This window comes from Sorex fumeus, unplaced genomic scaffold, assembly GCF_029834395.1.
Source record: "Sorex fumeus unplaced genomic scaffold, SorFum_2.1 ptg000268l, whole genome shotgun sequence".
Lineage (NCBI taxonomy): Eukaryota > Metazoa > Chordata > Mammalia > Eulipotyphla > Soricidae > Sorex > Sorex fumeus.
This window is the reverse complement of record NW_026606325.1, coordinates 14077-132064: the sequence shown is the minus strand read 5'-3', so window position 1 is coordinate 132064 and position 117988 is coordinate 14077. Positions and strand designations below refer to the sequence as shown.

Here is a 117988-nt window from a genome sequence, read left to right as displayed (position 1 = left end):
GTAACCTCAAAATTCTGGTGGGCTTACCCAATCAGATCAAGCCTCTCCAGAAGAAGCTAACATCTTAACTTCCGAGTTGTTCTCTTGCTAGAATATGGCAGACACATATATTGGGAAAATAGTATATTCCAGGCAAGTGAAAGATCAGGGCAATGCAAGTCAAAACTTCAAGAGGCTTATCACCTGGTATCTGCCTGCAAGTGACCCAGTAACAAACACATATGACTTGGTATCTATCAGGAAAATACCAAACATCAAATGCTGAGACAGAGTACTGGGATGCTGGGGATCAAACAGATCGGCTACTGCAACCTTCTAAATTTAAAGCAGGTAGCAAAACATTCTCAAGAAAGTCATTCAGAATTCAGCAATATCAAATCCATACGGTATGAAATCCAAGGGGTGTAAAGCATGTAGGAAATCTTTCCAACTAGCATCATATCTAATTCAACAATATGGAAATCACTCTGATGAATAACCGTATCAATGTAAAGCACGTAGTAAAACGTTCTCATGAAAGTCCCGTACAGGCAATAAATTCATAGAGCTAACAGTCCCCATTAATATTCACGGAGGAGGCAGGAAAATGTTCTCACAAAAATGTATCTAATTCAATTAAAACACCCAAAGAGGGAGAGTTTGGGAATCCTCCAGCCTTTGAGGCAGGCTTCCAACCATGGAATAATCCTCCTGGTCTTCTTTCCACTGTCCTTGGGTGGCACCTTCTTTCCTTACAACTCATAGAGCTGAGACTACTTGATGAGCCCTTTGTTCTTTCTGATTCTCTTTACTTACGAGAAGTCCATCCAATCCCATGCAAGTTACAGCATTTTCTCTGCTGGATCTGGATCAATCCCAGTCCGGTCCAGCGCACAATCTGCTCAGGGCTTACTCTTGGCTTTGCACTCAGGCAACTATACAGATGCCAGAGATCAAACCCGGTCGACCACATACAAGGGAAGTATCTTACCTGATGCAGGGTTGCCTCAGCTATAGAAATACTTAAGTATAAGTGAGCAAAATCAAAATTCTAGTGGCCCTTACCAATCAGATCAAGCCTCTCCAAAAGAAGCTACATTCTTGACTTCCGAGTTGTTTACTTGCTAGAATCATGAAAATAGAATATTCCAGGCAAGTGAAAGATCAGGGTAATGCAAGTCAAATCTTCAAGAGGCTTATCAATTGGTATCAGCCATCCAGGGTATTAACAAAATACCAAACACTTATCACTTGGCATCTGTCAGAAAAATACCAAAAATCAAATGCTGAGACAGAGTACTGGGATGCCAGGGATCTAACCGATGGGCTGCATGCAAGGCAAGCAAGCATGTAGGAAATCATTCCCACTGAAATCGCATCTAATTCAACAAGATGGAAGTCACTCTGAAGATAAACATTGCAAATTTGAAACAGCACCATTCTCACGAAATTCATGCAGAATTCAGCAATATCAAATTCATGCAGTATGAAATCCTAGGGGTGTAAAGCATGTCGGAAAACTTTCCCACTAGAATATCTAATTCAACAATATGGAAGTCACTCTGAAGAAAAACCTTATCAATGTAAAGCAAGTAGTAAAACTTTCTCATGAAAGTCATGTAGAATCCAACAATATCAAATTCATACAGGAAGAAATCCGAGGGGTATAAAGCATGTAGGAAATCGTTCCCACTGAAATCATACCTAACTCAACACTATCAAAGTTGGACAGGTGGGAAACCTTTCTCAATAAAGTAACATCTAAGACAAAAATAATAAATTCATACAGGTAACAGTTCACATGAATTTTCACGGAAGAGGTAGGAAAATGTTCTCACAAAAAATATCTAATTCAATTAAAAACCCAAAGAGGGAGACACTGGGAATCCACCAGTCATTCAAGCAGGCTTCCTACCATGGAATAATCCTCCTGGTCTTCCTTCCACTATCCTTGGGTGGTGCCTTGTTTCCTTACACCTCATATAGGTGAGACTACCCGATGAACCCTTTGTTCTTTCTGATTCTCTTAACTTTACCAGAAGTCCATCCAATCCAATGCAAGTTACAGCATTTTCTCTTCTGGATTTAGGACCAATCCCATCCTGGTCCAGTGCACAATCTCCTGAGGGCTTACTTTTGGCTCTGCATTCAGGCAACTCTACGGATGCCAGGGATCAAACCCGGTCGACCACATACAAGGGAAGCATCTTACCTGATGCAGGATTTCCCCAGCTCTAGAAATACTTAAGTATAAGTCAGTAACCTCAAAATTCTAGTGGGCCTTACCAATCAGATCAAGCCTGTCCAGAAGAGGCTACATTATTGACTTCAGAGTTGTTTACTTGCTGGAATCTGACAGATACATATATCAGGAAATGAGTATATTCCAGGCAAGTGAAAGATCAGGGTAATGCAAGTCAAATCCTCAAGAGGCTTATCAATTGGTATTTGTCTGTAAGATATTAAGAAAATACCAAACACTTATCACCTGGAGGGCTGGAGTGATAGCACAGCGGTGGGGCGTTTGTCTTGCACACAGCCAACATGGCCGACCCGAGTTCGATTCCTCCGCCCCTCTCGGAGAGCCCGGCAAGCTACTGAGAGTATCTTGCCCTCACAGCAGAGCCTGGCAAGCTACCTGTGATGTATTCGATATGCCAAATACAGTAACAGTAACACAGTATCACCTGATATCTCTCAGCAAAATAGCAAACATCAAATGCTAAGACAGAGTACTGGGATGCCAGGCATCAAACTGATGGGCTGCATGCAAAGCAAGCAAACATGTAGGAAATCTTTCCCACTGAAAAAACATCTAATTCAACAATATCGAAGTCACTCTGAAGACAAACATTTCAAATGTGAAACATACACAGTCTCACAAAAGTCATGCAGAATTCAGCATCATCAAATTCATACAGTATGAAATCCTAGGGGTGTAAAGCATGTCGGAAATCTTCCCACTAGAATATGTAATTCAACAATATGGAAGTCACGCTGACGAAAAATCTTATCAATGTAAAGCAGATAAAAAAACGTTTATAAAGTTTCTTCTGAATACATAAAGTATCTGCTCTATTTTAGAGTCCTATTTGGGGACCCTGATCTCTCAAAATTGGTCAACTTATTGAGGCCACAGTCAGTTATGTAACTAACATAACATACCCACCGTTTATTCAGCGATGTGATCATTTTTAGTCATTCCTTTTTGGTAATGAATGACTTCTCATATAATATTTGTGCAGAGATATCCTTAAGATTTAAAGGCATCCATCTCTCTTGGTCACCACTATTAAAGATACCAAGTACCATTATTCCTCCTGTTATTCAGCAGAGGGATAACATGGTGTAAGATGACCCTGCTCTCTAGGCAGCAGGTAGACTACAGAGAACCTTGACACATTCCACACTGTGTAGTCAATTAAAGGACCTCAATCACCTTCAGAGTGACATCTCTATTTCCTAAAACTGCACGTGAGGGCAGGACTGCAACCAATGCCTCATGTACTTCTCCAAATGTGGGAGAAAAGAAATCTGATGTGCAATGAAGGACGGCGCAAAAGTACCTTTAGAGCACCCCATAAACCTGTTATTTCCATCTTCAAAGTGTACTACATATCTGGAGCAATTAAAATCTTGTGGGGCTGGAATAAGGAACAAACTCTCAGATTAATTCAAAAGAATTGAAAATTCAGAGAGCTAAAAAAAAAAGAGAGTCCACAAATGTCCCAAAAACAACAGAAATCAGATCTGCCTTCAGGAGGAAACCTGACAGATGGATTGGAATGGGATAGGAGAAAAAAATCCAATAGTTGTGCAGGGAAGTGCAGACTTTCAAAGTCAGCAGAATTTTTTTGCTGAGTACCAGTAAGAAAGGCTTTGGTTACAAAAGTTCCTGCTTTCCCAAAATAATCCCGGGGTGAGACTTCCTTCACCATAACAGCACCAGCAGATTAGTACTCATCAATAGGAGATTCTGACCCACAGGGTCCTCCAAACAGCATCAGGAGTAATTCCTGAGACTGAGCCAGATGAAAAACCTCCATACCATGGAGTGTGACCCCAAAAGGAAGAAAGAAAGTGAACAGGCTATGTTATGCGGAACATTTCAACCGACCTACCACTACAGCTTTTGCAGAGCACCTGCGGAGCTCCCTGATCAATTGCAAAGATTTGATCATCAAGACAGTGAAGGCCAGACCGCAGCAAGGCAACATCATCGTGCAGGACGTGAAGAAGCAGACTGGCGACTTGTTCAGATCCTGGGAGACCCCCTCACAGCGCAGCTGCAGGATAAGGTCCACCTGCTGAAACCCCTGCTCGTCTATGCCGCAAATCTGATCTTCTATGCCGCTGACCTGAACCCGGACCCTGAGCCCGAGGCCCCTGCACCCAAGACCCCCTCCACACTACAGACCCCTCCTAAGTTCCTCCAGCCCCACCGTCCCAAAGTTCAGATGCTTCAGAAAAAGTATCTCTGATGGGACCAATGCAGCGTATGCATATGCAGGTTCTAGAAACTTCCTACAGTAAATATCTTTTCTCTCTTTCTTTTTAATAACCCTAGCCTAGTCTCTTTCAGAACAAGTCTTAAAGACATCAGGTGTATATATATTTTTTATTAAATTATTTATCTGGTTTTTTTTTGCAGTGGTAAAGGCCCAAAACTATACGCATCATTTACCACTGCCATCCAGATGTGAAAATAAATAATTAAAAAGCCATCAACATCACTGAAAAAGCATCCAAACTGCCTCAGAAAGACTGGGAGCACTGGGTCTCCCTCATGGGGAGCAAGCCACACCCTCCCCCCAAAACTGTGCCTGTCGATGATGAACTCTCACTTGGTCGCCAGACTCCTGCATTCTCCTGTCATGAATGCAGGGATAGGAGTGAGGCCCTAGGAGGGCACATCACAAACCACTGGATAGTCAAAGGCTACAATTAAAAGTTTTTTTAAAAAGGAAAAAATTAAGGAGATGCTGAGTAAGGAGAATTTCATCTAGGAGCACACCAATCCTGGCATCTTGTCCATGGCAAAAGCAGGACACAACACAAAAGACTCCCAGGTTTGCCCCTGCAACATCAAACTGACTGGTTGGATGGCAGGAACAAAGATTTTGGAATGCTCGAATAGGAAATGAATATTGTGGAACCCAGGAACATTTTGCATCCTGAAATGGCAAGAGCACCCAAAATATGATCTCAGACTGTGGACAAGAATTGGCTTAGGATTTTTCTTAGAACTACCAGAACATTGGGCAAGAGCACTAAATAGTGAGTAGGACATTTGCCTTTTACTTCTTGAATCCACCTTCAATCCACAGCATCTAATATGGTTCCTCAAGTTCTGCCAGGATTAAGTCCTGAGTTTAGAGTCAGGAATAACCAATGAGCATCGCTAGGTGTGGTCCCAAAACAAAACAAAACAAAACAACTAAACTACACCATTCCTTCTGTTCCTCAGGAGCCCTCCATCCCATACATACTCATGTCCTCTGATGCTAGTGCTTTCCTTTCAGTTTCATATTATTATATATTCCCTTTCCACTTTCAGTGAGATTGCAGAAGCTCATGATTAAATAAATAAAACAATGAGCGAGTTGTCCAAAATATTACAGAAGGGGCTAGATTCAGAATACAGAGCATAGGGAGTTTGCCTTGCTCGTGGCTGACTCAAATTCAGTCCTGGAGCTATAGGGGAAGCCCAGAGCCTTTCCATGACACAACTGGCTTGTGGCTAGCTTCCTCTTTCCACACCTCATTCAACGATGGAAGGAGCTGCTATTCTGAAAAACTCAATCTCTTAGGAATACACACATCAGGGTTTTGTGCTTTACTTTGAGTTTAAAAAAAAATTTTAAAAAAGAGAGCTAGAGAGCCAGTACAACAGGCACGGCTGGATCAATTGTTGGGGGGGGGGGGGGGAACAAAACAGGTGAAGGGTACCAGAAATATAATTTCCTTATTAGAGGAAACTAGGAAGTGGAAGAAAAGTTTGTGTTCACCAAGGGGGGGGAGCAGATTACCCCCATTATCCTGACCATCCTACAAAAACTATTTAACAGATTGCCTGACATACTCATACCAATTTCAATGATGTTCACTATAGCATTAGGACTAATAAACTTGCCCTGCACACAGCTCACCCAGGATCGATTCCTGAGCTTAATATCAAGAATAAGCCCTGAGACCTGGTGGTATACCCATCTCCACCAGCCTCCACCCAGAAAAATTAAAATTAACCAAGAATAGATTACTTCTCCCCAGAGAGGATCAATTTGGGATAAGCATAATGAGGGGCAGAGCTCAAGCGATACACTTTCCCTGTCAGAGGTCACCACGGAAAAATACCCTGGTGTTCAAGGGGTGGCACAGTTCTTCTGGTTTTCAACAGATTTCCTGCAGAGCCCATCATAATTCCAATGACGCTTTCCACCAGAACTTGCAGCTGCCAGAGTCGTCATGGGCAAAATTCGCTCCACATGATGGGCTGCTTCAATAAAATTCATTTTGGAAGACCTTGGTACCAAACACAGGTTGTAAGGCAGCAGAAGAGCACAGACAGCAGGTATAGGAAGGAAAGATTCTAATTTGGCATGATCATGAAATTGTGCAATCTTCTGATCAACCCATAAATATAAGAGTCTTAAAAAACAGGAGCCAACCATGCCAGTTTTCCCAATCTTCCTCAACTCTACTTCAAGAGCTCACCGAATTTCTAAAAGATACCAATGAAATCACCTCTGGGGACGGTGCTGTTTGAGGAGGAGCGTATGAACTTCACGTGGAAAGAATGGCAGTTCCTGGCTGATGAACAGAGGACCCTGTTCAGTGAGGAGACACTGGAAAACTACAGGACCTGGAATCATTGGGACACTCTGTCATCACACCTGAAGCAATCATCAATTTCAAGAAAGAGTAGAGCCATGAAAAAATAAAAATAATACAAGGAGTAGAGTCATGGATGAGAGATAACTCAAAACAGAGTCTCTCAGAAGAGAAACACAAATAAAAACAATGTAGAAAAACTTTCTCAAGGAAGCCAGATCTAATTCAACATGAAAGATTTCATACAGAAGAGAAACCCTATGTACAAAAAAAAAAATGTTGGAAAACATTCACAGCGAAATCCTCTTTCATTCAACATAAGAACTCAAACAACAGAGAAACCTAATTCATGTGCTGAATGCTGAAGATCTTTCTCTTGTAAGTCATGTCTGATTAAACATAAGAATTCACATGTGATAAACCCTACCAATGCAGTGAATGCACGAAGAAATCTTTCTCCATTAAGTCATTACTGACTGAACATAACAGGATTCACACGAGAGAAACCCTGTAAATGTAGAGAAACATTCTCATTGAAATCAAACCTCACTAACCATGAGAGGAGACCCTATACATGTAGGAAAACTCTCCTTTTAAATCATACCTCACATTGGGCTGGAGCGATAGCACAGCAGGTACGGCATTTGCCTTGCACGCGGCCAACCCAGGTTCAATTCCCAGCATTCCATATGGTCTCCTGAGTACCGCCAGGGGTAATTCCTGAGTGCGGAGCCAGGAGTAACCCCTGTGCATCACCAGGTGTGACTCAAGTAGAAAAAAAAATTATAACTCACTGAATAGAAATGAAATTCATGGAGAGAAAACCTGTGAATGGAAAGTAAACAGGAAAACTTTCTCCTTATAATCATATCTCATTAAACAATATAGAATTCATACACGTGAAAACCCTGTTTATTGCAAAGAATGTAGGAAAACCTTTTTGATAAAATTGTACCTCACTCAACATAATTCGTGCAGGAGAGAAACCCTATGAATGTAAAGTGTGGATGAAAACTTTTTACAACAAATAAGGTCACCCGATACACAACATATCTTACAAAGGAGACAGACCCTTAGAGCATGAAACGTAGGCAAAGATTATCCATGAAATGAAACCTCACTAAACTTGAGAAGATTCATGAAGGAGAGAAACCCTGTGAATGCAAGAAAACTTTCTACACGGTGGGAAAGCCAGCCCACACTGCCTTCTCTCTGAGTGGACCCCGTTGTTTCAGGATTGAGCCTTATTGAGAAATTACCTTGCTGAAAATTCAAGTATGCAAGGTTTTGTGGCTGATATCTTGACTTGGGATGGGCTCCCTCCCCTTACCTCCCTGGTACTTCTAGAAGCTCTGGCAGTAAAACCCATGAATCACCCACCGTTCCGTGTAGGTTCATCTATTGTTCTTGCTCCAGAGACTCAAAATCATGAAAGAGATGAAGCAGCAGCCAAAACTCCTTCTATCACCCATGCATGGCTGAGACCTCAGGGGCCAGCCCAGGGCCTGTTCCAACTGAGCCCCAGAAGCTGCTCACTCTCCAACAGCAAAATCGCAGTCATGCATCTGGAGAGACTCCACTCTCTCAGAACAGAGCCTTACCCAGAAATTAACCTGCTGAAAGTTCAGGTGTGCAAAATCTACAGGCTTTGTGACTAAAATCTACAGGCTTTCTCAGTGTTGGGACTGGCTACTTTGTAAATCAGTGTTTAAATAAACTTCGGAACTTAAAGGAATGATGGAACTTTCAGAACCATGGAATCCTGAATTCAGAGCCGAGATATCAACCCTGAGAGTCACAGTCTGCGAGTCTATGACAAAATGGTTAATTCTCAAGGATTGACAGAGTATTTAAGTAAGGTGTGTGCCTTGCATGCAGGAGACCTGGGTTTGGTCCCCAGCAAAGCATATTTTCTCCCAAACCTGTCAGGAGTGATTCCTGAGTACAAAGCCAGAAGTAAGACCTGAGCAGAACAAGATATGGCCTAAAATACAAAACCATGTGGCTCCCGAGTACAGTGAGGAGTAATTACTAAGGGTAGAGCTAGCAGCAACCCCTGAGCTTCACCGGGTCTGACCCCCCAAAAAATCAATTAGTTTGAGTTTTAAAAAAATAATAAAACTCTCTTGCTTCACCAAAAACAGTAAAAAGGAAAGAAAATAACAAACTTTCTAGACTGAAGGAACACAATGGTGACTCTCAGAGAGAAGGAGTTGGTAGTGGAAGGAACCAGCACGGTCTTTTTCGTGGTGGGATAGCACTCAAAGATTGGTGGTGGATGTTGTGACAATTATACACATATAAAGGTCTGAAGCTAACAGCAGAACCTTCACAATATTTCAAACCAATTTTAAGGCAATTTTGAAAAACTGCATTTTTGTATGAGGCAAATTTTGTTGTGTCAATTTATCAATAAAAATAAGTGGCAAGGAACATATGTGGAAATGTATCAACAAAATTGTTCAGGAAAAGACACATCTCAACATAAACAGAACAGACTAACAGCTTCATTACTGTATCTATATCACGCTACTTATACCGAATTAAGTCACACATCTCTATCGGTTTTATCTGCCAAATGGACAGTCATCCAACACAGACGAAAATTCAAGAACTGATATTTTCCTATTTCTTAAATATTTCTCATCCTTCTTAGGGGGGTTATAGGTTCTTGGATCTATATATGAACCAATTTACCACATGTAATCTGATTAGTACCAAATATATTCCCAAGGACAACAAACTGCGCTTAAAAATTGAGAACATCAGGCAACGGAGAGATAAAAAAGCAGGTTAGGCGTTCGATTGCAAATAGGTAACCTGCGTTCAATTCCCGTGGCATCCAACATGGTCTCCCAAGAACTGTCAATAGTACTGAGTACAGAGCCAGGAGAAATCCATAAGTATCGCCAGGTGTTACCTGCCCCCCTCGAAAAGAAGTAAGGACATCCGACTATAGAGAGTACATCTCTCTCAAGGATTGATATACAAGGGAATAAAATATTTGATCTTCAGAAGATTTTACATATTCAAAAGTGAGAAATAATTGGTTTTGCTTTTTAAGAACTGCTTCTTAAAATAGTTCAAATCTGGGGCCAGAGAGACAGTTCGGTGTACAGATTGTTTCTCTTCCAGGCAGTTGCCCTAAGTTCTGTCCCCGGAACCTCATATAGTTCTGAGCCCTGCCATGATTGACCCCTAAACCAGAGCTAGAAGTCATGAGTACCTCATGATGGGACTCTACATACATACACGCACGCGCACGCGCGCGCGCGCGCGCGCACACACACACACACACACACACACACACACAATAAGAAACCATTTCATCTCAAATTCTACCGAGCAACTCAATCGGCTGCAGTCTCAGTGACGCCTGTAGTCTCTGGAAGTAGGGGATCCCCAATCCTGGGAGTGCCAGGATCTTTGATACCTGTGGGATTTATCACCGCTCCTACTCGTAGCCTACACCTACTCCTACTCCTGCGACCATGCCATTCAGAACGCTCCTTGTGCCTGCCAGCCAAAGTGGGTATCTGACCTTTGATCTCTGTCCCTAGGCCTATTCTTTTCTTCCGTTTCCACTCTCCTACATAAGGACCTGTGTTCCTGTCTGGCTTCTTCTTTGGCTCCCTGTCTTGGGCCTCTGCTCCGGAGTGGTAGGCTGTCCTGACCTCAGAGGAGCTGTGGTATTGCTTCAGCCCCTCCCTGGACTCTTACTTCTGAACCTTTTCAGAGTTCTTGCTGTTGAACTTTTTACAGTCAAGGGAATTGTTTTCCTTTAGCATCTTGCTTCTGGGTGATGAAGAGGAGACTGGTGGATCTGGCTGTACCTCCCGCTTTTCATTTTCTTTTTTTCCTTTTTGTCTGGAGAGAAAAAAAATGGACGGGAGGAACAAATAGGAAATGAAAAAACATACAACTCTCCCCAAAGTTTCCTATTTTCTAAATACACTAGATCAAATGCAGAACCAGTTGTAAGCCAAAGCACCATCAGGTGTGACTCCCACCCCCCAAAAATAATTTGAAGTTGGGGTGGTGGGGCTTGGAGGACCACATAGTATGCAAGAGTGCAAAACTGGGTTGGCTGTGTATAAATCAAACACCCAACCCACTCACTGTACTATTATCATCCAGTTTAATAATTTAAATTTTAATAGTATATTAATATTCATGGAAAGACAGCAAAACCAGCAAGGTTTATAAGATGAAGAGTCAAAGTATCCCAATCGTCATCCTCCAATTTAAAAATGATGAGCTTTGTAAAAGTCTTAGAAGATTTTCTAGAAAGTTCGTAAGCCCATCAGTATATTCCTTAAATTTACGTTTCTCTAGAGAAGTCGGATAAATTAAAACAGTATAGGGGTGGAGCAATAACGCAGCAGGTAGGGCGTTTGCCTTGCACACTGCCGAACTGGGTTCGATTCCCAGCATCCCATATGGTCACATGAGCGCCAACAGGTGTAATTCTTGAGAGCAGAGCCAGGAGTAACCCCTGTGTATTGCCGGGTATGAACCAAAAAGAAAAACATTGTGATTCTATACTTGTATCTTGAAATAAACTTAAGTTTACTAAGTCACTATTTTTTTAATAAAAAAATTTTTAATAGTGAGACATCATGAGATACAGTTGCAGACTTACACATTTTTGTGCTTGGGTTTCAATTATACAATGCTCAAATACCCACGGATCCCAGTATCCCTCCCACCCCCCATACCGCCCTCCCACCCTGCCTCTGTGGCAGGGTATTCCCTTTTGTTCTCTCTCTTATTGGGTGTTGTGGTTTGCAAATGAGTCAATGGGTGACAATCATGTTTAGTCTATAGTCTACCTTCTGCATGCTTCTCCCACCCTGGAAGGATCATCCCGAAACCTTTATTTGGTGTTCCCTTCTTTATCTGAGCTCCCTTTTCCCCTAGTATGTGTGGTTGGCCTCCAAGCCATGGAGTAAAATTCCTGGTACTAATCTCGGCCATTCTTGGGTGTTAGTCTCCTATTTTGTTACTTTATGTTCCCCAGATGAATGTAATCTTTCTATGTCTATCCCTTTCTTTCTGAGTCATTTTGCTTAACATGATACTTTCCATGTAGTACCACTTGTATGCAAATTTCGTGACTTCCGTCCTTTCTAACAGCTACATAGTACTCCATTGTGTAAATGTACCAATGTTTCTTTAACCAGTCATCTGTTCTCGGGCACTCAGGTTTTTTCCAGATTCTGCCTATTGTAAAGAGTGTTGCAATAAACAGACAATTGCAGATGTCACTTCGACTATACTTTTTTGCCTCTCTGGGATATATTCCCAGGAGTGGTATTGCTGGGTCAAATGGGAGCTCAATTTCTAAGTTTTTGAGAATCGTCCATACTGTTTTCCAAAAGGGCTGAACCAGTCGGCATTCCCCCAACAGTGAAGGAGTGTCCCTTTCTCACCACATCCGCGCCAGCACTGGTTGCTTTTGTTCTTGTGGATATGGGCCAGTCTCTGTGGTGTGAAGTGATATCTCATTGTGGTTTTGATCTGCATCTCCCTGATGATTAATGATGTGGAGCATTTTCCCATGTGCCTTTTAGCCATTCGGATTTCTTCTTTGTGAAAGTTTCTATTCATTTCATCTCCCCATTTTTTGATGGGGTTGAATGTTTTCTTTTTGTGGAGTTCAACCAGTACTTTGTATATCTCTGACATTAACCCCTTATCAGATGTGTATTTGGCGAATATCCTTTCCCATTCTGTAGACTGTCTCTGTGTTTTGGTTATGTCACTATTTCTTAACAGTTTTGGTTATATGAACATTTATTTCCTATTTGAAAATAAACTTACCTTTTTATCGTTCAATAAACAGCTTTATTCATCAAAAAAATTAAGACCACCTGGAATCATTTTTGGTCATAAAATTTTACCTTTTATGTGTTTTTTTGTTGGTTTGTCATCTTCAGAGTCCTTAGATGAACTGTTTGTAGGTGTGTAATCACCACAGCCCGTCTTCTGAAGCAGTCTGGACACAGTATCCAATTCATCTGAGTCCATAGGAGCCCTATAGTTAGACACATGATCCACTGGAGGAGTTCGTCCTTTGAACTAAGACAGAAAGTCGATGCATCAGCAAAGACAGCCCTCCTACCAAACGAAGTGACCCACAAAAACTTCCTGCTAACTCTATCTCTGGGGAAATCTCCAACACTGTTTGCCCAACTGTTGTGTTTGAGTACTCTTTCCCAGCTAGCAATTTTCTCTGCAGGCCTTAGGGCTACTGAGCCCCTGAGGCAAGTGCACTAGCATCTTCTGTCAGTTTACCCCTGTGTGCCATACAAATATTTTTGTGCTGTATTGATGTCATGATATAAAAAAAAAAAACTCCAGGAATTTTTGTGACTAGCCCACACTGATACTTTTGCTGTTAAATACAAACTCTGGGCAAACAACAAAATAGTCATCACTCACATTAATCAACATCATTTCATTTTTTTAAGCATAGACTTAAAAATTCTTTTTTGATGGTGGGGGTTATTGAAACAATACTGAATGTGCTCAGATGATATAGGGTGTCCAGATCATAACCCTGGTAAGGCACAAGTAGGGTATGAGCCCTACCAACTGTAGGATCACTTCACTCTCTAATAGATACTTAATTCTATAGTCATTAGGCACCCAACATTCCCAAAGTCTAGCTTTTATTGTTCCAATACAAGGTCTGATTTTAGTTTTACCTTTAAGTCTAATCTACCTCTTATCATCTATCCAATTTCCAACTTAAAAACATTTTTGAGTGGCTGGAGAGATAGCACAGAGGATAGGGCGTTTGCCTTGCACGTGGCCGACCTGGGTTCGATTTCCAGCATCCCATATGCTCCCCCCAGTAAGGCCAGAATTAATTCCTGAATGTAGAGCCTGGAGTCCCTGTGCATCCCCAGATGTCATAAGAAAAACCCAAAATAAATAAATAAATAAAGACAGTTTTGAGGGGCCAGAGTTAAAGCACAGAGGGTAAGGCATTTGCCTTGCATGTGGCCGATACAGGTTCGATCCCCAGCATCCCATATGGTTTCCTCAGCAAGGCCAGGAGTAATTCCTGAGTGCAGAGTCAGGAGTAACCCTGAGCATCGCTACGTATGACCAAAGAGGGAAAAAATGTTTTGAAAACCATCCCTTCTTTGACTGACTTTGAATATAGGATCCATAAAATGAAAACCTATAACCCCATTCCATGCTGTCCTCGTAACTACTTATTACTGGTGCAATCAGTGACAAATTCTCTAAGAGTAACTCTCCTGGGCTGGAGAAATACAGTGGTGAGGTGGGAAAGGTAAGAAACAAAGGCCTCCCTGGGTGGGTGGTGGTATAGCTAATACTGAGGAAGAAAAAAGTGCTGACTGGAGCAGAGGCCCATGTTATTGCTTCCTAGAACAATTTCCCCACATCCCTGAAACTTTTATTGTCTCATCCTAGTGGCCCCTAGGCCTGTGTGAATCAGGGGAAAAATCAAACCAAACCATTACATCAGAAACATTCAGCCAAATTCTGCTTCATACTTTTACTCACCTTGAAGCCATTAAAATTGTCAACAGCCAGAATTGTCCTCCGGTGGTCTTCATAGCAAAGTAAACAGAATCCCTTGGATTTCCCAGTCTTCTTATTCCGTACCAGATTTATGTTAACGATCTCACCATGTCTATTTACCAAAAAAACACACTATTTGAAGTAAAATGTTCAGAATGGATGAAAAACAAAACTTAAATATTGACTATAAAAGACAAAGCTAGAACCAGATGATGAATGAAGGTTAACAACAAAAAGGTATACCAAGCGAACTAAAGCAGGACAGTGAGTAGAGCTCTTGCCTTGTATGCAGTCAACCAGGTTCAATCCCTAGCACCCCATATCATTCCTTGAACCCACCAGGAGTGATCCCTGAGCACCACTGGTGTAACACCCCCAAAAAAGATAAAAAAGTTAATATAATAGGAAATGTCCCATTTAAAAAGTGAGTGAAGAAAAGTTCCTGCCACAGAGGAAGTCTAGAGAGTGGGAGGTGAAGCGTGGTGGGAGGGGAAACTGGGGACACTGGTGCTGGGAAATGTACACTGGTGGAGAGATGGGTGTTGGAACACTGACTGAAACAATATCTTGAACAGCTTTGTAAGGGTCTATCTCACAGTGATTCAATTAAAAAGAAAGGTAAAAGGTTTAAACATAGTGATAGTATTTAAGATTCAAAATGCATGCCTCCCACGGAAATTAACATACCCATCACTGCCAGGACACATCCCAGAGCACAGACCCAGGAGTAATTTCTGAGTAGAGCTCGGTGTCACTGGGACAACAGTATAGCTAGTAAGGTGCTTGTCTTGCACACGGCCAACCCAGGTTCAATCCCCGGCATCTCATTCATTCTCCCGAGCACCACCAAGAATGATTCCTGAGCCCAAAGCCATGAGTATTGCCAGGTGAGGCAGGAAAACAAAAACTAGTATTTTTAATAGAGTCAGAAAAAGAAAACAGGAAGCAGAAAACTCAGTGGTGAGTTCAGTATATGCTTTGCAAGTAGGACACCTAGGCTCAATTCCTGGTACCAAATGCTCCCCCAGGTACCACGAGAAGTAATCCTCCAGCACTAAGCTGGGAAAAGTTCCCAGGCATCACTGGATAGTGCCAAATAACAAAAAGAACAAATAAAAATTGATGAATACATTATAAACATAATCAGACACAGATTTCTGCCAAAATCTAGAATCTTTAACAGAAAGTACTAAAACAGCTCAAGTGATACCAAGAACTTTTTACTTACTTAATTGCTGAAGTGATAGCATAGAGAGTAGGGCGTCTGCCTTGCGTGTACAGCCGACCCAGGTTCGATTCCTCCATCCCTCCTGGAGAGCCCGGGAAGCTACCAAGAGTACCCCATCCGAATGGCAGAGCCTGGCAAGTTCCTTGTGGCGTATTTGATATGGCAAAAACAGTCACAACATGTCCCACAATGGAGATGTTACTGGTGCCCACTGGAGCAAATCGATGAACAACGGGAGGACAGTGTTGCAGTGTACTGTTATCTGCCAATGCAATTAGGAGAAAACATATAAATCAGAAATAAAAGGTGAAACCATATCTGTTTGAAGATTAGATGTGATTGTACTATAGAAAACCCAAAATACTCTTAATTAAGAGTCCAAGATTTACTTAAAAATCACAATGCCTAATTAAAATTTTTCTTAAAACTAGGATATAATTACAAATAAACCACTTTCTTGAATTCAAACAGTGATTGGTTAGAAATATATAATGGAGTAGGAGCCACATTTATAATTAGCAAGAAAAATAAAATTAAAAAACTTCAGGGGTCAGAGCAATAGTACAGTAGGGAAGGTACTTGCCTTGCAAGTGTCAGACATGAATTCAATCCACAGTATCCCAAATGGTCTTCTAAGCACTGCCAGGAAAAATTTCTGAGGGCAGAGCCAGGAGTAAACCCTGAGCATTGCTGCCGTGTATGGTCCAAAAACAAAAATAAAGAAATAAATAAACTTGAGGGTTTGGAGAAAGAGTACAGTGGATAGGGCACATGCCTTACACATATCCCACCTGGGTTCTATTCCCTATATAAGGTCCCCCAAGCACTGCCAGGTCTAATTCCTGAATGCAGAGCCAGCAATAAGCCCGGAGCACGCAGACTATGGCCAAAACAAAACAAAGAGTAAGTAAATAATGAAAATGGACTTGATCAGGGCTGGAGAGAGAGTACAGGGGTCAAAGCGCTTGCCTTAAATGTGACAGACTTGGCCTAATCCTTGGTATGACATATGGGCCCTGAGATCTGACACAAGGGGTCACCTCTAACAGAGCCAGGAATAAGCCATGAGCCCCATCAGGTATGACCCCAAAAGAAAAATAAAGTATAAATTGTACTTTTAGTAATACTTTTTATATCTCCCCAAAGAAACAGAGATTTAAATAAATATAAAAATATTCCTTGTTCGGCTTAATGGCTCTAGGGTGAGATACAAAAATATTCACACATATACCAATAAGAAAACATTTTTGGATCATTTTAATGCATTATTCATAACAAGTAATACAAAATGTATTATCTAGGACTTGGTTTGAAGGCAGGCTTAAGTTGCAGTAGGACAATCCGAAATAATGGGGGTGAGAAGGTGTAATGGTGGTGGAATTGGTGCTGGAATAATGAATGTGTTAAATTCTTGTGAACAATTTCCAACATTCTTGTGGCTCATATATTGGTGTTCTTGGTGGTGAAAAATAAGTACTGGTCAAGGGGAATGTGTTTGATCATTGAATGACTGAGACTTAAACCTGAAAGCTTTGTAACTTTTCCCATAGTGATTCACTAAATAAAAAAAAAAAGAAAAGAAAAAAAAGAATAACTAGGAATGGAGCTGGAGTGATATCACAGCAGATAGGGCATTACCCTTGCATGTGGCCAACCCGGGTTCAATTCCCAGCAATCCACATGGTCCCTTGAGCACCGCCAGGTGTAATTCCTGAGTGCAAATCCAGGAGTAACCCCTGTGCATTGCCGGGTGTGACCCAAAAAGGAAGAAAAAAGAACGAGAAAAACTTGGAAGAGCTCATATGATTAACTAGTTGGTATGTGCTCATGAAGAGACAAACCAATAAAATGAAAGAAAAAAAACAAGAAAGTTAAGCATATATGAATTAGTATACAAATGTGGTATGGTTAATGTTTCAATTTGTGAGGGTAAAATAACAAACAGTGCTACAAAAAATAGTCATTTGAAAAGACAAATTGAATCTGTATCTTTAAAAAATCCATAAAAATAAATCTAAAACGATCAGGGATTTAAATTTATGGCACTAAAGCCATATAAATGAAAAAAAAAATCAGACCAGTGGGTGAGTAGAAACACTTATAACTGATTCCAAATCCAGAAACATGAATGAATGATACAATTTCCCATGAAAAATAATCAAACGACGGTGTGGGAGGGAGGTGGAGTTCGTTCCGAGTCTACCGGAAATGACTTCAGACTACTGAGCCAAGAATATCAACTCCAGAGCACCACTGGCAATGGCCAATAAAATAAAAGCAAAACCAGAAAACAAAAACCACATATGGTCCCCGGAGCCTACCAGGAGTAATCATGGAGTACAGAGCCAGGAGTAAACCCTGAGCACAGCTGGGAGTGCCCAGACTCAAAGAAAAATAGAGAAATAAAATCAAAGGAAAGACTACAAAAGGTACAACATGAAGGAAGTTTGAGGGTAATGGAACTGATATTCAATCTAATTCAGGTGATGATTACAAAATTCTATGCACTAAAATTTATAGGGGCCAGGAAGGTGGCTCAGCATTACAGTACATGTGAGACCCTGTTATCAATACTCAACACAAACTTTTAAAAAATGAACTCCCTAAAATGTGTTGTATCCTGTAATAAATACCTACTGGTGCTTGGAGGGTTACTCCTAGGCTTTTTCTATGTTCAGGGCTCAATCTAGGCACTCAGGGGAACATCTGTGGTGCTGGGGATTAAAAAAGGGTCAGCCACATTCAAGACAAGCATATTAACCCTAAAACTTTCTGCAAAATTAAAAAGACTAAGAGATTTTTATAATTTACATGACAGATCAAGGACCAGAAAGCAATTTCTCCTACAATAATAGATTATCAGCAAGCTGGGGAGATGACTCAAAGGGCTGGTACAACTGCATTGCATGCTGGAGATCCAGGTTTGATCACCAGCACCACATGGTCCCCTGAGCACCAGTGAGAACGACCCCAAGTAATGTACTGGGAGTAGCCCCTAAGCACCACTGGATATGGCCCAGAAACAAAAAGAGGGCTTTTTGAGACGGGGTGAAAATGAATAAAACAGAAAGGTTTGATAATAGCTCTGTATCAGAGTTAATTTCCTGATGGCATATTTTTTTTGAAAAACAAACAGAAGGATTTTGGTACTGGGCTGGATAGCAGTACAAAGGCACTTGCCTTGTGACTGAGGTTCAATCCCCAGCATCCCATATGCTACCCCAAGCACCACCACGAGTAATTCCTGAGTGCACAGCCAGGAGTAATTCCTGAGCATCGCCAGGGATGGTCCAAACACACAAATCATGTCTTGCAAAGGACTCTCTGATAATTTAGTAAAATCAGAAACCGTCAAACAGGTATAAATAGTAATAACAATTAGTTACAATAGTAATATTCAGGGACTTGGCTAAGGGGATACAGTGGCATTCCTTACATTTTATAATTTTTCTGTATTAGTTTTGAAATAAAAGCATAAAATACATGAACATGGAATATAAGAGGTATTTCAAGATAAAAATCAAAGAAACAGTAGAGGAACCGGTTAAAAAGGCCTTTCTAGGTCTCAAATTGAAAACTCCTCATCAAAAAAGAATGATGGCACAGTTCTAGCACACATCAAATTGGAGAAGGAAACCCAGAGAAGTTCAGTGACAACTGCTAGCTGTGTTCAAGAAATCATATTGCTCGAGCGGGCCCAGTAACGTCTCCATCGGAGACTTTGTTGTTACTGTGTTTGGCATATCGAATACGTCACAGGGAGCTTGCCAGGCTCTGCCGTGCGGGCGAGATACTCTCGGTAGCTTGCCGGGCTCTCCAAGAGGTGCTGATGAATCGAACTCGGGTCAGCCATGTTGGCTGCGTGCAAGGTAAACGCCCTACCACTGTGCTATCGCTCCAGTGCCCAAATTTGAGCCACTATTGTAGTTAAAAATAGTATGCAAGGGAAGGACCTTAATCTATGTATTCTGTCCAGCCTAATATATCACATTTTAAACATCAATAAATACATGATAAAACCGGCAAAGCCTGGCAAGTTACCAGGGACATATTCGATATGCCAAACACAGTAACAAATGTCCCAATGGAGACGTTCCTGGGCTGACTCAAGCAAATCGATGACAAGGGGAGGACAGTGACCGTGACAGCGACAGTGACAGTGTCATGATAAAATGATATAACAAAACTAATATGCATAGTCTATCAAGGAGCCTTGTAAAATCACTATGAAAATTAGGAACACACCACTAGAAAAAAATAGGCAAAGTACATAACATACTAAAGGGAATTTCATAGACCTGTTGATCTATGAAAAAGATGTTTAATGTCACTGATGGTGAACTTAAAAGCAAAGTAAAAGAGTAAGCAAGTACATAGAAAATCTTAAAAAAAAATGGGATCTAGGGGCCTGAGCAATACCGCAGCGGGTGGGGCGTTTGCCTTGCACGCGGCCCACCCGGGTTCAATCCCCAACATCCCAGATGGTCCCCAGGGCACCACCAGGACTAATACCTGAGTGCAAAGCCAGGAGTAACCCCTGAGCATTGCTGGGTGTGACCCCAAAATAGCCCATTATATCTAAGCTGTAACCACTGAAACTTTGTAATGTTCTTGCCAAGTTGACAGGCGGGGCAATGGTGTGGGGGTTTGGGGGTTGTGCTGGGGAGGGAATAAGAGAACACCAGTAGTAGGATAAGTTTTGAAATACATGTCTAAAACTCAACTGCAAATGACTTTGGAAAACATAAGTCTTTAATAAAATAAATTTAAGAAAGTCAATGGCAAATATATTTTTAAATAACAAATCTCTGCTGATTAGAATAAAGAAAAAAGGGACATTCTATTGAGGCAAAATCTGGAAGACCTTTATGGTGAGCAATCTGACAATAATATAAATACATCTTAAAGTAATATTTAAAAGTTAGCAAAGAGGGACTGGAGAGAGAGGACAGCAGCCAGGCTGCTTACCTTGCACAAAACCAATCCATCTTTGATCACCTCATATGGTCCCTTGAGCTCTTCAGAAAGGATACTTAAACAGAGACTGGTGCAGCCTCAAAACTAAAAAAAAATTTAAATCAGTAAAGAGAAAACTGGCAACATTAATCCAATAATTGCACAAAGAAGAGCTGCATACTAAAATGTATATTATGGTTTAATTTACAACAGCAAACTACTGGAAACATTGCCAACAATTAAAAGACAATTCTACCATTGTGTTTTCCTGCTTCCCTAACCACTGTACTCTCTGGTCCTCCTTCCTATATTCTTTTCAATACCATTTTTTTCACAAGTTGTAATTACTAATGTAATTCTCTGATAATAAAAAACAAAACTCTGTAGTGAATTTGCCAATGTTTGTTTGTTGTCCTTAGCTTTCAGTCTCCAGATAAAACACTTTTCCGAAATTTCAAAGACAGTTCCATAACCCTCCAAAGTCCCTCACAGTAACTCCACATAGTCAACCACTCTGTTCGAACCAAACCCTAGACAAATGATCTAAATCAAAAATATTTTTCAACGGCATTATTAACAATGGCAAAAGGTCTTCATTAAGAGCACGGTGGAGCAAGAACTAGAATACACATACTAGCTGACCAACACTCAAAAGAAACAAGATAGAAACATCTAGATCAATGGATCCATGGACCAGTCTGCAGGCAGGTGATATGCAAGGATGAAGCCCTAGATGAGAGACTAGACCAGGAACAGATACCATGAAGAAACGACATAATCCTGGGCTGTACCTACTGTGAATTTCCCCAACACCCAAAAGCTAGGAGGAAGACACCTCTACTCCTGCCAGAGCCCTCAGCCTGAGTGGGGTGCCCAAAACCTATACCCATGGTTCACTTCTCACAAACACTGCCAAGTTTCTTTCCCATGGGCCTCTAACCTCTATGGTACGCATCCCCTGACCAGAACCTACTGTCCCCTAAGCTGTCCAGCCAGAGGAGATCTGGTCGGCTCAGTAACCTGACACCTATCTGGAAACAAAGAAAGCAAACTGCTACCTAAATATTTTGCTTTTCCTCCTAAATCCTGCAAACTTTGCCCTAAGTGAAAAGTGTCACACAGGTGCGGGCAGAGAAGGGCTGTTATCCTTAGTTTGTAGGGGTTCAAAAAGTAACTTTGTAGGGGAACTGTAGCTTTCTAGGAGTCTTTTAATCGGCTCTACCGCAGGACCAGGTTTAAAAAGTCTCAATGAAAGATCAAGGAAACAGCCATAGAGAAAATAGAAGAGTGATTCCTAAGCAGAGTCAGGAAGGATTCCCCACACTGCAAAAAAAGAAGTAGAAAAGGAAAAGAAGCAGAGCAGAAGCCTCAAGACGAGTTGCTGGGTTTTCCACACTGGGAGAGCTCTAGATCTATGTCCTGGGTATAACTAAAGCAAAAACTTGAATTGAGCTCTCCCTCTGGAGAAATGCCAGTCAGTCTACAATATGTAAGGAAACAAATTTTATCATCGTGGAAGAAAATGATACCTATAATCCATGAAGCAGAAAATGAAAGCGGACTTACTGGTAGAAGACACAGATAACATCCCCTTTAGTCAGTTCACAAAGAAGTCTTCCTACAAGAGAAAAATCACACTTCAGTTCAAACATTGACCTAGCATGCACTATGCAACAGATCTAGGCCTAGCCTTGAGGTTACCAAAAAAGAGGATCTGAACTCACCATCTGATAGAATGCAGTACACCAGAAGTATAGAAAAAGTTTTAAGTTTGAACATGGAAAGGTCAAGAAAACCAGTAATGTGGAGCAACAGCACAGTGGTAGGGTGTTTGCCTTGCACGCAGCCAACATGGCCGACCCGAGTTCAATTCCTCCGCCCCTCTCGTAGAGCCCGGCAAGCTACCGAGAGAATCTCGCCTGCACAGCAGAGCCTGGCAAGCTACCCGTGATGTATTCGATATGCCAAACACAGTAACAACAAGTCTCACATGGAGAAGTTACTGGGCCCACTCGAGCAAATCAGTGAACAACGGGAGGACCGTGACCGTGACCATGGGGAATATTGTCTGTCATGGAGGCAGGGGGAGGGTAGGAAAGGTGGGGTATACCAGGGATATTGGTGGTTGGTAATGTGCAGTGGTGAAGGGATGGGTGTTTGATCATTGTGTGATTGTAACCCAAACATGAAAGCTTGTAACTATCTCATGATGATTCAATAAAATAAAAATACAAAAACAACAACAACAAAGAAAACCAGTAATGGAGCAAAATAATCTTTCCTCAAACCCCCAATTTCTTTTTTTAGGTTTTAAAATGTTTTGTTTCAATTATGTTGCGAAATCCAGCTATGCGAAAGGATCACTCCTAGAGGTACTCAGGGGACCATAAATGGCAAGTGGTAAAATGGTATGCAACTAAGGTCAGCAAGTTTCAAGGCCGTACCCGAATATTCTTGCTGGCCTTCACAAGCAAAACTTTGTAGACAAAGGAGTTAGTTTCCAACATGACAAATATTTCTTAAAATACATTATCAGCATGTAAAAGAGAATATAGCAGATGCTAGCCTTACCCCAACATTGATCCTCAGTAACCAATATGACTCCCCCAAGCCCAGAGTGATCTCTGAATGTAGAACCAGGAGTAACTCCTGAGCACAGCGGGTGTGGCCCCCAAACCAAAATTTGTGTGTATAGATATGATCGTATCTGCATACATATGTGTGTATACATATGTGTGTACACATACATATATATGTGTGTGTTTATATACAAATAAATAAAGTTGACCTGAGCATACTAGATCAATTAGTGCATTTGTATTGTATGCAGCTTGCTCAGGTTCAATTTCCTGCACCACAGATGGTTCCCCAAGCCCCACTAGAAAGAAGCCCTGAGCATAGAACCAGCAGTAAGCCTGAGCAGCACTGTGCCCAAAATACAAAAAAAAATTGTTCAAGTCATCTGCTCATTATCTACCATAGCTACCTTCAAAATCAAATGTCTGCAAGGGGCCTTACAAACAGAACCCAGGGACCATTCCATGGATATTGGGTCAAACAACTCACTGGAAGGGCCCAAGGATGTGGTGCTGCACTGACACTGCAGATTGGGGAACCTCCAGTGCCACCTGGCAGTGCTCTGGGGCCACCAAGGCTACACCTGTTGAAGCAGTGAGCAGGGTTTTTAGTGCTGCGGGACATCAGACCTAGTTTAATAATCTACGCTCCTAACCCACTATCTCCTTGCCCCCCAAAATCAATTTGAATATGCAAATACTAACCCTACCTCACACAGACTAAGGATTATAAAGAAAACTTTTAGGCAATTTACCAAAGCAAATCCTCATGCAAACATGTCCAACCTCTATAAACGCGTTTATTAGTACGACTCATGACATTGTTCAAAGCAGCCAGGAATGTGTCCCAGACAAAGCAAGGAGAGGAGGGGGAAACTGAAGAGGAACAGGGGGAAGGAGAAGAGAGGAGTAAGGGGTAGGGGAGGAGAAAGGAAAGAGGGGGAAGAGGTGGAACAGAGAAGGGCAAAGGGGGGAAGGGGAAAGGGAAGAGGAAAGTAAGGAAAAAGAAAAGAGGGAGGGCATGGGGAAGAGAAAAGGGGGAGAGGTGGGAGGGGTGGAGGAAGGCAAAAAAGGGGAAGGTGGAGGAATAAGGGGAGAGGGAAGAAGTGGGGGGAAGAGAGGCATGGGAAAGGCAAGTGGGAGAGAGAAAATCGGGGAAGGGAAGGGGAAGAGGAGGAGGGGAGAGAAGGGGAAGAGGAGAGGGAAAGAGGATGATGGGGAGAAGGGGAAGGGAAATAGGAACAAGGGAGAGGATTATTAGAGGATGAGAAGGGTAAGAGGAGGACAGGGACTTGAGCGATAGCACAGGTAGGGCAAACGCCTTGTACGTGGCCAACCCGGTTTGATTCCCAGATTCTTATATGGCCCCAGGAGTACTTCCTGAGTGCAGAAGCCAGGAGTGAGACATGTGCAAGGCCGAGTGTGACCGAAAAGTTAAAAAAAATAAAAATAAAGAAAACTGTACAAAGTTAAAAAAAGAGGAGGAAAGGGGATGGGGAGAGCAGGGGGAGTGGAAAGAAGACGCGGAGAGCACGGGGAGGGGGAGAGGAGAGCAAGGAGAGGCGGAGAGGAGGACAGGGGAATGGGAAGTGGACATGAAGGGGAGGGGAGAAAAGAGGAGAGGGGGATGAGAAAGGAAAGGGGGAGTGGGAAGACAAAGAGGGAATGGGGGGTGTGAAAAGGAGGGAAAAAATGAAAACCTGGAAAAAGAACAGAAATAAGGGTGCCGGAGAAATAGTACCGTGGGTATGGCGCTTGCCGTGACCGTGGCCAAAATCATGGGTCCCATCTCTGGCATACCATATATTCCCCAGACACCGTGCATTGAGCCAGGAGAAACCCAGGAGAACTGCCCGGTGTGGCCCCCAAGATAAGAAGCAGAAATACATGCCGGCAGGACTGGAGCGCTCGTGTAGCGGGTAGGGCAATCGTCTTGCATGAGGCTGACCTAGGTTCGATCCCTGGCACCATCCCTGGACCATCCCATTGGTTCTGTGGGCACCGCCAGAAGGAACTGCTGAATGCAGAGCCCGGAGTGACGCCTGACCATCGCTGGGTGTCACCTAAACGAGGAGGGGGTGGGGGGGGCGGCGCGAGAGCCAGGGAGAAGAGAGGCGGAAGGCTGAAACCCTCCCTCGAAAGCCAGGCTGGGGGGAACCCGAGGCGCACCATGGCAGAACTCACCCAAGAAGATCCAGGCGCTGCTGTCCTTGTACTCGGAGTGCCAGGACACCTTCTCCGCCACCCCAGCTGGACCCCTCGCTCCTTGACCTCGTTGATTAACTTCACTTTCGTCAACGGGCTGCGGAAGTTGCCGCAGAGTAAAGAAACGGCCAGGCGACGGAGAGCGCCCAACTAGGGCTCCCCTGGAAGAGTCTCGGCGCTGTCCGGACTTCGCAACCCCCGCCTCCTCGGACGCTTCTCCCCCAGCCCCTTCCCTCAGCTCCTCCCGCCCCGCATCCCAATCCTCCAGCCCCGAACTCCCACACTCCACGGAGTACAGCCGGAGCTTACTTCATCTTCCACCGGTTCCCGCTGCAAGATGCCGATGTAACGACCCCCGGAAAAAGCCGTTTAACGGTCGCCTGGCTTCAGCGCGCAATCCCATTGGACTGGAGCTCCCCCGGAAGAGATCGTTCAAACCGGAAGAGATTAGGCACGTCGGGCCTTAACGCGGGCAACGCATGCGCACTAGAACCGGGACGTGTCTCACGTGGACAGTTTTGATTTTTTCCCCCTCCGTTTCGCCCTCCCATTCCCTTTTTCTCTTGCCCCTCCCCGTTTCCTTTCTCATTCTCCTCTCCCCTCTTCTCCCTCTGCTCTTAATGTCCACGTGGCTTTACCTGGTCTTCCTCTCTGCCTCTCCTTGCTCTGCTCTCCCCCTCCTCTTACCCTCCTCTCCCCCTCGCCCCCTGCCTGATCGCACCATCCCCGTCCTCCTCTTTTTTTAAATGTTGTACAGTTTCCTTTATTTTTAATTTTTAAATTTTTTACTTTTTGGGTCACATCCAGCGTTGCACAGCGGTTACTCCTGGCTTATGCACTCAGGAATTACTCCTGGGGCCATATAGGCAGATCTCATTTCTATTGTTTTTGGGACATTTGTGGTCTCTCTTACTTTTTTTTCTTTTAGCTCTCTGAATTTTCAATTCTTTTCAATTGATCTGAGAGTTTTTCCTTATTCTAGTCCCATTTGATTTTAATTACTACAGATTTGTAGTAGACTTTGAAGTTGGAATGTGATGCTTCCCATGTTTTTCCCCTAGGGTTGCTTTGACTACTTGGGGGTTGTTTTCCAAATGAATTTCATGGATGTTTAACTGATATGTTTTGGGATTGCATTAAATTTTATAGTGCTTCGGAGAGTATTTCCATTTTGACAGTATTTGTCGTCCTGATTTATAAGCAAGGAATGTGTTTCTTAACCCTGGCATCCTTCATTTAAATAATGTTTCATAGCTTTCCTTGTATTGGGATTTCTCCTCTTTTGTTAAGCTACTGGGCACTTGGATTATTTTTTCAATTTCTCCCTCTTTTATTTCATTATTTATTTATACAAAAGTCATGGGTTTTTTGACTGCCACTTTACAAGCACATCTTCAGAATTTCCTCTCAAGTACTTGTCCGTGTTTATATACCTGGCTGTTAGTGGTTGAATCTCTAAGGCTGTCATCTTTCCTTGGTGTGGCAGGGATCTGATCTATTTCCCCATTTTGAGTTTTGCACGTTGAGAGTGAGTCTTTCGATTCACTTTTGTGCCATCCCCACTGCCTGTGAGCTCTGACAGAACCAGCTGGTGTTACCCTTTCCTCCCTGTCAAAGCTATCTTTGTCTACAACTGTACCTCATGGTTTGTCACTAATAAAATTTTTTTAAAGCTATCTTCACCAGATTGGTTGTTTCTGACTAGATGTTTACAGTTAAGGGCCACACTCTTTTAATTGCTCTGGGTTTTGTCCTGTTCAGTGTCAGTAGATGGACACTTGCATGTTCTTGCATGTTCTCTTTCCTTAGAACACTTACTGTGTATTCAGAATTTGTTCTGTAGGTCCCTTAACAGATGTCCTTAAACTTTGTTCTGGGTCTCTGAAGAATCATGGAGTTTTAATGAACACTACAGAAGAGCTGTAGAATACTTTGTGGAGGATCATAGTGCCTACAGGGGAGAATTGAGCTGCACGGTTAATAGGGATTCTCTATAATGGAGTCGTTTGAAAGGAAAGTGCATCCCTTAAGCCCCTTACCCTATTTTGCTCACCCTCCACTCCATGTTCTCTGGGGAGCGGCCGTCTGTTTTTGGTTCATGTTAAATTTGTTAAGGTTTGAAAAACTAAAGACCAGAACGGTAGTCTGGAAATTCCCAAGAGATTGTTTTCCAGAAACTTGTAAAAATATACTGAGAATAAATGGGACGTGTGCTCCACAAAATGCTCTGGCGGTGTGCCTATGGTGTTTACTAATCTCTGGCACTGGGAAGCACTGCAGCATATTTCAGGAGATATCTTAGGAAATCATGATGATAAGTATTAAAACAAGGCTTCTTTGGAGCAAATGTTAAGTGGATAGGGTGTGAGCCTTGCACATGGCGGACCTGTGTTGAACACAGGTGAACTGTCAGGCTGTATGGTTACCTGGTGCATGGAGCTGGTAGGCAAATTAGACTATCAACGGATGGTCAAAAGACACAGACTAACGTCTGGTGGTCATTATACAACTTTATTCATGGTAAGCAGTGAGTATATAGGGGCAGAAGGAAATTAGTACATGTGCGGGGGGCCCCTCCAGACCAATCCTCCGGCCCGCGGATGTGGCCCTATGGTCCGTAGGTGCAAGGAGGGACCGACCGAATGAACAGAAGACACGAGACAGAGTGCAGTGTAGAAACAGAGAAGAAAAGGGAAAGACTTTATTGAGTGCTACAGGCTGTTATATAGGATCCGGAGCGGCCCAGTCACAAGCAAAAGCAATATAATCATACATGGTAAGGTCAGCAACAAGAACTTTACATAGCATTCAAGGTAAACATCTGTACATTAAAGGGTCTTATGGCAGCAGCTGCAACCTGGGGATATCTATAGATGAGTCCAGTTTTGCGCAAGTATCTGCCTGCCTGTTCATGGTCACCGGACAAACATCCATCAGGGTCAGACGGTCCTGGGAGGCCTCTTAAGAAGGAAGCTCTCAGGGTCTGTGTGGGCACCGCAAAGGGGGCTCAGTAACTGAAACTCTCACAGAGCAGTCTTGGCTCTGGTCATTTTTCCCCTGGAAAATTCTTTTTTCTGGAGGTTCTGGGTGTTGAAGTTCCCTTTCACTGAATCACTTAACTTCCCGTTAGTCGTCGATTTGCTCGAGCGGGCGCCAGTAACGTCTCCATTTGTCCCTGTCGCGTGCTAGTGTAGCCCAATGGCATCTCTTCGCTCCGGGAACATGGAGGGCCTCAAACCGATCGTTCATGACCTTGACAAAGAAGTCTGACCATCTGGTAGGTGGGCTGCCACGCGGTCTCTTGACATCCCGTGGAATCCAATCAGTAACAGCTCTAGTCCAACGGTCGTCTTTAAATCTCATTACGTGACCAGCCCATCTGATTTTCGACACCTTGGCAAATGAGACAGCGTCCCTGATCCTTGATCGTCGACGGATGTCAGAACTCCGGATTCGTTCTCTCATTTGAGTGAAACGTGATATTCCAAGCATAGCTCTTTCTATTCTTCTTTGGGAGACCTGAATGGCGTTCTCATCTTGTTTGCGTAGGGCCCAGGTCTCTGAGGCATATGTTAATGCAGGAAGAACAGTGGAATCAAAGAGATGTGCCCGGAGCCGGAGGTTCTTCGTCCTCTTAGCTATTTCTTCGACGTTCTTGAAGGCGTTCCAAGCCGCTCTCTTCCTCCTGCGCAGCTCGGGTGCCAGGTCATTTGTCATGTTGACCTCTCGACCTAGGTACACATAGCTGTTGCATTCGGAGATGGTCGTTCCATTGAGAGCGAATGGGGCGTCAGGAACAAGACTGTTTCTCATAAACATTGTCTTCGTAAGATTCAGCTGTAGTCCTACCTTTCCACACTCACGGTCAAAGTCGGCCAGCATTTGTGCCACTTGGCTGATGTTTGGTGTTATTAAAACAATGTCATCAGCAAAGCGGAGGTGGTGTAGTTGCCGACCATCTATCTTCACTCCCATTCCTTCCCATTCCAGTCGTCGCATGATGTTCTCGAGGGTGGCACTGAAGAGTTTTGGTGAAATGGTATCACCCTGCCGCACCCCTCTCTTGACATCAACGATCACTTCTTTGTAGAATGGTGAGATCCTGGTAGTGAATCCGCAATACAGCTCACGGAGGATCCTGATGTATTGGGCTTGAATGCCCTGATTGGCTAGGGCTTCAATGACCGCTTCCGTCTCAACAGAATCAAAGGCCTTCTTTAAATCAATGAACGTTAAGCAGAGCGGCATCTTGAACTCCCGAGAAACCTCAATGAGTTTGATTATCGTGTGGATATGGTCGATGGTGCTGAATCCTTTGCGGAACCCTGCTTGCTCACATGGTTGTCCTTCATCTAGTGTTCTGCCAATCCTATTCAGGATGACTCGAGTGAACAACTTGTAGATGACAGACAATAGGCAGATCGGGCGATAGTTGCCAATGTCATGGATGTCTCCCTTCTTGAACAGTAGTACGGTCCTGCTGGTTTTCCATTGAGATGGAACCTTGCATTCAGACAGGTAGCGAGTGAAGAGCCGAGCCAGTGTATTGATGAGTACTGACGGCAGGTTCTTCAGGTGTTCAGGTCTGACCTTGTCTGGGCCGGGTGCTGTTTGCTTCTTTACTGACGAAATGGCGTGTCGGATTTCGGAAGGGAGAACGTTGGGAACGACATACCCATCCTGTGGAATTTGGTATGTCGGCAAGTGGACATGGCTATCGAAGAGATTTGAGTAGAAGTCATGGATAATCTTCTCCATTGCCGTTCTGGAGGATGTGATGGATCCATCAGGACGTCGGAGGGCAGTCATCTTGGTCTTATAGTTGGCGAAGGACAGGCGGGCCTTACGAATACTTTTCCCGGCTTCTGCCGCATCTACCAGTACTTCTGCTCTTCTCTCTTTGAGGTCTTCCTTGATCGCATCTCTGCACTGCTTTGCAAGCTCGGACGTTAGCTTGCGGTTGCCTGAGGCATGCGCCAAACCATGCTGGCGAATTAGCTCAAGAGTTTTCGAAGATAGGCGACTTTTTGTAGCTATCTCTCTCTTGGCGTTCCTCGCACATTCATGGAGGTGCTGAACCAGTCGATCGTATTCCTCGTCAATGTTGTCAACAATGGCATCTTCCCATGTTGCCGCAATAGTACCAAAGAGTTCCCAGTTGGTGGTCGTTCTGGGAGTTCTCTTTTTGAACTTTGCAGCCCTTTCTCCCCGCTCTGTGAAGTAGAATTTTGCACGAAGGAGACGGTGGTCCGATCCCGTTCGAAATTTTGGGACAACAGCGACATCAGTCAGGCAAAACCGTCGATTGAATATGATGTGGTCTATTTCGTTGTGGAATCGTCCACCGGGAGACTCCTATGTCCATCGTTTAGATTCTGCCTTCTGGAACTGTGAGTTACCATGAATGGTCTTGGTCGACATGATGAACTCAGACAGTCTCTCACCCTGTTCGTTCCATTCTAGGCCATGGGTTCCGATGTGAAGTTCTTCAGCTGATCTTCTCGGTCCTATCTTGGCATTAAAATCACCCACAATGATCTTGTAGAAGGTGTGGTCTTCTTTATAGAACTTCTCTAGCTCCATGTAGATCTTAAAGTTCCCTTTAAGATCTTGCAAATGCTATTTGATGTTCTCCCAGAATGGGAACAAGGCGCTACTGGGGTTGTGTTTGGGAGTTCCCCGAGCTGGCCCCCCATCCTTCAGGTGACCCTGATGTCTCAGGCATGCTTGGGTGTCCGGAGGATTATTGGCGGCTGGTTGTCCTCTTTTGAGTTCTATTTATGAGTCTGTTTCAAGGGTTCATAAAGTAGAGTACTCTAAGTAGATGAGCTTCCATGTGGCAGAGTTGGATCATAGGCCTGAGTACCTGGCCTTCTAGAAGTACAGGAAGGAGAGCACAGGTAGCCCATACTGACTCTGAGAAATCCTTGGAATTTCAATCACAAGGACAAGTATACCTGAATATTCAGTAAGATAATTTGCAGGAGAGGCTTAATACCAAGGCAATGAGGTCCTGCCAATGGCATGGTGAAGGTTTTGCAGGGTTTGGGCAGTCCCTAAGCAGGCCCCCATCCCTCCGATATATATATTGTGTAAAGTCATTGGATTTTTTTCCTTTGTGAATCCTTTTCATGTTCAGTGAAATTTTATTTCACGTTGAATCTTTATGTGCATTCCATGCTCAGAGGCTTTATCTCCTTTGTCAGATCTCTTCATGTTCAGTGAAGTTTAATTTCACAGAAACTCTTGTCCTATATTCTTTTATTTTTTCTTTCTGGGTCATACCCGGCAATGCACAGGGGTTACTCTTGGCTCTGTACTCAGGAATCGCCCCTGGCGGTGCTCAGGGGACCATATTGGGATACTAGGAATCAAACCTGGGTCAGCTGCGTGCAAGGCAAACGCCCTACCCGCTGTAGTATTGCTGCAGCCTTGAAGGTCAGATTTCCAGTAAAAAGTTTTCATCCATTCTTTACATTTATAAGGTTTATTTCCTGCTTGAGATTTACAGTGACTCGGGACAACTTTTTTGCAAATGGATTTTTTCCTTCAACAGATTTCTCTCCCGCATGAATTCTTCGTGTGAGTGTGAACATATTTGATTGAGAATGTCCTCCTACATTCTTTACAATCCATAGGATTTCTCACCTGTTTGAATTCTGTATTGCTGAATTTGATATCATTTTAGTGAGTTAGATTTCCTGCATTGCTTCATAGGGTTTGTAACCTGTATGAATTCCATATTGTTGATTTGGATACAATTTTAGTGAGACTGGGGATCAATATAGAACTTCGTTCAGAATGGCCTCATGAGGGCAGACAGAGCATTATATGTGTGAGACAAGTTGATATGGTTCCAGAGATCGACAATGGGCCTTCCTCAAAGGATGCCATCCTACAGCTTTCTGAGTCATCTCCCAGGAATAGATCTCATTTAGCATTTTTTGTTTGTTATTTTCTTAATAGAGTTGATTACCGATAAACTTATTATTTATTTGATTTGCATTTTCCTGATATAGGAAATTGTTATTTGAATCTTCCTTGCCTGGGATATACAATTTTTTCTATGTATGTGTCTGTCAGATTCTAGAAAGGAACCAACTCTAAAGAATTGGAGTAAGTTTCATCTGGAAAGGCTTGATGTGTTTGGTAAGACCCAACAGATAATTGAGGTAGTCACTTATACGTATTGAGGTAAGTAATGTAAACGTAAATACTGTTAAGGTTGGGACCATATTAAAGCAGTGTAAGATGTTTCCTTGCCTTGCATGTGGCCACCAGGTTAGATCCCTGTCACTTCAATATTCTTGGTAACAGATACCTTGCTGATAAATACCAAGCTCCTTGCGGTTTTGACCTGCATTTTCCCGATAGGTTCCTTACCTAGGATATACATGTCTGTAAGATTCTAGCTATTAAAATACTCAGAAGACAAGGAGTTGGCTTCATCTGGAGAGGCTTGATTTGATTCGGTAAGACCCACCAGGTTTTTGACTCTTATACTTAATATTTCTAGGGCTAGAACGATTGTGCAGCAGGTAAGATGCTTACCTTGTATGTGGTCAGCCTGGTTTGATCCCTGGCATCCGTATAGTTGCCTGAGTGCAGAGCCAAGAGTAAGCCCAGAGCACTGTGGGGTGCTAGGCCGGGGTAGGAGTGCTCCAAGTCCAAAAGAGAAAATGCTGTAACTTGGATGTGATTGGATGGAGTTCTGGCAAGTCGAGAGACACAGAAAGAACAAAGGGTTCATTAGGCAATCTCACCAATGTGAGGTGTAAGGCAACAAAGTACCACACAAGAACAGTAGAAAGAAGACCAGGAGGGTTGTTCCATGTTTGGAAGCCTGCCTTGAGGGCTGGGGGATTCCAACGTCTCCCTTTTTGGTTTTTGATTTTAATTGAATTAGATATGATTTTTGTGAGAGGATTTTCCTACCTCCTCCTTGAACATTCATGGGGTTTGTTCCTGATTGTGGACGTAGATGTGACTTTAGTGAGAATGGATTCTCACCTGTCCGACTTCGATATTGGTGAGTTAGATATGATTTCAGTGGGAAATATTTGCTACATGCTATACACCCCTCAGATTTCTTACCGTATGAATGTGATATTGTTGAGTTCTACATGACTGTTGTTAGAAAGTTCTACTACCTGCATTACATTTATAAGGTTTTCCATCAGAGTGACTTCCATATTGTTGAATTAGATATGATTCTAGTGGGAAAGATTTCCGACATACATTACATCCCTAGGATTTCATACTGTATGAATTTGATATTGCTGAACTCTGCATGAAAGTTTTGCTACCTGCTTTATATTTGAAAGATTTGTCTTCAGAGTGACTTCGATGATGTTGAATTTGATTTGTTTCATAGGAAAAATTTCCTACATACTTTACATCCCCTCTGATTTCGATAGCACAACAGTTCGAGCGTTTGCCTTGCACGCAGCAAAAATGGCCAACTTGAGTTCGATTGCTCAACCCCTCTCGGAGAGCCCGGCAAGGTACCTAGAATATCTCGCCCTCACAGCAAAGCATGGCAAGCTACCCGTGACGTATTCGATATGCCAAACACAGTAAACAATCTCACAATGTTACTGGGCCTGCTCGAACAAATAGTCGAACAACGGGAAGACAGTGACAGTGATGAAATTTATATTATTGAATTCTACATGACTTTCGAGGGAGAGTTTTACTACCTGCTTTACATTGATAAGGTTTTTCATCAGAGTGACTTCCATATTGTTGAATTAGATATGATACTAGTGGGAGAGATTTCCTAAAAGCTTTACACCATTAGGATTTCATACTATATGAATTTGATATTACTGAATTCTGCATGACTTGCTTGTGAACGTTTTGCTACCTGCTTTACATTTGAAATGTTTATCTTCAGAGTGACTTCAATATGGTTGAGTTAAATGTTTTTTTCAGTGGGAAAGATTTCCTATATGTTTGCTTGCCTTGCATGTAGCCAATTGGTTTCATCCCTGGCATCCCAGTACTCTGTCTCAGCATTTGATGTTTCATATTTTGCTGAGAGATGCCAAGAGATAAGTGTTTGGTATTTTGGTAATACCCTTGTGGCAGATACCAATTGATAAGCTTCTTGCAGTTTTCACTTGCATTACCCTGATTTTCACTTGCCTGGAATATACTATTTACCTGATATATATATGTGTCAGATTCTAGCAAGAAAACAACTCGGAAGTCAAGAAGTTAGCTTCTTCTGGAGAGGCTTCATAGGATTGGTTAGACCCACTAGAATTTTGAGGTTACTAACTTATACTTAAGTACTTCTAGGGCTGGGGCAATTGTGCATCAGGTAAGATGCTTCCCTTCTATGTGGTCGACCAGGTTTGATCCCTGGCATCCGTATAGTTGCCTGAGTGCAGAGCCAAGAGTAAGCCCTGAGCAGATTGTGTGCTGGACCGGGGTGGAATTGATCCAAATCCAGAAGAGAAAATGTTGTAAATTGCATGGGATTGGATGGACTTCTGATAAGTGAAGAGAATCAGAAAGAACAAAGGGCTCATCGGTCAGTCTCACCTATGTGAGGTGTAAGGAAACAAAGTACCACCCTAGGACAGTGGAAAGAAGACCAGGAGGATTATTCCATGGTTGCAAGACTACCTCAAGGACTGGGGGATTCCCAGTGTCTCCCTCTTTGGGTATTTTAACGGAATTACATATTCCTTTGTAAGAACATTTTCCTACCTCCTCCGTGAGGATTAATGGGGACTGTTACCTGTATGAATTTAATATTGTTGACTTAGATGTCACTTTAAGTGAGAAAGGTTTCTCACCTGTTCGATTTTGATATTCTTGAGTTAGATATGATTTCAGTGGGAAAGATTTACTACATGCTTTAAACCCCTCGGATTTATTATTCTATGAATTTGATATTTATGAATTCTACAGGAATTTCATGAGCAAGTTTTCCTACCTGCTTTACATTTATAAGGTGACTCCCATATTGTTGAACTCCGTATGATTCTAGTGGAAAAGATTTCCGACATGCTTTACACCCCTAGGATTTCTTACTATATTTGATATGCATTTGATATTGCCGAATTCTACATGACTTTTATACCAAAGTCTTAGTACCTGCTTTACATTTATAAGGTTATTCGTTGGAGTGACTTCGATATTGTTGACTTCTATACGATTTCAGTGGGAAAGATTTCCCACATGCTTGCTTGCCTTGCATGCAGCCAATCTGTTTGATCCCTGGCATCGCAGTATTCTGTCCCAGCATTTGATGTTTGGTATTTTGCTGACAGGTACCCAGTGATAAGTGTTTGGTATTTTGTTAATACCTTACTGGCGTATACCAAGGGATAAGACTCTTGTGGTTTTAACTTGCATTTTCCTAATATTTTTTTGCCTGGGACATACAATTTTCCCGATATGTTTTTCTGTCAGATTCTAGCAAGAAAACAACTCGTAAGAAAAGAAGTTAGCTTCATCTTGTGAGTTTGATCTATTGGGTTAGATCCACCAGATTTTTGAGGTTAGTCACTTACACTTAAAAATTTATATGGCTGGAGCAATAGTACATTAAATTAGATGCTTTCCTTCCTTGGGGCAAACTGGGTTTGATCCCTGCACAGCAGATAATTTCCTGAGTGCAGAGCAGTTTGGATCAGAATAGGGACCTTTTTGACAATGATGTTTGGAAGGGATTGCTCTGGATGGAGATGTTTTGAAATTTGGTAGCTGACCAAACATAATGGCCTCTCCGTATCGGTAATCTATTTCTTGTCTCGCTCTTTCAAGAACCCCTGTGATTTCAGTGGGACTTCCTGTGTAATCCATGAAATACCCCCGTCTTAAAATGTTTTAACTTAATCTATATCTTCATATCTCTCTTTGTGTAAGATCAAATATTTGGGTGTGAGGCAAGTGTGTGTGGGCCTTGCACTGATCCATTATAATTCTGCTTAGTGCTAGGTGCTGTGATGCCTGAGTCTGAATTTGAACCAGATGACTTATTGGAATTCTGGTGGCATTAGCCCCCTCAGATATTAGGGGAATTCTCTTTTGTAGAGAAATAAGAGAAAGCTGGCTCTGTTCCAAAGCTTCTTTCCCTACAAGCATTCAAACAGTCATGGGTTCAGGTGTTTAAGGTTCCACTGTTTTGCTGAAAACAAAGGATTCATCCCATCTTAAGCTCCCAAACATGCCATCAAGCACATAGCCTCTTGTAGGCCAAAGGGCTAAGCTGTGCTCAGTGTGTGTAGTGGGAAAAAAGCCTATCAAACCCTTATACTTATCAAACACTTACACCTGCTCTGTGATGGTTACTGTACTTACAAAGAACGTTCGAGGTTCAAGTCACACCGTCTGAGCTAGGTGTTTCTGTTATCCACAGATTCCACATGAAGAAACTGATTCTTGAAGAGATGAAAGGAGTTATCTAAGGTTAACCAACTAGAAAGGAATGGCAAAGGTTTGTATAGAATACAATTTTTAGTCCTGGGGTGATAGTGCAGAGGGTAGCCCAAATTCGCCCCTCGTAAAAATAATCTCGTTGTTACTTTTTGTCCAATGAATTTTTTGCTGTCAACTTAGCACAAGCTTGGTGATGATAAGGTGAATGGAAGTATCCCAAATATACATATGTCCAGGATCTGAAAACATAGTATGGTGGGAAGCGCACTTACCTTTCTTGTGACCCACTGGGTTTTGTTTCTCAGCACCCCATATCATCTCTAAGACCCTTGCAAGTGATCTCTGAGCACAGATATACAAGTAAGTCTGTGTATCATCAGGTGTGACCCAAACTAAAACCACAATAAAACAAAGGTATACATGTTCTAATCCCTGGAACCTGTAATTATGTTGGCAAAAGGAGCTTTGCAGATGTGATTAAGATTCTTGTAGTGGGGAGAGTTGCCTGGACTTCCCAGGTGGGCTCAATGTTGTAATTACAAAGATCATTATAAGAGAAACAGGAGATTAGAGTGGGTTGCTTGGTTGTTTGATGGGATGTGTCCGTGGAAGCAAGAGGTTGACGAGATGCAAGGAAATAATCATCAGCCAAGAATTGCACAGCGTTTCTAAAACGAGTAAAGGCAAGATGATAAATTCTCCCCTAACGTCAGGGTAACTCACAGCTTGCGCTGAGTCCGTTCAATCCCTCGTCTGGACCCTGCTTTTAGGGTGCTAGGAATTAAGGGCAACTGAGGCTTAAGTCGAGAAAGCAGTGTCCAGGAGTGAAGACTATTTGGAGTGAATTAAATCCCAAGTTACAAAAGCATAATATTAAATGTCTCCCTGTGTCCACACAAAAAGGGCATTGCTTAAAAGTAAGCTTAAAAGTAAACTGTGCAATCGGGGCTAGAGCAATAGCATAGCGGGTAGGGCGTTTGCCTTGCACGCAGCCGACCTGGATTCAATCCCTGGCATCCCATATGGTCCCCCAAGCACTGCCAGAAGTAATTCCAGAGTGCAGAGCCAGGAATAACCCCTGAGCATCGTTGGGTGTGATCCACAAAGCAAAAAAAAGTAAACTGTCCAAAGGATCGAGAAAAGCAATATTTAACTTACAAGTTCAGCATCCTTAGAAAGATCTGACCATACAAGTTAACAGAATCTGATTAGGGGAAAAGGTGATTAACCCGTTGGGGAGGAGAGCACAGAGAAGAGTTTACAGATAAACCCAGAGGAATGGGAGTGACTCGGGAGCACTGTGATGAGTGTAACCCGATAAAGCTAAGTTCCCTGTGGCAAGGGAGAAAGAACAAACCAATGTTATCCTACAAACATGGTTACAACAAAGTGTCCATATAGGAAACAGTGTGAAGATTGTTCTATTTTGGCAGGACCCATTAAGACATTCTATAGGATATCACTAACATGTTTTTAAAGTTTGGGTGATGTGAGCTTTGGTATATATATCTAAAAATATGTATATATGCATATATATAATTTTCATCTATGATTTGTTGCCTAATATCTGAAGCCATCAAATGTGGTGTGGTGTGATAATTATGGAGAATGAGTAGGGAGTGTTTTATAATGTGTCCAGGAATATGTTCATTCGTATGTGAGGCTAGGCCACAGCGCATGGGGAACGGCCTTGAGCATTGTGGCGGTTGGGCAGTGAAGGATTTTGGCTGCCCGAGCTGGGTCCCTTGGGGCGGGGAGGGTTCTCACCCACCCTGCTCTGGCGTACCCCATCTGAAACAGCCTGGCGTGATTCAGGTGGCATGGTTATGGGGGCCTCATGTAATGCTCCCATTCGGGAGAAGCAGCCATGTGATCTGGACAGAGTCTGAAGACTAGATTATCTAGCACCGCCAGGAGGTGGCGTATGGGTGTGACCCCTGCCTTGACAGACTGGGCAAAGCAGCCAGAGGAACTGTGGAGATCCTGGTTTTGTTAAGCCGAGAGTCTAAGTTCACAGAGTTCCGCAATGCCTGGGTGTTCTGTAGGACTTCACTCATACGTGAGGCGCGGCCTTGAGCGTGCCATGGTTAGGTTGTGGAGGTTTTGGCTGCTGGAGCTGGGTCCCTTGGGGTGGGGAGGGTTCTCACCCACCCTACTCTGGCACACCCCATTTGAAACAGCCTGGCATGAGTCAGGTGGCATGGTTATGGGGGCCTGATCTGGACGGTGGCCGATGACACGATTATCTTGCGCCAGCATGAGGTGGCTAGTGGACATGACCTCTGGCTCACCAGAGACTGGGGAAAGTGGGCAGAGGATCTTTGCTCCAGGTCCCGTTGAGCCTAGAGTCCAAGGTCACAGAGTTTTATTGTTAGGCTTGCTAGGAAATAGAAATGTGAAGACAGGATTAAATGCTGGTTCAGATCTGACTTAAAATGGTCCTGCTGAGTTTTCAGACCCACTCTGTAGTGAGTTTTTATTACTACAAGTGAGATCACTGGAATGAGCAAATATTATAGTTAGAACAATGTTTGCATTTATTACTTTTCCTATGGCCTGAGAGTGATAATAATGAAAAAAACAAGTAAAATTTTTAAAACAACTTTAGCCAAACCATTTGAGTACAATTAATGCAACATTGCTACTTGTGAAAATGATAAAAGAGGGCTGGAAAGATAGCACAGCAGATAGGGTGTTTCCCTTGAACATGGCCAAACCTGGTTTGATTCCCAGCATCCCATATGGTCCCCCTGAACACTGCCAGGAGTAATTCCTGAGTGAAGAGCCAGGAGAAACCCCTGTGCATCACCAGGTGGGTCCCAAAAAGCAAAAAAAAAAAAAAAGAGTATTGTAAAAGTTCCACTCTTAAATAAATAAAAGTGACAGTCTTCATTATATGTTTTTAGACATTGCAAGTTTGAACTATAAAAATAGCATGGAGCCTGAGAGATAATATACAATAATGAACTCCACCAAGTGATATACTGAATTATATGTTTATTATATACAGAGTTTGGCAAACACACTGTGGCGTATTCAATATGCCAAAAACCAGTAATAATGATGGGTTTCATTCCCCTGACCCTGAAAGAGCCTCGAATGTGGCACTTTTCAAAATCTCAGGGCTAGGAAGGAGACGTTACTGGTGCCTGCTCGAGAAAATTGATGAACAACAGATGACAGTGATACAGTGATACAGTGAACTCAGGTTTCTTATATTTGGTAGGAAATAATAGTATGGCCACTGATACATGATAGTCATTTATTGACCTTACAAATGTATTCATTACTAATTCTAATCAGAAGATATCAGCAATAGTTGTAATTCCATTGTAGTGGAAATTCACAAAATAAAACTAAGATGTAAATAGACCAGTGGAGCACCAGATATGGCCCCAAACCCTTCATATTTGACACAAGTAGCTTGGCAAGTGTTGCAAGACAGATTTAATAAATATTGCTATTTTATATGTACGCATCATACACCTATATTTATATGTATGGAGAGATAAATGCAAATAGAATTGTTTTCACTTCATAATAAAATTTTTCTTTTGTTTTGTGGCCACAACAAGCAGTATTCAGGACTTACTTCTGGCAGACCGTGAATGTGGTGTGCCAGGGATGAAACCCGTGTTGACCAAATGTAATATAAGTACCCTACCCACTATATTATTTCTAAAGTCCCCATAATAACATTTTAATCCACAATGGAATACTTTGCAGCTCCAAGGAACGATGAAATCATGCAACTTCTGCTACTTGGTTAGAGCTGGAAGACACCTTGCTGAACGAAGTAAGCCAGAAGAAGAAAAACAAATACACTGTGAGCTCACTTGTCTGTGGTGTATAGAATACCGGATGAGGAAATGTATTATTGTAAAAGGGGGTTGCCTAGGTGACCCTTGCCCCAGTGTTTAGAGAGGAGAAGTACAGAGAAGGAAAGAAATGAAGAACGAAAGGGGAAGTAATGGGTGAAAAGGCATCAGGGCTTCAGTTATACCAGTGATACGAGTGAGGGATACAGCCTTATCTCCAAAACATAGATTCAATATAACTGAAAACATGAGATCTAAGTGACAATCACGGAAACTTTTGTAATGTGCCTATCAAGTCGACAATCAGGGATGGAGTGGGGATTGGGCTGGGGAGGGAATCTATGAACACTGGTGGAGAGAAGTGACACTGATGCAGGAATTGGTGTAGAATTATTGTATGCCTAAAACTCAACTATCAGTAACATTGTAAATCCTAGCTCTTTAATAAAATTTTTAAAAATTAAAAAAAATTTAAACCTCCGTCATTACATCAATACTTTTTTTTTCACTCTAAATTACCAATCCCCCCTAGCCTGACAGCTCTGTTGGAAAACCCAATAAATGACCTTAGTTCTCTTTTGGTTTGCTCACAGATGCTGAAATAAAGAACACTTTGAAACGTGGATCTAAGATGATGAAATTTAGTTTCAGCAGCTTTTTCCAAAGTGTTTTACAAACTGATGCCACTGTCACCAAATCTCGCACAACCTCTAGCAAGGACAAAAATTAAAGCCTCCTTACATAACTCAGGCGCCATCTAGAATACGAAGTCAAGAAACCACAGAGCAAATGAAAGACTTTCCTACAAGCAGTATTTTTAGGAAACTGCTTTCAGTGACAGGAACCACTTTACCACTGAAAACACCATTCTAATCTCTCTCTTCCCCACCCACTCTCTCTCTCATCTCCTCCTCCTTCCCCCGCTGACCACCTCTCTCTTATATCACAAGAAGATTCTCACTCAACTACTCTTATCCCCCAGGTTTATCTAAGAAGTTAGGGCAGAGATAGGTCCCAACTTATCAGACTCTCTAAGGAGATATTTCAAAACAAATTTTCCTCTATGCTCTACCTATATTCCAAAAATTGTGACAGAGTTAGGAAAGAGAATGGTAAACCATTCTGCCTCATATTGTTGCCTTCATGTACACACTCATCCTTGCCCTAACTTATTTATCACATACAGAACATAAATTGTAGACTTTTTGCGTTATACCTTTTGCAGTACTAGGAATCGGGCCTAGAGCTTCACACATGCAAGTCAAGTGCTTTCACACTGAGCTATGTGCCTAGTCCCGTAGTTATATTTTATAATTATTTAGCTTAAGTAACATTTATTTGCACATCGCATTTTGATATACAAATTAATATGCTACAAGCATATGCTTGTAACATGGTAAATTAAAATGTATATTTGAAAAAATATACAAGTTGATCACTTTTGGGGGAGCCACACCCATCCATGCTCAGAGCTTCCTCCTAGCTTTGTGCTGAGGAATCACTCCTGGAGGTGCAAGGCAAGCACCTTGCTCGATGTACTATCTCTCGAACCCTGAAAATGATCACATTTAAAAATATATTGATTTATATTCTGTGGTTTACAATACTATTAATAATGGTTTCTCATGCACATAACTTTAACATGACACCCACCACCAGTGTACCTCCGCAACGAACCTAACACCCTCCCTTTCAACACCCACCCCCAACAACTCAATTCTGTAGATCAATTATTTATTGGAGAAGGAACTACTTAAATACAAAGAAACACACAAAAGCACTAAAAATGAAATCATGGCCGAGTCGCAATTAAAACTGCAAATTAGAGTAGCCTGAAGTTAACACAATATACCTTGCAGAGGAAAAAAAGGAATACAGCCCAGTGTTGTCAGAGTGTAGGGAAATAATTGAACATAAGCTTCATAGTGCTGATGGTTCCACATACCTGATCTTTCATAAAAGCAATTTAATAAGACAATTTATGGTTCTATGAACCTGTTTTTTTTTTTTACATCTTCTGCTTCCATTTTGGGGACTGTGGTCTAAGGAAATCAGTAATAAAATAAATAATAAAAGACCCTCCCGTTGATCGTCGATTTGCTCGAGCGGGCCCAGTAACGTCTCCATTGGAGACTTTGTTGTTACTGTGTCTGGCATATCGAATACTCTCGGTAGCTTGCCGGGCTCTCCGAGAGGGGCGGAGGAATCGAACTCGGGTCGGCCATGTTGGCCGCTTGTAAGGCGAACGCCCTACCCGCTGTGCAAAAGGAAATCATTAACAAGGTGAAATTTAAAAGAACAAAAATTTTCACAAGATTATTAAACGTGATATTAAAAAGTAAGTCAAGGTGGGCCGGAGAGATAGCATGGCTGATAGGGCATTTGCCTTGCATACAGCTATCCCGAGTTCTGTCCCCGGCATTTCATATGCTCTTCCGAGTACGACCAGTTGTGATTCCTGAGTACAGAGCCAGGAATAAGCTCTGAGCACTGGTAGGTGTGGCCCAAAAACCAAAGTAAGGCATTGAGCCTTTGTACAAATTAAAATATTACAACTATATGCTCAAAACATGGTAAATTAAAGGTATATTTAAAAAAAGATGCAAATAGCAGGGCCACACCCATGTGCACTCAGGGCTTGCTCCTAGATATGCACTCAGGAATCATGCCTGGACGTGCAAGGCAAGCACTTTACTCAATGTACAATCTCTCTGATCCTGAAACTCATCACATTTTAAAACAAATAATTGACTTATACCCCATGGTATACTTATAACAATTCAAAGACACTGGAGAGTCAAACTAATAATCATGAAGGATTTTTTTGCTGTTAATTAGTTAACACCTTTCTCATTGAAAGGCATCATCAGGAGGCTGGAGCTATGGGGTTGCAGGTGTCTGCATTGCATGCAGCCGACCCATATTCTATCTCAAGCATCCCATATGGGCCCCTAAGCACCACCAGGAGTAAATCCATAGTATAGATCCATGAGGAACCCTTGTGCATCCCCGGCTGTGATCCAGAAAGAAAAATAAACTAAATAAATAAAAGCATCATCAGTGTCATTAAAAACATCTCTTCAAAAGCCAATTCTAAACGTAAACTAAGGAGAATGGAATGGGATGGTATTATCTGTTTCTCACAAGCATGAGAGTAAAGCATTAGTTAAGACTGAATGGTTTCTTTAAAGAACCTACATGTCTGCAATCATTCCCAAAGTTCTGTTCTCCATTCTAAATGGAAAACACAACATTTTGACTCATGTTCATTATAGAGTGAAAAGTAATGCAATATTGTGGGGGTTTGGGTTTTGTTGTTGATTGTTTTCAGGCCATACCTGGTTGTTCTCAGGACTTACTAACACAAAATGCTACCTTGTCTTACAGGAAATGTTCCGTATCACATCTTCCTTTAAAGGTCCACACTAGGGACACAGAGAGTTGGTCATTTGCCTTGCACGTGGTCAATCCAGGTTCAATTCCCAGCATCGCATATGGTCCCTTGAGCACTGCTAGGAGGGATTCCTGACTGCAGAGACAGGAGTAAACCCTGAGCATCCTTGGTGTGACCCAAAAAGCAATAAATGAATGAATGAATGAATGAATAAAGATCCATACCAAGAACATGCAATGGGATGCTCGAGGGCCACGGTGGATTGCCTCTCCTTACACATTTGATTTGCCAGTTCTTAGCACCTCACTGCAGTCTGGCTTTTCCTTCCTGCAACCCCGTCAGCTCTTCCCTCATTTTGCCACAAGGGTGAAAGCTGTGTCCGGTCTGACAGCTCTACCTTACAGCTCTAGCTCCTCACCCCCATGGTCCTCTCCCAGAGGTTTTCTAAATCCAGCATGCCTAATCCCATTTTGGAATCCCATTCTCAGAGAATCCCGGACTAGCACAAATGGTTGCAGGAGAGACCAAGACAACAGCTGGTTCTGGCATGCTTCAGTCAATGTATGTTGGGGAAAAAAGGCACTATGCTCAGGGGACAGAGAGATAAGATAGGGCTTAAGTTGCCTCCCTGGAGAGTGCGGCCACATTTGCGGCCACGTGACCTCATATATTCTACCTCACTTACTTATGAAAAGTATCACACGTTTGTTTGGTTTCTAATATACTTGCTTGCATTCTCTCATATTCGGGCTAAAATGGCTCCAGAATAAAAGACAACAACCCTCACACACTTACCTCTATACTGTGGTGGGAAGGTGCTCGGTGGTGGGATTGGTATTTGAATATTATCTGTAATGAACTATTTCTGTAATGAACTATTGTGAACTATGTTTGTAAATATAATATATATAGTGAAAAAAATTGCTTTCCTTGTACATAGCCAACCCCACATTCAATCCTGGCACTGCATATGGTCTTCTCAGTACTGTGAACACCCTAAATATAGAACCAAAATTAAGAACTGAGCAGAACAGAGCGGAGTGTGACCCCCAAACCAACCCTCATCCCAAACAAAATAAATTATTTTTTTAAACAGCACATTTTGGGGTGGGAATCAAGAGGCCCAAGATAGCTTGTTCAGTATGTCTTTGGATGACCTGGGAAAAGAGAGGCTGGCCCTGCAGTTGAGCTGATTCCATTTTGAAAAACTATGGGAGGAATAAGGCCTACAAATATGGTGATGGTTGCACTAATGCTCTCTACTAGCGTGATGGCAAATGGATGACAGTTCGGGAGTAGAAAAAAGACTAAGAGAGCGTTTCTGTAGAGCACACAAATTGGCTCTCATTTCCAACAGTGGAGAAATGGCCAAAGTAGAACCACCAGAGAAGTGCAAAAATAGTAATGGAACTCCGAGATGTAATGCTCCATATTTAATACATCGTGGGTCTGCTACGTCAAAGCCAAGGTCATCTGGTTGGTAAAGTCTGAAACACGGCATGGTGGGGGGGGGTGTCCTGAGGCCAGGCCTGAGGATGTCTGCTCTGCATCCACCCTGCTCAGCCTCAATTTGTTGTGCCCTAGTAAGAACCAGCACTTGCCTCATTGCAGAAGATGCTGGGGGTGCGTTTCTCCCCACAATCAAAAGCCCCCTTTCAGGAACAGAAAAATAAGAAGTCATAGACCGTGACACTTTCTCAACATGCAGGATTCTGTTTTTTAAACCATTCTGATAGAAGGATTTATGAGAATACTGCTTACACTTTTCATGCAAACAAGACCTTCAATTTCAATGACTTTCGCCATTTGTTGTTCCATGTTCCTTTATAACTTACAAGATCTTTTTTTAATGTGAAGACAGTGACACCAACACACAGAGATGCATCAAGCTAAACTCCTTTGAATTGCATATTTTACACCAGTTACTTGTCATCCTGCTGATCATTGATTGGCTTGAGCAGGCACCAGTAATTACTCCATTAATCCCTGTCACATGCTAGCATAGCTCAATGGCGAACTGGAGGCTCTTTCAGGGTACGGGGAATGAGGCTCGTTATTGTTTTTGGCGTATCCGATATGCCACAGGGAGCTTGCCAGGCTCTCCCATGCGGGCAGGATACTCTCGCTAGCTTGCCAGGCTCTCGGGGAAGGACGGAGGCTTCTGGGGCGGCCTCTAATCACTTTTACAGTTACTCTCTGTCCACCGAATGCAAGCTTTTGGTCCACTGGTCGGCCACACTCTCCAGGAAAAAATGCGTTGCTCTTTTGGGGAAGATTTATTTTATATTCTCTGGATCTTGGCTGTTGATGAGATTACATGGAACCAGGGGCGAACTGTGGGTGTGGCTGCCAAGCTTCTGGAAAACTGGGGATCTGGGTGGAGGGGGCCCAGTCTCGATCCAAGCAGGCTTGGAGATTTCAGCCATGAGCCCCACATAGCTGGGTTCCTCTGAGGGTTCCTTCATGGGTGATCTCACCTGAGCAAGTGGAGAGTGGCCTTGAACATGGTTGTGGCTGGGTTCTGGAGTTTGTTGGCTGCCTGGGCTCTGCTTAGGACAGGGAGGGAAACTCAACCCACCTTCCTGCCAAGGGTCCCAGGTGAAAACAGCCTGGCGCAGGGGCAAGAGATTCTGCATTGCTCTCTTCCAGGAACTTTTTTTTATAGTCTCTGGGTATTGGTTATTGATGGGATTACATTGTGCATGGGGCAGTTTGTGGTTGTGACTACCAAGCTACTAAAAACCTGGAGATCTGGACAGAGGAGGCTGAGGGGCTCTGTTTGGGGCGGGAAGGGAAATTCAACTCACCCACCTCCAAGGCTCTCCCACTCCTGGCTGAGACAGCTTGGAACAGGGGGCAGGAGATTTACATAAGTAAGTTGTTAAAACTTTTTTTCAAAAACAATGTAACAGGATGCAGGACTGTGTGTTTACAGAAGGTCCAGGAGCGCTCTATCTTTCCTGCCGCCTGCATTCGGTAGTCTCAAGCCGTGTCCCCCACCTCAGGGAAGTCGATGGCGATGGGCAGGCAAAGGAACGAACGAGGGCCAGGATGGTCGGTATCAATTGTAGTTTATTCCAATTTTCACTCTCACCTCTGATTCTGCCCTCTGGAGCCTAAGCTCCGGAGCCCGATCCTGCACTTCAGCTTGAGCCTCTGCCCGGGCCTCAGCCTCAGCCTCAACTCAGTCTCTGCTCTCTTGAGCCCAAGCTTCCTTGGAGCTTACAGACTTAGTTTATATAGCAATCACATAGGGTGGTGACACAAAGGTGGGTTGAACATTAACAAAAAAGCAAAGAGAGATAAGACCACTCCTGGAGGAGATTAACACAAGGATTAAATCTCATCTAAAGAGATTTATTCCAGATTACTAGGAGATCAGCTCAAGGGTGGGATCCCAACAAGGGTGTGTTCTTTCCTCATCTTGTAATCTACTTAAATAGTTGTAGGAAGTCTACTTCTAATAATTCTAGCAATATCATTATGTCATTCTGTATGAGCACACCAAGAGATAAACTTACAGTTTGGTTCTTCCTGAGGACATCTATATATATATATATATATATATATATATATATATATATATATTAGAGTCCTCAGGCCAGGTTAGTCTTCCTAGCCCAGCAGGATCCTAGTCTCGCCGTTACTTACTTTTGGATCATGACAGCATTTGTCTATGATCATGCCCTCAATTTATAGTTGAGCATCGTGGTGCTTTGGCCTGGCCCATTTCGATGCCATAGCTTGCCCTGGGTCCATTAAGTCCCTCGGTGGGACCCTGCTTTTGGGGTGCTAGGAACTAAGGGCAACTGAGACAAGAAGGCAGATGCCCACGAGTAAATATTATTTGGACTCAATCAACTCCCAAGTTACAAAACATAATATTAACTGTCTTCCTGTGTCGATACAGAAAGGACATTGCTTCCAGGTATACTATGCAAAGGACATAAATTACAATACAAGATCAGTATCCTTAGAAGGATCTGATCTTACAAGCTAACAGAATCTGATTAGGGAGAAAAGGTGATTAACTGGCTGGGGAGGAGAGCACAGAGAAGAATTTACAGATAAACAGAGGAATGGGAGTGATTTGAGAGCACTGTGATGGGTGTGACCAGATAAACCTCAGCTCCCCGTGGCAGTGTTATTCTACACAGGATTTAATCCCCAGGGTACCAGGGTGAAAACTATGTGGATCTCTGAAGCCCATGAGAAGTCCTAGCCAACAGTGAGCAAACTAGGGACCCAGAGTATAAAATGCCACATAAAGGTGCTTTTCCACTACAAGCCAGGAACAACGCCTTGTCCACCAAATACCAAAATGAACCACAAGGTCCAAATGGCAGCTAAGGGGTTTATACCCAGAGAGATCTAGGGAGATGCTAAGTACCATCATGGTGATCCTTGAAAGAATAGAGACAGAGTTACAAACAGTACAGCACAAGATCTGCAAGCTGAGAGGGAAGAATGGGGAAGCAGGGTGTTTACACAAAGGTGCCCTCCCAATGAAAAGTCATAATTCCTTGCCTAGTTTCCATTTAAAGCCTTTTAGAGCTGTGATAAGTAACAGGGTCTCAAGGAGGAAGGGTACTATGTGGAAATGATGAATTCCCCGCTGCTTATGCCAAGGTGAATCATATAGGCACTTACTTGAATGTGTGCATACTGGGGAAACAGACCTATGGAGAGCAAGTAAGAGGTGCTGAGCTTTCATCAGTACAGATAGAGGTTGAAAACCACCCTCATAGCTCCTGTTAGACTGGATGCTTACAGGGGCCAAGTAATAACTAACTAAAAGAGGCCTGTAACGGGCCCGCACACTTACACAGCAGCCATATTCAAGTCTACCATACATAAATGGGTGTGAGTCGGCAGTTGGGAGTTAACTTCTAAGTGGATCCTAGGCCTGTAGTTTCAGTGATACCAGAGTGAGGAAAGTGGAAACCTCTGAAACAGCCCCCTCCACGAACAAGTGTAAAGTGTGATGATTAACGTTTATGTTAACCTGAATTAAGCCAAGTGAAGTTTCATACCTACAAACAGGTAAAAATAGAAACAGTTCACAGGTTATTGACTATACAGAGAAAAATTATATAACTTCTAACAAGAAACATTTTGGTATTTATGATGAAACCCAACATCAGTGTTTCTCAACCGTTTTCTGACCATGATATCTCCTTCCATCCGTATTTTCTTACTGGGGGTTCCCACTACTTTTTGTTTTGTATTGATTTCTTTTGGGGTCCACACCTGGTGATATTGATTGATTTCTCCTGGCTGTGTATTCACGAATTACTCTTGGCAAGGCTCAGGGGACCATCTGGGATGCTGTGGATCAAACCTGAGTGGACAGCATGCAAGGCGAGTGCACTATCTCTGATACTCCAGTCCTCCCCCAAGTATTACACCATATCCCCACTTTTGAAAGCCCCCTAAGAAAACACTGCCCTACATGATCCAAGTGTAACATGTGTTAAGGGTTAATAGCATTTTTATGCAATAGCAGGATATTTCTGAGGCCTGGGGATGGGATAGGCGGCTACAGTATCCACTGAGGCTGCAGTATCCAGTTAGTAAGTGTCAAACTCAGTGTTACTGAAAAAACATATATGCAGGGTCCGGAGCCATATAACAGTGGATAGGGCATTTACCTTGCATGCTGCCCACCTGGGTTTGATTCTCAGCATCCCATATGGTCCACCATGTACCGCCAGGAATAATTTCTGAGTTCTGATCCAGAAGTAATCCGTGAGCATCTCTGGGTCTGAGCAAAAAGCTACAAAAAATTATGCAGATGTAGGTAATAACAGGAAACAGTAGGGTTTTTTAAATTTAATTTTTACGGGGCTGGAGCAATAGCACAGCGGATAGGGTGTTTGCCTTGCCCATGGCTGACCCAGGTTCGATTCTCAGCATCACATATGGTCCCCTCAGGACTGCCAGGAGTCATTCCTGAGTGCAGGGCCAGGAGTAATCCCTGAGCATTGCTGGGTGTGACCCAAAAAGCAACAAAACAAACACACAAAATTTAATTTTTATTACATTGAAGGCAATTTGCTTACAACAGTTTTAACCTATACAGTGGTCAAGATTTTTGGTTTGTATTTTGTATACACAGAACAGCAGATTGTGTATTGCCATCAATTAATCGGAGAGAGCACAGTTGCTATAAAATGCTTTTTTTAATTTCAGAAAGATTTACAATTTTACAATATTGTCAATGATAACGTTTCAGAAAATAACCTTTAAACACCACAGTCCAGACCATACTCTCCATTTCCCTCGACCAACATTACAACTTCCCAATGAAAAGTGCCCACCTCCACCAGTGGAGGTTTTACATTTTTCTTTCATTTTCATTGCACTGAAAGTAACATGTTATGAAAGTATTAACATATATAGTTTTCAAGTACAAAGTTATTGTACATTTTAGAAAGCACCAAAGTACAGATCACCCTTAACCATTGTACTTTTAGTTAAAATATGTATGTATATTTTATAATAGTACCTATATTATTTAATTCATAGTAATTGAACTGAATATGTGAGATAGTTAAAAACTTTTCGTGATCTGGTTTCAGATATACAATGTTCCAACATCCATCCTTTCACCAAAAACACTTACCACCACCAATGTCCTGAGTTTCCCTTCTACCAGCTCCACACATTCTGGGCCACCAAGTGTGCCTGTAGACAAGCATATTTAATCTTGTCTCTCTCTCTCAACTATTGGGTTTACAGCTTCCAATACCGATACAGAGAGGTCATCATGCTTGGTCAGTTACCCAATTTGAAAACACATCTCCATCCAGAGAAATCCCTTCCAACCATCATTGTCAAATGGTCCCTATTCTGATCCCAACTGCTCTGTACTCAGGAAATTATCTGCTGTGCAGTGGATCAAACCAAGTTGGACCCAAGGAAGGAAAGCATCTAATCTGCTGTATGCATCTAATATGCTCCAGCCATATAAATTTTTAAGTATAAGTGACTAGCCTCAAATGTCTGGTGGATCTTACCCAATCAGATCAAGCCACACCACATGAAGCTAACTTTTATCTTCCAAGTTGTTTTCTTGCTAGAATCTGACAGAAAAATATATTGGGAAAATAGTATGTCCCAGGCAAGGAAAAGATCAGGAAAATGCAAGTCAAAACCACAAGAGAACTATCACTTGGTATCTGCCAGGGAGGTATTTAGAAAATACCAAACACTTAAATCACTTGGTATCTGTCAGCAAAATACTAAACATCAAATGCTGAGACAGAGTACTGGGATGCCAGGGATCAAACCGATGCGCTGCATGCAAAGCACACAAGCATGTAGGAAATCTTTCCCACTGAAATCACATCTAATTCAACAAGATGGAAGTCACTCTGAAGATAAACCTTTCAAATGTAAAGCAGGTAGCAAAACTTTCGCACGAAAGTCATGCAGAATTCAGCAATATTAAAAACATGCAGTATAAAATTCTAGGGGTGTAAAGCATGTAGGAAATCTTTCCCACTAGAATCATATCTCATTCACCAATAAGGATGTCACTCTGATGAAAAACCTTATCAATGTAAAGCACGTACTAAAATTTTCTCATGAAAGGCATGTAGAATTCAACAATATCAAATTCATATAGTAAGAAATCCGAGGGATCTAAAGTATTTAGGAAATTTTTCCCACTGAAATCATATCTAAGTCAACAATATCAAATTCAGAACAGGTGAGAAATCTTTCTCACGAAAGTCACATTTAACTCATTAACACTAAATGGGTACAGGTAGGAAAACCCATGAATTTTCTAATAGGTCGTAGTAAAATGCTCTCATAAAAATCCTATCTAATAATATTATAAAGCAAAAAAAAACCAGGGAGATATTGCAATCCCCCAGACTTCTAGGCAGGCTTCCAACCATGGACCAATCCTCCTGGTCTTCTTTCTACTGTACTTGAGTGGTACCTTCTTTCCTTACAACTCCCATAAGTGAGATTGCCCGATGACCTCTTTTATCTTTGTGATTCTTTTCACTTACTAGAACTCCATCCAATCCCATGAAAGTTACAGAATGTTCTCTTCTGGATTTGGACCAAACTCACCCCAGAACAGCCCGCACTGTGCTCAGGGCTTACTCTTGGCTCTGCATTTAGGCAACTATAAAGATAGTATGGAAAAAACCCGGGTTGACCATAAGCACGGGAAGCATCATATCTGATTCTCAATCAATCCAATCCTAGAAATCCCCTTGTATGAGTAAGTAACCTTAAAATTCTCATGGGTCTTACCCAATCAGATCAAGCCTCTCCAGAAGAAGTTAACATCTTAACTTCCGAGTTGTTCTCTAGCTAGAATAGGAAAGGAACATATATCGAAGAAACAGTATATTCCAGGCAAGTGGACGATCAGGGTAATGCAAGTCAAATCCTCAAGAAACTTATCAAGTAGTATCTGCCAGCCAGGGCATTAACAAAATAACAAACACTTACCACTTGGTATCTGTCAGCAAAATACCAGACATCAAATGCTGAGACAGAGTCCTGGGATACCAGGGATCAAGCCGATGGGCTGAATGCAAACCAAGCAAGCATGTAGGAAATCTTTTCCACTGAAATCACATCTACTTCAGCAATATAGAAGACCCTCAGGAGATAACCATTTCAAATGTGAAACAGTGAGCAAAACATTTTCACAAAGTCATGCAGAATTCAGCAAGATCAAGTTCATACAGAATGAAATATTAGGGGTGTAAAGCATGTCGGAAATCATTCCCACTAGAATAATACGGAGACCAACAATATGGAAGTCACTATGATCAAAAACCTCCTCAATGTAAAACAGGCAGAAAAACTTTCTCATGACAGTCCTGCAGAATTCAACAATATCAAATTCATATACTAAGAAATCCGAGGGGTGTAAGCATGTAGGAGATCGTTCCCACTGAAATCGTATCTAATTCAACAATATCAAAGTCGGACAGAAGAGAAACCTTTCTCACTAAAGTAACAACTAAGTCAACAACATTAAATTCATAGAGTTAAGAGTCCCCATTAATTTTCACGGAGGAGGTACGGAAATGTTCTCACAAAAACATATCTAATTCAATTAAAAAACTCAAAGACAAAGACATTGGGAATCCCACAGCCTTTGAGGCAGATTTCCAACCATGGATGAATCCTCCTGGTCTTCTTTCCACTGTCCTAGGTTCGTTCCTTCTTTCCTTTCACCTCAAATAGGTGAAACTGCCCGATGTGCCCTTTGTTCTTTCTGACTCTCTTCCCTTTCCCGAAGTCCATCCAATCCCATGCAAGTTACAGCATTTGCTTTTCTGGAATTGGATCAATCCCAGGCCGGTCCAGCGCACACTACGCCTCAGGGATTACACTTGGCTCTGCACTCAGGCAACTGTCCGGATGCTAGGGAGCATACCCGGTCAAACACAATCAACGAAAGGATCTTACCTGCTGCACAATCGCTATAACCCTAGAAATACACTTGTCTAAGTGAGTAACCTCAAAATTCTGGTGGGTCTTACCCAGAGAGATCAAGCCTCTGCAGAAGAAGCTAACTTCTTGACTTCTGAGTAGTGTTCTGGTTAGAATCTGACAGACACATATATGGAAAAGTTGTATATGCCAGCCAAGGAAGATTTAATTGACAATTTCCTACACCAGGAAAATGCAAATCAAATCAACAATGAGTTTATCTGTAATCAACTCTATTAACAAATAACAGCAAATGGTGAAAGAGACTGGTTCCTGGGAGATGACTCAGAATGATCTAGCAGGGCATACTTTGAGGACGGGCCAGTGTCAAACTCTGAAACCATAACGACTTGGCTCGCATATACAAGGTTTCTTCTGCCCACATATAATCATTGTGAATGAAGTTGTCTGTGGACACCCAGTCTCACTAAAATCATACCTAATACAACACTATCGTATTCATACAGGAGAGAAACCTTATGAAAGAACGTGGGAAGTCGTTCTCACTAAAATCATATCGAATTCAGCAATATCGAATTTGTATAGGTGAAAAACCCTATGAAATGTAAAAAACACAGTAGGACTTTCCCAAATCCTATCTCTCTCAAATCGAAGAATTCATGCAGGAGAGAAATCTTTTGAAGGAAAAATTTCTTCTGCCTAAAAGTTCTCCTGAGTCACTGTAAATCTCATACAGGAAATAAACCTTATGAATGTAAAGAATAGAGGAAAACTTTTTACAAGAAATCAGACCTTCAGCACTGGAGCCATACTACAGCGGGTGGGCCTTTGCCTTCCACGCAGCTGACCCGGGATCCATTCCCAGTATCCCATACGGTTCCCTGAGCACCACCAGGGAAAGACTGGGAAGCTGCCTCGAAAAGAAGGGGAGCACTAGGTCTCGCTCTGGGGGAGCAAGCCACTCTCTGCCCCCTACAAATATGTCTGTTGCTGAAGAACTCTGACTCAGTGGCCAGACTCCTGCATTCTCCTATTATCAATGCAGGGATTGGAGTGAGGCCCTAGGCGGACATATTACAAACCACTGGATATTCAAAGGCTAAGTTTAAAAATAAAAAAAAAACAATAGGAGATGCTGAATAATGAGAATTTCATCTTAAACCACACCAATCCTGGCATCTTGTCCACGGCAAAAGCAGGAACCAATACAAAAGACTCGCAGTTCTTCCCCTGCACCATCAAACTCACGGGTTGGAATGTAAGCACAAAGATTTTGGCATGCAAAGGGACATGCATATCATGGAAGCCAGGGAGCATTTTGCATCCAGCAATGACAAGACCACCCAAAATATGATATCAGACTGTGCACAATATTAATGGCTTATGATTTCTCTTAAAACTACCAGAACAGGGGCTGGAGAGACAGCACAGCGGGTAGAGCATTTGCCTTACACGTGGCCGAACTGGGTTCAAGGCCCAGCATCCCATAAGGTCAAGAGTAACTCCTGAGTGCAGAGCCAGGAGTATCCCCTGTGCATTACCAGGTGTGCGCAATGAAGGATGGTACAAAAGTCCTTTAAGAGCACCCCAGGAACCTCTTATTCCAATCTAGCCTACACTACCAGATCCCAACTGCATCTTCGGAAAAATTTCACCGTCCACACTCTGGTTGACAGAAGTAGAACGAAAAAAATCCTTTCTGCATTCAGACTCGCAGCACCTATTACCTTTAAAATGGGATGCGGGGAAACAAACTACTCGTTTTACTATGTCTATTTCCTCAGGATTTTTGGAACCATGCTCTTCTATGTGCACGTGCTCTGGGTCATGATACAGAGGATGTACTCTTACAAAGGTAAAACCTGTTCAGTGTGTGGATAATCTGTTCATCTGTTCCCCTACACAATAAGGATAACAAAAACTGTGCAAACTCCTCTAAATTTTTAGCTTTGGGGATATGAAATCCTAAGAAATAAGGCCAAGCTCAACCAATAACAGGTGAAACGCCTGGGAGTTATTCGGGTCCCCACGACTAGAACCTTAGAACCAGACTTTCCATGCTATATTGACGCTTCAATGCCTACAACCCAGAAGCACCTTCAAGCCTCACAGTGTGGACTGAACCATTGATCCTACAGTGCAATAAAGCCCTACGTGAAAGTCTGAGGGATGCCAAGGACATTCCTCTTCTTTTGTAGATCAGAACGGAGAACTGCCTTTCTGGACCCAATGTGGGCTTAAACGTGAGCCCCAGCTTTACCTTTGCCACAGCTGCACAAGCAAGCGCTTTAATGTTTCACTCCAAAAGTTAGGCATAGCATCTGGAGATTTAACCCAGTCATTAGGTCCCAGAAAAAGACCAACGGGTTATTCAAGCAAGAAGCCAGAGCCAGGTGCAGCAGGATGGCCAAGTGCTTTAAGAGCAGTAGCTGCCACAGCTTTTTTACACAGAGCTCAAGGGATACACTTTCCCTATCAGGATCACCAGGGAAGAAAACTCTGGTGTTCAAGGGGTGGCACAATTCTCCTGGTCAGTCCAAAGCATTCAAAAGATTTCCTGCAGAGCCCATCAAAATTCCATTGACGTTATCCACCAGAACTTGCTGCTGCCAGGGTTATCCTGGGTCAAAAGCGCTGCTTCACTCAAATTCATTGTGATGTGAAGGAGGATCTTAGTGAAAAACACAGGTTTAATTTTCACGGAAGAGGTGGGAATATGTTCTCAAAAAAATATCTAATTCAATTAAAAACCCAAAGAGGGAGACACTGGGAATCCCTCAGCCATTCAGGCAGGCTTCCTACCATGGAATAATCCTCCTGGTCTTCTTTCCACTATCCTTGGGTGGTACCTTGTTTCCTTACACCTCGTATAGGTGAGACTGCCTGATGAGTCCTTTGTTCTTTCTGATTCTCTTAAATTTACCAGCAGTCCATCCAATCCCATGCAAGTTACAGCAATTTCTCTTCTGGATTTGGGATCAATCCCAGTCCGGTCCAGTGCACAACCTGCTCAGGGCTTACTCTTGGATCTGCACTCAGGCAACTATTCGGATGCCAGGGATCAAACCGGGTCGACCACATACAAGGGAACCATCTTACCTGATGTGGGGTGGCCCCAGCCCTAGAAATATTTAAGTATAAGTCAGTAACCTCAAAATTCTAGTGGGCCTTGCCAATCAGATCAAGCCTCTCCAAAAGAGGCTACATTCTTCACTTCCGAGTTGTTTACTTGCTAGAATCTAACAGATACATATATCCGGAGAATAGTATATTCCAGGCAAGTGAAAGATCAGGGTAATGCGAGTCAAATCCTCAAGAAACTTACCAAGTAGTATCTGCCAGCCAGGGCATTAACAAAATAACAAACACTTACCACTTGGTATCTGTCAGCAAAATACCAGACATCAAATGCTGAGACAGAGTCCTGGGATGCCAGGGAACAAGCCGATGGGCTGCATGCAAACCAAGCAAGCATGTAGGAAATCTTTTCCACTGAAATCACATCTACTTCAGCAATATAGAAGTCCCTCAGGAGATAACCATTTCAAATGTGAAACAGTGAGCAAAACATTTTCACAAAGTCATGCAGAATTCAGCAAGATCAAGTTCATACAGAATGAAATCTTAGGTGTGTAAAGCATGTCGGAAATCTTTCCCACTAGAATATCTAATTCAAAAATATGGAAGTCACCCTGACGAAAAACCTCATCATTGTAAAGTAGATTTAAAAAAGTGCACTTGTTCAGATCCTGGGCGACCCCCTCACACCCTAATAGCAGGTTAAGTTCCACCTGGTGAAACTCCTGCTCTTCTACACCGCCGACCTAATCGTCTATGCTGCTGAGCTGAACACGGAACCAGAACCCGAGGCCCCCGCACCCGGGACCCCAACCACACTACAGACCCCTCCTGAGTTCCACCAGCCCTACCTTCCCAAAGTTCAGATACTTCAGAAAAAGTAGCTCTGATGGGACCAATGCAGAGTGTGTGCATATACAGGTTCTAGACACTTCCTACAGTAAATATCTTTTCTCTGTGTTTATAATAACCCTAGCCTAGTCTCTTTCGGAACAGGTCTTAAAGACACCAGGTGTATATATATTTTCTATTAAATTATTTATCTATGTGTTTTTTTTCTTTGCAGTGGTACAGGCACAAAACTATACGCACCATTTGCCATTGCCATCCAGATGTGAAGATAAATAATTAAAAAGCCATCAACATCACTGAAAAAGCTTCCTTCCTACCTCAGAAAGACTGGGTTCACTAAGTCTCCCTCATGGGGGCCAAGCCGCCATTGTCCCCTAAAACTGCGCCTGTTGATGATGAACTCTCACTTGGTGGCCAGACTCCTGCATTCTCCTGTCATGAATGCAGGGATAGGCGTGAGACCCTAGGAGGGCACATCACAAAGCACTGGATAGACAAAGGCTACAATTAAATGTTTTTTTAAAAGGTAAAAAATTAAGGAGATGCGGAATAAGGAGAATTTCACCTAGGACCACAACAATCCTGGCATCCTGTCCATGGGAAAAGCAGGACCCAACACAAAAGACTCCCAGGTTTGCCCCTGCAACATCAAACTGACTGGTTGGATGGCAGGAACAAAGATTTTGGCATGCTCAAATAGGAAATGAATATTGTGGAACCCAGGAAGCATTTTGCATCCAGGAATGGCAAGACCACCCAAAATATGATTTCAGACTGTGGACAAGAATTGGCTTATGATTTTTCTTAGAACTACCAGAACATTGGGCAAGAGCACTAAATAGTGAGTAGGACATTTGTCTTTTACTTCTTGAATCCACCTTCAATCCACAGCATCTAATATGGTTCCTCAAGTTCTGCCAGGATTAAGTCCTGAGTTTAGACCCAGGAATAATGAATGAGCATCACTAGGTGTGGTCCCAAAACAAAACAAAACAAAACAACTAAAACACAAGACCATTCCTTCTGTACCTCAGGAGCCCTCCATCCCATACATACTCATGTCCTCTGATGCTAGTGCTTTCCCAATGAAATCACCTCTGGGGACAGTGCTGTTTGAGGAGGAGCGTGTGAACTTCACGTGGAAAGAATGGCAGTTCCTGGCTGATGAACAGAGGACCCCGTTCAGTGAGGTGACACTGGAAAACTACAGGACCTGGAATCATTGGGACATTCTGTCATCACACCTGAAGCAATCATCAAGTTCAATAAAGAGTAGAGCCATGAAAAAATAAAAATAAAACAAGGAGTAGAGCCATGGATGAGAGATAACTCAAAACAGAGTCTCTCAGGAGAGAAACACAAATAAAAACAATGTAGAAAAACTTTCTCAAGGAAGCCAGATCTAATTCAACATGAAAGATTTCACACAGGAGAGAAACCCTATGAACATATACAATGTAGGAAAACATTCACAGTGAAATCCTCTCTCTTTCAACATGAGAACTCAAACAAGAGAGAAACCTAATTCATGTACTGAATGATCAAGGTCTTTCTCTTGTAAGTCATGTCTGATAAAACATAAGAATTCACATGCGATAAACCCTACCAATGCAGTGAATGCAGGAAGAAATCTTTCTCCATTAAGTCATTACTGATTGAACATAACAGGATTCACACGAGAGAAACCCTGTAAATGTAGGGAAACATTCTCATTGAAATCAAACCTCACTAACCATGAGAGGAGACCCTACGCAAGTAGGAAAACTTTCCTTTTAAATCATACCTCACATTGGGTTGGAGCGATAGCACAACAGATAAGGCATTCCCAGCATTCCATATGGTCTCCCGAGCACCGCCAGGGGTAATTCCTGAGTGCAGAGCCAGGAGTAAACCCTGTGCATCGCCAGGTGTGACTCAAGAAGAAAAAAAAAAATCATACCTCACTGAATAGGAGTGAAATTCATTGAGAGAAAACCTGTGAATGGAAAGTAAACAGGAAAACGTTCTCATTATAATCGTATCTCATTAAACAATATAGAATTCATACACGTGAAAAACACTGTTTATTGCAAAGAATGTAAGAAAACCTTTTTGATAGAATTGTACCTCACTCAACATAATTCGTGCAGGAGAGAAACGATATGAATGTAAAGTGTGGATGAAAACTTTTTACAACAAATAAGTTCACCTGATACACAACATACCATACAAAGGAGACAGACCCTTAAGAGCATGAAATGTAGGCAAAGATTATCCATTGAAATGAAACCTCACTGAACTTGAGAAGATTCACAAAGGAGAGAAACCCTGTGAATGCAAGAGAACTTTCTACACGGTGGGAAAGCCAGCCCACACTGCCTTCTCTCTGGGTGGAACCCGTTGTTTCAGGATTGACCTGTACTAAGAAATTAACTTGCTGAAAATTCAAGTATGCAATTTTTTGTGACTGATAACTTGACTTGGAATGGGCTACCTCCCCTTACCTCCCTGTACTTCTGGAAGCTCTGCAGTCATACCCACAAATCACCCACCATACCGCAAAGGGTCTTCTATCATTCTTGCTTCAATGACTCAAAATCTTGAAAGAGAACAAACAGCTGCCAAAACTCCTTCTATCACCCATGCATGGCTGAGACCTCAGGGGCCAGCCCAGGGCCCGCCCAAACAGAGCCCCGGCTGCTGGTCACTCCCCAACTGCAAAATCGCAGTCATGCATCTGGTCAGTCTCCACTATCTCAGAACAGGACTCACCCAGAAATTAACCTGCTGAAAGTTCAGGTCTGCAGGTCTTTGTGACTAAAATCTACAGGCTTTCTCAGTGTTGGGACAGGCTACTTTGTAAATAAGTGTTTAAATAAACTTACAAACTTAAAGGAATGATGGAACTTTCAGATACATGGAATCCTGAATTCAGAGCACAGATATCAACCCTCAGAGTCAGAGTCTGTGAGTCTATGACAAAATGGTTAATTCTCAAGGATTGACAGAGTATTTAAGTAAGGTGTGTGCCTTGCATGCAGGCGACCCTGATTTGGTCCCCAGCAAAGCATATTTTCTCCCAAACCTGTCAGGAGTGATTCCTGTGTACAAAGCCAGAAGTAAGCCCTGAACAGAGCAAGATATGGCCTAAAATACAAGAAAAAGGAAAGACTGTGACACAACAAAACTACTCCTGAAAAAAAAAGTTTCTGGGCATTTATCTGACATGAAAATACCCATCTAGAGACATTTATAACCCGATTTGATCATAGCAGATTCGTGATAGGTGAAACATAGGAATTCACCTAAATGCCCATCCACATATGACTGGCTAAAGAAGCAAGGGCATACTGACTCTAGAATACTATTCTGCCATTTTTAAAGATGAAATGTTATTCTGGACAAACTGAAATAGACCATGAGCTAAGTCTGGAAGTGAAAGACAATCATCACTATTTACTCATTTGGAGCATGCATTACTAAAGAAAGTATACCCCAAAGAACTAACAAAATGGGCTTGCTCTTGAAGCCCATGTACTCACTTAAACATGCATATCACTTGCCTCTATGTTCTTGATTTACCTTTTTCTACTCTGGAGTATCCAGTGCTCTCTCCCGAACACACATTTCTTCCTTTCTCTACCGTCACAGCTTTTCAAGTTTTCAAACTAATTTGCTTAAGGGCTTGGACAATAGTACAGTGACGAGAGCATGTGCCTACACAGAGCCAACCCGCATTCTATCTCCAGCATCCCATGTGGTCCCCCAAGTACAGCTACGAGTAATTACTGAGGGTAGAGCTAGCAGCAACCCCTGAGTTTCTACCGGGTCTGACCCCACCCCCCCAAAAAAAAAACAATTATATTAACTCTCCTGCTTCACTAAAAAAATTAAAAGTGAAAGAAAATAACAAACTTGCTAGACCGAAGGAATACAATGGTGACTCTCAGAGAGATGGAGTTGGTAGAGCAAGGAACCAGCATGGTCTTTTTGGTGGTGGGATAGCAACCAAAGCTTGGTGGTGGATGTTGGGACAATTATACACATATAAAGGTCTGAAGTTAACAGCAGAACCTTCACAATACTTCAAAACAATTTTAAGGCAATTTTGAAAAAGTACATTTCTGTATGAGGTGAATTTTGTTGTGTCAATTTCTCGATAAAAATAAATGCCAAGGAACATATGTGGAAAAGTATCAACCAAAAAAATGGTTCAGGAAAAGACACATCTCAAAATAAACAGAACAGACTAACAGCTTCATTACTGTATCTATGTCACGCTACTTAAACCGAATTAAGTCACACATCTCTATCGGTTTTATCTGCCAAATGGAAAGTCATCCAACACAGATGAAAATTCAAGAACTAATGTTTTCCTATTTCTTAAATATTTCTCATCGTTCTTGGGGGGGTTAGGTTCTTGGATCTATATATGAACCAATTTACCCCATGTAATCTGATTGGTATCAAATATATTCCCAAGGATAATAAACTGCGCTTAAAAATTAAGAACATGAGGCAATGGAGAGATGAAAAAGCAGGTCAGGCGTGTGAACTGCACATAGCTAACCTGCGTTCAATCTCCTTGGCATCCAATATGGTCTTCCAAGCACTGCCAATAGTAATAACTGAGTGCAGAGCCAGGAGAAATCCAGAAGAATCGCCAGGTGTTACCTGACCACCCGCGCCCAAAATAAGTAAGGGCATCAGACTTTAGAGAGTATATATCCCTCAAGGATTAATGTACACGGGAATAAAATCATTGACCTCCAAAAGATTTTACATATCAAAAGTGAGATATAATTGGTTTTGATTTTTAAAAAATGCTTCTTATAAAAGTTCAAATCTGGGGCCAGACAGACACTTCGGTGGACAGGGTGATTCTTTTCCAGGCAGCTGTCCTATGTTCTGTCCCCAGAACCTCATATAGTCCTGAGCCCTGCCAGGATTGACCCCTGTGCACAGAGCTAGGAGTTAAGTCATGAGTAGATCCTGGTGGGACCCAACATACACACACAAACATACACACACACAAGAACACACCATTTCATGTGCAATTCTACCAAGCAACTCAATCGGCTGCAGTCTTAGTGATGCCTGTAATCTCTGGAATTGGGAGATCCCAAGTTCCGGGAGTGCCAGGATTTGATACCTGTGGGATATATCATTGCTCCTACTCCTACTCTTAGGACCATGCCATTTAGAATGCTCCTTGTGCCTGCCAGCCAATGTGGGTATCTGACCTTTGATCTCTGTCCCTATCCCTGTTCTTTTCTTCCCTTTCCTCCCTCCTACTTAAGGACCTGTGTTCCTGTTTGGGCTTCTTCTTCTTTGGCTCCCTGTCTCTGCTCAGGCCTCTGTTCAGGAGTGGTAGGCTGTCCTGACCTCAAGGGAGGTGTGGTACTGCTTCAGCCCCTCCCTGAATTCTGACTTCTGAACCTTTTTTGAGTTCTTGTTATTGAACTTTTTACAGTCGGGGGAATTGTTTTCCTTTAGCATCTTGCTTCTGCGTGATGAAGAGGAGACTGGTGCATCGTGCTGTACCTCCCGCTTTTCTTCATTTACTTTTTTTTCCTTTTTATCTGGAGATAAAAAAATGGACGAAAGCAACAAATAGGAAATGAAAAAATATACAACTCTCCCACAAAAGTTCCTATTTTCTAAATACACTAGATCAAATGCAGAACCAGGAGTAAGCCAAAGCACCATCAGGTGTGACTCCCACCCCCCAAAACTAACTTGAAGTTGGGGTGGTGATGCTTGGAGGACCATACAGTATGCAAGAGTTCAAACCCGGGTTGGCTGTGTATAAATCAAACACGCTACCCACTCGCTGCACTATTATCATCCAGTTTAATTATTTGAATTTTAATAGTATATTAATATTCATGGCAAGACTGCAAAAAAAGCAAAGTTTATAAGATGAACAGTCAAAGTATCATAATTGTCATCCTCTAATATAAAAATCATGAGCTTTGAAAATGTCTTAGAAGATTTTCTAGAAAGTGTGTATGCCCATCAGATATTCCTTAAATTTACTTTTCTCTAGGGAAGTCGGATGAAATAAAAAGAGTATTGGGGTGAAGCAATAACGAGGCAGGTAGGGCATTTGCCTTGCACACTCCCGGGTCGGGTTCGATACCCAGCATCCCATATGGTCCCCTGAGTACCACCATGTGTAATTCCTGAGTGCAGAGCGAGGAGTAACCCCTGTGTATCGCCAGGTAGGAGAAAAAAGAAAAATAATCAGTATCTATATTTGTATCTTGACATAAACTTAAATTTACTAAGTCACTATTTCTTAAGAGTTTTGGTTATATGAACATTTTCTTTCTATTAGAAAATAAACTTACCTTTCTACCGTTAAATAAACAGCTTTATCCATCAAAAAAGTTAAGACCACCTGGAATCAGTTTTGGTCATAACACTTTACCTTTTTTGCGTTTTTTTGTGGGCTTGTCATCCTCAGAGTCCTCATCTGAAAATTTTGGAGGCTTGTGTGCCCCACAACCCTTCTCCTGAAGCAATCTGGTCACATCATCCAATTCATCTGAGTCCTTAGGAGCCCTATAGTTAGACACATGATCCATTCGAATAGTCCGTCCTTTGATCTCAGACAGAAAGACAACGCATCAGCAAAGATAGCCCTTCTACGAAACGAAGTGACCCACACAAACTTCGTGCTAATTCTATATCTGGGGAAATCTCCAAAACTGTTTGCCCAACAGGTGTGTTTGAGCACATTTCCCAGCCAGCAATTTTCTCTGCTCTCTGGGCAACCACAGGACTGAGGGCTACTGCGCCCCTGAGGCAAGTGCACTAGCATCTTCGGTCAGTTTACCCCTGTGTGCCATACAAATATTTTTGTGCTCTATTGATGGCATGATATAAAAAAAACTCTGGGAATTTTTGTAACTAGATCACACTGATACTTTTGCTATGAAACACAAACTCTGGGCAAACAACAGAATATCAAAAACTCACATCAAACAAAACCATTTCTTTTTTCAAGCACATACTTAAAAATTCTTTTTTGATGGTGGGGGATGTTGAACCACTACTGAATGTGCTCAGATCATATGGGCTGTCCAGGTCATAACCCTGGTCAGCCTGGTAAGGTCTGAGCCCTACCCACAGTAGGATCACTTCACTCTCTGATACATACTCAATTCTATATTCATTAGGCACTCAACATTCCCAAAGTCTAGCTTTTATTGTTCCAATACAAGGTCTGATTTTAGTTTTACTTTCAGTCTAATCCACCTTTTATCATCTATCACATTTCCCATTGAAAAACATTTTTGAGGACCTGGAGAGAGAGCACAGAGGATAGGGCATTTTCCTTGCACACGGCGAATCACGGTTCAATTCCCAGCATCCCATATGGTTCCCCCAGCAAGGCAAGTAGTAATTCCTGAGTGCAGAAGCAGGAGTCATTGTGCATCCCCAGGTGTCACCCAAAACACAAATTAAATAAATAAACAAATAAATAAAGACATTTTTGAGGGTCCAGAGTGACAGCACAGAGGGTAAGGCATTTGCCTTGCACGTGGCCGACACAGGTTCGATCCACAGCATCCCATATGGTTCCCCCAGCAAGGCCAGGAGTATTCCCTGAGTGCAGAGCCAGGGGTAACCCTGAGCATCGCTGTGTATGACCCAAAGAGGGAAAACATGTTTTGAAAACCATCCCTTCTATGACTGACTTTGAATATAGGATCCATAAAATGAAAACCTATAACCCCATTCCATGCTGTCCTCGTAACTACTTATTACTGGTGCAATCAGTGACAAATTCTCTAAGAGTCACTCTCCTGGGCTGGAGAAATACAGTGGTGAGGAGGGAAAGGTAAGAAACAAAGGCTTCCCTGGGTGGGTGGGAGAATAGCTAATACTGAGGAAGAAAGAAATGCTGACTGGGGCACAGGCCCATGTAATTGCTCCCTAGAACAATTTCCCCACACCCCTGAAACTCTTATAGTCTCATCCTGGTGGCCCCTGGGCCTCTCTGAATCAGGAGAAAAATAAAACCAAACCATTCCATCAGAAACATTTCGCCAAATCCTGCTTCATACTTTTACTCACCTTGATGCCATTAAAATTGTCAACAGCCAGAATTGTGCTCCGGTGGTCTTCATAGCAAAGGAAACAGAATCCCTTGGATTTCCCAATCTTCTTATTGTGTACCAGACTTATGTTAACAATCTCACCATATCTATTTAACAAAAAAAGACACTATTTGAAGTAAAATGTTCAGAATGGATGACAAACAAAACTTAAATATTGACTATGAAGACAGAGCTAGAACCAGATGACAAATGAAGGTTAACTATAAAAACTTATAGGGAGGGAGCTAAAGCACGACAGTGGGTAGAGCTCTTGCCTTGCATGCAGTCAATCAGGTTCAATCCCTAGCACCCCATATCATTCCTTGAGCCCCACCAGGAGTGATCCCTGAGCACCACTGGTGTAGCATCCCTAAATAAGACAAAAAAGTTAATGAGAAATGTCCCATTTAAACAGTGAGTGAAGAAAAGAAAAGTGCCTGACATAGCTGAAGGCTGGGGAGTGGGGGGTGAAGGGTGATGGGAGGGGAAACTGGGGACACCGGTGCTGGGAAATATACACTGGTAGAGAGATGGGTGTTGGAACACCGACTGAAACTTAATCTCAAACAGCTTTTTAAGGGTCTATCTCACAGTGATTCAATTAAAAAGGTAAAAGGTTTAAATATACAGATAATAACTAAGATTCAAAATTCATGCCTCCCACCTAAATTAACATACTCAATCACTCCCAGGAGAGATCCCAGAGCACAAAGCCAGGAGTAATCCCTGAGCAGAGCTCGGTGTCACTGGGACAACGGTATAGCTAGTAAGGTACTTTCCTTGCACACGGCCGGCCCAGGGTCAATCCCCGGCATCTCATACATTCTTCAAGCACCACAAAGTATGATTCCTGAGCCCAAACCCATGAGTATTGCCAGGTGAGGCACAAAAACAAAAACCTAATATTTTTAATAGAGTCAGAAAAAGAAAACAGCAAGCAGAAAACTCAGTGGTGAGTTCAGTATATGCTTTGCAGGTGGGACACCTAGGCTCAATTCCTGGTACCAAATGCTTCCCCAGGTACCACCAGAAGTACTCCCCCTGCACCAAGCTGGAAAAAGTTCCCAAGCATCAGTGGATAGGGCCAAATACAAAAAAAAAATTGATGAATACATTATAAACATAATCATAGACACATATTTCTGCCAAAACCTAGAATCTTTAATAAGAAGTACAAAAAACAGCTCAAGTGTTGCCAAGAACATTTACCTACTTAATTGATGAAGCTATAGCACAGCGGGTAGAGCATCTGCCTTGCATATAGCTGACCCGGGTTTGATTCCTCGATCTCTCTTGGAGAGCCTGGCAAGCTACCAAGAGTATCCCGTCCGCAAAGCAGATCCTGGCAAGCTCCTCGTGGCGTATTTGTTATGGCAAAAACAGTCACAATAAGTCCCACAATGGAGACGTTACTGGTGCCCGCTGGAGCAAAACGATGAACAACGGGAGGACAGTGTTACAGTGTACTGTTATCTGCCAATGCAATTAGGAGAAAACATATAAATCAGAAATAAAAGGTGAAACCGTATCCGTTTGAAGACTAGATGTGATTGTACTATAGGAAACCCAAAATACTCCTAATTAAGAGTCCAAAATTTACTTAAAATCACAATGCCTAATTAAATTTTTTCTTAAAACTAGGATATAGTTACAAATAAACCACTTTCTTTTTTTATATATTTTTTATTAGTGAAACACCATGAGGTACAGTTATAGACTTATAAATTTTTGTGCTTGGGATAAACCACTTTCTTGAATTCAAACAGTGATTGGTTAGAAATATATAATGGAGAAGGAACCACATTTATAATTAGCAAGAAAAATAAAATTTAAAAAAATCTTCAGGGGCAGAACAATAGTACAGTGGGGAAGGTACTTGCCTTACAAGTGTCAGACACAAATTCGATCCACGATATCCAATATGGTCCCCTAAGCACCGCCAGGAAAAATTTCTGAGGGCAGAGCCAGGCGTAACACCTGAGCACTGCCGTGTATGGACCAAAAACAAAAATAAATAAATACATAAACTTGAGGGATTGGAGAAAGAGTACAGTGGGTAGGGCACATGCCTTACACATATCCCATCTGGGTTCTATTCTCTCTATGAGGTCCCCCAATCACTGTCAGGTCTAATTCCTGAATGCAGAGTCAGGAATAAACCCGGAGCACGCAGAATATGGCCAAAACAAAAAAATGTAAATAAATAAATAATGAAAATGGACTTGAACAGGGCTGGAGATAGAGTACAGGGTCAAAGCGCTTGCCTGAAATGTGACAGACTTGGCCTAATCCTCGTTATGACATATGGGCCCTGGGCCCTGACACTAGGGGACACTGATAACAGAGCCAGGAATAAGCCATGAGCAACATCAGGTATCACACCAAAAGAAAAATAAAGTATAAATGGTACTTTCAGTAATACTTTTTATAACTCCTCAAAGAAACATAGATTTAAGTAAATATAAAAATATAAAAATATAAAAATATCCCTTGTTGGGCTTAATGGCTCTAAGGTGAGATACAAAAATCTTCACACATATACAAATAAGAAAACATTTTTGGATCATTTTAATGCATTATTCATAACAAGCAATACAAAATGTATTATCTAGTACTTGGTTTGAGGGCAGGCTTAAGTTGTGGTCAGACAATCCGAAATAATGGGGGTGAGAAGGTGTAATGGTGGTGGAATTGGTGATGGAATACTGAATGTAATAAATTCTTCTGAACAATTTTATAAAAATAAAATTGGCAGAAAAATATCCTTTGTTGTTGGTTAGGATATGCAAACATAATCAAAACACTAAAAATCCTTCTCAAAATTAATATATAAACTTCATTCCAGTTTTAAAATGCACACCTTTTTTCCCTGAAGTAGAGTAAGTTGCTTCCAACATTCTTGTGGGAAAATGAACATAAGAATAACTAGGAACGGGGCTGGAGTGATAGCACAGCAGATAGGGCATTAGCCTTGCATGTGGCCAACCTGGGTTCAATTCCCAGCATTCCACATGGTCCCCTGAGCACCACCAGGTGTAACTCCTGAATGCAAATCCAGGAGAAACCCCTGTGCATTGCTGGGTGTGACCCAAAAAGGAAGAAAAAAGAAATACCCAGTGGTGCTCGGGTGTTACTCCTAGCTCTATGCTCAGGGGTCATTCTAGACACTCTAGGGGACCATCTGTGATGCTGGGGATTAACACAGAGGTAGGGTGGGATAGGGGGGTGGGGGTGGTAGGGATACTGGGACTGTTGGTGGTGGATAATGTGAACTGGTGGAGGGATGGGTATTCAATCATTGTATAACTGAAACCCTAACACAAAAATTTGTAACTCTACAACTGTACCTCATGGTGTTTCACTAATAAAAATTTAAGAAAAAAAAAACAGGATGAACCACATGCAAGACAAGCACTTAACCCTGAAATTTCTGGCAAGATAAAAAAGAATAAGAAATTTTTATAATTTACATGACAGGTCAAGGACTACAAAGCAATTTTTCTGCTACACTAAAGAGATTATCAGCAAGCTGGGGAGACGACTCAAAGGGCTGTTACCACTGCACTGCATTCTAGAAACTCAGGGTTGATCACCAGCACCATATGTTCCCTTGAGCACCAGTGAGAACGACCCCGAGCAATGGACTGGGAGTAGCCCCTAAGCACCACTGGGTAAGGCCCAGAAACAACAAAGGGCTTTTTGAGACAGAAGGTGAAACTGAATAAAACAGAAAGGTTCGATAATACTTCTGTATGACAGTTGATTTCCTGATGGCATTATTCTTTTGAAAAAACAAATTGAAGAATTTTGGTACTGGGCTGGAGGGCAGCACAAGGCACTTGCCTCGTGACTAGGGTTCACATAGCATCCCATGTGCTACCCCAAGCACTGCCACGAGTAATTCCTAAGCGCACAGCCAGGAGTAATCCCTGAGCATCGCCAGGTATGGTCCAAACACACAAATCATGTCTTGCAATGGACTCTAAGATAATTTAGTAAAATCAGAAAATGTGAAACAGGTAAAAATAGTAATAACAATTAGATACTATAGTAATAGACAGGGACTTGGCTAAGGGGATAGAGTGGCATTCCTTACATTTTATAATTTTTCTGTATTAGTTTTGAAATGAAAGTTTAAAATACATGAACATGAAATATAAGCAGTATTTCAAGATAAAAATCAAAGAAACAGTAGAGGAACTGGTTTTAAAAGGCCTCTCTAGACCTCAAACTAAAAACTTCTCAACATGAAAGAATAATGGCACAGTACTAGCACACATCAAATTGGAGAGTAAGACTGAGAACCACTGTGCCCAAAATACAAAAAAATTGTTCAAGTTATCTGCTCATTATCCACCATAGCTACCTTCAAAATCAAATGTCTGCAAGGGGGCCTTACAAACAGAACCCAGGGACCATTCCGTGGATATTGGGTCAGACAACTCAGTGGAAGGGCTCAAGGATGTGGTGCTGCACTGACACTACAGATTGGGGAACCTCCAGTGCCACCTGGCAGTGCTCTGGGCCCACCAAGGATATACCTCTTGAAGCATTGAGCAGTGCTTTTAGTGCTGTGGGACATCAGACCTAGTTTAATAATCTAAGGTCCTAACCTGCTATCTCCTTGCCCCGCAAAATCAGTTTGAATATATAAATATTAACCCTACCTCACACAGATTAAGGATTATAAAGAAAACTTTTAAGCATTTCACAAATGTAAATCCTCATTCAAACATGTCCTACCTCTATAAATGCGTTTATTAGTATGACTTATGAGATTTTTCAAAGCAGCTAGGAATGTGTCCCAGACAAAGCAATGAGAGGATGGGGAAAGTGAAAAGGGGCAGGGGGAAGAAGATAGGAGTTAAGGGTAGGGGAGGAGAAAGGAAAGAGCAAGAAGTGGTGGAAGAGATAAGGGGAAAGGGGGAAGTGGAAAGGGAAGAGGAAGGTAAGAAAAAAGAAAAGAGGGAGGGCATGGGGAAGTGAAAGCGGAGAGGTGGGAGGGGTGGTGGAAGGCAAAAAAGAGGAAGATGGAAGGGTAAAGGGAGAGGGAATAAGTCAGAAGTGAAGAGAGGCATGGGGGAAGGCTAGGGAGAGAGTAAACCAGTGAAGGGAAGGGGAAGAGGAGGGGAGAGAAGGGGAAGAGGAGAGGGAAAGAGGATGATAGGGAGAAGGGAAAACGAAGAAGGAACAAGGGAGAGGATTATAAGAGGATGAGAAGGGTAAGGGGAGGACAGGAACTGGAGCATAGCACAGCAGGTAGGGTGTTTGCCTTGCACATGGCCAACCCGGGTTCAATTCTCAGAATCCTATATAGTCCCAGGAGTAATTCCCGAGTGCATAAGCCAGGAGTAACCCTGTGCAAGGCCGGGTGTGACCCAAAAAGAAGCACTGAAGTGTACTGTCCCACCGTTGTTCATAGATATATGTTCTAGTGTGCCCAGTAACGTCTCCATCATGAGACTTGTGGTTATTGTGTTTGGCATATTGAAAATGTCAAGGGGAGCGTGCCAGGCTTTGCCGAGCCAGCGAGATAATCTGGGTAGCTTGCTGGGCTCTCTGACAGGTGTGGAGGAATCGAACTCGAGTCGGCCATATTGGGCACTTGCAAGGCAAACACCCTACCCGCTGTGCTATCGAAATTAAAAATTAAAAATAAATAAAACTGTACAACATTAAAAAATAGAGGAGGAAAGGGAATGGGGAGAGCAGGGGGCGTGGGAAGAAGAGGGGGAGAGCACGGGGGAGGGGGAAGGAGAAGACAAGGGGAGGGGGAGAGGAAAATAAGGAGATAAGGAGAGGCGTAGAGGAGGACAGGGGAAAGGAAAATGGACATGAAGGGTCGGGGAGAAGAGGGGAGAGGGGGTGACAAAGGAAATGGGGAGGGGGAAGAGAAAGAGGTAATTGTGTGTGGGGGGGGAAATGCGGGGAAATATAAAAACCTGGAAAAAGAACAGAAATAAGGGTGCTGGAGAAATAGTACCGTGGGTACGGCGCTTGCCCTGCCCGTGGCCAATGTCGGGGGTCCCATCTCTGGCATACCATATATTCCCCAGACACCGCCAGTTGTGATCCTGGTGCATTGAGCCAGGAGAAACCCAGGAGAACTGCCGGGTGTGGCCCCCAAGAAAAGAAGCAGAAATACATGCCGGCAGGGCTGGAGCGCTCGTGTAGTACGTAGGGCAGTCGTCTTGCATGAGGCTGACCCAGGTTCGATCCCTGGCACCATCCCTGGACCATCCCATAGGTTCTGCGAGCATCGCCTGAAGTAACTGCTGAATGCAGAGCCCCGAGTGACGTCTGACCATCGCTGGGTGTCACCTAAACGGGGGGGGGGGGGGGTCGCGAGAGCCAGGGAGAGTAGAGGAATAACGGGAGAAGAGAGGCGGAAGGCTGAAACCCTCCCTCGAAAGCCAGGCGGCGGGGAACCCGAGGCGCACGGCAGCAGAACTCACCCAAGAAGATCCAGGCGCTGCTGTCCTTGTACTCGGCGTGCCAGGACACCTTCTCCGCCACCCCCAGCTGGTCCCCTCGCTCCTTGAGCTCGTTGATTAACTTCAATTTCGTCAACGGGCTGCGGAAGTTGCCACCGAGTAAAGAAACGGCCCGGCGACCGAGAGCGCCCAACCAGGGGTACCCTGGAAGAGTGAGTCTCGGCGCCGTCCGGACTTCGCGACCCCCGCCCCCTCGGACGCTTCGCCCCCCGCCACGCCACTTCCCTCAGCTCCTCCCGCCCTGCATCCCAATCCCCCAGCCCCGACCTCCCACACTCCACGGAGGACAACCGGAGCCTTACTTCATCTTCCACAGGTTTCTGCTCCAAGATGCGGATGTAACGACCTCTGGAAAAAGCCGTTTAACCGTCGCCCGGCTTCAGCGCGCAATCCCATTGGACTAGAGCTGCCCCGGAAGAGATAATTCAAACCGGAAGAGATTAGGCACGTCGTGACATAAGGCGAGGAACGCATGCGCACTAGAACCGGGACGTGTCTCACAGCAACTTTGACTTTGCCACACTTTTTTCCCTCCTAGTCCCTACCTTCTGCCTGTGAACCTGAAGTGCGAAATGCGTCTGTTGCCGTCCACCATATTCTTTACGCCTGGGATGCTGATTACGTGCGCCACTAGTATTTGCTGATTGAAAGCTGGGACAAGATGACTGATTCGGTGCTTTTGATCGCATCCTTTACTTCCAGTACTAAAAACCCTGTTTAGGTGACACTCAGATACATATTGAGATGGACTCGTATCTAAAACATCCCTTGTCAGGGTTGGAGCGATAGCACAGGGGCTAGAGGGTTTGCTTTGCAGGCGACTGCCCGGGGTTCAATTCCCAGCATCACATATGGTCCCCCTGGGTGCTGCCTGGAGTAATTTCTGAGTATATGAGTCTAGAGTGACTCCTGTGCATCGCGGGGTGTGACCCAAAAAATCAAAAAACAGTTAAAAAAACAATAAAAAATAAATAAAACATCCCTTGTCACTTGGACCTTTTATTGATGGCTGCCTTTGATTCTATTCTCTTAAGAAGGCCCTCGAGCCTGTCCCGTTTTTCATCGATTTGCTCGAGCGGGCCCAGTAACATCTCCATTGGAGATTTTGTTGTTACTGTGTTTGGCATATCGAATACATCACGGGTGGTTTGTCAGGCTCTGCCGTACGGGCGAGATACTCTCGGTAGCTTGCCGGGCTCTCGCAGAGGTGCAGAGGAATCGAACTCGAGTCGACCATGTTGGCCGCTTGTAAGGCAAATGCCCTACCGCTGTGCTATCGCTCCAGCCCAGAAAGTTGTTAAACTATACTCCCTGAAATTCTGTAATCTTGTAAACTAATTCATGGTTTTTTTAAAGAAATGAAAGTCCTCACACAAAAATCCAGTACGGAATATTCAGAAATGTAAAAAGTTTGTATACCTGTATAGCAGCTTTTGGAAAAATCCATACTGGGTATTATAGTACAACCAAACTATGAAATGCTACAACCTATGAAAAATAACTATGCAAGCCTGAATGTATGTTTTGCGTCTCTCTTCCTGGAACCAGTTACGTTCCTCTTGCATCAAACCCAGAATAGACCCAGAGTACTGACAAATGTGATCCACCAAATAAAGCCATTTTCTAGGCTGAGGGTGCTAACTCAGTAGTAGAGTGTTTTCCTGATTGTTGTGAGGTCCCAAAAGACAAGAGGGAAAAAATTGCAAATACATTGCTTAAAATATGGTCCTTAAAAAAAACTTAACAGAGAAAACTAAAAGAAACTCACAGACAATAATAGCACATTTGTGATTGGAAGGTGCCCTGCCTCCACCACTCCACCCCCCTCCAGGGCTGATTAAAAGAAAAAAAGAACAGGAGTTTCAGTAGAAAAGGAAAATTTGAGAAGGAAAATTCTTTGTTGTCCCTCAAATCCATCTCATAGGCAACTGACTAGTGTGACCCTCTATGCAGAATTAAATGCTCAGATTTATAGGAAAATTACTACTCAAAAGATAGCACAGTGGTAGGGCATTCGCCTTACAAGCGGCCAACATGGCCGACCCGAGTTCGATTCCTCCGCCCCTCTCGGAGAGCCCGGCAAGCTACCGAGAGTATTTGATATGCCAAACACAGTAACAACAAAGTCTCCAATGGAGACGTTACTGGGCCCGCTCGAGCAAATCGACGATCAACTGGAGGGCCTTTACCTTTTACCTTTACCATCTCTTTCCATGGTGACTCTTACTCAAGTGAGGAGCATAAATAAAAATTATAATTACATGTATTAATAGTAATTTCTATTAAGCTGATAATAAGTAAAAAGAGACTATGGAATAAGAAATTTACACATATTGACCCTCCAGCAACTGAGGTTCAAAGAAGTTAGTTTGCAAGGTACTCTGACTCAGCCTGTGAGATCAGGTTGATTTCATCAGAATCTGCAAACAGGCATTTGAGCATCAGTTCTCAGTGAATTATGTACATTTCACTCTAGAAATAACGAGCAACGAGTAGAAGAGATGGAAGCATATGTGATCTAAATCATATTGAATATTTGAATTCGACTGGAATATATTTATGTCCATAACTCAAATCATAATGTCCTAAAAATGAGGGCCGAGACTTGTGAAGGTCCAGCTCAGAGATGCAGAAATGAAGTCCTTCCGGAAGGTACTTTGAGGGGCTGGAGCGATTATAGTGGGTAGGATGCTTGCACAAGGCCGACTGGGTTTGATGCCTGGCATCTCATATGGTCCCCCAAGCACTGCCAGGAGTAATTCCTGAGTGTAGAGCCAGTAGTAACCCCTGAGCATCACCGGGTGTGCCCAAAAAGCAATCAATCAAGCAAGCAAGTAAGTAAATATATTATCAAAGGCACTTTGATAATGAGGGTCATAAGGAAAACCATACCCTGAAGAGGTTCAGTGCCCTTCCAAGGAGCAAAACAGAGGCTGCCCACAAACTACAGTTTCTCTTAATTCATTCTATCTTTGCCTCTCACCCACCCCATCCCAGCTATACATTAACTTTATAAAATTATCTTGGCCATGCAAACTAAACAGTGACAGATTGCGTATGGGTTTTTTTTCTGCTCCTAGGAATCTTAGGTTGCTTAGATGTAGGGTTAAAGTCACCACTGAAAAATTGTTAACTAGCATCCAGCACTATCTTACTGGTTTCTTTGAGTGACTAAGAAATGAGAGTTGGGTTTTCAACCAGGGCCATGGTCATAACATTCAGAGGAAAAACGAAGAAAAAGTTAAGCATAAATTAGGTTGAAGAGAACAAAAGAAAACTGCTATGAACCTGTTGGTGGGTTTAGCAGAAATACATTCTGAAGGCAGGAAAACTGAAAGGCACCTGGATTTGCCTGGGCCATTTCAATGGATGTCTGCAATGGATAGGAAAATATAGATAAGAAAACACCTAGATTTCAGAAAGTCCAAGTAGAAAAAGCATGGCAATTCAGAAGATAGCCTTATCTTAAAAGTCTGAAATGATAATTTGTATATGTCATACCCTGTAATCATCATTGATCTCCCCCAATAATATGGATTTAGTACCTATTCTATACAAAGTTCTTTCCTGTGGGCAATAAGGAAGCTGAATCCAATCCCGACATTTAAGGAAAGGCCAAACTACTTGTTCAGCCAAGTCATCTCTCCACTTCTCACCACCATACCACACCCCCAGACAGCTTTCCCTCTTGCCATCAGTATTTTGACCCTTCTCCTGATAGGCCAGACTCACAAACATGCATTACCTATTCGTCACTCAAAAATATTTAACCAATTATCAGTTTCTATTAATTATGCCATTGCATTATCTGTAAAATGAATTGCATCTGGTTACAGTCCTATTCCAAGTCATTATTGTATGACTCCTAGTTCCTCTGGCACTCGTATCTGCAGCAGGCCCTATACTTCAGCCTTGTCTCCCACTGCCCTCAACATGAAACCTCAATTCTGGCTAAGCTCCACTCCTATCCATTCCCTCTAGGGTCCCTTTCAGTATCCACCTAGACTCCTGTGTTAAGAGAGTCCCATAAATCTATACCATTTTTCTCTCAGGTACTTTAGCCTTCCAAATTTCCATCATGGGAGAATACCCTTTCAGAAAGATTTTCCGTAAACATGAACAAGTTGTGGAACACACCAGGCTGTGTTTAGAGGTTAATCCTGAGTGCACTCAGGGATTACTCCTGGAGGGTTGTGGGAGACTATATACGGTGCCAGGGGTTCAAATGCAGGTCAGACAAGGACTCTTTTTCCAGCCCTGAATATATATTTTCTTTCCTCAACCAATCTTTGTCCCAAGCTGTGCAACTTAACCTGATGTTTACCTCTGCAGAGGTGGAGAGGACTCAGTGTACTGTACCAATAAGTAACAGCAAGATCCTCAGCCTTAAGCATCAAGTGAAAATATCATTCTTCTCAGCATGAAACTCTAGCCAGTAAGAAGTGCAGCTAAACTGCAACCTAACCAAAGCAACCAGCATTGCCGAGAAAGCTTTGATTTTAGAGCCCTTTCCTGTATATATGACTACAGAGGAGCAAACTTTTAGGATAACTTCTCCCCGCTCCTGCTCTGGAAAGTTCTTGCCCTCTACTGGGCTTTCAACTCATTTTGATGCCAAACAATTTTGGCATCTAAGGTTGGCAATATCTTCTTTCCTGGTTTAGTAGGAACTCTCAAAGTATTTCAAGCGAATATCTCTAGGGAAGTAAACCCTAACAAGCAGCATTATGAGGAAACATTTTTTATGTTTTCCTCTAATTAACCCCTTAGCACATTATTGTTTTCCTATTGCTACTAAAAGAAGTTATCATAAATTTATTGACTTAGAACAGCACAGATTTATTATTGTACGGTTTCCAAGCTCAGAATTCTGAAATCAGTTTCGCTGGGATAGAGTCAAAATGTGGAAAGACCAATGCCCAATGCAAAGAGCAGCACTACTTAGCAGCTTTAGCAAGACAGGAAAAGGCTTCACTGAAGTCCTGAGAATGGTTGGAGCAATGCTTAAATCTACATCTTGTCCTTTTGTTTCAAGTAATCTTTATACTAATAGAAAAAAGGCTTCACTGTTTGTTTCTATTCCTTACAGTTTTCTGGACAAACAACAGTGGGGGGATTGAGGTCATCTACCTTCCTGAATAACAGTGTAAAATGTGTTTTGTTCTATTCTCTCCAAATCATAATAATTTGTAGCAGCTCTTAAAATCCTCTGGCTGGTTCAAAGATAAAATGAAGAAAAACAAAGGATGCTCTGCGTGAGTTTCTGCATATTCGTTCTCTACAAAATGATTGTAATATATTTTAAAAATCTGGAAAAGAGCTGCTTCAAGCCAAGAATGTAAAAGTTATTTTTGTCTAACCAAATTTATCAAGGTTGTGTAGCCATGTCCCTTTAGAGCCTTGTCAGATCGGTCTCTTTAGGTTTACAGTTTCAGTGTCTGTTGGTCTAGTTCCTCCTAAAGGCTTCAGGGGAGAAATTGTCATCTTGCCTTTACTGGCTTCCAGAAACACTGTGCAGTGCTTGGCTGATAATTCCTTCCTTGCATCTCTTCAACCCCTTGCTTCCACTGACACATCCCTTCAAACAACCAAACAACTCACTCTAATCTCCTGTTTCTCTTATAATTATCTCTGTAATAACAACATTGAGCCCACCTGGAAAGTCCAGGCAACTCTTCCCATCACAAGAATCTTAATCACATCTGCAAAGTTCCTTTTGCCAATATAATGACAGGTTCCAGGGATTAGGATATGTTTACATTTGTTTTATTCTGGTTTTGGTTTGAAATCACACCTGATGGTACACAGGACTAACTTATGTCTCTGTGCTCAGGGATCACTTGCAGGAGTCTTGGAGATGGATGCCAGGGATAAAACCCAAGAAGTAAGTAAGTCTGCTTCCCGCTCAATTATCTCTCCAGATCCTGGACATGCATATATTTAGCATACTGACATTCACCTTATCATCACCAAGCTTCTGCTATGTTGATAGCAAATAATTCATTGGAGAAAGAGTGACAACTAGATTATTTTCAGGAAGGGTGAGGTTGGGCCATACCCGGTAGTGTTCAGCACTTTCTACCGGCTCTGCACTCATGGTTCATCCCTGGTGGTGCTCTGGGGACCATCAGAAGTGCCATGGGTTAACCTGAGTTAGCCCCTTGCAAGGCAAGTACCCTACACACTTCAGTATCACCCCAGCCCCAATAATTTAATTCTATACCAACCTTTGCCATTCCTTTATATTTGGTTGACCTTAGATAACTCCTTTCATTTCTTCAAGGATCAGTTTCTTCACATGTAATCTGTGATAACAATAGCACCTAGCTCAGATGGTGTGACTTGAACCTAGAAAGTTCTTTGTAAGCACAGTAATCATCACAGTGAAGGTGTAAGCCTTTGAAAAGTGCATAGGCTTTTCTCCCACTACACACTGCCACTATGCACACTAAGGTTAGCCCTTTGGCCTAAAAGAGGCTATGTGCCTGAAGGCATGGTTGGGAGCCTAAGATGGGAATTAATTCTTTGTTTTCGGCAAAACAGTGGGGCCTTAAACACCCGAACCCATGACTGTTTGAATGCTTGTAGGAAAAAAAGCTTTGGAACAGAGCCAACTTTATCCTATTTCTCTACAAAAGAGAATTCCCCAACATCTGAGGAGTAAAACGCGACCAGAATTCCAGTCACCTGGTTCAAATTCTGCCTCAGGCAACATAACACCTAGCACTAAGCAGGATTACAATGAGTCTATGATCAGTGCAAGGCACACACACTTGCCTTACACAAAATGACAGATGATGATATGATTAAGTTAAATAATCTTAAAACTGGGGCGATTTCATGGATTATACAGGAAGTCCCATTGTAATCACAGGGGTTCTTGAAAGAGAGAGACAAGAAACGGATTAAGATAAAGGCATGAAATATGGAAGCAATAGTTATAGCAGTGAGCTAAGGAGTGCACGCATTCTCTAAAATTAAATAACAATCCAAAGAAACTTGAGAATCTAACTAATAATCGTGAAGGATTTTTTTTTGCTGTTAATAGTTAACACCTTTCTCATAGAAAAGCATCATCAGGAGGCTGGAGCTATAGTACCACAAGTAAGGCGTTTACATTGCATGGGGCCAACCCAAGTTTGATCCCTAGCATCCCATATGATCCCTTGAGCACCACCAGGAGTAATCCTGAAGGCACAGCCATGAGTAACCCCTGTGCATCCCGGCTGTGATTCAAAAAGCAAAATTCATTAAATAAATAAATAGAACCATAATCAGAGTCATTACTAACATCTCTTCAAAAGCCAATTCTAACCCTAACCTAAGGGGAATGGGATGGGATGGTATTATCTGTTTTTCACGAGCATGAGAGCAAAGCATTAGTTGAGACTGAATGCTTTCTTTAAAGAACCTACATGTCTTCAATCATTTTCAAAATTCTGTTCTCCACTCTAAATGGAAAACACAACATTTTGACTCATGCTCATTATAGAGAGAAAAGTAATGCAATATTGTGGGGGTTTGGGTTTTGTTATTGTTTGTTTACAGGCCATACCTGGTTGTTCTCAGGACTTACTAACACAAAAGGCTACCTTGCCTTACAGGAAATGCTCTGTATCACATCTTCCTTAAAAGGTGAATACAAGGAGAGACCAAGAAAACAGGCAGTGCTAAGATGAGTTTCTCGCATGCTTCAGTCAATGTCCGTTGGACAAAAAAGGCACTATGCTCAGGGGCCAGAGAGATAAACCAAACATTCATATTGAAGAGTCTAGCCCAGATGACACCAACAGTACTGTAGTGTTAGACAACCTCTCTGACAAGGAATTCAGAAGGGAGCTACTTAGGATGCTTAGGGAATTAAAAGAAACAATGGAAAGCAATGCCAATAGAAGACAAGAGGATCTGAAGGCAGAAATGAGGAAAATGCAATCAGAAATGTCAGACCTGAAAAATCTCGTAGGCGAATTGAAAAGCTCAGTGGAAGGCCTCAGCAGCAGAGTAACAGCGGCTGAGAACAGAATCAGTGAGCTCGAAGATGAAGTTCAGAGACTCTCCCGAAAAGAGCAGAAAATGGAAAAGAGACTCACAATTCGGGAACAGATGGCAAGAGAAGATCGTGATGAAGCCAAGAGGGGTAACATAAGAATTATTGGAGTCCCAGAGGGACAGGAAGAAAACCTCGATGAAGAAGAAACTGTCAAAGACATCATTGCTACAACATTTCCAGAGCTGAAGAAAACTTGTGACCACATTCAGGAGGCCCGAAGGGTACCAGCTAGAAGAAATCCGAATAAAAATACCCCAAGACACATTCTGATCAAAATGACCAAAACCTTAGACAGAGACAAAATTCTGAAAGCAGCAAGATCGAAGAAAGAAATCTCTTACAAAGGAGCATCCTTAAAATTCACAGCTGATTTTTCTGATGAAACCCTCATGGCCCGAAAACAGTGGTGGGACATAGTAAAAAAACTCAATGAAATAAATGCCTCCCCCAAAATACTTTTCCCAGCAAGACTCTCATTCATAATAGAAGGAACAACACACAGTTTCACAGACAAACAACAGCTCAGGAACTTCATAGACTCAAAACCATGGTTACAAGAACAACTAAATGGGCTACTTTAAGGCAAGAAAGGCCCCTCAAATACACCCAATTTTAACATAACAATGGGACAAAATCCCATAACAATAATCTCTCTCAATGTCAATGGGCTAAACGCACCAATTAAAAGACATAGAGTGGCAGGATGGATTAGAAAATTGAACCCAACATTCTGCTGCCTGCAAGAAACGCATCTCAATAGTCAAAGCAAACACAGACTCAGAGTCAAAGGCTGGAAAACAATCCTACAGGCAAACAGCTCCCATAAAAAAGCTGGGGTAGCCATCCTTATATCAGACCACATTGATTTCAGAGTGAGGAAGGTCATAAGAGACAGTGAAGGCCATTACTTATTGATCAGAGGATCTGTACAACAGGAAGAACTTACAATAATAAATGTATATGCACCTAATGAGAGACCAGCAAAGTACTTAAAACAACTACTCATAGATTTGGAAAAAGACATCAATAGCAACACAATACTAGTGGGAGACTTCAACACTGCTTTGTCACCTCTTGATAGATCAACCAGACTCAAGCTTAGCAAGGACATACTTCATTTGAGGGAAACAATGGAAGAAAGGGACTTAGTAGATATATACAGGACACTTCATCCACAAAAAGCTGAATACACATTCTTCTCAAGCGTACATGGAACATTCTCCAAGATAGACCACATGCTGAGCCACAAAACATGCCTCCATAAAATTAAGAAGGTAGAGATTGTATCAACAATCTTCTCAGACCATAATGCGCTGAAATTAGAAGTAAATCACACACAAAAACAGAAAACTAAATCAAACACCTGGAAATTAAACAGTGCACTATTGAACAATGAGTGGATTAGACAGGAAATCAAAGAGGAAATCAAAAGATTCCTAGAAACGAATGAAAATGAGAACACGAGTTACCAAAACTTATGGGACACAGCAAAGGCTGTGTTAAGAGGAAAGTTTATAGCTCTACAAGCATTCCTCAGGAAGGAGGAGCGAGCACACATAAGTAACCTAACCTCACAGCTTAAGAGCTTGGAGAAGGACCAAAAAAAGGAGCACAACCCGAACAGGAGAAAGGAAATAATAAAACTCAGAGCAGAGATTAACGAGATGGAAACCCAAAAAACAATCCGAAAGATCAATGAAACCAAGAGCTGGTTCTTTGAGAAAATTAACAAGATCGATAAGCCTCTAGCAAAACTCACAAAGAAAGGGAGAGAGAAAACCCTAATCAACCGAATCAGAAATGAAAAGGGGGTCATTACAACAGAAACCACAGAAATTCAGAGGATCCTCAGGGAGTACTTTGAGAAGCTTTATGCCACGGAACATCAAAACCTCGAGGAAATGGATAAATTCTTAGACTCCTACAGACTCCCAAGGCTGAACCAAGAAGACCTGGAATACCTGAACAGACCTATCACCATCAAGGAAATTGAAATGGTAATAAAAAGTCTCCCCAAGCACAAAAGTCCTGGCCCGGATGGATTCACTAGTGAATTCTTCCAAATCTTTAAAGAGGACTTACTCCCAATACTCTTTAAGCTTTTCCACGAAATTGAAATATCAAAAACACTTCCAAACAGTTTCTACGAAGCAAATATCACACTGATACCAAAAGCAGACAGAGATACCACAAAGAAAGAGAATTACAGGCCGATATCCCTGATGAACACAGATGCAAAGATCCTCAACAAACTACTAGCAAATAGAATCCAACTACTCATCAAAAAGATCATACACCATGACCAAGTAGGATTCATCCCAGGGATGCAAGGATGGTTCAACATTCGGAAATCAATCAACATAATCCACCATATCAACAAAAGAAAAGATAAAAAGCATATGATCATATCAATAGATGCAGAGAAAGCATTTGATAAGATCCAGCACCCCTTTATGATGAAAACCCTAGCCAAAATGGGTATAGAGGGGACCTTCCTCAACATAATTAAAGCCATCTACCACAAGCCTACAGCAAGCATCATCCTCAATGGGGAAAAACTGAGAGCCTTCCCTCTAAGATCAGGGACGAGACAGGGATGCCCACTCTCTCCACTGCTGTTCAATATAGTACTGGAAGTACTTGCAATAGCGATTAGGCAGGAAAAAGATATTAAGGGCATTCAGGTAGGAAAGGAAGAAATCAAGCTCTCACTATTCGCAGATGATATGATACTCTACTTAGAGAACCCAATAACTTCCACCAAAAAACTCTTAGAAACAATAGACTCGTATAGTAAAGTTGCAGGTTATAAAATCAATACCCAAAAGTCCATGGCTTTCCTATACGCAAACAGTGAGAGAGAAGAAAGCAACATGAAAAAAACAATCCCATTCACAATTGTGCCCCAGAAAATCAAGTACCTAGGAATCAGCTTAACTAAGGAAGTAAAGGACCTGTACAAAGAAAACTACAAAACGCTACTTCAGGAAATAAAAGAGGACATGAGGAAATGGAAAGATATCCCCTGCTCATGGGTCGGGAGACTTAACATTGTCAAAATGGCAATACTACCGAAAGCATTGTATAAATTCAATGCAATCCCTATAAGGATACCCATGACATTCTTCAAAGAAATGGAGCAAACACTCTTGAAATTTATATGGAACAATAAGCCCCCACGAATAGCTAAAGCAATTCTTGGGAAAAAGAAAATGGGAGGAATCAACCTCCCGAACTTCAAACTGTACTACAAAGCAGTAATAATTAAAACAGCATGGTACTGGAACAAAGGCAGAACTGCAGACCAATGGAACAGGGTTGAATACACTGACATCTCTCCTCAATCATATGATCATCTAGTCTTTGATAAAGGTGCAAGTAATGTGAAGTGGAGTAAGGAAAGCCTCTTTAATAAATTGTGTTGGCATCACTGGACGGCTACATGCAAAAAAATAGGCTCAGAACTCTGCCTAACACCATGTACAAAAGTAAGATCAAAATGGATTAAAGACCTCAACATCAGACCAGAAACCATAAGGTACATTGAAGATAAAGTTGGCAAAACCCTCCATGACATTGAAGCTAATGGTATCTTCAAAGATGCCACGCCACTGGCCGAGCAAGTGAAAACAGAGATAGATAAATGGGACTATCTTAAACTAAGAAGCTTCTGCACCTCCAAAGAAACAGTGACCAAAATACAAAGACAGTCTACAGAATGGGAAAGGATATTCACCGAATACACATCTGACAAGGGGTTGATATCCAGGATATACAAAATACTGGTTAAACTCCACAAGAAGAAAACATCCAACCCCATCCAAAAATGGGGCAATGAAATGAACAGAAACTTTCTCAAAGAAGAAATCCGAATGGCAAAAAAGCACATGAGAAAATGCTCTACATCATTAATCATCAGGGAGATGCAGATCAAAACCACAATGAGATACCATCTCACACCTCAGAGACTGGCCCAAATTCAAAAGAACAAAAGCAACCGATGCTGGCGTGGATGTGGCGAGAAAGGGACACTCCTTCACTGTTGGTGGGAATGTCCACTGGTTCAGCCCTTCTGGAAAACAGTATGGACGATTCTCAAAAAATTAGAAATTGAGCTCCCATTTGACCCAGCAATACCACTCCTGGGAATATATCCCAGAGAGGCAAAAATGTATAGTCGAAGTGACATCTGCACTTGTTTGTTCATTGCAGCCCTCTTTACAATAGCCAGAAACTGGAAGAAACCTGAATGCCCAAGAACAGATGACTGGTTAAAGAAACTTTGGTACATCTACACAATGGAGTACTATGTAGCTCTTAGAAAAGATGAAGTCATGAAATTTACATACAAGTGGTACAATATGGAAAGTATCATGCTAAGCGAAATGAGTCAGAAAGAGAGGGATAGACATAGAAAGATTGCATTCATCTGGGGGATATAAAGTAACAAAGTATGAGATTAATACCCAAGAATAGCTGAGATCAGCACCAGGAGGATTACTCCATAACTTAGAGGCCAGCCGGGTATCCTAGAGGAAAGGGCTATTCAGATAGAGAAGGGAGCACCAAATAAAGGATGTTTGGAGGATCCTCCCAGGAGGGGAGATGCATGTCGAAAGTAGACTATGGACTGAACATGTTTGCCACTCAATGCCTCTTTTGCAGACCACAACACCCAAAAGGAGAGAGAGAACACAGGGGATTGCCCTGCCACAGAGATGGGGGGATGGGGGTATGGGGGTGGGAGGGATATTATCCATGGTGGTGGAAAATGGGCACTGGTGGAGGGATGGGTATCTGATCATTGTATAATTGAAACCAAAGCACAAAAAATTGTAAATCTACAACTTTAAAAAAAATAAAATAAAATAAAGGGGGAAAAAAAAAAAGCCAATTCTAACCCTAACCTAAGGGGAATGGGATGGGATGGTATTATCTGTTTTTCACGAGCATGAGAGCAAAGCATTAGTTGAGACTGAATGCTTTCTTTAAAGAACCTACATGTCTTCAATCATTTTCAAAATTCTGTTCTCCACTCTAAATGGAAAACACAACATTTTGACTCATGCTCATTATAGAGAGAAAAGTAATGCAATATTGTGGGGGTTTGGGTTTTGTTATTGTTTGTTTACAGGCCATACCTGGTTGTTCTCAGGACTTACTAACACAAAAGGCTACCTTGCCTTACAGGAAATGCTCTGTATCACATCTTCCTTAAAAGGTGAATACAAGGAGAGACCAAGAAAACAGGCAGTGCTAAGATGAGTTTCTCGCATGCTTCAGTCAATGTCCGTTGGACAAAAAAGGCACTATGCTCAGGGGCCAGAGAGATAAAAGAGGGGTTAAGTTGCCTTCCTGGAGTGTGCTGCCACATTTTCGGCTATGCAACCTCATATACTCTATCTCACTTACTTATCAAAAGTATCACATAGTTGTTTGTTTTCTAATATACTTGATTGTATTCTCTTATATTCAGGCTTAAGTGGCTCCAGAATAAAAGACAACAACCCTTACACACTTCCCACTTCATTGAAGTGGAAGGTGCTCAGCGGTGCAATTGGTATTTGAATATTATCTGTAATGAACTATTTTTGTAAAGAACTATTGTGAACTACGTTTAAGAAAATTATATATATATGTATATAATGAAAGGGCTGGAGCGATAGCACAGCGATAAGTTATTTGCCTTACAAGCGGCCAACATGGCCGACCCGAGTTCGATTCCTCCGCCCCTCTCAGAGAGCCCGGCAAGCTACCGAGAGTATCTCGCCCGCACGGCAGAGCCTGGCAGGCTACCTGTGACGTATTCAATATGCCAAACACCGTAACAACAAGTCTCATGATGGAGACGTTACTGGGCCCGATCGAGCAAATCGATGAACAACAGGAGGACCATGACCATATAATGAAAAAATAGTTGCGTTTCTTGTACATAGCCAACCCCACATTCAATCCTGGCACTGCATATGGTCTTCTCGGCACTCTGAACACCATAACCATAGAGCCAAGATTAAGCACTGAGCATAGCAGAGCTGAGTGTGATCCCCAAAATAACCCCCACCCCAAACCAAATAAACTATATTTTAAGACACCACACTGTCAGGTGGGGATCAAGGGGCCTAAGATAGCTTGCTCAGTATGTCTTTGGAGATAACCTGGGAAAAAGAGGTTGGTCCAGCAGTTAAGCTGATTCCACTTTGAAAAACTATGGGAGGAATAAGGCCTACACTACAAAGATGATGATAATTGCACTAATGCTCTCTATCAGGGTGATGGCAAATGGATTACAGTTCAGGATTATAAAAAGACTAAGAGAGCGTTTTTGCAGAACGTACAAATTGACCCTCATTTCCAAAAGTGGAGAAATGGACACAGTTAGAACTACCAGAGAAGTGCAAATAGAGCCACAGAACTCCGAGATGAAATGCTCCATATTTAATACATCGTGGGTCTGCTATGTCAAAGCCAAGATCATCTGGTTGGTAAACCCTGAAACATGGCATGGTGGGGGGCGAATGGGCTCCTAAGACCAGGCCTGAGGATGTCTGCTCTACATGCACCCTGCTCAGCCTCAATTTGTTGTGCCCTAGTAAGAACCAGTACTTGCCTCACTGCGGAAGATACTGGGGGTGTTTTTCTCCCCACAATCAAAAGCCCCCTTTCAGGAACAGAAAAATAAGAATTCATACACCGTGGCACTTTCTCAGCATGCAGGAATCTCTATTATTTAAACCATTGTGATAGAAGGATTTATGAGAATACTGCCTACACTTTTCTTGCAAACAAAACCTTCAATTTCAATGACTGTCGCCATTTGTTGTTCCCTGTTTCTTTATAACCTCAAGACCTTATTTTATTATAAAGACAGTGATACCAACACACAGCTGAAATTCTTTGAATTGCATATTTTACACCAGTCACTTGTCACTTGTCATCTTGATGATCATCGATTTGCTTGAGCGGGCACCAGTAATGACTCCATTAATCCCTGTCATGTGCTAGAATAGCCCAATGGCGTATTGGAGGCTCTTTCAGGGTACGGGGAATGAGGTTCGTTATTGTTACTGCTTTTGGCATATTGGATATGCCACGGGGATCTTGACAGTCTGCCGTGCGTGCGGAATACTCTCGCTAGCATGCTGGCTCTCCGAGAAGGACGGAGGCTTCTGGGGCGGCATTTAATCACTCTTACAGTTGCCCCCAATCTAGCGAATTCAAGCTTTTTGTTGACTGATTGGCCACACTGTCCAGGAAAAAACTGCGTTGCTCTATTGGGGGAGATTTATTTTATACTCTCTGTTTCTTGGCTGGCTGTATAAGAGATTACATGGTGCTGAGGGTGAATTGTGGGTGTGGCCACCAAGCTACTGGAAACCGGGGGATCTGGATAGAGGAGTATGCAGGCCTCTGTTTTGGGCGGGGAGGGAAACTCAACCGCCCGCTCCAAGGAGGTCCAGGCTGAAGACAGCCTGGAGCAGGGGACAAGAGGTTTACATGAGTAAGTTGTTAAAACTTTTTTCCAGAACTATGTAACATGATGCAGGATTTAATCCCCAGGGCAACTGTCACTATCACTGTCCTCCCATTGTTCATTGATTTGCTCGATTGTATTCATTGTAATTGAACTGAAATTGTGAGATAGTTATAAACCTTTCGTGATCAGGTTTCAGACATACAATGTTCCAACATCCATCATTTCACCAAATACACTTCCCACCACCAATGTCCTGAGTTTCCCTCCTACCAGCTCCACACATTCTGGGCCACCAAGCATGCCTGTAGACAGGCATATTTCATCTTGTCTTTCTCTCTTCTTTTTGGCTTTAGGTCTTCCAATACTGATACGGAGAGGCCATCATGTTTGCTCCATGACCCAATTTCAAAACACAACTCCATCCAGAGCAATCCCTTCCAATCATCATTGTCAAAAAGGTACCTATTCTGACCCCACTGCTCTGCACTCAAGAAATGATCTGCTCTGCGGGGAATCAAACTCAGTTGGCCCCAAGGATGGAAAGCATCTAATCTTCTGTACTATTGTTGCAGCTATGTAAATTTTTAAGTATAAGTGACTAACCTCAAAAATCTGGTGGATCTTACCAAATCAGATCAAGCCTCACCAGATGAAGCTAACTTCTTATCTTTCAAGTTGTTTTCTTGCTAGTATCTGACAGAGAAATATATCCTGTATTATGTCCCAGGCAAGAAAAAGATAAGGAAAATGCAAGTCAAAACCACAAGAGTCTTATCACTTGGTATCTGCCAGGAAGGAATTTAAAAAATACCAAACAATTATCACTGGGTATCTGTCAGCAAAATACCAAACATCAAATGCTGAGATAGAATACTGGGATGCCAGGGATCAACCTGATGTGCTGCATGCAAGGCAAGTAAGCATGTAGGAAATCTTTCCCACTGAAATCGCATCTAATTCAACAAGATCGAAGTCACTCTGAAGATAAACCTTCCAAATGTAAAGCAGGTAGCAAAACTTTCGCACGAAAGTCATGCAGAATTCAGCAATATCAAATTCATACAATATGAAATTCTAGGGGTGTAAAGCATGTAGGAAATTTTTTCCACTACAATCATATCTAATTCAACAATGTGGAAGTCACTCTGATGAAAAACCTTATCAATGTAAAGCAGGTAGTAAAACTTTTTCACGAAAGTCATGTAGAATTCAGCAATATCAAATTCATACAGTAAGAAATCCAAGAGGTGTAAAGCATGTAGGAAATATTTTTCAGAGAATCATATCTAATTCAACAATATGGAAGTCAGTCAGGTGAGAAACCTTTGTCACAAAAGCCATATCCAAGTCAACAACATTAAAGTGGTACAGGTAAGTAACCCCATGAATTTTCAAGGAGAAGGTAGGAAAATGCTCTCACAAAAATTATATCTAATTCAATTTAAAAAAAAGAGGGAAATGATGGAATCCCCCAGACCTTGAGGCTGGCTTCCAACCATGGATCAATCCTCCTGGTCTTCTTTCCACTGATCTTAGGTGGTACTTTGTTTCCTCACACCTCACAGCGGTGGAACTGCCCGAGGAACCCTTTCTTCTTTCTGATTCTCTTCTCTTACCAGAACTCCATCCAATCCCGTGCAAGTTACAGCACATTCTCTTCTGCATTTGGATCAATCCGACCCTGGTCCAGCCCACACTGTCCTCAGGGCTTACTCTTGGCTCTGAACTCAGGCAATTATACAAATGCCAGAGATCAAACCCAGTCGACCACATACATCTTACCTGATGCACAATCGCTCCAGCCCTAGAAATACTCTTTCAGAAGTGAGTAACTTAAAAATTCTAGTATTACCTATCCGATCAAGCCACTCCAGAAGAAGCTAAATTTTTGACTTCCGAGTTGTTTTCTTGCTAGAATCTGACAGACACATATATTGGGAAAATAGTATATACCAGGCAAGTGAAAGATCAGAAAAATGCAAGTCAAAACCTCAAGAGGCTTATCACTTGGTATCTTACAGCAAAGGTATTAACAAAATACCAAAAACTTATCACTTCTTATCTCTCAGAAAAATACCAAACATCAAATCCTGAGAGAGTACTGGGATGTCAAGGATCAAACTGATGGTCTGCATGCAAGGCAAGGAAGCATGTAAGAAACCTTTCCCACTGAAATCACATCTAATTCAACAATATCAAAGTCACTCTGAAGATAAATATTTCAAATGTAAAGCAGGTATCAAAACCTTCGCACGAAAGTCATGCAGAATTCAGCAATATCAAATTCGTAATATGAAATCCTAGGGGCGTAAAGGACGCAGAAAATCTTTCCCACTAGAATATCTAATTCAACAATATGGAAGTCACTGTGACTAAAAAACCTTATCGATGTAAAGAACGTAGTAAAACTTTCTCATGAAAGTCACGTAGAATACAGCAATATCAAATTCATCACTGTCACTGTCACTGTCCTCCCGCTGTTCAACGATTTGCTCGAGCAGGCCCAGTAACATTGTGAGATTTTTTACTGTGTTTGGCATATCAAGTATGTCATAGGTTGCTTGCAAGGCTTTGCTGTGTGGGCGAGATACTCTTGGTAGCTTGCCGGGCTCTCGAGATGTGCAGAGGAATCGAACTCGAGTTCGCCATGTTGGCTGCGTGCAAGGCAAAAGCCCTACCCGCAGTGCTATCAAAATCGAGGGGTATAAGGCATGTAGGAAATCTAACCCACTGAAATCATATCAAATTCAACAATATTGAAGTCACTCTGAAGATAAAACTTTCCAAAATAAAGCAGGTAGCAAAACTTTCATGCATAATACAGCAATATCAAATTCATACAGTATGAAATCCTAGGGGTGTAAAGCATGTCGGAAATCTTTCCACTAGAATCATATCTAATTCAACAATATGGAAATCACTCTGATGAAAAACCTTATAAATGTAAAGCAGGTAGTAAAACTTTCTAACGACAGTCATGTAGAATTCAAAAATACCACATTCATACAGTAAGAAATCAAATCCGGTTGACCACGTACAAGGTAAGCATCTTACCTGCTGATAATCGTTCCAGCACTAGAAATATTAAGTTTAAGTGTCTAACCTCAAAAACCTGGTGGGTCTTACTGAATCAGATCAAGCCTCTCCAGATGAAGCAAACTCCTTGCTTATGAGTTGTTAAATGGCTAGAATGTTACAGACACATATATTGGGAAAATAGTATATCCCAGGTAAGGAACCTAATCTTACAGACACATATATTGGGAAAATAGTATATCCCAGGTAAGGAACCTATCAGAAAAATGGAAGTCAAAACCACAAGGAGCTTGGTATTTTTCAGCAAGGTATCTGTTACCAAGAATATTAAAGTGACATGGATCTAATCTGGTGGGCAGAATGCAGGGCAAGCAAACATCTTAAACTGCTATAATATGGCCCCAACCTTAACAGTATTTACATTTAGATTACTTACTTCCATACGTATAAGTGACTACCTCAATTATCTGTTGGGTCTTACCAAACAGATCAAGCCTTTACAGATGAAACTTACTCCCTGTCTTTAGAGTTGTTTTCTTTCTAGAATCTGACAGGCACATGTATGGAAAAGTTGTATATTCCAGGCAAGGAAGATTCAATTTACAATTTCCTATATCAGGAAAATGCAAATCAAAACGACAATGAGCTTATCTGTAATAAACTCTATTAACAAAATAACAAACAGCAAATGCTGAAAGAGATCGATTCCTAAGAGATGACTCAGAATGCTCTAGGAGGGCCTACTTTGAGGAAGGCCCAGTGTCAATCTCTGCAACCCTATCAACTGTCCCGCACATATAATGCTCCTTCTGCCCTCATGTAATCATTCTGAATGAAGTTGTATATTGACCCAAGGTTTCACTGAAATCGTTTCTAATTCAACAATATTACAACAAGGTTACAAGCCCTATGAAGGAATGCAGGAAATCTTTCTCACTAAAATGACATAGAATTCAGTAATAGCGTATTCATACAGGTGAGAAAACCTAAGAATTGTAAAGAATGTTGGAGGACTTTCTCAATCAAATCCTACCTCACTCAACACAAAGAATTCATGCAGGAGAGAAATCTTTTGAAGGAAAAAGTTATTTTGCAAAAAAGTTCTCCTGAGTCACTGTAAATCTCATACAGGAAATCACTTGAACACTTGAGCACTTGACTTCTCATTATTCGTCGATTTGCCCTGATCTGCGTGGGACGGGAACCAAGCCCCACCTCCCAGCAACAAAGCTGAAGGTACAGCCTGCCTACAAGGCCTGGGATTCTTCTCTGGGCATGCGCAACTAGCTCGTTCTCATAGGACAGCCGTTTTTTCCCCCTGATCTGCGCGGGACGGGAACCAAGCCCCACCTCCCAGCAACAAAGCTGAAGGTCTCTGCGAACTCTCTCCCCTTCCATTCAGGTACAGCCTGCCCCCAAGGCCTGGGACTCTTCTCTGGGCATGCGCAGCTAGCTCGATCTCATAGGACAGCCATTTTTTTCCCCTGATCTGCGCGGGACCAGCGCAGGGACCCTTTCCAGAGCCGCGGCCGCTAACGAAGCCACGAAATATTCTCCCACTACATATGCCCTAGAAACCATAAGCTACCTTCTTAGATGGAATCTTCTCTATTTTAGCTCAACCACTAGAAACTCAGTAGCCAATAACTCATAAGCCTATCTCAAGTCACACTGCATATTAAGCAGAATAGTAACAGTGAATGTGAAGGACTAAACCACACTTGTCACAATGGTAAAGCAACGCAAAAGCCCACCAAGCTTTCTTATTGAAGAGGCTAGCCCAGAAGACATCAACAGTACTGTAGTGTTAGACAACCTCTCTGGCAAGGAATTCAGAAGGGAGCTACTTAGGATGCTTGGGGAACTAAAAGAAACAATGGAAAGCAATGCCAATAAAAGACAAGAGGATTTCAAGGCAGAAAGGAGGAAAATGCAATCGGAAATGTTAGACCTGAAAAACCTGGTAGGCGAATTGAAAACCTCAGTGGAGGGCCTCAGCAGCAGAGTAACAGCCGCTGAGAACAGAGTCAGTGAGCTCGAAGATGAAGTTCAGAGACTCTCCAGGAAAGAGCAGAAAATGGAAAAGAGACTCACTATTCGGGAACAGACGGCAAGAGAAGATCGTGACGAAGCCAAGAGGGCTAACATAAGAATTATTGGAGTCCCAGAGGGACAGGAAGAAAACCTTGATGAAGAAGAAACCGTCAAAGACATCATTGCTACAACGTTTCCAGAACTGAAGAAAACTTGTGACCACATTCAGGAGGCCCGAAGGGTACCAGCTAGAAGAACTCCGAATAAAAATACCCCAAGACACATTCTGATCAAAATGACCAAAACCTTAGACAGAGACAAAATTCTGAAAGCAGCAAGATCGAAGAAAGAAATCTCTTACAAAGGAGCATCCTTAAAATTCACAGCTGATTTTTCTGATGAAACCCTCATGGCCCGCAAACAGTGGTGGGACATAGTGAAAAAACTCAGTGAAATAAATGCCTCTCCAAAAATACTTTACCCAGCGAGACTCTCATTCATAATAGAAGGAACAACACACAGTTTCACAGACAAACAACAGCTCAGGAACTTCACAGACTCAAAACCATGGTTACAAGAACAACTAAATGGGCTACTTTAAGGCAAAACAGGCCCCTCAAATACACCAAATTTCAACAGAACAATGGGACAAAATCCCATAACAATAATCTCTCTCAATGTCAATGGTCTAAACGCACCAATTAAAAGACATAGAGTGGCAGGATGGACTAGAAAATTGAACCCAACATTCTGCTGCCTGCAAGAAACACATCTCAATAGTCAAAGCAAACACAGACTCAGAGTCAAAGGCTGGAAAACAATCCTACAGGCAAACAGCTCCCATAAAAAAGCTGGGGTAGCCATCCTAATATCAGACTACATCGATTTCAGAGTGAAGAAGGTCATAAGAGACAGTGAAGGCCATTTCTTATTGATCAAAGGATCTGTACAACAGGAAGAACTTACAATAATACATGTATATGCACCTAATGAGAGACCAGCAAAGTACTTAAAACAACTACTCATAGATTTGGAAAAAGACATCAATAGCAACACAATACTAGTGGGAAACTTCAACACCGGTTTGTCACCTCTTGATAGATCAAACAGACCCAAGCTTAGCAAGGACATACTTCATCTGAGGGAAACAATGGAAGAAAGGGACTTAGTAGATATATACAGAACACTTCATCCACAAAAAGCTGAATACACATTCTTCTCAAGCGTACATGGAACATTCTCCAAGATAGACCACATGCTGAGCCACAAAACATGCCTACATAAAATTAAGAAGATAGAGATTGTACCAAAAATCTTCTCAGACCATAATGCGCTGAAATTAGAAGTTAATCACACACAAAAACAGAAAACTAAATCAAACACCTGGAAATTAAACAGTGCGCTATTGAACAACGAGTGGCTTAGACAGGAAATCAAAGAGGAAATCAAAAGATTCCTAGAAATGAATGAAAATGAGAACATGAGGTACCAAAACTTATGGGACACAGCAAAAGCTGTGTTAAGAGGAAAGTTTATAGCTCTACAAGCATTCCTCAGGAAGGAGGAGCGAGCACAGAAAAGTAACCTAACCTCGATTCCCATCTGGGAAGTCCCAGATGGGGTAGGTACCGCATCCCGCCTCCCCCAGATGGAACCCCGGTGACCAGAAACCTCTACAAGCACAGCTCGAGTATGCGGGAACTAGGACTTTTCCTCAAAAATGCCGGGACTATATCTCCCAGGTAACCTCAGATTCCGGAAGTCACGCCCACAGCCCGCCCCCCAGCGCCATCTTGACAGCATTTAGCCGAAGAGAAGGACAACGTGGAGGGCGGGATCCACAAATCCCGAAGGAAAAAAAAAAACAGGTTCCAAAAAGAGCCGAGATCATCGGGAAGTCCCAGATGGGGTAGGTACCGCATCCCGCCTCCCCCAGATGGAACCCCGGTGACCAGAAACCTCTACAAGCACAGCTCGAGTATGCGGGAACTAGGACTTTTCCTCAAAAATGCCGGGACTACATCTCCCAGGTAACCTCAGATTCCGGAAGTCACGCCCACAGCCCGCCCCCCAGCGCCATCTTGACTGCATTTAGCCGAAGAGAAGGACAACATGGAGGGCGGGATCCACAAATCCCGAAGGAAAAAAAAAACAGGTTCCAAAAAGAGCCGAGATCATCGGGAAGTCCCAGATGGGGTAGGTACCGCATCCCGCCTCCCCCAGATGGAACCCCGGTGACCAGAAACCTCTACAAGCACAGCTCGAGTATGCGGGAACTAGGACTTTTCCTCAAAAACGCCGGGACTACATCTCCCAGGTAACCTCAGATTCCGGAAGTCACGCCCACAGCCCGCCCCCCAGCGCCATCTTGACAGCATTTAGCCAAAGAGAAGGACAACATGGAGGGCGGGATCCACAAATCCCAAAGGAAAAAAAAAAAAACAGGTTCCAAAAAGAGCCGAGATCATCGGGAAGTCCCAGATGGGGTAGGTACCGCATCCCGCCTCCCCCAGATGGAACCCCGGTGACCAGAAACCTCTACAAGCACAGCTCGAGTATGCGGGAACTAGGACTTTTCCTCAAAAATGCCGGGACTACATCTCCCAGGTAACCTCAGATTCCGGAAGTCACGCCCACAGCCCGCCCCCCAGCGCCATCTTGACAGCATTTAGCCGAAGAGAAGGACAACCTGGAGGGCGGGATCCACAAATCCCGTAGGAAAAAAAAAAAACAGGTTCCAAAAACAGCCGAGATCATCGGGAAGTCCCAGATGGGGTAGGTACCGCATCCCGCCTCCCCCAGATGGAACCCCGGTGACCAGAAACCTCTACAAGCACAGCTCGAGTATGCGGGAACTAGGACTTTTCCTCAAAAATGCCGGGACTACATCTCCCAGGTAACCTCAGATTCCGGAAGTCACGCCCACAGCCCGCCCCCCAGCGCCATCTTGACAGCATTTAGCCGAAGAGAAGGACAACATGGAGGGCGGGATCCACAAATCCCGAAGGGAAAAAAAAAAAAACAGGTTCCAAAAAGAGCCGAGATCATCGGGAAGTCCCAGATGGGGTAGGTACCGCATCCCGCCTCCCCCAGATGGAACCCCGGTGACCAGAAACCTCTACAAGCACAGCTCGAGTATGCGGGAACTAGGACTTTTCCTCAAAAATGCCGGGACTACATCTCCCAGGTAACCTCAGATTCCGGAAGTCACGCCCACAGCCCGCCCCCCAGCGCCATCTTGACAGCATTTAGCCGAAGAGAAGGACAACCTGGAGGGCGGGATCCACAAATCCCGTAGGAAAAAAAAAAAAACAGGTTCCAAAAACAGCCGAGATCATCGGGAAGTCCCAGATGGGGTAGGTACCGCATCCCGCCTCCCCCAGATGGAACCCCGGTGACCAGAAACCTCTACAAGCACAGCTCGAGTATGCGGGAACTAGGACTTTTCCTCAAAAATGCCGGGACTACATCTCCCAGGTAACCTCAGATTCCGGAAGTCACGCCCACAGCCCGCCCCCCAGCGCCATCTTGACAGCATTTAGCCGAAGAGAAGGACAACATGGAGGGCGGGATCCACAAATCCCGAAGGGAAAAAAAAAAAAACGGGTTCCAAAAAGAGCCGAGATCATCGGGAAGTCCCAGATGGGGTAGGTACCGCATCCCGCCTCCCCCAGATGGAACCCCGGTGACCAGAAACCTCTACAAGCACAGCTCGAGTATGCGGGAACTAGGACTTTTCCTCAAAAATGCCGGGACTACATCTCCCAGGTAACCTCAGATTCCGGAAGTCACGCCCACAGCCCGCCCCCCAGCGCCATCTTGACAGCATTTAGCCGAAGAGAAGGACAACATGGAGGGCGGGATCCACAAATCCCGAAGGGAAAAAAAAAAAAAAACAGGTTCCAAAAAGAGCCGAGATCATCGGGAAGTCCCAGATGGGGTAGGTACCGCATCCCGCCTCCCCCAGATGGAACCCCGGTGACCAGAAACCTCTACAAGCACAGCTCGAGTATGCGGGAACTAGGACTTTTCCTCAAAAATGCCGGGACTATATCTCCCAGATGACCTCAGATTCCGGAAGTCACGCCCACAGCCCGCCCCCCAGCGCCATCTTGACAGCATTTAGCCGAAGAGAAGGACAACGTGGAGGGCGTGATCCACAAATCCCGAAGGAAAAAAAAAAAAAAGGTTCCAAAAAGAGCCGAGATCATCGGGAAGTCCCAGATGGGGTAGGTACCGCATCCCGCCTCCCCCAGATGGAACCCCGGTGACCAGAAACCTCTACAAGCACAGCTCGAGTATGCGGGAACTAGGACTTTTCCCCAAAAATGCCGGGACTACATCTCCCAGGTAACCTCAGATTCCGGAAATCACGCCCACAGCCCGCCCCCCAGCGCCATCTTGACAGCATTTAGCCGAAGAGAAGGACAACATGGAGGGCGGGATCCACAAATCCCGAAGGAAAAAAAAAAACAGGTTCCAAAAAGAGCCGAGATCATCGGGAAGTCCCAGATGGGGTAGGTACCGCATCCCGCCTCCCCCAGATGGAACCCCGGTGACCAGAAACCTCTACAAGCACAGCTCGAGTATGCGGGAACTAGGACTTTTCCCCAAAAATGCCGGGACTACATCTCCCAGGTAACCTCAGATTCCGGAAGTCACGCCCACAGCCCACCCCCCAGCGCCATCTTGACAGCATTTAGCCGAAGAGAAGGACAACATGGAGGGCGGGATCCACAAATCCCGAAGGGAAAAAAAAAACAGGTTCCAAAAAGAGCCGAGATCATCGGGAAGTCCCAGATGGGGTAGGTACCGCATCCCGCCTCCCCCAGATGGAACCCCGGTGACCAGAAACCTCTACAAGCACAGCTCGAGTATGCGGGAACTAGGACTTTTCCCCAAAAATGCCGGGACTACATCTCCCAGGTAACCTCAGATTCCGGAAGTCACGCCCACAGCCCGCCCCCAGCGCCATCTTGACAGCATTTAGCCGAAGAGAAGGACAACATGGAGGGCGGGATCCACAAATCCCGAAGGAAAAAAAAAAAAACAGGTTCCAAAAAGAGCCGAGATAATCGGGAAGTCCCAGATGGGGTAGGTACCGCATCCCGCCTCCCCCAGATGGAACCCCGGTGACCAGAAACCTCTACAAGCACAGCTCGAGTATGCGGGAACTAGGACTTTTCCTCAAAAATGCCGGGACTACATCTCCCAGGTAACCTCAGATTCCGGAAGTCACGCCCACAGCCCGCCCCCCAGCGCCATCTTGACAGCATTTAGCCGAAGAGAAGGACAACATGGAGGGCGGGATCCACAAATCCCGAAGGGAAAAAAAAAAAACAGGTTCCAAAAAGAGCCGAGATCATCGGGAAGTCCCAGATGGGGTAGGTACCGCATCCCGCCTCCCCCAGATGGAACACTGGTGACCAGAAACCTCTACAAGCACAGCTCGAGTATGCGGGAACTAGGACTTTTCCTCAAAAATGCCGGGACTACATCTCCCAGGTAACCTCAGATTCCGGAAGTCACGCCCACAGCCCGCCCCCCAGCGCCATCTTGACAGCATTTAGCCGAAGAGAAGGACAACATGGAGGGAGGGATCCACAAATCCCGAAGGAAAAAAAAAAAAAACAGGTTCCAAAAAGAGCCGAGATCATCGGGAAGTCCCAGATGGGGTAGGTACCGCATCCCGCCTCCCCCAGATGGAACCCCGGTGACCAGAAACCTCAACAAGCACAGCTCGAGTATGCGGGAACTAGGACTTTTCCTCAAAAATGCCGGGACTACATCTCCCAGGTAACCTCAGATTCCGGAAGTCACGCCCACAGCCCGCCCCCCAGCGCCATCTTGACAGCATTTAGCCGAAGAGAAGGACAACATGGAGGGCGGGATCCACAAATCCCGAAGGAAAAAAAAAAAAAAACAGGTTCCAAAAAGAGCCGAGATCATCGGGAAGTCCCAGATGGGGTAGGTACCGCATCCCGCCTCCCCCAGATGGAACCCCGGTGACCAGAAACCTCTACAAGCACAGCTCGAGTATGCGGGAACTAGGACTTTTCCTCAAAAATGCCGGGACTACATCTCCCAGGTAACCTCAGATTCCGGAAGTCACGCCCACAGCCCGCCCCCCAGCGCCATCTTGACAGCATTTAGCCGAAGAGAAGGACAACATGGAGGGCGGGATCCACAAATCCCGAAGGGAAAAAAAAAAAACAGGTTCCAAAAAGAGCCGAGATCATCGGGAAGTCCCAGATGGGGTAGGTACCGCATCCCGCCTCCCCCAGATGGAACCCCGGTGACCAGAAACCTCTACAAGCACAGCTCGAGTATGCGGGAACTAGGACTTTTCCTCAAAAATGCCGGGACTACATCTCCCAGGTAACCTCAGATTCCGGAAGTCACGCCCACAGCCCGCCCCCCAGCGCCATCTTGACAGCATTTAGCCGAAGAGAAGGACAACATGGAGGGCGGGATCCACAAATCCCGAAGGAAAAAAAAAACAGGTTCCAAAAAGAGCCGAGATCATCGGGAAGTCCCAGATGGGGTAGGTACCGCATCCCGCCTCCCCCAGATGGAACCCCGGTGACCAGAAACCTCTACAAGCACAGCTCGAGTATGCGGGAACTAGGACTTTTCCCCAAAAATGACGGGACTACATCTCCCAGGTAACCTCAGATTCCGGAAGTCACGCCCACAGCCCGCCCCCCAGCGCCATCTTGACAGCATTTAGCCGAAGAGAAGGACAACATGGAGGGTGGGATCCACAAATCCCGAAGGAAAAAAAAAAACAGGTTCCAAAAAGAGCCGAGATCATCGGGAAGTCCCAGATGGGGTAGGTACCGCATCCCGCCTCCCCCAGATGGAACCCCGGTGACCAGAAACCTCTACAAGCACAGCTCGAGTATGCGGGAACTAGGACTTTTCCTCAAAAATGCCGGGACTACATCTCCCAGGTAACCTCAGATTCCGGAAGTCACGCCCACAGCCCGCCCCCCAGCGCCATCTTGACAGCATTTAGCCGAAGAGAAGGACAACATGGAGGGCGGGATCCACAAATCCCGAAGGAATAAAAAAACAGGTTCCAAAAAGAGCCGAGATCATCGGGAAGTCCCAGATGGGGTAGGTACTGCATCCCGCCTCCCCCAGATGGAACCCCGGTGACCAGAAACCTCTACAAGCACAGCTCGAGTATGCGGGAACTAGGACTTTTCCTCAAAAATGCCGGGACTACATCTCCCAGGTAACCTCAGATTCCGGAAGTCACGCCCACAGCCCGCCCCCCAGCGCCATCTTGACAGCATTTAGCCGAAGAGAAGGACAACATGGAGGGCGGGATCCACAAATCCCGAAGGAAAAAAAAAAAACAGGTTCCAAAAAGAGCCGAGATCATCGGGAAGTCCCAGATGGGGTAGGTACCGCATCCCGCCTCCCCCAGATGGAACCCCGGTGACCAGAAACCTCAACAAGCACAGCTCGAGTATGCGGGAACTAGGACTTTTCCTCAAAAATGCCGGGACTACATCTCCCAGGTAACCTCAGATTCCGGAAGTCACGCCCACAGCCCGCCCCCCAGCGCCATCTTGACAGCATTTAGCCGAAGAGAAGGACAACATGGAGGGCGGGATCCACAAATCCCGAAGGAAAAAAAAAACAGGTTCCAAAAAGAGCCGAGATCATCGGGAAGTCCCAGATGGGGTAGGTACCGCATCCCGCCTCCCCCAGATGGAACCCCGGTGACCAGAAACCTCTACAAGCACAGATCGAGTATGCGGGAACTAGGACTTTTCCTCAAAAATGCCGGGACTACATCTCCCAGGTAACCTCAGATTCCGGAAGTCACGCCCACAGCCCGCCCCCCCAGCGCCATCTTGACAGCATTTAGCCGAAGAGAAGGACAACATGGAGAACATGGAGGGCGGGATCCACAAATCCCGAAGGAAAAAAAAAAAACAGGTTCCAAAAAGAGCCGAGATCATCGGGAAGTCCCAGATGGGGTAGGTACCGCATCCCGCCTCCCCCAGATGAAACCCCGGTGACCAGAAACCTCTACAAGCACAGATCGAGTATGCGGGAACTAGGACTTTTCCTCAAAAATGCCGGGACTACATCTCCCAGGTAACCTCAGATTCCGGAAGTCACGCCCACAGCCCGCCCCCCAGCGCCATCTTGACAGCATTTAGCCGAAGAGAAGGACAACATGGAGGGCAGGATCCACAAATCCCGAAGGAAAAAAAAAAAACAGGTTCCAAAAAGAGCCGAGATCATCGGGAAGTCCCAGATGGGGTAGGTACCGCATCCCGCCTCCCCCAGATGGAACCCCGATGACCAGAAACCTCTACAAGCACAGCTCGAGTATGCGGGAACTAGGACTTTTCCTCAAAAATGCCGGGACTACATCTCCCAGGTAACCTCAGATTCCGGAAGTCACGCCCACAGCCCGCCCCCCAGCGCCATCTTGACAGCATTTAGCCGAAGAGAAGAACAACATGGAGGGCGGGATCCACAAATCCCGAAGGAAAAAAAAAAAACAGGTTCCAAAAAGAGCCGAGATCATCGGGAAGTCCCAGATGGGGTAGGTACCGCATCCCGCCTCCCCCAGATGGAACCCCGGTGACCAGAAACCTCAACAAGCACAGCTCGAGTATGCGGGAACTAGGACTTTTCCTCAAAAATGCCGGGACTACATCTCCCAGGTAACCTCAGATTCCGGAAGTCACGCCCACAGCCCGCCCCCCAGCGCCATCTTGACAGCATTTAGCCGAAGAGAAGGACAACATGGAGGGCGGGATCCACAAATCCCGAAGGAAAAAAAAAAACAGGTTCCAAAAAGAGCCGAGATCATCGGGAAGTCCCAGATGGGGTAGGTACCGCATCCCGCCTCCCCCAGATGGAACCCCGGTGACCAGAAACCTCTACAAGCACAGCTCGAGTATGCGGGAACTAGGACTTTTCCCCAAAAATGCCGGGACTACATCTCCCAGGTAACCTCAGATTCCGGAAGTCACGCCCACAGCCCGCCCCCCAGCGCCATCTTGACTGCATTTAGCCGAAGAGAAGGACAACATGGAGGGCGGGATCCACAAATCCCGAAGGAAAAAAAAAAACAGGTTCCAAAAAGAGCCGAGATCATCGGGAAGTCCCAGATGGGGTAGGTACCGCATCCCGCCTCCCCCAGATGGAACCCCGGTGACCAGAAACCTCTACAAGCACAGCTCGAGTATGCGGGAACTAGGACTTTTCCCCAAAAATGCCGGGACTACATCTCCCAGGTAACCTCAGATTCCGGAAGTCACGCCCACAGCCCGCCCCCCAGCGCCATCTTGACAGCATTTAGCCGAAGAGAAGGACAACATGGAGGGCGGGATCCACAAATCCCGAAGGAAAAAAAAAACAGGTTCCAAAAAGAGCCGAGATCATCGGGAAGTCCCAGATGGGGTAGGTACCGCATCCCGCCTCCCCCAGATGGAACCCCGGTGACCAGAAACCTCTACAAGCACAGATCGAGTATGCGGGAACTAGGACTTTTCCTCAAAAATGCCGGGACTACATCTCCCAGGTAACCTCAGATTCCGGAAGTCACGCCCACAGCCCGCCCCCCCAGCGCCATCTTGACAGCATTTAGCCGAAGAGAAGGACAACATGGAGGGCGGGATCCACAAATCCCGAAGGAAAAAAAAAAACAGGTTCCAAAAAGAGCCGAGATCATCGGGAAGTCCCAGATGGGGTAGGTACCGCATCCCGCCTCCCCCAGATGAAACCCCGGTGACCAGAAACCTCTACAAGCACAGATCGAGTATGCGGGAACTAGGACTTTTCCTCAAAAATGCCGGGACTACATCTCCCAGGTAACCTCAGATTCCGGAAGTCACGCCCACAGCCCGCCCCCCAGCGCCATCTTGACAGCATTTAGCCGAAGAGAAGGACAACATGGAGGGCAGGATCCACAAATCCCGAAGGAAAAAAAAAAAAACAGGTTCCAAAAAGAGCCGAGATCATCGGGAAGTCCCAGATGGGGTAGGTACCGCATCCCGCCTCCCCCAGATGGAACCCCGATGACCAGAAACCTCTACAAGCACAGCTCGAGTATGCGGGAACTAGGACTTTTCCTCAAAAATGCCGGGACTACATCTCCCAGGTAACCTCAGATTCCGGAAGTCACGCCCACAGCCCGCCCCCCAGCGCCATCTTGACAGCATTTAGCCGAAGAGAAGAACAACATGGAGGGCGGGATCCACAAATCCCGAAGGGAAAAAAAAAAAACAGGTTCCAAAAAGAGCCGAGATCATCGGGAAGTCCCAGATGGGGTAGGTACCGCATCCCGCCTCCCCCAGATGGAACCCCGGTGACCAGAAACCTCTACAAGCACAGCTCGAGTATGCGGGAACTAGGACTTTTCCTCAAAAATGCCGGGACTACATCTCCCAGGTAACCTCAGATTCCGGAAGTCACGCCCACAGCCCGCCCCCCAGCGCCATCTTGACAGCATTTAGCCGAAGAGAAGGACAACATGGAGGGCGGGATCCACAAATCCCGAAGGAATAAAAAAACAGGTTCCAAAAAGAGCCGAGATCATCGGGAAGTCCCAGATGGGGTAGGTACTGCATCCCGCCTCCCCCAGATGGAACCCCGGTGACCAGAAACCTCTACAAGCACAGCTCGAGTATGCGGGAACTAGGACTTTTCCTCAAAAATGCCGGGACTACATCTCCCAGGTAACCTCAGATTCCGGAAGTCACGCCCACAGCCCGCCCCCCAGCGCCATCTTGACAGCATTTAGCCGAAGAGAAGGACAACATGGAGGGCGGGATCCACAAATCCCGAAGGAAAAAAAAAAAACAGGTTCCAAAAAGAGCCGAGATCATCGGGAAGTCCCAGATGGGGTAGGTACCGCATCCCGCCTCCCCCAGATGGAACCCCGGTGACCAGAAACCTCTACAAGCACAGCTCGAGTATGCGGGAACTAGGACTTTTCCTCAAAAATGCCGGGACTACATCTCCCAGGTAACCTCAGATTCCGGAAGTCACGCCCACAGACCGCCCCCCAGCGCCATCTTGACAGCATTTAGCCGAAGAGAAGGACAACATGGAGGGCGGGATCCACAAATCCCGAAGGAAAAAAAAAAACAGGTTCCAAAAAGAGCCGAGATCATCGGGAAGTCCCAGATGGGGTAGGTACCGCATCCCGCCTCCCCCAGATGGAACCCCGGTGACCAGAAACCTCTACAAGCACAGCTCGAGTATGCGGGAACTAGGACTTTCCCCAAAAATGCCGGGACTACATCTCCCAGGTAACCTCAGATTCCGGAAGTCACGCCCACAGCCCGCCCCCCAGCGCCATCTTGACTGCATTTAGCCGAAGAGAAGGACAACATGGAGGGCGGGATCCACAAATCCCGAAGGAAAAAAAAAAAACAGGTTCCAAAAAGAGCCGAGATCATCGGGAAGTCCCAGATGGGGTAGGTACCGCATCCCGCCTCCCCCAGATGGAACCCCGGTGACCAGAAACCTCTACAAGCACAGCTCGAGTATGCGGGAACTAGGACTTTTCCCCAAAAATGCCGGGACTACATCTCCCAGGTAACCTCAGATTCCGGAAGTCACGCCCACAGCCCGCCCCCCAGCGCCATCTTGACAGCATTTAGCCGAAGAGAAGGACAACATGGAGGGCGGGATCCACAAATCCCGAAGGAAAAAAAAAACAGGTTCCAAAAAGAGCCGAGATCATCGGGAAGTCCCAGATGGGGTAGGTACCGCATCCCGCCTCCCCCAGATGGAACCCCGGTGACCAGAAACCTCTACAAGCACAGCTCGAGTATGCGGGAACTAGGACTTTTCCTCAAAAATGCCGGGACTACATCTCCCAGGTAACCTCAGATTCCGGAAGTCACGCCCACAGCCCGCCCCCCCAGCGCCATCTTGACAGCATTTAGCCGAAGAGAAGGACAACATGGAGGGCGGGATCCACAAATCCCGAAGGAAAAAAAAAAACAGGTTCCAAAAAGAGCCGAGATCATCGGGAAGTCCCAGATGGGGTAGGTACCGCATCCCGCCTCCCCCAGATGAAACCCCGGTGACCAGAAACCTCTACAAGCACAGATCGAGTATGCGGGAACTAGGACTTTTCCTCAAAAATGCCGGGACTACATCTCCCAGGTAACCTCAGATTCCGGAAGTCACGCCCACAGCCCGCCCCCCAGCGCCATCTTGACAGCATTTAGCCGAAGAGAAGGACAACATGGAGGGCAGGATCCACAAATCCCGAAGGAAAAAAAAAAAAACAGGTTCCAAAAAGAGCCGAGATCATCGGGAAGTCCCAGATGGGGTAGGTACCGCATCCCGCCTCCCCCAGATGGAACCCCGATGACCAGAAACCTCTACAAGCACAGCTCGAGTATGCGGGAACTAGGACTTTTCCTCAAAAATGCCGGGACTACATCTCCCAGGTAACCTCAGATTCCGGAAGTCACGCCCACAGCCCGCCCCCCAGCGCCATCTTGACAGCATTTAGCCGAAGAGAAGAACAACATGGAGGGCGGGATCCACAAATCCCGAAGGGAAAAAAAAAAAACAGGTTCCAAAAAGAGCCGAGATCATCGGGAAGTCCCAGATGGGGTAGGTACCGCATCCCGCCTCCCCCAGATGGAACCCCGGTGACCAGAAACCTCTACAAGCACAGCTCGAGTATGCGGGAACTAGGACTTTATCTCAAAAATGCCGGGACTACATCTCCCAGGTAACCTCAGATTCCGGAAGTCACGCCCACAGCCCGCCCCCCAGCACCATCTTGACAGCATTTAGCCGAAGAGAAGGACAACATGGAGGGCGGGATCCACAAATCCCGAAGGGAAAAAAAAAAAACAGGTTCCAAAAAGAGCCGAGATCATCGGGAAGTCCCAGATGGGGTAGGTACCGCATCCCGCCTCCCCCAGATGGAACCCCGGTGACCAGAAACCTCTACAAGCACAGCTCGAGTATGCGGGAACTAGGACTTTTCCTCAAAAATGCCGGGACTACATCTCCCAGGTAACCTCAGATTCCGGAAGTCACGCCCACAGCCCGCCCCCCAGCGCCATCTTGACAGCATTTAGCCGAAGAGAAGGACAACATGGAGGGCGGGATCCACAAATCCCGAAGGAAAAAAAAAACAGGTTCCAAAAACAGCCGAGATCATCGGGAAGTCCCAGATGGGGTAGGTACCGCATCCCGCCTCCCCCAGATGGAACCCCGGTGACCAGAAACCTCTACAAGCACAGCTCGAGTATGCGGGAACTAGGACTTTTCCTCAAAAATGCCGGGACTACATCTCCCAGGTAACCTCAGATTCCGGAAGTCACGCCCACAGCCCGCCCCCCAGCGCCATCTTGACAGCATTTAGCCGAAGAGAAGGACAACATGGAGGGCGGGATCCACAAATCCCGAAGGAAAAAAAAAACAGGTTCCAAAAAGAGCCGAGATCATCGGGAAGTCCCAGATGGGTAGGTACCGCATCCCGCCTCCCCCAGATGGAACCCCGGTGACGAGAAACCTCTACAAGAACAGCTCGAGTATGCGGGAACTAGGACTTTTCCTCAAAAATGCCGGGACTACATCTCCCAGGTAACCTCAGATTCCGGAAGTCACGTCCACAGCCCGCCCCCCAGCGCCATCTTGACAGCATTTAGCCGAAGAGAAGGACAACATGGAGGGCGGGATCCACAAATCCCGAAGGAAAAAAAAAAAACAGGTTCCAAAAAGAGCCGAGATCATCGGGAAGTCCCAGATGGGGTAGGTACCGCATCCCGCCTCCCCCAGATGGAACACTGGTGACCAGAAACCTCTACAAGCACAGCTCGAGTATGCGGGAACTAGGACTTTTCCTCAAAAATGCCGGGACTACATCTCCCAGGTAACCTCAGATTCCGGAAGTCACGCCCACAGCCCGCCCCCCAGCGCCATCTTGACAGCATTTAGCCGAAGAGAAGGACAACATGGAGGGAGGGATCCACAAATCCCGAAGGAAAAAAAAAAAACAGGTTCCAAAAAGAGCCGAGATCATCGGGAAGTCCCAGATGGGGTAGGTACCGCATCCCGCCTCCCCCAGATGGAACCCCGGTGACCAGAAACCTCAACAAGCACAGCTCGAGTATGCGGGAACTAGGACTTTTCCTCAAAAATGCCGGGACTATATCTCCCAGACAACCTCAGATTCCGGAAGTCACGCCCACAGCCCGCCCCCCAGCGCCATCTTGACAGCATTTAGCCGAAGAGAAGGACAACGTGGAGGGCGTGATCCACAAATCCCGAAGGAAAAAAAAAAAACAGGTTCCAAAAAGAGCCGAGATCATCGGGAAGTCCCAGATGGGGTAGGTACCGCATCCCGCCTCCCCCAGATGGAACCCCGGTGACCAGAAACCTCTACAAGCACAGCTCGAGTATGCGGGAACTAGGACTTTTCCCCAAAAATGACGGGACTACATCTCCCAGGTAACCTCAGATTCCGGAAGTCACGCCCACAGCCCGCCCCCCAGCGCCATCTTGACAGCATTTAGCCGAAGAGAAGGACAACATGGAGGGCGGGATCCACAAATCCCGAAGGAAAAAAAAAAACAGGTTCCAAAAAGAGCCGAGATCATCGGGAAGTCCCAGATGGGGTAGGTACCGCATCCCGCCTCCCCCAGATGGAACCCCGGTGACCAGAAACCTCTACAAGCACAGCTCGAGTATGCGGGAACTAGGACTTTTCCTCAAAAATGCCGGGACTACATCTCCCAGGTAACCTCAGATTCCAGAAGTCACGCCCACGGCCCGCCCCCCAGCGCCATCTTGACAGCATTTAGCCGAAGAGAAGGACAACATGGAGGGCGGGATCCACAAATCCCGAAGGAATAAAAAAACAGGTTCCAAAAAGAGCCGAGATCATCGGGAAGTCCCAGATGGGGTAGGTACCGCATCCCGCCTCCCCCAGATGGAACCCCGGTGACCAGAAACCTCTACAAGCACAGCTCGAGTATGCGGGAACTAGGACTTTTCCTCAAAAATGCCGGGACTACATCTCCCAGGTAACCTCAGATTCCGGAAGTCACGCCCACAGCCCGCCCCCCAGCGCCATCTTGACAGCATTTAGCCGAAGAGAAGGACAACATGGAGGGCGGGATCCACAAATCCCGAAGGAAAAAAAAAAACAGGTTCCAAAAAGAGCCGAGATCATCGGGAAGTCCCAGATGGGGTAGGTACCGCATCCCGCCTCCCCCAGATGGAACACTGGTGACCAGAAACCTCTACAAGCACAGCTCGAGTATGCGGGAACTAGGACTTTTCCTCAAAAATGCCGGGACTACATCTCCCAGGTAACCTCAGATTCCGGAAGTCACGCCCACAGCCCGCCCCCCAGCGCCATCTTGACAGCATTTAGCCGAAGAGAAGGACAACATGGAGGGAGGGATCCACAAATCCCGAAGGAAAAAAAAAAAAAAACAGGTTCCAAAAAGAGCCGAGATCATCGGGAAGTCCCAGATGGGGTAGGTACCGCATCCCGCCTCCCCCAGATGGAACCCCGGTGACCAGAAACCTCAACAAGCACAGCTCGAGTATGCGGGAACTAGGACTTTTCCTCAAAAATGCCGGGACTATATCTCCCAGATAACCTCAGATTCCGGAAGTCACGCCCACAGCCCGCCCCCCAGCGCCATCTTGACAGCATTTAGCCGAAGAGAAGGACAACGTGGAGGGCGGGATCCACAAATCCCGAAGGAAAAAAAAAAACAGGTTCCAAAAAGAGCCGAGATCATCGGGAAGTCCCAGATGGGGTAGGTACCGCATCCCGCCTCCCCCAGATGGAACCCCGGTGACCAGAAACCTCTACAAGCACAGCTCGAGTATGCGGGAACTAGGACTTTTCCTCAAAAATGCCGGGACTACATCTCCCAGGTAACCTCAGATTCCGGAAGTCACGCCCACGGCCCGCCCCCCAGCGCCATCGTGACAGCATTTAGCCGAAGAGAAGGACAACATGGAGGGCGGGATCCACAAATCCCGAAGGAATAAAAAAACAGGTTCCAAAAAGAGCCGAGATCATCGGGAAGTCCCAGATGGGGTAGGTACCGCATCCCGCCTCCCCCAGATGGAACCCCGGTGACCAGAAACCTCTACAAGCACAGCTCGAGTATGCGGGAACTAGGACTTTTCCCCAAAAATGCCGGGACTACATCTCCCAGGTAACCTCAGATTCCGGAAGTCACGCCCACAGCCCGCACCCCAGCGCCATCTTGACAGCATTTAGCCGAAGAGAAGGACAACATGGAGGGCGGGATCCACAAATCCCGAAGGAAAAAAAAAAAACAGGTTCCAAAAAGAGCCGAGATCATCGGGAAGTCCCAGATGGGGTAGGTACCGCATCCCGCCTCCCCCAGATGGAACCCCGGTGACCAGAAACCTCTACAAGCACAGCTCGAGTATGCGGGAACTAGGACTTTTCCCAAAAAATGCCGGGACTACATCTCCCAGGTAACCTCAGATTCCGGAAGTCACGCCCACAGCCCGCCCCCCAGCGCCATCTTGACAGCATTTAGCCGAAGAGAAGGACAACATGGAGGGCGGGATCCACAAATCCCGAAGGGAAAAAAAAAAAAAACAGGTTCCAAAAAGAGCCGAGATCATCGGGAAGTCCCAGATGGGGTAGGTACCGCATCCCGCCTCCCCCAGATGGAACCCCGGTGACCAGAAACCTCTACAAGCACAGCTCGAGTATGCGGGAACTAGGACTTTTCCTCAAAAATGCCGGGACTACATCTCCCAGGTAACCTCAGATTCCGGAAGTCACGCCCACAGCCCGCCCCCCAGCGCCATCTTGACAGCATTTAGCCGAAGAGAAGGACAACATGGAGGGCGGGATCCACAAATCCCGAAGGGAAAAAAAAAAAACAGGTTCCAAAAAGAGCCGAGATCATCGGGAAGTCCCAGATGGGGTAGGTACCGCATCCCGCCTCCCCCAGATGAAACCCCGGTGACCAGAAACCTCTACAAGCACAGCTCGAGTATGCGGGAACTAGGACTTTTCCTCAAAAATGCCGGGACTACATCTCCCAGGTAACCTCAGATTCCGGAATTCACGCCCACAGCCCGCCCCCCAGCGCCATCTTGACAGCATTTAGCCGAAGAGAAGGACAACATGGAGGGCAGGATCCACAAATCCCGAAGGAAAAAAAAAAAACAGGTTCCAAAAAGAGCCGAGATCATCGGGAAGTCCCAGATGGGGTAGGTACCGCATCCCGCCTCCCCCAGATGGAACCCCGGTGACCAGAAACCTCTACAAGCACAGCTCGAGTATTTGGGAACTAGGACTTTTCCTCAAAAATGCCGGGACAACATCTCCCAGGTAACCTCAGATTCCGGAAGTCACGCCCACAGCCCGCCCCCCAGCGCCATCTTGACAGCATTTAGCCGAAGAGAAGGACAACATGGAGGGCGGGATCCACAAATCCCGAAGGGAAAAAAAAAAAACAGGTTCCAAAAAGAGCCGAGATCATCGGGAAGTCCCAGATGGGGTAGGTACCGCATCCCGCCTCCCCCAGATGGAACCCCGGTGACCAGAAACCTCTACAAGCACAGCTCGAGTATGCGGGAACTAGGACTTTTCCTCAAAAATGCCGGGACTACATCTCCCAGGTAACCTCAGATTCCGGAAGTCACGCCCACAGCCCGCCCCCCAGCGCCATCTTGACAGCATTTAGCCGAAGAGAAGGACAACATGGAGGGCGGGATCCACAAATCCCGAAGGGAAAATAAAAAAAACAGGTTCCAAAAAGAGCCGAGATCATCGGGAAGTCCCAGATGGGGTAGGTACCGCATCCCGCCTCCCCCAGATGGAACCCCGGTGACCAGAAACCTCTACAAGCACAGCTCGAGTATGCGGGAACTAGGACTTTATCTCAAAAATGCCGGGACTACATCTCCCAGGTAACCTCAGATTCCGGAAGTCACGCCCACAGCCCGCCCCCCAGCACCATCTTGACAGCATTTAGCCGAAGAGAAGGACAACATGGAGGGCGGGATCCACAAATCCCGAAGGGAAAAAAAAAACAGGTTCCAAAAAGAGCCGAGATCATCGGGAAGTCCCAGATGGGGTAGGTACCGCATCCCGCCTCCCCCAGATGGAACCCCGGTGACCAGAAACCTCTACAAGCACAGCTCGAGTATGCGGGAACTAGGACTTTTCCTCAAAAATGCCGGGACTACATCTCCCAGGTAACCTCAGATTCCGGAAGTCACGCCCACAGCCCGCCCCCCAGCGCCATCTTGACAGCATTTAGCCGAAGAGAAGGACAACATGGAGGGCGGGATCCACAAATCCCGAAGGAAAAAAAAAACAGGTTCCAAAAACAGCCGAGATCATCGGGAAGTCCCAGATGGGGTAGGTACCGCATCCCGCCTCCCCCAGATGGAACCCCGGTGACCAGAAACCTCTACAAGCACAGCTCGAGTATGCGGGAACTAGGACTTTTCCTCAAAAATGCCGGGACTACATCTCCCAGGTAACCTCAGATTCCGGAAGTCACGCCCACAGCCCGACCCCCAGCGCCATCTTGACAGCATTTAGCCGAAGAGAAGGACAACATGGAGGGCGGGATCCACAAATCCCGAAGGAAAAAAAAAAAACAGGTTCCAAAAAGAGCCGAGATCATCGGGAAGTCCCAGATGGGGTAGGTACCGCATCCCGCCTCCCCCAGATGGAACACTGGTGACCAGAAACCTCTACAAGCACAGCTCGAGTATGCGGGAACTAGGACTTTTCCTCAAAAATGCCGGGACTACATCTCCCAGGTAACCTCAGATTCTGGAAGTCACGCCCACAGCCCGCCCCCCAGCGCCATCTTGACAGCATTTAGCCGAAGAGAAGGACAACATGGAGGGAGGGATCCACAAATCCCGAAGGAAAAAAAAAAAAAACAGGTTCCAAAAAGAGCCGAGATCATCGGGAAGTCCCAGATGGGGTAGGTACCGCATCCCGCCTCCCCCAGATGGAACCCCGGTGACCAGAAACCTCAACAAGCACAGCTCGAGTATGCGGGAACTAGGACTTTTCCTCAAAAATGCCGGGACTATATCTCCCAGATAACCTCAGATTCCGGAAGTCACGCCCACAGCCCGCCCCCCAGCGCCATCTTGACAGCATTTAGCCGAAGAGAAGGACAACGTGGAGGGCGTGATCCACAAATCCCGAAGGAAAAAAAAAAAACAGGTTCCAAAAAGAGCCGAGATCATCGGGAAGTCCCAGATGGGGTAGGTACCGCATCCCGCCTCCCCCAGATGGAACCCCGGTGACCAGAAACCTCTACAAGCACAGCTCGAGTATGCGGGAACTAGGACTTTTCCTCAAAAATGACGGGACTACATCTCCCAGGTAACCTCAGATTCCGGATGTCACGCCCACAGCCCGCCCCCCAGCGCCATCTTGACAGCATTTAGCCGAAGAGAAGGACAACATGGAGGGCGGGATCCACAAATCCCGAAGGAAAAAAAAAAACAGGTTCCAAAAAGAGCCGAGATCATCGGGAAGTCCCAGATGGGGTAGGTACCGCATCCCGCCTCCCCCAGATGGAACCCCGGTGACCAGAAACCTCTACAAGCACAGCTCGAGTATGCGGGAACTAGGACTTTTCCTCAAAAATGCCGGGACTACATCTCCCAGGTAACCTCAGATTCCAGAAGTCACGCCCACGGCCCGCCCCCCAGCGCCATCTTGACAGCATTTAGCCGAAGAGAAGGACAACATAGAGGGCGGGATCCACAAATCCCGAAGGAATAAAAAAACAGGTTCCAAAAAGAGCCGAGATCATCGGGAATTCCCAGATGGGGTAGGTACCGCATCCCGCCTCCCCCAGATGGAACCCCGGTGACCAGAAACCTCTACAAGCACAGCTCGAGTATGCGGGAACTAGGACTTTTCCTCAAAAATGCCGGGACTACATCTCCCAGGTAACCTCAGATTCCGGAAGTCACGCCCACAGCCCGCCCCCCAGCGCCATCTTGACAGCATTTATCCGAAGAGAAGGACAACATGGAGGGCGGGATCCACAAATCCCGAAGGAAAAAAAAAAAAACAGGTTCCAAAAAGAGCCGAGATCATCGGGAAGTCCCAGATGGGGTAGGTACCGCATCCCGCCTCCCCCAGATGGAACCCCGGTGACCAGAAACCTCTACAAGCACAGCTCGAGTATGCGGGAACTAGGACTTTACCTCAAAAATGCCGGGACTACATCTCCCAGGTAACCTCAGATTCCGGAAGTCACGCCCACAGCCCGCCCCCCAGCGCCCTCTTGACAGCATTTAGCCGAAGAGAAGGACAACATGGAGGGCGGGATCCACAAATCCCGAAGGGAAAAAAAAAAAAACAGGTTCCAAAAAGAGCCGAGATCATCGGGAAGTCCCAGATGGGGTAGGTACCGCATCCCGCCTCCCCCAGATGGAACCCCGGTGACCAGAAACCTCTACAAGCACAGCTCGAGTATGCGGGAACTAGGACTTTTCCTCAAAAATGCCGGGACTACATCTCCCAGGTAACCTCAGATTCCGGAAGTCACGCCCACAGCCCGCCCCCCAGCGCCATCTTGACAGCATTTAGCCGAAGAGAAGGACAACATGGAGGGCGGGATCCACAAATCCCGAAGGGAAAAAAAAAAAAACAGGTTCCAAAAAGAGCCGAGATCATCGGGAAGTCCCAGATGGGGTAGGTACCGCATCCCGCCTCCCCCAGATGGAACCCCGGTGACCAGAAACCTCTACAAGCACAGCTCGAGTATGCGGGAACTAGGACTTTTCCTCAAAAATGCCGGGACTACATCTCCCAGGTAACCTCAGATTCCGGAAGTCACGCCCACAGCCCGCCCCCCAGCGCCATCTTGACAGCATTTAGCCGAAGAGAAGGACAACATGGAGGGCGGGATCCACAAATCCCGAAGGAAAAAAAAAAAAAACAGGTTCCAAAAAGAGCCGAGATCATCGGGAAGTCCCAGATGGGGTAGGTACCGCATCCCGCCTCCCCCAGATGGAACCCCGGTGACCAGAAACCTCTACAAGCACAGCTCGAGTATGCGGGAACTAGGACTTTTCCTCAAAAATGCCGGGACTACATCTCCCAGGTAACCTCAGATTCCGGAAGTCACGCCCACAGCCCGCCCCCCAGCGCCATCTTGACAGCATTTAGCCGAAGAGAAGGACAACATGGAGGGCGGGATCCACAAATCCCGAAGGGAAAAAAAAAAAAAACAGGTTCCAAAAAGAGCCGAGATCATCGGGAAGTCCCAGATGGGGTAGGTACCGCATCCCGCCTCCCCCAGATGGAACCCCGGTGACCAGAAACCTCTACAAGCACAGCTCGAGTATGCGGGAACTAGGACTTTTCCTCAAAAATGCCGGGACTACATCTCCCAGGTAACCTCAGATTCCGGAAGTCACGCCCACAGCCCGCCCCCCAGCGCCATCTTGACAGCATTTAGCCGAAGAGAAGGACAACATGGAGGGCGGGATCCACAAATCCCGAAGGGAAAAAAAAAAAAACAGGTTCCAAAAAGAGCCGAGATCATCGGGAAGTCCCAGATGGGGTAGGTACCGCATCCCGCCTCCCCCAGATGGAACCCCGGTGACCAGAAACCTCTACAAGCACAGCTCGAGTATGCGGGAACTAGGACTTTTCCTCAAAAATGCCGGGACTACATCTCCCAGGTAACCTCAGATTCCGGAAGTCACGCCCACAGCCCGCCCCCCAGCGCCATCTTGACAGCATTTAGCCGAAGAGAAGGACAACATGGAGGGCGGGATCCACAAATCCCGAAGGAAAAAAAAAAAAACAGGTTCCAAAAAGAGCCGAGATCATCGGGAAGTCCCAGATGGGGTAGGTACCGCATCCCGCCTCCCCCAGATGGAACCCCGGTGACCAGAAACCTCTACAAGCACAGCTCGAGTATGCGGGAACTAGGACTTTTCCTCAAAAATGCCGGGACTACATCTCCCAGGTAACCTCAGATTCCGGAAGTCACGCCCACAGCCCGCCCCCCAGCGCCATCTTGACAGCATTTAGCCGAAGAGAAGGACAACATGGAGGGCGGGATCCACAAATCCCGAAGGAAAAAAAAAAAAAAACAGGTTCCAAAAAGTGCCGAGATCATCGGGAAGTCCCAGATGGGGTAGGTACCGCATCCCGCCTCCCCCAGATGGAACCCCGGTGACCAGAAACCTCTACAAGCACAGCTCGAGTATGCGGGAACTAGGACTTTTCCTCAAAAATGCCGGGACTACATCTCCCAGGTAACCTCAGATTCCGGAAGTCACGCCCACAGCCCGCCCCCCAGCGCCATCTTGACAGCATTTAGCCGAAGAGAAGGACAACATGGAGGGCGGGATCCACAAATCCCGAAGGGAAAAAAAAAAAAAACAGGTTCCAAAAAGAGCCGAGATCATCGGGAAGTCCCAGATGGGGTAGGTACCGCATCCCGCCTCCCCCAGATGGAACCCCGGTGACCAGAAACCTCTACAAGCACAGCTCGAGTATGCGGGAACTAGGACTTTTCCTCAAAAATGCCGGGACTACATCTCCCAGGTAACCTCAGATTCCGGAAGTCACGCCCACAGCCCGCCCCCCAGCGCCATCTTGACAGCATTTAGCCGAAGAGAAGGACAACATGGAGGGCGGGATCCACAAATCCCGAAGGGAAAAAAAAAAAACAGGTTCCAAAAAGAGCCGAGATCATCGGGAAGTCCCAGATGGGGTAGGTACCGCATCCCGCCTCCCCCAGATGGAACCCCGGTGACCAGAAACCTCTACAAGCACAGCTCGAGTATGCGGGAACTAGGACTTTTCCTCAAAAATGCCGGGACTACATCTCCCAGGTAACCTCAGATTCCGGAAGTCACGCCCACAGCCCGCCCCCCAGCGCCATCTTGACAGCATTTAGCCGAAGAGAAGGACAACATGGAGGGCGGGATCCACAAATCCCGAAGGGAAAAAAAAAAAACAGGTTCCAAAAAGAGCCGAGATCATCGGGAAGTCCCAGATGGGGTAGGTACCGCATCCCGCCTCCCCCAGATGGAACCCCGGTGACCAGAAACCTCTACAAGCACAGCTCGAGTATGCGGGAACTAGGACTTTTCCTCAAAAATGCCGGGACTACATCTCCCAGGTAACCTCAGATTCCGGAAGTAACGCCCACAGCCCGCCCCCCAGCGACATCTTGACAGCATTTAGCCGAAGAGAAGGACAACATGGAGGGCGGGATCCACAAATCCCGAAGGGAAAAAAAAAAAACAGGTTCCAAAAAGAGCCGAGATCATCGGGAAGTCCCAGATGGGGTAGGTACCGCATCCCGCCTCCCCCAGATGGAACCCCGGTGACCAGAAACCTCTACAAGCACAGCTCGAGTATGCGGGAACTAGGACTTTTCCTCAAAAATGCCGGGACTACATCTCCCAGGTAACCTCAGATTCCGGAAGTCACGCCCACAGCCCGCCCCCCAGCGCCATCTTGACAGCATTTAGCCGAAGAGAAGGACAACATGGAGGGCGGGATCCACAAATCCCGAAGGGAAAAAAAAAAAACAGGTTCCAAAAAGAGCCGAGATCATCGGGAAGTCCCAGATGGGGTAGGTACCGCATCCCGCCTCCCCCAGATGGAACCCCGGTGACCAGAAACCTCTACAAGCACAGCTCGAGTATGCGGGAACTAGGACTTTTCCTCAAAAATGCCGGGACTACATCTCCCAGGTAACCTCAGATTCCGGAAGTCACGCCCACAGCCCGCCCCCAGCGCCCTCTTGACAGCATTTAGCCGAAGAGAAGGGACAACATGGAGGGCGGGATCCACAAATCCCGAAGGGAAAAAAAAAAAACAGGTTCCAAAAAGAGCCGAGATCATCGGGAAGTCCCAGATGGGGTAGGTACCCGCATCCCGCCCTCCCCCAGATGGAACCCCGGTGACCAGAAACCTCTACAAGCACAGCTCGAGTATGCGGGAACTAGGACTTTTCCTCAAAAATGCCGGGACTACATCTCCCAGGTAACCTCAGATTCCGGAAGTCACGCCCACAGCCCGCCCCCCAGCGCCATCTTGACAGCATTTAGCCGAAGAGAAGGACAACATGGAGGGCGGGATCCACAAATCCCGAAGGGAAAAAAAAAAAAACAGGTTCCAAAAAGAGCCGAGATCATCGGGAAGTCCCAGATGGGGTAGGTACCGCATCCCGCCTCCCCCAGATGGAACCCCGGTGACCAGAAACCTCTACAAGCACAGCTCGAGTATGCGGGAACTAGGACTTTTCCTCAAAAATGCCGGGACTACATCTCCCAGGTAACCTCAGATTCCGGAAGTCACGCCCACAGCCCGCCCCCCAGCGCCATCTTGACAGCATTTAGCCGAAGAGAAGGACAACATGGAGGGCGGGATCCACAAATCCCGAAGGGAAAAAAAAAAAACAGGTTCCAAAAAGAGCCGAGATCATCGGGAAGTCCCAGATGGGGTAGGTACCGCATCCCGCCTCCCCCAGATGGAACCCCGGTGACCAGAAACCTCTACAAGCACAGCTCGAGTATGCGGGAACTAGGACTTTTCCTCAAAAAATGCCGGGACTACATCTCCCAGGTAACCTCAGATTCCGGAAGTCACGCCCACAGCCCGCCCCCCCCAGCGCCATCTTGACAGCATTTAGCCGAAGAGAAGGACAACATGGAGGGCGGGATCCACAAATCCCGAAGGGAAAAAAAAAAAAACAGGTTCCAAAAAGAGCCGAGATCATCGGGAAGTCCCAGATGGGGTAGGTACCGCATCCCGCCTCCCCCAGATGGAACCCCGGTGACCAGAAACCTCTACAAGCACAGCTCGAGTATGCGGGGAACTAGGACTTTTCCTCAAAAATGCCGGGACTACATCTCCCAGGTAACCTCAGATTCCGGAAGTCACGCCCCACAGCCCGCCCCCCAGCGCCATCTTGACAGCATTTAGCCGAAGAGAAGGACAACATGGAGGGCGGGATCCACAAATCCCGAAGGGAAAAAAAAAAAAACAGGTTCCAAAAAGAGCCGAGATCATCGGGAAGTCCCAGATGGGGTAGGTACCCGCATCCCGCCTCCCCCAGATGGAACCCCGGTGACCAGAAACCTCTACAAGCACAGCTCGAGTATGCGGGAACTAGGACTTTTCCTCAAAAATGCCGGGACTACATCTCCCAGGTAACCTCAGATTCCGGAAGTCACGCCCACAGCCCGCCCCCCAGCGCCATCTTGACAGCATTTAGCCGAAGAGAAGGACAACATGGAGGGCGGGATCCACAAATCCCGAAGGGGAAAAAAAAAAAAACAGGTTCCAAAAAGAGCCGAGATCATCGGGAAGTCCCAGATGGGGTAGGTACCCGCATCCCGCCTCCCCCAGATGGAACCCCGGTGACCAGAAACCTCTACAAGCACAGCTCGAGTATGCGGGAACTAGGACTTTTCCTCAAAAATGCCGGGACTACATCTCCCAGGTAACCTCAGATTCCGGAAGTCA

General features: G+C 44.8%; 2 pseudogenes; both read right to left on the bottom strand.

The window, feature by feature from the left end:
• Positions 1–10591: 10591 nt before the first annotated feature.
• LOC130018783 (RNA-binding motif protein, X-linked 2-like) lies at positions 10592–25649 on the bottom strand (annotated as a pseudogene).
• A 72-nt stretch (positions 25650–25721) lies between these two features.
• LOC130018777 (RNA-binding motif protein, X-linked 2-like) lies at positions 25722–74099 on the bottom strand (annotated as a pseudogene).
• Between the last annotated feature and the right edge of the window lie 43889 nt (positions 74100–117988).